Raw genomic sequence first — 144179 nt, 5'->3', positions numbered from 1 at the left:
CTCCCCCTTCATCGATGCTCTCGATGCCCATTTCGGAAGAGCTTGACTCACAGTCGTCGTCTTGATGACTTGCCATTAGTGCAAGTCCGGAGAAGGCCTCAACTTCCGATTCGGACGACGTATCGTCCCACGTCGCCTTTAAGACCTTGTGTTTTTGGACAGATTTCTTACCTTTGTCCTTGTCTTTATTCCTCAAGTTGGGGCAATTGTCCTTGACATGCCCTTCTTTGTTGTAGTGGTAACAGCGGATCGTCCTTTTCTTTCTACCCTGCAGATGGTTAGTATTTTTAGATTTACAAAATTTCTTGAAACGTCTTACCATCATAACCATTTCCTCGTCATCGAGAGAGGACTCTGACTCAGGTTTGTCTCTCGATGCTTTGAAGGCGACGTCGTGCTTGGGCTCCTTCGTACTTGCACATCTTGATTTCTTCTAAAGTATTTTTTTTAAATCTTTAGAAATGTAAAAAGCATCTACTAGTGATGCTCATTTCGTATTTCTTGGAAAAGAATTTAGTGCGTACCTTAGCGAATCTCGGTTACTTACTTTTTCTCTGAGATTCGAAAGTTCGGTGATAAGCTCTTTAACTCTCGAGTGCAGATGTGCAATTGTTTCGTCTTCTCCAAGTCGCAGGTTGGTGAGCTCGTTGTGAAGTAGATCCCATCTTGCGAGCTTGGCTTCAGACATCCCTTCGTGCAACTCAAGGAACTTCTCCCAAAGTTCCTTCGCGGAGTCGTAGTTGCCGATTCGGTTGACTTCTTGTGGCGGAAGAACGCTCAACAGATGGTACTCTGCTTTGCCGTTTGCCACGTAGTCGGCCTGCTCCTTTTTCATCCATTGATATTTTTCTTTGCCCTCCGGTGCTACAAAACCAAATTCCATTATAGGAAGTAATTCAAAGTCAGTTTTGAAAAATACCTGCATTCACTTTTCCAGGTAGCGAATTCTCCTTCGAAGTTCAGCGTGTATATGCTCAGTCTGGCCATCATCTTTGCTTCAATCGGCGGTTAGTCCTCCTGAAGCGTCCTTACTCTGATACCACTTGTTGGATCTGTTGGTTGCTACTCGGAAAGCCTAATGGTTCCACTGTACAAAAATTTTGTACAAAGGTCTGAACCTTTTCCTAGCTACCATGTGTTCTTTTAAATTAAACTTAGATCGCCTGCGGAACTTAACACGTTTGATCCAAAGTTTAATTTATTTGTTCTTTTAGATTTAGACTTGGATCTCCTGCGAAACTTAACACTTTCGATCCAAATCACCTAGGTTATTAATTCCATTAAATATTAATTTCCAAAATTGGCTTCCAGGACTGCATGGCGAGGCACATGGCCTTCTTGGATATGGGAACAACCACCACCGCCTAGACAAAGCCTTTTAAGGAAAGCTAATATTTAATTTCCTTAAATAACTTTAGGTCAACCGAAAAGAACAATCGAATCACAAGGAAAAGAAAAACAAAAGAACACAACATCGAAAATAAATTCAAAATACTAGAATCGCATGCCTCTTGTATTTGGTATTTTTACATGGAGATAAAACTAACATGATGCGGAAAACTATATTAGTTATACCTTCCTTTGTGAACTTTTAATGACCTCTTGATCTTCTACCGTATTCCTCTTCTAATCCCGGACGTTGTGTGGGCAACGATTTTCCGAGACGAGAACCACCAAGCACCTTCTTCTTCCTTGCAAGTTTCGGCCATCAAAACTTCTCCTAGGATGAAGAGGTTCGGCCACCACCACCATACTCCAAGGGATGCTAGAAACAAAGCTTTCTTTCTCTCCTTCTTCTTCTTCTTCTTTAAACTTGATCCGGCCACCATATGAATCTCCACAAGAAGGATGAGGTTCGGCCATCAAAGAGAAGAGAGGAGGAGAGGATGGCCGGCCACACCAAGGAAGAAAAAGAGGGAGAAAAATAGAATAGAGTTCTTATCATGAAGGCACCTCTACCCCTCTTTTATAATCCTTGGTCTTGGCAAATAAGGAAATTTTAATAAAAACTTCTTTAATTCCTTTGCCATGAAAAATAAATTTAATTGATATAAAATCAATTTCTCTTTTATTAATCAACATGGCCGGCCACAATAATCTAAGCAAAGGAAATTTAATTCAATCAAGAATTAAAACCTTCCTAATTTGTTTCCGGAAAAATAAAAATTTCTCCAATAATTTTTATCCCTTCATGATTGGTTTATAAAAAGGAAATTTAATAAATTAAAATCTTTCTTTTAAACATGTGGATAAAAAGAAAGTTATCTCTAAAAATTAAAATCTCTTTTAATCTACAAATAAGCAAAGATATCAAATCTTTTCTTAATCTTTTGTAGAAACTTATAAAAGAGAATATTTAATTTTTAAACTCTCTTTTAAATCATGAACATGGTTAAAAAGGAAAGTTTTCTTAAAATTTAAAATCCACCTTTTAATTAACAAATAAGGAAAGATTTCAAATTTTAAACTCTCTTTTAAACATGTAGATGATTTACAAATAAGGAAAGTTTTTACCAAAAAATTAAAACCATCCTTTTAATCTACAAATAAGGAAAGAGATTAATCTCTTCTCTTAATCTTTTGTAGAAAGCTATAAAAGGAAATTTTTAATTTTTTAAACTCTCTTTGAAAACCATGATATCCACATAAGAAATAATTTTAATAAAAATCCTTTTTAATATTCTAGTGGCCGACCACCTAAGCTTGGGACCCAAGCTTTGACCGGCCACCAACTTGGCTCATCCACTTGGTCTTGGCCGGCCCTAGCTTGGGTTCCAAGCTAGCTTGGCCGGCCCCATTGGATGGGTAAGAAGGTGGGTATGTGGTGGGTATAAATCTCTATATACAAGAGGCTACGATAGGGACCGAGAGGAGGAATTGGTTTTGGTCTCCCGATAAAATTAAGCATCCCGTGTTCGCCCCGAACACACAACTTAATTTTATCAATAATAATTCATTCCACTAGAGAACTATTATTGAACTACCGCACCAATCCCAAATTACATTTTTGGGCTCCTTATTATGAGTGTGTTAGTCTCCATGTGTTTAAGATGTCGAATGTCCACTAATTAAGTGAGTTACTGACAACTCATTTAATTAATATCTTAATCCAAGAATAGTACCACTCAACCTTATTATCATGTCGGACTGAGTCCAGCTGCAGGGTTTAACATAACAATCCTTATGAGCTCATCTTGGGGAGATTATCAACCTAGATTTCTAGGACACAGTTTCTTTCTATAATCAACAACACACACTATAAGTGATATAATTTCCCAACTTATCAGGCTTATTGATTTATCGAACTAAATCTCACCCATTGATAAATTAAAAAAATAAATATCAAATATATTATATTAGGATTAAGAGCACACACTTCCATAATAACTGAGGTCTTTGTTCCTACTTGTATGGAATGAGGCTTTGTTGAGCAAAATATTATGGAATATTCAGTCCAAAAAGGATTCTTTATGGATAAATTGGGTGCATCATCATTATGTGAAAGGTGCAGATTTTTGGGCATGGGAAAGCAAGGCTTCGGACTCCCCTTTGATCAAGAGGCTTATAGAAATTCGCAACAAGATTTTGAGAGCTTCTAGTGGCATTGGAAGTGCAAATATGAAAATGTTGGAATGGTTTGCCGGGGCACAAAATGGAGTTAAAAATGCATACACTTTCTTCATGCCAAGAGAGCCGGAAGTGCCATGGACATCTATGTTGTGGAAGCCGGAAATCATGCCAAAACACCGCTTCACGCTATGGATGCTAGCTCATGGGAGATTGAGAACCAAGGATAGAATGGAGTATGAGCCAAACAAGAGTTGTGTCATGTGCCAACAACAAGAGGAATCAAATCAGCATCTCTTCTTTGAATGCCCGGTGGCTTGTGGACTTTGGCGCAAGGTAAAGAGATGGTTGGAGATTAAGCACAACTTCAAGTCCTTTGAGGAGTTGCATCAACATTTTGGAAGGCATTACAAGGGCGGTGGTAGAAAGATGAAGGCCCGGCATCTAGGCATGTCTAGCTCGATCTATTACATATGGGAAGCTAGAAATAGGTGTCGGTACCAAGGCATTGCACCGGATGTGGATTGACTATTTCGGAAGGTCCAAATACATACCTATCGGTTTGTGGACTTAAAACCTCCATAAATCTCTTCATTTGCAGGTTGTTGGCTATTTGGTGGAGGGTGTTTGAACTTATGAAACTGGCTGTACTTGAAGGAATTGGAGGTGGTTAGCTGCTGTCCGAATTTTGGTGCTCAAAGCACTAGCTGTCCGAATTTTTGTGCCCACTGCATTGGATGTCCGAAGCTTGATAGTTTGGCTACTGCACTTGGAGTTTGCTTGCTGATGTGGGTGTCTATTCGAAGCTAGCTTTCTGAACTTGGCGTGATGGCTGGGAAGCTGGCCTCACTCTCATGCAAGGCTTGGAAAGCTTGGGAGGTCAACGTGTTTGGTTTGGGTGCCTTGTTTTTGATGCATGTTACCTTTGGTATAGTTTTGATTTAACTGCATGCAAAAGATAGTTTAAGTGTGTATGTGATGTGATAAGAACGTGTATTGTGATGTGGATTTTGAGTGATTGCATGTGTGAATGCTCCACATTGAGTGACATGTGCTCAAGTGGATGTGGTGTTGTGTTTGATTGCATGAAAGTGTGAATGCACCACATTGAGTGACATGTGCTCAAGGGTGCTGATCAGGAGACATGAGAGTGGGCTGATTGGTGAGTTTACCTCATTGTTTTTGAGGATTAAACTCATGATGGTTGTATGCTTGTTATGCGGTTTGAGAGTTTTACCTCTCAAATCAGTTTTTATACATATGTACCTATTTTCGTGAGGTCTTTGTTCCTTTATAAAGTCAGTATAAAAGAAACAACCTCTAATGGTCCTACTCAATACACTCTAAGTGTACTAGTGTAATTATATAGTTAAGATAAACTAATTCCTAATTACACTATGACCTTCCAATGGTTTGTTCCTTTCCATTTTGGTCGTGAGCTACTGTTTATAATTTATAAGGTACTGATAACATCATCTTCTGTATGTGGCACCACATACAATGTTATCTACAATATAAATTAATTGAACAACTACAACTAAATGTAGACAATTTGACCAAATGTGATTCTTTATTCAAAATAAATGTTTACAAAAGCTTAGGCTTTTAGTATACATCCTAACAGGATCGCGGTGGTCGGCTAGAAGGGGAGTTGAATAGCCTGCAAATACAAAAAGAGACTCTTCTCCAACTTTCAATAGAACACTTGCATAAAGAAACTAAATGTCACACCCCCAGAAGAGACCGTACCGAAAAATTTCGGCAGCATCTCCCCTGTACGGGTAACAATCTGAGGCATACATACATACAATATACATCAGCCACATACGGCTGGAATATATCAACACAACCACGCAGTTATATAAGCAGCACACTCGGCTGGAACAGAAATAAACACAACCACGCAGTTATATAGATATATAAATCAGCCCACACGGCTGTACTAAAAATCAACGCAGCGGAAATCACAACCAACAGTCCCAAAACATAAATCAACTAACTGCGAGCCGGCTCGGCTTGACACAATAATATTAAACTCAATACAAGACAATATAAATATATAAACAAGTATAAAATCCAAAATACAAATAACATAAGAAATACCAAAATCGTAAGGTCGTCCTCGAATGTGACGTGGAACTGGCGGACAGGATCTCCAGGCGACTCCATAAATCATTTACCTGCTACTGGTGAAATTACTAATATACGGGGTGGTGAGTATAAAGACTCAATAACAGATGGGTATTGTAGTAAAGAACTAAAAGTAAAGATTTAAGGTATACACAATGGTCTGCAGATAAATATAAATACACAGCCGACCATATTAATAAGAAAATCTAAACCATGTCCTTGGAAAAAACATGAGCTTTTGTTATTTCTCTGCTTCATTTTTTAGTACAACCTGTAACTGTCAACATCAATAACATGTTATTATTAATAGATAATAATTCTAAAAAAATCAAAAGGGACCTATAATAAGGGTAAAGATAAATAAACAACAACATTGGGGACTTTAGGGCATAAAGTCCAAAAAAAGAAGATCAAGAACCTACTTGTTTCTTCTATAATATGAAAGGTCATATGAAGAAGAATTGTTTCAAGTATGTCAACTAACTTATTAAAAAGGATATACGTCTCAATTTTATTACTTCAAAAGTCAATTTGGCTATTATGTTTGATCTTGTTTGGAAGCGGCGAAAGCAGACTGTCAATTATCTAGTTGGAATGCGAATCAAGTCACCAGGACCCAGAGGGAGAAGGGGGTGACCTATCTTCTAGGTTGATTGAATCGCTAGACCTCCAAGAAAAAGCCAAGAATAGGGGACTTAATGTGCCAGAAAGTCTATACGTGAATCCGCATGCTCAATACGAAGCATAGATAAACAGTAATCAAAGCAGGTAAACATGGTATCAGGTGTCCATATATCCAATACCTACTATCTAATGTCTGGTATCTGGTCTCCAATACCTAGTACTATAGTATCTGCTAAATATCATGGATAGCAACGAGAGACTGTATAGATACAGAAACGAGTAGCTCAAAGATCGAGTGGAAGTATCAAACGCAGGAAGAATAAGAGTGGAGTCAAGATAGATACAGCAACTATCTGAACATAAAGCTCATGCACTAGGATCAAAATACTAAAGAGATAAAGCAAGAAATACCCGCCTATATATGTCGATCGTGCCAAATGATCTCACATCGAGACGCTCATCTCGGATCAAAGTCCTGCAAATCACAATATACAATTTAGCTAACCACATATGCAATAACTAGCTAAACCCTAAACCCCAAACTCCATAGTCTAACCAATTTAAACAAACATAGATCAATGCTAACCAAATCACTACAAACCATGAAATCCGATCTCCATCTTCAACATTCCATCGAATCCCAAATCTGCTACATCACCAAATCAATCCCAACCAATTAAGTGTAAATTAACAACCTCAAACCACAATCAGATCCCAACAATCCACAATTTACCATACAAATCAATTTTATATTGATTAAGCCTCAACTATTACAATCATCCTTTAGATAACTAAATTCCAAACATAAATACTCATATCAACTAATCAAGTCCATAATCCAATAATTAAACTCAACTAAACAATGAATCCATAATTTCACTATTTTATCCCTTAACCAAATGGACCAATTATCATCAAATCCTAATTAACCAAAACAATACCAATAGAATGGCTTCAACTCAATAAACATCCAATTCTAACCACAACTTACCTAATCCAATGCGCTCTGTTGTAGATTTGCAGCTGGGATCATTGCTGCTGGAAACTTGTGGCTTGAGCTAAGGATCACCCACACACAGATACAATCAGAGCTGAGTAAAGATACTCCAAAATGACATCAAGATAACTGCTGGAAAGTTAGCCCAAATCGACACTTGTTATCCCAATTCCAGCGACCTCACAATCAGGGCAGAAGGCATTTGGGCGACGGTGAAGATAAATTTCACTCGGCACCACCAAAGGCAACAACACACAAGAGATCAGCACAGGGAAAAACGATGATACCTCTCACACGGCCATCGACAGCGCTGTCCTAACCTCCCTCAATCAAATAACGTCGGCTGGGGAAGGAAACTAGGGCTTGATGCTGTTCATAACGGCGAGGCCGAGCTCCACCCTAGCCTTGGCGATGAATGCCTCAAAGCAGTGGCCGACGGATGATCGGCTGAGAGGGCAGCAACGTCGGGTGAAGGCGGAATAAACAGAAAGCTGCGGCTAGCGACTTCGATTGAAGTGACTCCGGCGAAGAGCGGCAATGAATCTGTGCCAGCGACAAAGTGGAAATCGGGAAGAGGACAGTCGAGTGGCGGAGCTGAGGAACGGTGGAGGAGAAGACCTCCATCGGCAGTGAACTCGTAAGCAGCCGGCGATCGGGCAGGGAGAATCGCGAGAGGGAGAGGGGCGGTGATGATGTCGGCGATGGAGTGAATCGGGCTGGGGGTGGTCGTCGGCGATGAAGGGCAGCTGGGCGAGGGAGAGGCGGCGATGAGGTGGAGAGCGTGAGAGAGAGGGGCTCGGGATTAAGAATAAGGGAATTAGGTTTTTATATAAAACTAACTTAGGTTTAGTTAATTAAACCATAAGTAATTCCTCAATCAACTCCCACAAAAGGGATAGTCCAAATAGGCTTTCTCTAGACCCAATAATTGATCCCCTTAAAATAAGTCCAACGAGCTCCGAAAAATTCCCAGAAAATTCCTAAAAATTCTTGAAAAATCCAATAAGATTATTTGTCAAATAACCTTATCATTTAACTATTATTTGGGTACCGTATTTTACATTCTCCCCCACTAATAAAAATTTGGTCCCCAAATTTACCGCTCAACTCAGGGATCCACATCTAAGTGTAACAATCCAACAACATACTCATTTATCACTCCATCCGAGTATCAAGAATAAATCTCCATTCGTAAGAGATAACTCTGTGGGTTATGAGCTCACTCTGCTTCCGCTACGCCCACAATTCTATCTAGTCAACTGTGGGTAAATCAATCATCTCCAAAATCCACAACACCTAGTATTAGCAAATCCTCTACCGTCCATATAATGTGCTCCAACTGTCCATCTGTCAGAGGATGAAAACCTCCACTTCAACAAAGCTCCACACTCACAATGCCACAAACTCTACAAGATATGTGAGGTGAATCATGGATCTCAATCCAATAGAACACTCAGAGATATATCATGAGGTCCGATAATCTCTCTAAAATAAAACCCTGCTACTCGATCTAAAGAATTCATCCTACAAATCAACAACTAGAGGGCAAATTCATCAACCAATCAATGATTTCCCAACGCATCGTATCCTCTCCATGTCCTGTGTAATCTCACAACAAAATCCATCATAGCATGCTCCCAACTGTACTCTAGTATCTGAATGTACTTACCAATTCATACCCCCTATAACACTTGTATCTCGTAAGTGTTAAGCAACTAGCTCCACACTTTTCCACGTCAGTGGGGGTCATCTATCCAAATGTACCCTCAAGGTCATCCTATCAGGTACATACAGTTCATGGTCAAAGTCTCCATAAAATTGGGTACATCGATCCTCTACAGACTAGTCAAGCCAGCAATGGTATGTAGCTAACTCAGTCAATTTTCCGTCGGTACAAGTCATGAACTCAAATGTAACTTTTAGGTTATCTAACCAACACACATAATCCAAGAATCAGAATCTCTATAAAATAGAGTGAGTCGGTCTCCTACTGACTGAACTACTGCCCGAACTAAGAACATAAGAATGGGTCAGTCCGCTACTGACCAAGTCAACAACGGTAAATCGAACCTCTATAGGCTAAAGCCACTAGAATAAGTCGTTCCTCTACTAACCAAACCAACAAAGTAAATCAACCCTACTAAGCAAGTCAACAAGGGTACATCGGTCCTCTGCTAACCGAAACAACAAGAGTAAACTGGTCCTCTACAAACCGAACCAACTAGGATAAATCAATCCTCTACTACCCAAGTCAAATAAGAGTAAATCGGTGCTCTATGAACCAAAGCAATATAAGGAAATTGGTTCTCCACGAACCGAAACAATATGATATTTAGCATATACTAACTACTACTAAACTAGTGATAACAGAACTACTAATACTAGTGGTATGGTAAAAGAAGTCCTATGAGACTGTATTCCTTGATCTCTAGCAGGATCAACCGTGATCAGTGATTGACCCAACACATTTGATGTATGCTACAAACAACTGGACAGGTACTAACAAAAGCATACTAATACATAACATAACTGACATAACAACTATGCATGCACTAACAGAAATGTAAGCTAACAATATGCAAACATACCTCCTATAGCTTGGAGAATCCTGTCGCTGCCTGGTCCCAAATCCCGAAAAGTCACATCGAGAAACCCAAATCACGAAAAACCAAACAAAAATAAGCCTCGTAAACCTGTGGCTCTGATACCAATAAATTGTCACGCCCCCAGAAGAGACCGTACCGAAAAATTTCGGCAGCATCTCCCCTGTACGGGTAACAATCTGAGGCATACATACATACAATATACATCAGCCACATACGGCTGGAATATATCAACACAACCACGCAGTTATATAAGCACCACACTCGGCTGGAACAGAAATAAACACAACCACGCAGTTATATAGATATATAAATCAGCCCACACGGCTGTACTAAAAATCAACGCAGCGGAAATCACAACCAACAGTCCCAAAACATAAATCAACTAACTGCGAGCCGGCTCGGCTTGACACAATAATATTAAACTCAATACAAGACAATATAAATATATAAACAAGTATAAAATCCAAAATACAAATAACATAAGAAATACCAAAATCGTAAGGTCGTCCTCGAATGTGACGTGGAACTGGCGGACAGGATCTCCAGGCGACTCCATAAATCATTTACCTGCTACCTGGTGAAATTACCAATATACGGGGTGGTTATATTCAGTTAAAGACTAAATGTGATGTTATATTTGGTATCTCCTCTAATGGTCGCATATAATTATAAATACACATAAATGTATTTATATTATAAACTATCTATGTCCTAGGAAAAAACATGAGCTTTTGTTATTTCTCTGCTTCATTTTTTAGTACAACCTGTAACTGTCAACATCAATAACATGTTATTATTAATAGATAATAATTCTAAAAAAATCAAAAGGGACCTATAATAAGCATAAAGATAAATAAACAACAACATTGGGGACTTTAGGGCATAAAGTCCAAAAAAAGAAGATAAGAAACAACTGATATGACGGATGGTCACCCCGCCCACCTCTCCGCACCACGACCCTGTATGGGCGAGAGGCTTGATCTGTACCACCCAAAGGCCGCCACTACTCTCGGTGGCCGGATGGACAGTGCATAGTAGTGAATAGCTACGTGCTGACGGGGTCCTAACTGCCGACTCCGAATCACTACCCGTGGTGTGCGGTGGGGCAAGACAGACACGCGCACGCTCCAAGCTACCACTACCCATGAGCGCCCAGGCCAACGACCGTCTCAACCACAAGGGAGCCAAAGTCGTCATGCGATGACATGATCACGAATAATGCAACAAATATCATATATATATAACAGAAATCGGTATCTACGTGAATCGCGTGCTCGTCAATGAAGCATAGATAGAATCAAAGCGGTAAACATGGTATCGGTGTCCGTATATCCAATACCTACTATCTAATGTCCGGTATCCGGTCTCCAATACCTAGTACTATAGTATCTGCTAAATATCATGGATAAGAACGAGGTATAGATACTGAAACGAGTAGCTCAAAGATCGAGTGGAAGTATCAAACGCAGGAAGAATAAGAGTGGAGTCAAGATAGATACAGCAACTATCTGAACATAAAGCTCATGCACTAGGATCAAAATACTAAAGAGATAAAGCAAGAAATACCCGCCTATATATGTCGATCGTGCCAAATGATCTCACATCGAGACGCTCATCTCGGATCAAAGTCCTGCAAATCACAATATACAATTTAGCTAACCACATATGCAATAACTAGCTAAACCCTAAACCCCAAACTCCATAGTCTAACCAATTTAAACAAACATAGATCAATGCTAACCAAATCACTACAAACCATGAAATCCGATCTCCATCTTCAACATTCCATCGAATCCCAAATCTGCTACATCACCAAATCAATCCCAACCAATTAAGTGTAAATTAACAACCTCAAACCACAATCAGATCCCAACAATCCACAATTTACCATACAAATCAATTTTATATTGATTAAGCCTCAACTATTACAATCATCCTTTAGATAACTAAATTCCAAACATAAATACTCATATCAACTAATCAAGTCCATAATCCAATAATTAAACTCAACTAAACAATGAATCCATAATTTCACTATTTTATCCCTTAACCAAATGGACCAATTATCATCAAATCCTAATTAACCAAACAATACCAATAGAATGGCTTCAACTCAATAAACATCCAATTCTAACCACAACTTACCTAATCCAATGCGCTCTGTTGTAGATTTGCAGCTGGGATCATTGCTGCTGGAAACTTGTGGCTTGAGCTAAGGATCACCCACACACAGATACAATCAGAGCTGAGTAAAGATACTCCAAAATGACATCAAGATAACTGCTGGAAAGTTAGCCCAAATCGACACTTGTTATCCCAATTCCAGCGACCTCACAATCAGGGCAGAAGGCATTTGGGCGACGGTGAAGATAAATTTCACTCGGCACCACCAAAGGCAACAACACACAAGAGATCAGCACAGGGAAAAACGATGATACCTCTCACACGGCCATCGACAGCGCTGTCCTAACCTCCCTCAATCAAATAACATCGGCTGGGGAAGGAAACTAGGGCTTGATGCTGTTCATAACGGCGAGGCCGAGCTCCACCCTAGCCTTGGCGATGAATGCCTCAAAGCAGTGGCCGACGGATGATCGGCTGAGAGGGCAGCAACGTCGGGTGAAGGCGGAATAAACAGAAAGCTGCGGCTAGCGACTTCGATTGAAGTGACTCCGGCGAAGAGCGGCAATGAATCTGTGCCAGCGACAAAGTGGAAATCGGGAAGAGGACAGTCGAGTGGCGGAGCTGAGGAACGGTGGAGGAGAAGACCTCCATCGGCAGTGAACTCGTAAGCAGCCGGCGATCGGGCAGGGAGAATCGCGAGAGGGAGAGGGGCGGTGATGGTGTCGGCGATGGAGTGAATCGGGCTGGGGGTGGTCGTCGGCGATGAAGGGCAGCTGGGCGAGGGAGAGGCGGCGGTGAGGTGGAGAGCGTGAGAGAGAGGGGCTCGGGATTAAGAATAAGGGAATTAGGTTTTTATATAAAACTAACTTAGGTTTAGTTAATTAAACCATAAGTAATTCCTCAATCAACTCCCACAAAAGGGATAGTCCAAATAGGCTTTCTCTAGACCCAATAATTGATCCCCTTAAAATAAGTCCAACGAGCTCCGAAAAATTCCCAGAAAATTCCTAAAAATTCTTGAAAAATCCAATAAGATTATTTGTCAAATAACCTTATCATTTAACTATTATTTGGGTACCGTATTTTACACTAAATAAACAGAACTGAAAGAACAAGCACCGGATTTGACTTGGTTACAATCGGGGAGGTTGTTAATCCAAGGAAAGTGTAGCACTAGTGTCTCCTTCAGGCGGAGAAGCCTCTTACAGCAGTGAAGCGCAAAAAGAAAGAAGCTAAACTAATATGAAAGTACATAAGTGTTGGAATTACAATTTCTGAGTCGATTGAAAGCTTCTGGACCAAGGTTGTATTTATAGCCTTGGTTGGGGTGCCTGGAAGGGGTTCAGGCGCTTGGGAGGGGATAAACTTTTATCCCCTTCGCAACAGATCGCGTTTGACGTGATCCTGTTCAAAAGTCAATCCCGGGCGCTCGGAATGGTTCTGAGCGCCCGAACCAGTAAAGTCAACAAGGTTGACTTTTGGTCCGGGTCCTCTGCTCCAGTGGTGCTCGCCTCGGTCTGGGTCTTCTGCTCTGGCTCCGCTCCCTTGGGTGATTTTAGCCAACCGAAATAAGGCTCACCCGAACCCAATTTCGGCCTTCTCGAGCAACCTTCCGCTCCGACTTCTCGTCCCTCGGAAACGCCGCGTGCCTCCTTCTCGTCCGCAGTACCTCGTACCTCAAACACACCGAGCCCGTCGGCTCCCTCCCGTGTTGTCCTTCTTGCTAACTGCATCTTTTGCTCGACTCCCTGTGCTCCTAAGCTCCTGCACACTTAGACACAAGGTTAAAACACGATAGGACCTAACTTAACTTGTTGATCACATCAAAATAACCTTGGGGTTCCAATAGAATGTTGGTTAAATTCCTTATGCATTTGATCTTAGTAGTTTCTCTATTAGTTTTATAATTATTTCATGAATTGTGTTGTGATGTAGATTAGCGAGTTTTCGGTTTCTTTAGTTACATTACTTTATGTTTCCATTATTTCCTTCGTATTCATAGTTTAGTGAATTTGCATTCATGTCAGTTGCATTTAATTCCAATCTATATTCTTAGCTTTAGCATTTGAAAATCCAAACCCCAATTCTGAATAACTTGATCCTAAGACTAGAATTCACCAGCTACATTCCTTGTGAGAGACTATCCAGGTCATTCCCTATCCATATTACTGTAGTGGGGTTTCGAAGATTATTTGATATCCTTTCACAACAAAATTTAGTTTTATCGAATTGGCACCATTGCCGGGGACTTATAGAGGTGTTTGATAATTTTAGGATTATTTGTTTTTCTATTTTTACATATAAATATGAAGAAAAAAATTTGTTGGAAATTGCTTTAATGTTTAGATATCCATGTGTTTAATCTTCTATGTTCATGTAGCTTTTAATCTTGCTTGCTAGTGTTTCAATATAAGAACAAGAGTTTTCTTATGCATGCAACCATAGATTCATATTTTTAGCAATTTGGCGGTGTCAATGGGAGACTTATGGTTCTGGTTGGGAAGGATAGCCAAATTATAGATTCAAGGACACACAAAGAGCAACTTCAATATTATCAGCCTCAACCTTAATATACAACATAATAGGTACGAGTCATTTTCAAATACCTATAAGTCTACTAGGATGGATCATTTACATATTACGTAAAAGGATGCACAAAATCAGGTTATTGAACCATATCTAGCATATACAGTTCGTATGAGGATCAGGATGATTCGGTTCCCGCTTGGCCATAGCCATTTCAACATAGTGAGCCAACTCTGTGGGGGTATTTCAAGATTTTAGTAGAGAAGTTTCTGCCCCCCCAATCAACTAGACTTATTAGTATAGGATCTTAAGAGATTATCCAGCAAAAGACATTGCACACGCAGCAACAAGAGACCTATATGCTCCAGTCTCAGCAGCAAGCTACTGAATAAAGTCAAAAATTGCAGATGCAATTGGATCAACTCACAACATCTATCGCCCAGCGACAAGCACAATACTTTAGTGCAGAGATGGATAATAGAGTTTGTGACAGTCTTGATTTTGATGTTGTTTCTCTACCGGATTCCTCCAATTTTTTATATTGTGATGATGTTGTTGTATTTACTTCTAACTCTAATGATGCTTGTTACAGATTCTGGATGCAAAATTTTGGTTTACACTATTGATATTGTAGGATTTGTTTTTGTCGTTGATGTAAGTGTAGGGACTTGTGTAGAGGAGATAAAGCCCTAAGAATTACTTTTTTTATTACAGAACCACTTTAGCTAGAGCTAGAGTCAAAGCCCTTACCTGATCAGGAGGAGCTCACATTCACTTTTCCAGAACCTCCAAGTACGTTTCAACATGACAAGGTTAGTATCACTTGTGATCTTTCAGAAAATTTCATAGAAATACTTGTAATTGATTTTATTGGTTGTGATTTACTTCTTCATATAGGCTCTGAAAAGACTAATTTATTTCATTTCTTTCTTACCCCACATGCGTGCGGCAGATGTGTACTTTCATTCTTTGCAGTCTTCTAGAGTAGATACTCCAACTGAACCGCCTTCAACTTTCAGGAAGAACTTTCAAGGAGCAAATGGTGGTAGGAGAGGTGCTTACCTCAACCCATAGCTTTCCACTTTTATAGTGGATTTTGCAATTGAATCGTCTCCAACCACTTGGAAGTACCATCGAGGAGACGATGATGGATGGAGCAGTATATCACCTCACTGATCATACGAGGATAACTCTCTCGTCTACTAGGATCATGCCATTATCAATTTGGATTTTACTTCTTAATAGTTTGCAACCACAAAGAATAAAGGGGAATATGTTCTTTTCTTCTCTTTTCACTTCATACTTTTCTTTACCTTCATACTTTAGACTTTGTTTGGTTTATATTTCATTTGGTTTTGAATAAACACCTCCTTATGTGCTTTTCTAGTAATATTGTGAGAATCGTAAAAGTTTCTTAATTTTGATCGTCACATTTTAGATCACTTGATTTGATTGAATGCTTTAGTTGTATGCTATTGGTTAGTGTGGTGATGGAATCTATTTTGATTAATTGAGTTTATTGCCAAAAATTACCTAGAGAGGACTACCACGTGCCTATTGTTTATTCTCTTTTTTGTGTCCCCACGGGGTGCCCAGTGGCTAGAGGGTGGCAGATTTGCTATAATGGGGTATTGATCAAATCCCGACAGGCACATGTCTTCGGGAAAAAACTCTTCCCACCCCTTAACCACTTGCGGTCGGTTATAAGCTGACCACGTGATTTACCTCCCTTCGCATAACCTAGGGACGTGCTATGAAGGGCACTTGGGTGAGCATATTCACCTTTTGCTACAATTTATTTTCTTTTTTATGTGCTTTGCACTCATGACAATTGAATTATAAAACTTGCTTTGTTTCTTTTCAAAATTACAATGGAATATGTGTGCATGAACATGATGAAGGATATTTCTTTCGTATTCTTTGATTTATTTTCCTTTTAAATGCTAGTTGAAAAACTCACTCAACAATTTTATCTCCTACCAACTTTGCTTTGCTTGAATTCCATTGGGACTTCTGGATTGATATCTTGATGAGTTAGAATGGACAAAGTTTTAAGTGTGGGGAAATATGCGTGGAGCTTTGAGCTCAAATTGGGAAGTTGGTCTTAGATATGGGTTGCAGGAATTAATTTGTTGAATCACTTGGGATACACCTTAAGTTTAGGAGATTATGGAAGTATAAATGTTATCATTCAAGCCACTGGGAAATTTGAGTTTCATAAAGAAGTTGTGAACAGAAATTAACAGAATTTCAGAAACCCGAAACTGCATCCTGAATCTGGTTCTGGAATTCCTAAATTGCAGGAATTAACCCCTCTTATAGAGGCTTTCTAGCTGATGTTGATAGCCTTACTAAAAATCTGAAATGCTGGTGTTGTTGATGTAGAGGAGCATGCATGTCTAGTGAACTAATTACACAATGACCAGGAATCAGTGAGTGGAACTAATCTTACTGTCTCCCCACTTTTATACAAGAGCAAAACCAAACCTGCTGGAGGAAAAGAGAAGATTAATTGCTTAGTGTGTGCAGTTGATAAACTCTGTGAAGAATGATCGGAAATCGATGTATCAAATGTGTGCCAATATATTCTGAATTTTCCTAACCTGAAACATTCTCAATTGAACCTGCAACCATTATTTTGTCATATGATGTTCCTTCATTTCCAAGCTTATCATGGTCAAAGCATGTAACTCAAATGGATTAAAAATCTGAAACTGCCCAGTGTCACTACAAGAATAAGAAATCAGTAATTGGCAGGTTTAAGAAGCGGTTTTCATGGATTAAATTTCGAGGGAGTAAAGTTGCAAATAGGAATATATCAAAAGCATGCAAGAACTGAGATCTTGACTCAAATACAAACCTGATTGTGGGATTGAAATGTAAGAAATGTAAGAATTGAATTTAATCTCCCATCAGCAGCAGCAAACTGCTTTGAGCCAAAGTTAAAATGCACTTCTGCTTAGTGAAAAGCTCAAAAGAAGTTTCTATCCTTTATTTGCCATTTGATATTATAGTCTTCCCAAGTTCCTTGAGATGAAAAATCTGGAAATTACTAGAATCAGATTCTTGAAACTAACATCCAAAGGAACTGACTTTCTGAGTTTTAGAAATCTGGAGATACAACTGAATGCAGTACTGATGAATTCCTGAAATGTAAAAGCAGAAATGCAGTGCTAAATTCAGAGAGTGCAATGGATTAAAAGAATAGAGAAGAAAATAGATGAAAAAAAAGAGTGATGAGGAGGTTTGTGGAGCTGAAGCTGAAGTTACTGATTCCCAGGAGCTGCTGGACAGAGTAGATTAGTTGTTGGGTTTGTGCAATTGTGTGAATTCTGCAGAGAATAACCTGAATCTGATTTGAGCATGTTCAATTTCTGAATTTGATTCAGTTCAATTAAAGTGAGACTTCAGGTTAAGCAGGTTGCTGATTCTGTTATCTGTTTGGATAGCTGATGAACTGCTGCAATATCGGTTTAAGTCATCTAGGAAGGATTGTGACCAAAGGCTGCAGAAGTTGAAGGGTGCAGTATGATGGGAAGGGCACAGCAGAAGCTACAGCTGAATTCAGAATTTAGTCTTCCATTCTATTAGATTCTTGAAACTCCATTGATCTTGTATTCTAATTCTGATTTGCAGAATGGAACAACTGAAATTATAAAGTTGATTTCAGGAACTCTGAAGCTTTATCACCAGACGGAAAATAAAAATAAAAACCCTGTTCAGTGATCTGAAAATCCAGATGTGTTGTGATATCTACTCTTGCTGAACTTGGATTTTGTTGGAGTCTCTACTGCTAGCTTTGATTGCTGAAGGATGCTTGAAGATTTAACATGGAAACGATTCAACAGATGCACATCAGGGGCTACACCAGAAATCAAAATTCAGTCTTGCTAATTTGCAGTTCCTTGGAGATTTCTGAATTCCTGAACTTGATGCTTTGACTGTTGAGTTTTAATTCACATTATTCCCTTTGCTTTTGGTAATACATAAGTGTAAGCTTTTAGTCCCACATTGCTAAGAAAAGAAAGGTTGGAAGGCTTTATATATGTAGTCCTTCCATCCATGCTTAGCAAAATTAAGGGGACCTACACGCATGCGCGGGCCGAGCCCAGATCAGGGGAGTTTGAACCGGAAATCCATAAACCGGGTGCGACGCACGCGAACATCGCGCGCAGGGGGGGCGGCCCGGTTTGTTTTTGCCAATCTGATTTGAGTCCGGTTTGCACCTAATGGTATCTGCGTGAGAAAGCAGAAGCAACGCACTTCTTCGAACCGACATACACTTTGGTTCCTGTGCACTGTTTCAAGTGTATAAATACACTGCCTCACTTCCTTCTCAACTCATTCCAAAGCAAAGCATTCCTCTGCTTTCTCCTTTCTTCTTCCCGAGTTTGAGTTCTGAGGCTTGGTTTCTACGATCTGAGGTTGAGTCCGAGTGCGTCGTTCGTCTTGGAGTGCACCTACGGACGACACGAACGGTTGTCGGATCTTGGGAGGATTTTACTGGAGAGCCTCTGCACCGTGTGCGGCAATAAATTCTCTAAAGACAGTCGGCAAGCCCGACGCTTCAACCGGAGATACACAAATTCTTAACCTTACTCTTATTACCGTTTATTGCATGCTCGTCATTTATTGGTGCAATTATAGATTAGATTACTGTGTTAGCATAATCATATCACTACAATTTTAGAGAATTTATTGTAGCATCAATAGACATGATGAATGATAGGGTAACGGGGTCTGATGAGACTAGCGCCCGACCTGAAAGATTTTTCGGGCAAAACTTCAGACGTTGACAACAACGGATGAAATTTTGGCTTACTATGCTAGGGCTATTCTCCGTTATAGAAACAGATCCTCCTTTACCTGATGAAGAGGAGCCTGCCTATAGTGCTGCCTTATAGAGGTTTAAGCAAAGAGATTATCTCTGCCATGGGAGGATCCTGTCTGCCCTCTCAGACGCACTATTTGATGTGTACTGCTCAACCTCTTCAGCTAAAGAGCTGTGGAAATCTTTGGATAAAAAATACAACTCCGAAGATTCTGGTTTAGAAAAGTACACTGTGGCAAAATTCCTAAACTTCAAAATGGTTGAAGGCAAATATGTAATTGAGCAGACACATGAATTCCAAGTTCAAATTCATGGTCTTGCCGAAGGAGATATGCCATTACCCGAAAAATTTCAGGTCTTATCAATCATCGAAAAATTGCCTCCGAGTTGGGAAGATTTTAGCATGACTCTTAAACATCGGAGAGGTAAAATCTCTCTAGAAGATTTGATGATTGCCTTAAATATCGAAAAAGAACATCGGAAGCAACATAAAAATGATGATACAAGAATGCCTATGAATTTTATTCCAAAGGCAAATGTAGTAGTCTCATCTGACAAGAAGAAATTCAAAAATCAGAAAATGAAGAACAAAATGAAACCCAAACCAAAGGTTCAAAAGAAAAATGTAACTAAGCCGTGCTGGGCATGTGGACAAATTGGACATTATGTCAAATTCTGCCCTAAGCGAAAGGACAAGGAGAAAAACCAAAGCAATACGTCCAACATCAAGGCACAAGCAAATGTCGTGACTGCTAGTGACGACACCAGCAATAGATTTGTTACCTTCAAACCCGAACTAAACTTGATCTATCAACCTAATGAATGGTTAGTTGACATAGGTGCAAATGTGCACTGTTGTGTTGATCGCTCTGCCTTCCTTACTTATCAGGTAATTGAAGGCACTTCCGTAACCATGGGGAACCATTCTACAGCCAGGGTGTTTGGGATAGGACAAGTTGACCTGAGGTTCACCTCTGGAAAAGTCCTGTCACTGCATGAGGTGCATCATGTTCCAGCGGTCCGTCGGAATTTGATTAGCGGGTCAAAGTTAGTCCGTGCTGGTTATGAGTTGAACTTTAAATGTAATAAAGTTGTAATATTACATTTAGGAACCTTTATTGGAAAAGGTTACCTTAATGAAGGTTTATTTAAACTCAATGTAAAAAATGCTACCTTAAATAAATCTACTGATATTGGTTGTTCATATAACATTGAGTCTTATGATATATGGCATGACATATTAGGACATGTCAATTTTAATACTGTGAAAAGGATGATGAACCTAGACATGATTCCTAAGCATGCTATAAATGATAAGAAAAAATGTGAAGTTTGTGTGCAATATAAACAAACCCGAAAACCCTTCAAATCAGTTGAGAGAAATTCTGATATTTTAGAATTGATCCATACTGACTGTTGTGAGTTTAACGGTGTAATAACGAGAGATCATAAAAGGTATTTCATCACCTTTATTGATGATCACTCTCGTTATTGTTATGTTTATTTGCTGAAAACTAAGGATGAAGCTTTAGATAAATTTATGATTTTTAAATCTGAAGCTGAGAATCAAACAAATAAATCTGTTAAGAGATTAAGGTCTGATAGGGGTGGAGAGTTTACCTCGAACCTGTTTCAAAATTTTTGTCAAGATACAGGTATAATTCACGAGGTAACTGCTCCATATAGTCCTCAATCCAACGGTATAGCAGAACGAAAAAATCGAACCCTTGAAGATATGATTAATTCCATGTTAGGCAGTTCTGGGTTACCCAACTTCATGTGGGGGGAAGCTCTATACAATGCATGTCATGTGTTAAATAGAATCCCCATGAGGTCTAGGGATAAAAGCCCATATGAGCTTTGGAAAGTCTGGAGGACAAGTTTGAAATACCTTAAAGTGTGGGGGTGCCTTGCAAAGGTACTAGTACCTGAACATAGAAGGAAAAAACTTGGTCCAAAGACCGTAGATGGTATCTTCTTGGGTTATGCTCAAAATAGTATTGCATATAGATTTCTGATTATTAAATCAGAAATTTATGGAATATATGCTAATAGTATTGTCGAACTTCGCGATGCTACATTTTTTGAGGATATATTTCCTATGAAGACAAGAACACCTCAGTCTATATCTAGTATTCCTACTAGAAATAAACCTACTTCCGAAGAGGCCCCATTATCCGTAGATGGTATACCTTCCTCAAGTCACTCTAGACTAGATGAATCTAGTGAGTGTACAGAACTGAGGAGAAGCAAGAGGAAATGTGTGTATACGGATTTAGGCCAGGACTTTATCACCTATAATATAGAAGGTGACCCTGTGACATATAGAGATGCTATGGCTTCTCCTGAAGCTAAGCACTGGAAAGAGGCCATTAAAAATGAAATGGACTCTATTATCTCTAATGCCACTTGGGAGTTGGTAGATTTACCTCATGGGTGTAACACTATAGGATGTAAATGGGTGTTTAAGAGAAAACTAAAACCTGATGGGTCAGTAGATAAATTCAAAGCCTGCCTAGTTGCTAAGGGATTCAAACAGAAAGAAGGGATTGACTATTTTGACACTTATTCTCCTGTTACCAGAATTACTACAATCCGAGTGTTAATAGCATTGGCATCCATATATCATCTTGAGGTCCATCAAATGGATGTCAAAACGACATTCCTTAAATGGAGATCTTGAAGAAGAGATATATATGAATCAGCCTGAGGGACATGTAGTTTCTGGAAATGAGAATAAAGTCTGTAGGTTAGTTAAATCTCTTTATGGTTTGAAGCAAGCCCCAAAGCAGTGGCACGAAAAATTTGATAGTGCACGAAAAATTTGATAGTGTTATGCTATCGTTTGACTTTGAAATGAATGACTCTGATAAATGTGTGTATGCTAAAATGAAAGGTGATAGTTGTATTATCTTATGTTTATATGTAGATGATATTCTACTTTTTTGTTCTAACCTTTCTATTATTAATAAGACTAAGACCCTCTTAAGTGGTAAGTTTGATATGAAGGATATGGGTTGTGCTGACATGATTTTAGGGCTGAAGTTGACTCGATCAACTGATGGAATAGTAATTTCTCAGTCACTCTATATTGAGAGAGTATTAGAGAAATATGGCTATAACCAAGTTAAATCTGTAGTCACATCGTATGATCCTTCAAAAACTCTCCACAAGAATAAGAGTGGTGTGGCAGTGTCTCAATTAAGATACTCACAAATAATAGGTAGTCTAATGTATTTAGCAAATTGTTCTAGACCTGATATTTCTTTTGCTATATCGAAATTGAGTAGGTTTACCAGCTGTCTGGACAGAATGCATTAGGATGCATTAGACAGAGTACTCAGATACCTAAAAGGCACTATATCCTTGGGCTTGTGGTATGGGAGATTCCCTGTAGTCCTGGAGGGATATAGTGATGCTAGTTGGATAACGGACACTGCTGAGTGTAAAGGCGTTACTGGTTATGTCTTTACACTTGGAGGCAGTCCAGTTGCTTGGAGGTCTGTTAAACAGACGATTATAACCCGTTCTACATCTGAGGCAGAATTATGTGCTTTGGATACCACAGTAATTGAAGCTGATTGGTTGAAGGGTCTTCTTTCTGAAATTCCCTTGATGATGAAGCCAATACCTTCTATTTCAGTACACTGTGATAATCAAACAACAATAGCTCAGATTAGAAGCTCCAAGTATAACCAGAAACAGAAGAGACAATTATGAATACGATTAAAGTCTATTCGTGAGTTAGTGTCTCTTGGAGTGGTGTCATTGGACTTTGTAAGTTCAAAGGACAATATTGCTGATCCACTCACTAAAGGGCTTGATTATGAGAAAATCAAGAGATCCAGTAAGGGAATGGGACTGAGGTCTGTCCTGGATTCATCTATAGCAGAAACCCAACCTATCTGATTGGAGATCCCAAGAAGTAGGTTCAATGTGGTATAAACAAGCTATAAGGATGAATCGTAAGCATCAAATTGATTGAGATGTAATCTCATAGTCTCTTCCCTGGATAGATGCTTGACTGCTAGGAAGGATGAGCTTAGGAGCTCTTAATGAGTTCAAGGTCTTAATGACAGGATGCTTGCAGTACATCCTTGGAGAACTCACCTATGTAAGTGTAACTGTGGGGCCGTAGTGTGGGGGGTCTAGACAACTCTCCGTAGCACTTATGAAACAAGATTCGGTGGCATGGCCATAATGCACCAACCCAGAAGGATTCAACCATCGCCAGTGATGAGTTGTTACCAATTGATCTTCACATATAAAAGGTTTAAGATCAAGACTCAGTTCTCTTCAAACCTATGTGAATAAGATTGGTGTACTTAGGTGAAAATTCAAACCGGAAGGTATTTTCACTGAAGCTCATTGCAACCAAGCCTTAGAACATATCTTTGTTTTCGACTAAAATAATTTGAATTAGTGGGGGATTGTTGAGTTTTAATTCACATTATTCCCTTTGCTTTTGGTAATGCATAAGTGTAAGCTTTTAGTCCCACATTGCCAAGAAAAGAAAGGTTGGAAGGCTTTATATATGTAGTCCTTCCATCCATGCTTAGCAAAATTAAGGGAACCTACACGCATGCGCGGGCCGAGCCCAAATCAGGTGGTTTCAGGGGGGTTCGAACTGGAAATCCATAAACCGAGCGCGACGCGTGATTTGGTCCGCATATGAGAAAGCGAAGCGAAGAGACGCACCTGGCTGGTCTCCGCGTGAGAAAGCAGAAGCAACACACTTCTTCGAACCGACGTACACTTTGGTTCCTGTGCACTGCTTCAAGTGTATAAATACACTGCCTCACTTCCTTCTCAACTCACTCCAAAGCAAAGCATTTCTCTGCTTTCTCCTTTCTTCTTCCCGAGTTCGAGTTCTGAGGCTTGGTTTCTGCGATCTGAGGTTGAGTGCGGCGTTCGTCTTGGAGTGCACCTACGGACAGCGCGAGCGGTTGTCGGATCTTGGGAGGATTTTGCCGGAGAGCCTCTGCATCGTGGGCGGCAATAAATTCTCTAAAGACAGTCGGCAAGCCCGACGCTTCAACCGGAGATACACAAATTCTTAACCTTACTCTTATTACTGTTTATTGCATGCTCATCATTTATTGGTGCAATTATAGATTAGATTACTGTGTTAGCGTAATCATATCACTACATTGACTTCCTGAATTCCGGAAGAGAACAAGAGGATTGGCACATGGAATTTGAGATGAGAGAACTTTATGTTATTACTGTTAACCTGACTTGAAAGATCGAGAAAGGTATTTTAGTGTTTCAGGCAACTCAACCCTCTCCAGCCGACCGACCCAAACCAACAATAGAGTGGTAATATTCTAAACAAAGACGAATATCACTAAGTTTCTCATGAGGATATTCTTAAAATTCAGATACCTATAAGAATTTAATGAAAAAAACTAACATAACTATTAATTTATACTAAAATACTAACATAAACACAAATATCGTATACTCACTACTACTTGAAAATTATATGTTGGAGAGTTATAATGGTTAAAAGTCATTGTATTTGTGCTAATAGACAATAAGTGAAAGTGTATTTTATCATTGGTAATAGGTATAAAAATATACCTAACTCCTCCATCTTCCATATCCATTTTTATGAAGTGTTGTGGAAGTCTTCCACAAACATTTTGATGTTGACTGTAATTGTGCATAAATATATAATTAACCAACTAATATAACATATTCAATCATGATATATTACTAGATAATTTTAGTTCCTTACAGTAAACCTAGATGAAGACTATACAGACTTGTTATATGGCCTACTAGACGAGGCCCTCCAAAATAGAATTGAACAATAGATATCAATTAGCTCACCGATTGTAAAAATAGAACCATTTACACTATATAAGAAGGAAGTCATAGTTGAACAAAAAGGTGCATCATGCAAAACAAATTTGAAAGTAGGCCTCCAAGGAAAATCAATTGTAAATTATTAAACGTGTAACATAATTAAATAACTATGTAATGAGGGCTTGAAACTACCATACTTTATTTTTTTTCAATGTATAAAATAAGTAGACAACATCTTCATCTTATTTTTTTCTTCTTAGGAGTCTTAAATTATTTCTTGACATACTATCATTAAGAAAAAACACATATAATTAGTAATTAAAATCAAAATACTCAAAATACTTGATGTGAAAATACAATCTTACAACAATGACTCCCAATCTCATTTTTGTTAAGCTTAACGATCCTTGTTGCCTTCTTATTGACCTCTTCTTTAGAATTACCTTCAAAAATTGAGATACTAACTCTTTGTTATTGCAAATTATCCACATCAATTTTTTTTCTTTCCCCCTTCCCCTTCCAAAACAACTTTTACTTCTTTTATATTTTTTCAACATTACTTTTTGATACCTCAATCAATTGTACTCCTTTCCATGTCATGTTTATGGAAGGATCGAAGTTTTCTGTCTTACTCCTCTTCCTCTAAGGTACCATCTTGAGGCATATAGGACTATCAATAGTAGCATCTCTATAATTATAGTGACTTCGGTCACATCTTCTCCTAGTCCTGTTTTTAGAAACAACTAGTTCAAGATGAGGATCCACTACATGGTCACTTGGTGCAGACTGGATACCTTTATCTTCTATCATTTTAAGTAATTATTTCACCCTTTTATTTATTTGAATATTTTTTTATTATTAGCTCCATGATTTAGTTTTGATGAATAATGCAGTTACGACTATAGCAAGTAATGATGATGTCTCTAATGGATGCGAAAAATCATCGAAATAAGGAAGATTTTCAACCAATATATTTTCAAAAGGAATAGGGACTAGCTCAACAATAACTTATCAAAAAAAAATAAAATTATTTAGAAATTGACAATAACTTAGAAATAAAGAGGAGTCTTGGCGTAACGGTAAAGTTATTGCTATATGACCAAAAGGTCATGAGTTTGAATCCTGCAAATAGCCTCTTATTAAAAAAGTAGGATAAGGTTGCGTACAATGGATCCTTCTGTGGGACCCCGTATGGCAGGAGCTTCGTACACCGAGTTACCTTTTTTTTTATTTAGAAATTGACAATGAAAGAAAGTTAGGTGAAATTCTTGATATTTACCTCTCTAGATGAGATTTAGCTCAACAATGCCCTAACCTTACTAATATATATAGGAGTAGTCATCCACTTATTTATTCATGTCTATTCAATATTATAATATGATCTCTAATTGAGACATGCTCCAAAAATCAAACTTATTTCATAAACTAAGTATTACATACATACTAATGTCATCCATATAAAAAATCAAATTGACTAGCAAAAAATAATTTATAGCCAAAAGACCCGCAAATCCCTTTAGGTAAGGAAGTGAGATGGTTGTTTGATATATCTTAGAGAAATAAATTGATCAATAACATCAACTCAATTGAATCTACCTAGATTGTCAAAAACCCGTAAATCCCTTTAGGTAAGGAAGTGAGATGGCTGTTTGATATATCTTAGAGAAATAAATTGATCAATAACTTCAACTCAATTGAATCTACCTAGATTGTCAAAATCATCAATAATATCTAAAAGATTTATAGGAATCTTATATGTAATAGAAGAAAACAACACACAAATAAATATATATGCAAAATATACAATTTACAGAATACTAAAACATCATCATTTACTTCAATTCTATAGGACTATATTTAAAGCAATTCAATTTTTGATCTAGTAGGTTCTTTTTTTAAAAAAAAAATGAGCAAGAAAGAGGTCACCGTATGCATTAGTTGAATTCATAGGAACTTAAACATCTTTGTCTAGAATACCAAGCAATAGAGACACATCTCTTCTAGTGAAAGTAACTAGAACATTTGAAAATCTAAAATATTTGAGACGTTGAATTCCAACTATGAAATATATTCACTAATAGATCCACAATTTACTTAATATCTTATATATCTAAAAAAAATAGTAAAAGTGGGTTGTTTAATGATATCTTTGTGTCTATCATGCAAATGAACAGAATCATGTTGCTTTCCTTTACTTATTGTACAACCAAAAAAATATTAAAGTGACCTAAAACAATAGTCCATTGGAATTTTTGCCAACACCTACAATTTAAAAAATAAAAATTAATAAATGAAAAAACCAAATTCTCACATTCCTATCAATTTGATGATGCACAAAGTGTGGTTACTGTAAGTACCCTGGGTTGATTTTGATACGATCAGCCAAGTTAAGTTAGTTCTTGATTATTTTTTATGTCTTGTGTCTAAGTGTGCAAGAGCTTAGGAATACAAAAAGTCAAGCGAAAGACACAACGGATGAGAAGGATGACATGGGAAGTGAGTCGACGGGCTTGGTACATCCGAGTGACGATAAACTATGGAAGAGTATACTGGTGGAGCGAGGACACGCACAACAATCCGAGGGACGAGAAATCAGGGAGGAAACCTGCTTAAAGAGACGACTGGAGTTGAGTTCGGGTGAGCTCAATTCCGAACAGCCGGAGCATCACCCAAACGAGCATGGGGAAGAGATTTTTCAAATGAATAGTGCTCGAGACGCCTCCAATGGCTTTGGAGGCGACTTAAGCTTCGGTAGAGAATTGTCGCATTCGAGACCCAAGGCGCCTCAAATGTGCCTGAGACGCATAGGATAAAAAAGCGCGAAGGCGCCTTGAGCGAACTCGAATGTACCTTAAGTAGAGGTGTGAAGGCGCCGTCAATCCTCATGAAGGTGCCTTTCAACATGGCAGAGACATTGGTGACTATGCCACTAAGGATAAAACTTTAACCACACTAGAGGCGTCTTGGATCCTTTTGGAGGTGCCTCCGAGCCACATCAGCCAACGGTAACATCATCTCAGGAGACTATAAAAAACTCCATGGAGTTAGGAATTTAACAACAATCATTGTATTGATTTTACTAGCTTTTTTTGAGCATTCAAAGTTTGTAAGAGGCTACTCCGCCTGCACGAAGGAGATTTTTCTTAGTGAAGCTTATAATTGTCTTGGATTAACAATCACCTAGGTTGTAACCAAGTAAATCTTTTTATTCTCTTACTTTATTTTTGTTATTGATTTTAATGTTAATTATTTGTGCTTAATTAATTTGACTATCCTTGCTAAGTAAAAGTAAAAAATTTGATTAACTTATTTTCAGGACTATTCACCCCCTCTAACCAGTCTAATACAGTCTACCCGTTATAAGATTTTAAAATTGATAAAACTCTATGTCACGCCCACCAATGAATTTTGATAAAAAGTTATCGATGGATTTTCATATTTCAAGAAAATAGCGTGGTGGTTAAGGACAATGCAAACCAATACAAAATCAAATCAAAGGAATGCAAGTTAAAGTGTGACAAAGTCTAAACATGTGTAAGAGATGGGGACTACAATAGAAATGTGAAACATACCTGATCGAGAGGTTGAATTACAATACTAGGCCAGCGATCCAAGATAGGAGAGGAGAGAGATGACCAACGTCAGGATACAGAATGAGAAGGCAAACTAAACCCTAAACTTGAATGGGAGAGGGAAAGATTATTAGTAGATCCTCAGTCACTTTCGACGAGCTGATAGATCTACGTGGAGGGTTTCGACTTTTGAGGAAATCGTTTTCGACGAGGTAATAGAGAGAGAGGAGATTTAATTTCTATGAACTGGAAGAGCAAAGAGATGTCGAGATTGTATGCATCCAATTCAAATAATTTTTTTTATTATTTTGAATATGTTGCTCTGATGTTTGGGAATGGGATAAGCAGTTGGCGAGAGGCGTATTATCGGAAATAAATGCACTTTTTGAAAAATAACAACTTTAGTGTGTTCTTTAATTAGGAATTCTGAAATTTTATATGTGGGCTGTAGTCAATTACCGAATATCTTTTTGTACATCTACTTTCTTGATTTCTTTTATAATGTTGTTTTACTGTAAATCAACACAAAGACCATGATCAGCTGGGAAGCAACACGCGACTTCTGTGGATCTCATTTGCTGTTGTCTCCGCACCAAGCGCGAGGCCGCCACACGTCTCCCTTATTAGGCATCCATGCGGATCTTCTCCAATATACTCGGTGATTTCTATTTTTAAAAAATATTAAAAAAAAAAGACGGGCTTTGCATTGGGGGCACGTGGGTGACGTGTAGCAGGGGCCACCAAAAAAAAGTAGGCATTGATTACTTATTTAATTTTTTTATTATTTTTTTTTGAAATCTAATTTTTTAAGGAGAGAATTAAAGATATTTGATATTAATTTATCTATAAATATTAACTTAATAAAATATTTAATTATAAATTTTAAAATATTTGAAAAATGAAATATCTGAATGATAATATGAAAATCAGATAAAAATATCAAAAAAAGGAAATGGAATTATTAGTTCCGTTTGCACCGTGGATGGCATTAAAAGCTATGAGCTGCCTTTTGTTCTCAAAACTTTATTTTTTGTGGCTTAAAGATTCCTTTCACACGGTCTTCCTGCCGAGGAAGAGAGTCGTGTGGAGATCGTGAGTCGTCCACACGCGCATCCGACTGAAAATGATCTGACTGTCCACTTGTCGCCCATCCAGTCTCTCCCCTGCCCTTTTTATATCCCCGCGTCCTCACCCTTTCATTCCCCACCCATCATCCTTCGCATCCTTCGAGCGAGAAGACATGCCTCTCGAAGCTTCCGCGGCCGCTGCCTTGGACTTGGAGGAGATCGGGAAGGAGCTCGCTCTGATTCCGACGTCCCCAGATCTGTCTTTGGGCCGTCAGAAATACGCCGATGAGTGCGAATCTGCCATCAATCAACAGATCAAGTCGGTTCTATTTCTCTCTCTCATTCATTTAACCTTATGTTTATTGTAATATTTTTTCCCTGCGATCGTTGATTCATCTTTTCGATGAAATTTCTTTGTCATTTATCTTCTCGAGATAAATGACCTGGGATCTCCACAATGCGAGCGAGTTCTTAGCTGCCTTGTTAGTTAGTTGATAGTTCTGTTTGACTTACCTTTCGTTTGTTCTGTTCTTTAAATTCCTTCTATGAGAAATTTAATTAGATCAATCTCAGTGATCTCGTCAACATTGTTCCATTCGCAGTGTCGAATACAATAATTCCTACGTCTATCATGCCTTGTTCGCTTACTTCGACCGCGACAACGTTGCGCTGAAAGGCCTCGCAAAGTAAGTAGGCGTTTATTCTCTATTTTCATACATGTGTTGTGATTCTTGAGTATATTTGACTTGCTTTTGCTCATTACAGATTTTTCAAGGAGTCAAGTGAAGAGGAAAGGGAGCATGCCGAGAAACTGATGGAATACCAAGTAAGTTACAGATTCAAATTTCAAGGTGTTTGTTATTGTCTCTGAACTACGACAACTGATTCTAAATCTCTCCGTGATCAGAACAAGCGAGGAGGAAGAGTGAAACTCCAGTCTCTTGTTATGCCACCGTCTGAATTCGATCATCCCGAGAAGGGAGAAGCATTGCATGGTAAGTTCGAATCTGTGCATCAGCACAAATCTACTCTGTCGTTTTATGTAACTGTTGCATATAAATATTTGTTTCGTCCATTCTCCTCAATATCGATGAACTCTATCCTGTTATTACTTATTCATTGATGATGTTCCAGGAGAGAGACTTTTTTTTTTTTTTAAACAACGATGGCGACTATTCCTAAATTTTTACAATTTAATGTCGGCTCCAGGAATCCTAATATTTTCATTCGGAATCCTAAATATTTACATCGAGATTGAATTATTTGGTTTTGTACCATTCTATTTTTTTTTTTATTTTTTTTACTACTCTGCTAAGTTTGATCAAACCTTGGATTTTGTAGAGTCTTTGGTGACATTGTTTTGCTTTGTTTCAGCCATGGAATTGACTTTGGCTCTTGAGAAGTTGACGAACGAGAAGCTGATCCAGCTACACAATGTAAGTGATATTGAACCATAGTCCAACTAGTTAGCGTTATCTCATATTTTAACTTTTACATTGTCTTGAAATTTAATCCAGATTGCTGAAAATTGCAACGATGCTCAACTGGCTGACTTTATTGAGAGTGAATTTCTGGGAGAGCAGGTGATATAATTATGAGGATGGTTTAGTTGATTGTCAACTTTGACACAATTGTTAATTTGTTCAGAAAATTTCAACATAATTTCACTAAAATCAGCAAAATTATAGACAAAAACCTAGAATAAGATTGAAAGGTCAAGGTAAAAAAAGAAAGCAAAAGCTTTATTTCCAATTTCTACTCTTCAGTAACCAATCTTTGTACCGCTATTAGAATACTGTTGGAGCAAATAAGTAATAGCAAACTTATGAACCTGTCAAACAACAAGTTAGAAAAATCAAATTTGCTTGCTGCTGCAGAACTTTGTAATCTTCATCTCATTTTCAGGTGGAAGCCATAAAGAAGATATCTGAGTACGTTGCTCAGCTGAGAAGGTTAGGGAAAGGACATGGTAAGGATTCCATTATTAAGATAATCTCTAGATGTCTGTGTTTGAAATGTTGTAGATAACCTTCAGATGTCTTATTTGCGATTGGGTATTATATGCAGGGGTTTGGCATTTCGACCAGATGCTCCTCCATGAGTGAGATGCTGTGGCTATCTAAAGTGTTGAGGTCCTGATCAGTTACATCTGTCTCTAGCTGTAGGTTGTCATTTGCTTCTTTCTGTATGTGTAATCTTTGATGCTGTCAAAAATAGAGAGCAGAACCATACGGGGTTTCTAGAGGAAATAAAATTTGATGTATGACGTCGAGGTCTAGTCTCGATTGACTATGAAACTTGGTTCAAGCATTCGCAATCAACTGGTTTAACACGGCATGCTGGAATAAACATGTGCAATTGTGGGTGGTTGTCATCACTTGAAAGGGTTGACCTCATGCCATAGATTTGGGATCTTTCGTTCATAAAAAAAGTGGATCAAGGGATGGTTCACTTATAATTACGACTAGATTATGGTCGTGATCCGACCATAATTGATTATGATCCCTCCCTAGGTCCACTGTCCCTAGATTATAGTTTGGGTTGGGGCGAGTGGTTGGAGGCCACCTCCCGCTCGTCGCCCGGCAGCCTGGCCACTTGCCCACCGCTGGCGACCTCCGAGCGGCCTTTGGTTACCCGTAATGACCCATCATAAGAGAAAGCTTCGTCAGTAACTTCTAATAAAGCTGCTCTATTTTGCGATAGGATCATATATCAATATTAATATAAGCGGATGGTATGTCTTCAGTAGACCTAGGAGGAAAGCCGCTCAAAATAGGTGGCAATGTTGATGGTATTGTGTTGGAGTGTGGTCAGATGTGTTAGAAGCGTTGACATCACTAGAGAGAGGGTGAATAGTGATTCACTTTGTTGCAAAAGGTTAATATGCAGTGGAAAAATAAAAAGAAACAAATGAAACACAAACATAAACTTGAGTTTTTTATGTGATTCGGAACCACCCGATTCCTACTCTATGGCCTAACATCCTAACTTAAATACCACTATTCCTTCTCCTTGTCAAAGACCTTCCAAAAGCGGAGAAACCTTTTATAACAATATGTTCTTACAAGTAACATAAACTAAATACAAAGATAAAGTTGAAAATAAATACAATATAAATAAACTATTTTTACAAGAGATATTTTGCTTTGCTCGTTGTTTGTTTCTTTGAATTTGAAACCTAAAGTATGGAATGCAGAAATACGTTCCCTCAAAACCTCTAAGAACTATCCAAGAATAGATGCTTTGAAACCTCCACAAAATCCCCTTTTCTAGGGTTGTTATAGTGACTAAATCATCCTAACAATCTACTCTTTACTCTCGATAGTCAATCATGTGCTCAAATTTGAATATTGCTTTTGTTCTACCAGTAGAATTGTCAGTCAACTACATAAACCATAATAGTCGGCTAATGCGTCATTGATCAAGTTTTCAGATGAACTGTAAAATCTTTTGTTCAATCTACAACGACATCAGTCGAGTCCCTCACTCGACTTATGCAGAAGTCAATTACTAACACCCAACATTTGATTGCTCACACCATAAATCCCCTTAAATTCCAAACTAGTGATTTCAGACTCATTGGTCGATTGTCATTACCATAGCAGTTAACTGGTACTTTTTCATTCTTGTCAAGGCTAAACTCTCATCCTTTCCCAATATCTGATTGACTTCAACCTACTAAGACTTCATCTGTCCAAAATTCAATTAGCCTTGATCTTCTACGACTTCACTTACCTAGTATTCGGTCAACCTGAACCTGTCAAGTCTTCACCACTGTCAAACATTCAGTCCTCTTTGATATGTTTGGATTTTTCTGCTCATGTTTAACATCTGATCCTCCATGACATGTCAGGATTTCACTTCTTGTTTGGCTCATCATGACATATCAGAACTTACTTCCACATACCTAACATCCGGTCCTCCATAATTATTAGACTTTTATCCATATGCTTAGCATCTGATCCTCTATGTCATTTTAGAACTGTTGGATCGTAAGCGTTCGATAAGGGGGGTGAAAATCGATTAAAAAAAATTGAGAGCAAGTACGCAGCGGAATGATTAAACAAAAGGAAATGACACCAGTAAATTTACTTGGTTCGGAGTCTGTGTCGACTCCTACTCCAAGGCTCGCTCGCAAGGGTGCTTTCGATGGGCAATTCACTAGCAATTCAAAAATGTTTACAACTAAAAGTACACGAACATTAAAAAATATAAAACTGACAAGATAAAGAAGAATGAAAAAGCATAGCATTGTCAGCAGCGTCGCAGGAGCACCAGAGATCGAATCGTTCGTTGTTGTTTTTTTGACTCCAGCCTTTACCCTCCTTATATAGGAGGTTCGGAGCGCTTGGATCCTTTTGGGCATCCTGAATATGACGTAGCCGAGCCAACCAGGGTGCTCCACGTGGTGAAGCGACGTTTTAGATAAATATTGCATTTCGGGCCCCCGGGTCCCTCCCTGGCACTCGGACCTTTGGGCGCTTGGACCACTCTTCTCCAGCAAGTCCTTCTCCTGCACGAAAGAGTTAGTCCGAGGCAAAATGCAAATAATATTATCCTGCAATACAAAGTGTTAGCATAGTTTAAAATGAACAAGCAGAGTATTAGCTAGATTCCGTCTCCTCGAGACCGGAATCTAGTCACGATCTCAACTTAGATATCTGAAATGGGTCTAAGTCGGATCGACGCCTAATGTTCCCTTCCCGGGAACGCGTCCTCACAGTCACTCCCCTCCAGTGACTTACCTTCACTTACCTACCAGACGTTCGGTTAGCCCTTCGACCCGTCTGGGCTTCGTGCCAACTATCCGGTCAGCCCGTCGACCTACCTGGACTTCGTGCCAAACGTCCAGTCAGCCCGTCGACCCGTTTGGACTTCGTGCCAGCTATTCGATCGATCCGTTGACCTAGCTGGGTTTCGTGTCAGACATCAGGTCAACCATCGACCTGTCTGAGCTTCTCCTGCACACTCGATCAGAGTGTTAGATAATGACAAAACTAACTTAACTTATTTTGTCATTCATCAAAACTTGAGTTAGACCGTTAGTGCTAACCACACGAACAAGAACTTCCATTCACATGTCTATCATTCAATCCTTTATGACATGTTAGTGTTGGTATGGTTAGCACTAACTGTCTAACTCAAGTTTTGATGAATAATAAAATAGATTAAGTTAGTTTCGTTGTTATCTACACTCTAACCAAGTGTGCAGGAGAAGCCCGGACAGGTCGTTGTAAGGAACATGTGACATGTTTCAAGTGAAAGAAGACCAGACATTACAAGAACGAATGCCCATAGAGGAAATCCAAGAATCGAGAGGGGTGATTAAGGTTAGTGATTTTAAATTTTATGAAAAATCCTATTTTAGCTATGCATACTAGTAATAATTTAAATATTTTTTATTATGATAGCAATTTGGATATGCATTATAAATCTTCCATTGTTGGTTCTAACAATTCACTTAATTCAAATTTAATTATCAAAAATAAACTAATGAATAAAAAATCAATTAATTTGAAATTAATTAAAAATAAATTGATTAATTTAAATAATAATCTCAAACTTAATCAAGACCTTGATCAAGTCAATAAAGACTAAGATCAAGTTGACACAAACCTTGGTCGGATCGATGAAAATCTTAATCTGACTAATCAAAAAATTAATTTTAAAGATAAATAAATTAATTCAGGATTAATTAATAATTTGTTTAATGAAGATAACCATGAATTAATAAATCCAAATCTAATTAATAATCCAACTATAAATAATTCAATTATAAATAATTCAAATATAAATAATAAGAATTTAATCTATAATAATTTTTAAAAATAAAATAAACCATTTTCAAAATTCACAAAAATAGAAAAACAGTTTTTAAATCTAAAAATCAGAAATTGAATTTTAAAATTAAAGAAAACAAATATTTGAATTTTGAAAAACATAATGTTAATTTTAAAATTTAAAATTCGGATAAAAATTAATTTTCAAATCTAAATTCAAAGTTTAAAAATTCGAAAAATCAACTTTTAAATTAAAAACAATGATAAAGTTCAAACTTAAGAAATTTAAATAATAAAAATCAGCTTTCAACTTCAAAAATTCAAGTTTTGAAATGTAAAAATTCAAAAGAAAAGTTTTTAAAATTTAAAATTCAGAAAACAAAAGTTCTATAAAATCGGAAAACAAAATGTTGTTTTGAAACATAAAATTAGGAATCTCAAAAAGAATATTAATATGTTATCTAAATCTTAAAATATAGACTATTTACAAGTCTAAGTTAAATTCAAATCAACAACTTAAAACTCATAAACAAAGTTACAATCACTCACCATTTAATTATGCAACAATCAATAAAATTTCACTTGATAAAACTAGAAATCTTAATAATTAAAATGTGTCAAAGTGGGTTGACACATTTAATATTAACACAAAATGTATCAAATCGAGAATTTGATATATAATTAGAAACTAATATATTAAGTGTTTGATTGTTTTGACTTGATTGATGGCATGTTCAAATTGACATGCTCATGCATATCTTAATTAATTGCAATATGTCATGTCTCACATGCCATATTTTTTATCCATGATTTTAATTGCTTATCTTAGAATAGATAGATAGGGAAAATATAGGAAAAAAGATATAGGCTTGATTGATACTTGCACAACATAATACCAAGGTGTGGCGAAATGATAGTATGTTAAGAAAACTTAGTCCAGATAGTCAGGTGGAGTAAGGAGTGTCATACTTGATCTGCTTAACTATGTGGAACTAACTGAAGTTACCTACCACATCCTATACTAGTTAAACCATTAGTTAAGTGTTCAATTTCTTGAACCAGCTTTGTCTAAGGAAGTGGTCATTGCTTTGATACCCAAAAAGGTCAGTGTGTCTCGCCACGACTTGGAAGCCTAAATTGTGCACTTAATTGATCGACGATTAAACCTAAATCTAACATAAAGTCAAAGAATTCTTAGAACTTAAACTAAATCAATAAAAATAAAATTAGAATACTCATCTCACAAAACATATAAGGCTACTGTGTTTGTGTATCCTGAGACACATAGAATGGGTGAGATATTAAGACAACTTAAATTGAAAATATTTTTAAAAAGGTTTTCGAAAATTTATAGGAATATTTTATTAAAAATATTTTCAAAGTAGTGATTCATATAATGATGTTGAATGATATTTCCTGTTTGGTTGGATGTAAATATATATATATATATATATATATATATATATATATATATATATATATATATATATATATTTCAAAATTCTATACATCTTTGAAATGATTGTTGTTGATCGACACTTAACTTCTAGATCCTTAGGTCAACCATAACACACCCAAACCTACAAGATATATAGGATTCCTTGTTGCTAACAAGAATGTCCTAAGGGGTGTCAAGTTAAGGGGAGACTCTCTTGAAAGATCAATATTTAAAAAGAATCTTGTTTCTTAAAAAAAAAAAATATTGACACCATTTTTAACAAAAAAGGCTTATTTTCAAATTCTCTTCTTACAAAATTTTCAAAGATATTTATACTTCAAAATTATTTCTTCTTTGAAAATATGCTTCAAATTTTTTAAAGCATTTTTGAAAAGATGCTTTCAAATTATGTTCTCTCAATTTTTTTTCAAAATGTTTTTCAAATCACCCTTCTATTTCAAAATTTTCTAAGCATAATCATATTTTAAAATTCCTTTCTTGTTGGGAAATTTCTGATTTCAAGAAGGGTAAGGGTTAAGTTTTTTACTAAGGAAATATCCTATTGTTGATACAACACCAAAGGATATCCTTAGGAGTTTAACTATTTTTTATATGTGCCAAAGGGGGAGAAAAATAGTGTTAATCTATAATTCTTAATTTGGCATAAACCCTATATGTTAGGCTAACTAATTTAGCCTAGCTTAAATTTATTGTCAATCAAAAAAAGGAGAGATTGTTGGTGCAATCGACCTCTAGAGTTTTGAATGTTTATTTAAACAAAATGTTTAAGGGAATTTGGTCAAAGGTGACTAAATAATTTGACCATAGTTGATCAAGTTAAGTGAAGAGTCCAAGCAAAGTCAAGGTTGACTTAAAACTTGGAAATGAGTGAGAAGTCCAAGTAGGACTAGATACATGGCAAGTTGTTAAAAATACCTACTGGGACTAGGCAAAGGAAAGTCTTGGTTGGGAACCAGGCAGTAACTGTACTAGCGAGGCTAACTAGTGGAAATCCTAGTTGGGAACCAGATAATGGAAATCATGGCGAGTGTAGGTAGTGGAAGTCATTGTTGGGAACCAAGCAGTGAAAGTCCTAGTTGGGAACTAGATAAAACAAGTTCAAGTGGAGTTAGCTGGGAGATGATTGCTTGACAATGAAAGAAGTCCTGAAGGAATGAACTCCAAGCAATTAAACCTATTAGGTTTAGGTAAACTAAGTACTAGGTTTTGCTTGTTATTTACTTATTTGTTTTGCATGAAACAACAGTTGGATGAACTAGTCTGGGTCATTGGACTCAGGATCTGGTTGACCGGAAGGCAGTCTAATTGACTGAAAAGTCAGGTCTCAAACAAGTTTGGGCTGAGCTCGGGACAAGGTGTTCAATTGACTGAGAGGTCAAAAATTTATCTCAAAAAGGATTGAGTTTCCAGCCACGTTAGCAACGTCCAGGCGACCGGAGGGCCTCCAGTCGACCGGAGAAGTGTCGATCCAGTTGTATAAAAGGGGGGTCGAGGTAGCATCTTCTAGCAACTCTTGAAAACATCCATCTCCATGCTAGTGCTCAAAAAGTGCTCTAAAGTTATGCTCGTGTGTTTCGGGAAGCGCCAGGAGGAGTATCGCGACACTCAGGCTTTCCAGCCGGCTCACGATAAGTTTATTTTTCTTTTATGCTTGTTATTATATCATTTATCTGTTTTTCATATTTGTGATTGTCCTTACAACATGTAAGAGGTTTCTTTGCCTCCAGAAGAGTACTAAAAGGAGAAAGATACTAGTAGATGACCGCTTCGTGCATAGCCTTGGATATATTAACCCTGGGGGTTGGGAACCAAGTAACTTTGGTGTTCTTTGTATTTATTTCTTTTGTTCTTTAAGTTTCTTTATTTCGTTGTGCTACCAATGACTCTGATAGAAAAAGAACGGAGAAATTTCAATTGTGCTATTCACCCCCTCTAGTATCGAACAAGATCCTACGTTACTAGTGTAATATATCTAATCATTTGATATTGCAAGTGCAATAGAGCTGTTAATTTGAGTTGAGCCTAATGGATTGGCTCGACCCGCCAAACAATTTAAGCAGGTTAGGTCGAAATTTTATCTACTCATTTAAAAGCGGGCCTAAACGGGCTAATCCGCACAAGTTGCAAGTCCAAGAGGGTCGCGGCAGGCTCAGGTTGGCCCGCAAGTTGAGAAGGAAAAAAAATTGAAAAACTTGAAATAGAAATAAGCCTTCAAGTCAAAGTTTATTTATGAAATGATTAAATTCAATAAATTTTAGGGATTTTACTATAATTTTTTTTAATTTTTTGATGCGCTAGCCCGCCTAATCCGCAACTCGTCTTGGGTTGGGTTCGGGATTTCCCATCCCACCAGGATGGTGGGCCAGCCCCTGCCCTGCCAAATGACTGATTTTAGATGGGACGACGTATCTGACAGATCTAAGTGCAATTGTTAAAATCCAAAGTGGATCCAGTTCAAACATACGACAAAGGAAAAGTTTAGCAAGTGTTGGTAGATAAAAAAGTCCTAGGTCGAGGATGGCATACTTGGCAAATAAGAAAGTCCTAGTAAGTTAAGAATGACCAAATACCTAACATATAAGAAGGTTGTTGAGGACAGCTGAATACCTAATAGATGTGAAATCCCAGTAGATCAAGAACTACCGGAAACATGATAGATGAGAAGTCTTGGTAGGTCCAGACGACCGCATACACAGTAAATGAGAAGTCTTGGAGGTAAAATCTCTTAGCATATAAGTTGTGAGAGACTATAAGTGACCTATATTTTAGAGGTTGGTAGTGCTCTTAGTAGAGGCTCAGCCAAGAAATGGTTATTTTGGGGGTCAAAGTCAATGATTCAATCGATTAGTGATCATATATACTCAACCAATATGGTTACTCGAGATTGGTAGCAAATAGAAAGCTTTGTTCAAGTTGAGTTGACTTTCAGTCAATTGATGCCTAAGTAGTCGACTAGTCACTTTACCAAAAATGTATTTCTTATGAACAGAAAGGTTTTGTTCCAAGATGAGTCAACCAAACCTTAGATGAGTCGATTAAGAAATAGGTATTTTAAGGTCAAAGTCGATAATTCAATTGACTGATATGGTTAGTCAACCAAGAAGTCAGTTGATGACAGACTGCCCACAAATAGAAAGATTTTGTTTTGAGTTGAGTTGAGTAGAGTAGATGACAATTCAGTATTCGAATACTTGACTTATCAACTAGGCAGTCAAGATGTATTTCTTGAGAACAAAACAGTATTGTTTCGAGATGAGTAAATTGAAAGATATTTTATTCCAAGAAAACAAAAGAATGTTTTTGTTTGAAACAAAATCGACTCAACATTTGATAGAAACTAAATTAGTTGACTGAATTAATTTTTGAATTTGAAATATTATACAGCATTGATTAGGAACTTATAAAAAAAAAATCAATTCATCTTGTGTGGAGCCGATAGAGAATAAATTGAGTTGACTAATGAGTTTGAAAGAATTGACTACATTAAAATGGCTCGAGAGTCAAACCTATGAGCTGATCCAAAATAGTCGATTGATTGGTGTCAAAGTCAACTTGCATGGACAACAATCAACTGAAATGGTATTAAGCCAATTGAGAAGGTGTAAAGTCGACTGATGACAACAGCTAAAGCGACCATGCACAGATCTAGCTCCAATCAATTGATGGCTTAAAAGAGTCGACGAACATTAACGCAAACCGGAGTTTATCCACTAGGTTATATAGGAGAGACAAAGGGAACTCTATATAAAACCCTTTTGACAACAATTCTACTACGACAACTTTTTGTTATGTTATTTTTATTTACAAGCTCATGGTCTTTAACTCTGAGCTCCATAGTTTACAAATTCTTTTATTGCATATAATTTCCATATTTATTATAAAAGGTTTCTCTGTCTTTAGAAGTTTTCTAAGAGGGAGAAAGTTTCCATAGGTCGTGGAGTAAGAACCCGAAACCAGGGTCCCAAATCATATGATTTTTTAGTTCAGTTCTTTCTTAGTTATTGCATTACTTCCATCTCTAGAGCCATACTTTGTCATAGTAGGAACTATGCTTCATGATCCTCCCGCTGAAGGGAGAGATAAAAGAGTGAGACGAGACATAAGATTTCCAAAATTTTGAAATTGGACTCAATATGAGGATTTACATAATCAACAAGAGAAAAAAAATCTATACAAGTAATTATGCTTCCAAATCATAGATAAGCATCATGTCAATAAGAACCATCCAAGAGAGAATGTCTTTTTCTTTCTAAAATTTCCTTATCTGGAAGAGATTTTAGCGACCTATCTTTCCGAATGATTTAGACAACTAACTCTTATGAGCATTCGGTTAATGGTATGATAAGGTCCCAAGTATAGGATCGAGTCACAGGTCGAGATCTGGATCCGTACTTGGTCATGCAACACGTAAGGGGGGAAAGGACGAGGAAAAAGACTCATCCTAGACAGAGTCCAAATCACTCAAAGGGGAAGGCTCGTCCTAGACAGAGTCCCAATTACTCAATTTTTATTCCCCTTTATTAATAGTGATACTCCTTTTATAAGGAGTCAAACATGACAAGATTAGGAAAGACCAATCATAAAGGAAAATAAGGAATCAAAAATAGAAAAGTTAATTAGGTCATTATTTGTTTTCGTCTATAGCAGTAGTTAAATTAGCCCATTATTTATTTTCTGCTAATTAGGCTAATACGGTGCATAAAGGTACAACTTGGTCAAGGGGACATGATAGTCAGAAGTCAAGGGGATGTAGTAGTCAGAAGTCAAGGGGGCGTGATAGTCAGAAGTCAAGTGGATGTGGCAGGCAGAAATCAAGTGGATGTGGCAGGCAGAAATCAAGGGGATGTGGTAGTCAGAAGTCAAGGAGATGTGGTATTAAGTCATGGGGGTTGTGACCCATCTAGCAAGCGGTCTGAAGTTCCAAGTCGGGAGTAAAGGTAGGTTACACGGGTAAAAAGGCCCAGGTCAGAAGCTTACTCTGAATGCTCGGTCAGGAGGTCCAGGTCAGGGGCTCAAAATGGTTGTTCGAGTAAGAGATCCAGGTCTGGAGTACGAATGGACGCGCTGGTTGAGGTGCTCTAGTCGAAAGGCCGGGAGAATAACATCAAGAATAAGGAAGAAGGGGAAGGAACCATTCCGGTTGGGATTTACTGAGCGGACTTTCCGGGTCAAGCTTTACAGACAGAGACATACATATCAGGATTTGCAGACTGTGACTTACAGGTCAGGATATGTTGGTCGGGATAGATTGGTCAACCAGAGCTTCTCCCATCAAGTCGATAGGCCACTACACGACAATTAAGCAGGAGAATAACAACCACCTATCATAGAATAACCACTAGGTGTCAGGGTACATTCCAATGGTCTGTGACTCATTACCAGAAGTACTTTCCTGCATCTGATGATAGAATGTCACATGTCATTCACCGCCAGACAAAGCCGGACACCCAACACTTCAGGACGCTTGTCAGGTTCAATAACTACACCAAGTAATATAAAAAGGGAGGACCTCTCCCTTATGCGGGTACGCACACTGACCCATTTTCATACTCGTCTTCTACTTTTCCGGTTCCTTAATTGCTTTTATGGGGAAAAAGCACCTAACTTGAGCGTCGGAGGACCTGCTTCGAGGACTTTTTCCCTAGTTCTTGGTCTCTAATGACCTGGGTCCGTGTTGGAGTGTGCGCAGGAGACCCTCGCCTCGTCGTCCTAGTCATCATCTTCCGTCATCCTCCCGCGGTGGCCCTTGCAGGAAGTGCAGTGCCAGCAACACGTCTCAACGACCCCCGTCAACGCCGTCGACAGCACAATCGACCTCCATCTGACTCAACTTCTGGATGGGATCATAGGCAATAGCTAATTTATTTCTAATAGCTAATTAGGTAGTAATTAATTCTCTTCCAATTATAGTGATGTTCAACAAAGGCGTCCACCTCGGCATCCACATCATCACTCCCCTCCTTGATACTGACCTTGTCCTCAAGCTCGAAAGCGGGGTATACCGCCACTAATAGCATGAAGGGAAATTTCTGAATTCACTTCCCCCTCGTCCTCACCTTCCTTGTCATCATCAGACTCTTCAATCCAAAACAGTCATTTATACTTGTGACCCGTGGAATAGGATTCATCACAGTTAAAACAAAGACCATTGTCTCTCCGTTCTGCCATCTCGGCACGAGTCAGACGCTTGAAAAATGAAACAAGTGGAATCTCCTTGCTGATGTCCGGGGTCATGGTCTTCGCCAAAGGAGGGCCTCCACTGCTGGTGTTGAGATTGGTTGTGGTCCCGCCCCAATTCGTGTGCAGCAGCCCCCACCTTGATGGAAGCACTGCTTCCATTCTAGTGCCATGGCCATATTCATTTCAATGCCTAGGTTTTCAATACGGAGATCTTCGACTAGCCCTGCAATGAATAAGTCAACTTGTTGTTGTGGTCGGAGGTCCGAGGTCTGAGCGAGGTGAGATTGAAATTGGCGCTGGTAATCTTCTACAAAGCATGTCTACTTCAGATTTGCTAGCTCTCCCAAAGGGTTGTTGCTTAGGGACGGGCTAAAGCGGATATGATAGTGGTCTCTGAACTGCTTCCAAGTCATCTCTGACTATTCTTGCTCTATCTGATCAAACCAAAGTTGGGCTTCCCCTACCAAGTGGAAGGCAGCAAGGCCAACCTTGTCAGCCTCTGTGGTCCTTTGGTTGGTAAAAAAATTTTCACACCTTTTAACCCAGCTCAGCGGATCCCCTTCTCCAGAATAGGTGGGGAACTCAATCTTTGAGTATCGCGGAGTCATGATGCCAATGGTTAGTAATTCAGGTTTGACCTCTGAGCCTCTAGAAGGGTCATACTCTGCGCTGGTAGGCTGTCTGCAGTGTGCAAAGATCGTCGCCTAGCATCTTGAACAGTATGGGATATCTCGGCAATCTACTCCTCTAATCCTTGCTGGCAGGAAATGATCTGCTCCATGAAAACTTGTTGTTGTGACATCAATCTTTCCATGAAGGCCTCGAGTTTGGATGTGATAGGATCCATGTCACCCATGACCGGCTCTGATACCAAGTTGATATGGTCCCGAGTATAGGATCGAGTCACAAGATCCGGATCCGTACTTGGTCATGCAATACGTAAGGGGGGAAGGGAGGAGGAAAAAGACTCGTCCTAGACAGAGTCTAAATCACTCAAGGGGGAAGGCTCGTCCTAGACAGAGGCCCGATTACTCAATTTGTCTCTCCTCCTTTATTAATAATGACGCTCCTTATATAAGGAGTCAAACATGACAAGATTAGGAAAGACCAACCATAAAGGAAAACAAGGAATCAAAAATTAAAAAGCTAATTAGGCCATTATTTATTTTCTACTATAGCAGTAGTTAAATTAGGTCATTATTTATTTTTTACTAATTAGGCAATAGCTAATTTATTTCTAATAGCTAATTAGGTAGTAATTAATTTGCTTCCAACTATAGCAATGTTCAACAAAGGCATCCACCTTGGCGTCCACATCATGGTACCACAAGAAGATGAATTTCAATCAAAAGGCTAAGCTCAGGATTCAAGGCAAAAATATGTAGAATTGGATTGCTGTTGGGCAAACATTACTCGTTCATGTTCATCTCCTGTAAGTTTTAACCAACGAGATTGTATAAAAGGGACTTTATCACTCCCCTGACCATTTCAAGTTTCAACAATTCCAAATCACAAGAGACATTTGTACTGGTAGAGAAGCACTGAATAAAGAAATTCTTAAGATACATACCTTCATAATTTCCCTCTCAGTTTTGTACAGTGGATCTCTAGGAGCGTCTATGGGTGGCTCCGTGACATTGTAGCTTCCAAAGTTTGATTTTGCACACCGAATGTACTAACAAACCCAATAAATAAGTTATTAGTTGGGTAAGCAGTAAGCTCCAGTTTACACATGCTATCTGTACTGAATCATAGTTATGTTCCACACAGCGTTACAAAATTTGCAACTTTTTTATGCATACCTTTTGAGGCATGGTAGCGAAAACCTTCAGAATTGAGTAGACATCCGTGTCAGGAGGAGTAACATACATCTGCTTGTTGAAAAGCCACAAAGAAAATCGCATCATAAAGGGGAGGAACAGGGCATCATGACCTACCAGAGACATAAAGATAGAAGAGACGATGCCTCTCGGAAGTCGTAGACATTGTCATCGGGGTCGGGCGGGTTCCGAATAAAGAAGTCACAGTGAAAGAGGCGGATCTTGTGGAACTCCTCCTCGTTGATACGGTAGTCAACGACGGTCTCAGACTCCCACCCTTGCGTGGACACGAAGCTCTCGACGACGACTATCTCGATGTCGTCTGGCGAGTCGGCAGAGGAGGAAACGGGAGCGACGCCGAGTATCTTGTCGTACTCGATGTCATAGTCCTTCTTGTTATCTAGCTCCTCGACATCCTCCTGTTGACCTTCGCAATTGTACGGAAATGTCGCAAGTAATAATAAAAGATATCGAATCTACAGGGACTAGAATAAGCACTAAAGATGTCTCAAAGCGAGTTAGCTAAATAACCAATCAATTGATTTACAAAGTCTAAGTGTAACTATGAAATGTAAACAAAGAAATGAAAGAATAAGAAATAAGAATAAGGACAATAATAAAGGTATGTTCTAGGAGTTTTGGTTTCTTTGTAATGTTATTCAATGTAATGATCTACCAAATCTTATTTCTCAATTGTCCATCATTTGTAGAAGGTTGCCGGCTCCCTCTTGCAATAGACAACCGGCCTAGGACTGAAATATATCTAAATTCGATCAATTAGGATTAAACCCTATGTTGTCCTTACACGGGCTTGCCTGTCACGTGCGTCCCTCGGAAAATCAACATAGAAATCCACTATTTCTCAACCTCATTAAGATATAAAGATTCACTACTAGAAATATGGTCTATACTTTCTTTATGACATTTAATTTTTAATGTCATTATAAATAATATATAATGACATATATCAAAAGAGGTTATTTTAAGTATTAAAATATCATTTTAGGTTATGTATGGTGACAAATTTTAATAATGTCATCATATAACATATTTAATGTATAACGTGTATTTTTTCCCACAGCCGCGTTATAGATTTTGCCCAAGCGTACTGTTCCCTCAAGCGCCAATTCTTTCTTCTCGCGTACAATCCCTAACTTTCACCGTCGCCGCTCAGATCAACACGCTCAAGCGCCGCTACCTCCTCTCCCTTTTTCCTCTGTAACCTGCTCTTGCCGTCGCCACTCCTCTCCCCCACGCTCATCATTTCTGTCGCTGCTCCTCACCCTTTTTCCTCCCTAACCCATTCTCGCCATCACCGCTCCTCTCACCGATGTTCATGCATCCTTGTCGCCGCCGGCGCCGGCGCCGGCCTCCATCGCTTGTCTCCACCACAATTTCTCCACAACACTGCCTCCTCTGTGATTCCTTAGGTTTACGGAAGGAAGTAGTGAGTGGAGGTTTTGGCCTAAGAAATTTGAAGCTTTCAAGGTATTTCAATCTGAACCCTACCTCCATGAAAGTAACACTGATTGATTCCCCAACCAGACAAGAATCCCTTGAATCGTTATTCCCAGATGAAGTCCAGCCCATTGTTGCGGCTTGCCAAGCAAAGTTCGGTGATTATCAATGGTGAAATTCTTGTGAAATTCTTACTATATTCTTCTTCAGCAAAGCACTTCGGCCAAATTTCAGCAAAGCCTCTTTGTTTCTCTGTTGTGTGCTTGATAAACTGACTATGCAAGTCTATTGTATTTTGAGTTCTTATTAGTTAGAATGTATAATTGTTATTGCCACTGCAATTCTCCTCTAATTTAGATATTTATAAGATTAATTTCTCTATTGTTTCATAATTATAGTTATCATCAATACTATTTGCTCTTTGTTTTGTGAATGAAAATGACTAGAAAAACTTTGATGTAGCAACAATGCAATGGTAATTTGGTCACAATTGAAGGGGAAAACAACCCAGTTCAAGAATCCCAGTTCTATTGGCTAGGTACCTCATAATTCCCATTAGCATCAGTTCCTACATAATGTTTGCAAAGTCAAAAATTCACAGCCAATTAGGTGCCACCATATTACATTGTTATGATCCTCATGGTGGTCTGTATCATTTTTTTTCTCTAAAACGATATTGATATGACATTTTATACAGGCAATTGCCAAAAGTCTTCCTGAATCTGAGATGATTGAATCTACCTCTGTTGCTGGACCTGGATTTGTGAATATAAAATTTTCAAACAAGTGGATATCTAAGGTAAAGAAACATTGATCTGTTTCCTCAGTCATATCTTTCTTTCTTCTATCTGTTATGCAGAAATTTAAATATGACATAGCATATCCAAAACATGTTGGTAAATGGGATTGAGCAATGGGCACCAATACTTTCAGTTAGAAAGGCAGTGGTAGATTTCTCATCACCTAATATTGCAAAGGAAATGCATGTTGGTCACTTAAGATCCACCATTATTATGGGTGACACTTTAGCTCGCATGTTGGAGTTTTCAAACGTGGAAGTCCTTAGAAGGAATCATGTTGGTGATTGGGGTACACAGGTAACATTTGTGGTTCTTTTTGTCTTTTCTGTAAGGGTCTTCCTAAATTAAGTTACTGAAGAATCAATCTTGCTGTTATTTTATTTCGTGTTTCCTTTAAAAGTCAGATTTTTTTTTTGACTATTAGTCTAATGTACTGAGATTGGTTACTTCCCGCATAACATTTATACATTATCTGTCTTATGTTCTAAGTTTGATACCTAGTTCTCTATCTCCTGGCTTTGCCTTTGGTATCTCGTGATCAATTTATACACTGGTGCAGTTCTTGCAAGTATCTCATCATACAAAAAGGGGCCTGATCAACTATGTTTTGTAAAATAACTCGTGGTAAATTGCTTTTAAACTTTTAAGAGAAACAGTTCTTTTACAGACAAAATAAAGTAATGAATTACAATCACAGACATACATGTTGATATGGAATTTTTTAACATGTAAATCCGATATATTCCCCTGTTTGATATCCTAGTTTGGAATGTGATTATGCTTGATAAGTTAAAAAAGGTAATATAAATGGTAAACAATATTTATTTGTCCACTAATCCACCATATAAGCTCCTGTTCTCCTCCCCTCCCTTTGCTTGTAGTAGGGATTGCCACCCCTACTACCTCTTCTGCAACCTTTATACAAAGCATCCTTGTAAAATTTCCTTTGCATTTTGTTTTATTATGCTTTCCACCAAGTAACTAAATGCAATCAGTATATCACCTCTGAAGTGGCACACTTAGTATTACCTATGGATATCTACTATAGTATATTATATTAATATAGGATATATTCCATATTAAGTTGTATTATATTAGTATAATACAAAAAAGGGTGTAAGTTTAGTGTCATTATTTTAGTGAGAGCCATAGTTTCATGGCACTTGGGAACGTGATTCCCATTACAACAACTTAATCAGAACTGTTATGGTGGTACCTTGACTTAATGCATTGTATGTCTATATAAACTTTGAATAAGGTGGATTCTGTGTATGACACTACCTTTTAATTGTTGACTATTGTTGTTCTATCAGGGATGCCATGTCTGAGATCTTTATTTTATTTTTTTTAAAAAAAATTAATGCAAAAAATTTATCTACATGTAAGCATGTCTCATAATTTTAATGGATATTGTGAAGAATGTTGAGTTAGGTTTTAACTGTGCCCCAGGAGGTTGACTGGTTCACTTCCCTGGGTTTCATTTCAAAGTGTGATGCTATCCATTGATAAGTGCCTATGGAATGATATTTTATTTGTTTCTCACTTGGTATGATATTCCATCTTTTAAATTATGTTTATTATGTTTATATTTTCATTGTTTAATTTACTTATACAAATTTTTGGATTGTATTTGTAGGTGACAGGTACTTGGATTTTGCATATGATGGTTGAAGATAGTTGATAGTAAATTAGTAGAGTTTTTTATTTTACAAGACTTTGTTAGTTCTAAAACTCAATGTTTTGTTAGTATTTACTTAGTGTTGGATTTAATACTTTTACATTAGTATTGCATTTGTATTTTTGTGATGATGAGATAAATTGTGATGACGTGGTGAATGAATTGGATATTTTGGATGTAAAACTTTTCTATTTTATATAGTAGTGAATTGTGATGATGAGTAAATTATGATGATGTATATTTTTTTGTATTATGTGGTGAATGTTTTGTATTATGAATAAATATCAATAATAATATACAAAATTTTTAAAGCATTTATAATTGTTAATATAAATTAATTTAGGTGACATTTATATTTATCCTTATTAAGATAATAATAAGGCATACATAAATGTCTATGTAGTATACTTTTCGTGACATTTTCGATAGTCAGTATATTTCTATATTTAAGACACTTTTGTAGTTAGCATAGATATTTTATAATGACATTATACAAATGTCAGGAATATTAGAGGGTCTATGCTAACATCGCATTTCAATACATTTTTTAGTGATGTCACCATAGCTTTGATGTCACTAAAAGTATACTATAAGGACATTTCTGTGTGTCCCTATAGACCTTATTTCTAGTAGTGATTAATACATCCAATCTATCCTACCCTCTTGAAATACCTAATTTCTTTCTCAAAATTACCTCTCAAACGTCCTTACACGGGCATGTTCCTGTCACGAACGCCCCTCGGAAAATCGAATGAGAAGCAATCCATACAAGATCCACAAGATATTCAAACATTCAATCAAGCATGGTAATTAAGCCCTAATCACAACAATCCACACAAGAAAGAATAGATACAAAACAGGGCAAAATCATAGAAATATGAATCTTGGTAAATCCACAAGATTTTACATCAAATATTCATTACAAATACTCCCTCCATCCTAGAACAAGAGATCTAATCCATAGAACAAGGAAAGAAACCAAAAGAAGAAGAAAATATAAACATCTTGATCCCCAAATCCAAGAAAGAAAGGGAAGAAAAGTTTATCTACGATGAAGAACCATCTTTGGATCCAATCCTCGCTCCTCGGAGTCGAAATGTTGCAGATCCACCCTTAGAATCGCTGGAAGACCCTCACAAGAAGTCATGAGTTCGTGCTAATTGGCACAAAATCAGAACCTTTTTTGGTGTTGTTGCTCAAAGACTGGCACCATTGAGTTGGTGAAATCACAAAATGGTGGTGCTGGTTTAGAGAATTCATAAGCTATTTGGTGTTGTTGTTCAAACACCGATGCCACTGTGTTGCAAAGATCACAAATATGGCAACATCATTTTGGTGCTAGTTTTAGAGATCATCATTTTTTTTTGGATAAATAACAATATTGTGGTGTTAATTTTCAAAGATCAAAAGTTTGTAATGCTATTGTTCAATGATCAGAATAATAGTGGTGTTAATCGTCAAATAATAGTACCAAAGTGACAATTGATATGCTGTATTTTGTTCGACATGATAGTAAAAACATTGTAACAATTTACTATAAATAAATTCATACATAACACTGTTAAATAAACATTTAATAAAAGTAATAACAAACAACTCTAATATAATTAACAATGCATTTATTACGACAATTACCAATACATTATATGACAAGCACAGGACTGCTATAACCATAACTCTGCTGTATCATTTCAAATGTGTAGTAAATATCTATCCACTAAAAATATTTAAGTCACATACATACATAAATAAATTCACAGTTACAATCCCTACCAAACTCTTTTTGTTACAACAAGATGAATAATTAAACTAAAATTTTTGAAAAGATGTCCGTCAAAATTGATATTGATACACCCATTCTAATTTTTATTTTTTTTTTTATTTTTGCTTGTTTGAAATCTATATTCAGATCTTATATAAGATATCTAATGTATTACATTGTAAAAAAGTTACAATTATTGTTGTAAATAGCATAAGATATTTAGTATTCAATATTTGTCAAAATTGCACATTAATATTGTTTTTCTTTTATTTATATGTTGACTTCGTGTTAGGAACAATCAATTGTAACATGTAATAGAGACTTAGTTGTCAATAGGTGTTGGAATCTTAAGGTTATTTTTAGTGTGATCAACTAAGTTAGGTTAGGCTTTGTTATGTTTTGATCCTTGTGTCTAAGTGTGCAGGAGCTTAGGAGCACAGAAATTCGAGCGGAAGACGCGGCTAGCGAGAAGGACAGCACGGGAGAGAGTCGACGGGCTCGGAGCGTCCAAGGGTCGAGATGTTGCGGAAGAGTACACCGATAGACGAGAAGAATGTGTGTGACATTCGAGGGACAAGAAGCCGGAGCAAAAGCCTGCTCGAGGAGAAGGCCAAAATTGGGTTCAGGTGAGCCTTATTTCGGTTGGCCGAAATCACCCAGGCGAACAGAACAACGAAAGAACTAGAGTGGAGCTATGGAGCTGCTAGAGGCGCCTTCAACAAGAGTTGGAGGTGCTTTTGCAACCTTCAGGCAGAAGGCGCCTTCAATAACTGAAGGCGCCTTCAACCAGCCATAGAAGGCGCCTTCGACCAAGCAAACTGGCCGTTGGCGGAAAGGATAAAGTTTTAACTTTTGCCTCGTTGGAGGGGCCTTCCAGCCCTATGGAAGTCGCCTTCAGCTTGCGGATAAGGTTTTTCAGGAGCTATAAAAAGACCCCTGGACCTAGGAAAGAGACAACAACTTGTGTATTGATTTCTTAGCAATAGTTTGAGCTATTAATGAGTGTAAGAGGCTTCTCCGCCTTCAATGAAGGAGACTTTTTAAGAGCTTTCATTTGGCTTGGATTAACAACCACCGAAGTTGTAACCAAGTAAATTCTGGTGCCTCTTTTTTTAGTTTCTTATTATTTAATTTTATCGTTATGCTATTACTGCTAACCTGAGTTGAAAGATCCAGAAAAGTATTTTAGTATTTCAGGCAACTCAACCCTCTCCAGTCAGCCGACCCGAACCAACAATAGAGTGGTAATATTCTAAACAAAGATGAATATCACTAAGTTTCTCATGAGGATATTCTTAACAGTCAGATGCCTATAAGAATAAATGAAAAAAACTAACATAACTATTAATTTATACTAACATACTAACATAAACACAAATATCGTATACTCACTACTACTTCAAAATTATATGTTGGAGAGTTATAATGGTTAAAAGTCATTGTATTTGTGCTAGTAGACAATAAGTGAAAGTGTATTCTATCACTGGTAATAGGTATAAAAGTATACCTAACTCCTCCATCTTCCATATCCATTTTTAGAAGTGTTGTGGAAGTCTTCCACAAACATTTTGATGTTGACTGTAATTGTGCATAAATATATAATTAACCAACTAATATAACATATTCAATTATGATATATTACTAGATAATTTTAGTTCCTTACAGTGAACCTGGATGAAGAATATACAGACTTGTTATATGACCTACTAGACGAGGCCCTCCTAAATAGAATTGAACAATAGATATCAATTAGCTCACCAATTGTAAAAATAGAACCATTTACACTATATAAGAAGGAAGTCATAGTTGAACAAAAAGGTGCATCATGCAAAACAAATTTGAAAGTAGGCCTCGAAGGAAAAATCAATTGTAAATTATTAAACGTGTAACATTATTAAATAACTATGTAATGAGGGCTTGAAACTACCATACTTTTTTTTTTCAATGTATAAAATAAGTAGACAACATCTTCATCTTATTTTTTTTTCTTCTTAGGAGTCTTAAATTATTTCTTGACATACTATCATTAAGAAAAAACACATATAATTAGAAATTAAAATCAAAATACTCAAAATACTTGATGTGAAAATACAATCTTACAACAATGACTCCCAATCTCATTTTTGTTAAGCTTAACGATCCTTGTTGCCTTCTTATTGACCTCTTCTTTAGAATTACCTTCAAAAATTGAGATACTAACTCTTTGTTTTTGCAAATTATCCACATCAATTTTTTTTCTTTCCCCGATCCCCTTCCAAAACAACTTTTACTTCTTTTATATTTTTTCAACATTGCTTTTTGATACATCAATCAATTGTACTCCTTTCCATGTCCTGTTTATGGAAGGATCGAAGCTTTTTGTCTTACTCCACTTCCTCTAAGGTACCATCTTGAGGCATATAGGACTATCAATAGTAGCATCTCTATAATTATAGTGACTTCGGTCACATCTTCTCCTAGTCCTAGTTTTAGAAGCAACTAGTTCAAGATGAGGATCCACTACATGGTCACTTGGTTCAGACGGGATAACTTTATCTTCTATCATTTTAAGTAATTATTTCACCCTTTTATTTATTTGAATATTTTTTTATTATTAGCTCCTTGATTTAGTTTTGATGAATAATGCAGTTACGACATTCACTATTACTAGGGTATCTTGCTTCTATAGCAAGTAATGATAATGTCTCTGATGGATGCGAAAAATCATCGAGATAAGGAACATTTTCAACTAATATATTTTCAAAAGGAGTAGGGACTAGCTCAACAATAACTTATCAAAAAAGATAAAATTATTTAGAAATTGACAATAATTTAGAAAAGAAGAGGAGCCTTGGCGTAACAGTAAAGTTGTTGCTATATGACTAAAAGGTCACGAGTTTGAATCCTGTAAATAGCCTCTTATGAAAAAAGTAGGGTAAGGTTGCATATAATGGATCCTTCTGTGGGATCCCGTATGACAGGAGCTTCGTACACTGAGTTACCCTTTTTTTATTTATAAATTGACAATGAAATAAAGTTAGGTGAAATTCTTGATATTTACCTCTCTAGATGAGATTTAGCTCAACAATGCCCTAACCTTACTAATATATAGAGGAGTAGTCATCCACTTATTTATTCATGTCTATTCAATATTATAATATGATCTCAGATTGAGACATGCTCCAAAAATCAAACCTATTTCATAAACTAAGTACTACATACATACTAATGCCATCCATATAAAAAATCAAATTGACTAGAAAAAAATAATTTATAGCCAAAAGACCCACAAATCCCTTTAGGTAAGGAAGTGAGATGGTTGTTTGATATATCTTAGAGAAATAAATTGATCAATAACTTCAACTCAATTGAATCTACCTAGATTGTCAAAAACTCGTAAATCCCTTTAGGTAAGGAAGTGAGATGGTTGTTTGATATATCTTAGAGAAATAAATTGATCAATAACTTCCAACTCAATTGAAGCTACCTAGATTGTCAAAATCATCAATAATATCTAGAAGATTTATAGGAATCTTATATGTAATAGAATAAAACAACACACAAATAAATATATATACAAAATATACAATTTACAAAATACTAAAACATCATCATTTACTTCAATTCTATAGGACTATATTTAAAGCAACTCAATTTTTGATCTAGTAGGTTCTTTTTTTTAAAAAAAATGAGCAAGAAAGAGGTCACCGTATGCATTAGTTGAATTCATAGGAACTTAAACATCTTTGTCTAGAATACCAAGCAATAGAGACACATCTCTTCTGGTGAAAGTAACTAGAACACTTGAAAATCTAAAATATTTGAGACGTTGAATTCCAACTATGAAATATATTCACCAATAGACCCATAATTTACTTAATATCTTATATATCTAAAAAAAATAGTAAAAATGGACTGTTTAATGATATCTTTGTGTGTATCCTGTAAATGAACAGAATCATGTTGCTTTCCTTTACTTATTGTACAACCAAAAAAATATTAAAGTGACCTAAAACAATAGTCCATTGGAATTTTTGCCAACACCTACAATTTTAAAAAATAAAAATTAATAAATGAAAAAACCAAATTTTCACATTCCTATCAATTTGATGATTCACAAAGTGTGGTTACTGTAAGTACCCTGGGTTGATTTTGATACGATCAGCCAAGTTAAGTTAGTTCATGTTTATTTTTTATACCTTGTGTCTAAGTGTGCTAGAGCTTAGAAACACAAAAAGTCAAGCGAAAGACACAGCGGATGAGAAGGATGACATGGGAAGTGAGTTGACGAGCTCGGTACATCCGAGTGATGTTAAACTATATGGAAGAGTATACTGGTGGAGCGAGGACACACACAGCAATCCGAGGGACGAGAAGTCAGGGAGGAAACCAGCTTAAAGAGAAGACTGGAGTTAAGTTCGGGTGAGCTCAATTCCGAACAGCCGGAGCATCTCCCAAACGAGCATGGGGAAGAGATTTTTCAAATGAATAGTGCTGGAGACGCCTTCAATGGCTTTGGAGGCGTCTTAAGCTTCGGTAGAGAATTGTCGCATTCGAGACCCGAGGTGCCTCAAATGTGCCTTAGGCGCCTAGGATAAAAAAGCGTGAAGGCGCCTTGAGCTAACTCGAATGTACCTTCAGAAGAGGTGTGAAGGCGCCACCAATCCTCATGAAGGTGCCTTTCAACATGGCAGAGATGTTGGTGACTATGCCACTAAGGATAAAACTTTAACCACACTAGAGGCGTCTTGGATCCTTTTGGAGGTGCCTCCGAGCCACATCAACCAACGGTAACATCATCTCAGGAGACTATAAAAATCTCCATGGAGTTAGGAATTTAACAACAGCCATTGTATTGATTTTCCTAGCTTTTTTTTTTAGCATTCAAAGTTTGTAAGAGGCTACTCCGCCTGCATGAAGAAGATTTTTCTTAGTGAAGCATATAATTGTCTTGGATTAACAATCACCTAGATTGTAACCAAGTAAATCTTTTTATTCTCTTACTTTATTTTTGTTATTGATTTTAATGTTAATTATTTGTGCTTAATTAATTTGACTATCCTTGCTAAGTAAAAGTAAAAAAATTATATTAACTTATTTTCAGGACTATTCACCCCCTCTAACCAGTCTAATACAGTCTATCCGTTATAAGATTTTAAAATTGATAAAACTCTATGTCACGCCCATCAATGAATTTTGATAAAAAGTTATCGATGGATTTTCATATTTCAAGAAAATAGCGTGGTGGTTAAGGACAATGCAAACCAATACAAAATCAAATCAAAGGAATGCAAGTTAAAGTGTGACAAAGTCTAAACATGTGTAAGAGATGGGGACTACAATAGAAATGTGAAACATACCTGATCGAGAGATTGAATTACAATACTAGGTCAGCGATCCAAGAGATGGGGACTTTTGTGGGTCTCATTTGCTATTGTCTTCGCAACAACTGCGAGGCTGCCACACGTCTTCCTTATTAGGGCATCCATGCGGATCCTCTCCAATATATTTTTAAAAAATATATAAAAAACCATTAAAAAAAAAGGCGGGCTCTGCATTGGGGGCACGTGGGTGACGTGTAGCATGAGCCACCAAAAAAAGTCGGCATTGATTACTTATTTAATTTTATTATTATTATTATTTTTTTTGAAATCTAATTTTTTAAGGAGAGAATTAAAGATATTTGATATTCAACGAATTTATCTATAAATATTTACTTAATAAAATATTTAATTATAAATTTTAAAATATTTGAAAAATGAAATATCTGAATGATAATATGAAAATCAGATAAAAATATCAAAAAAAGGAAATGGAATTATTAGTTCCGTTTGCACCGTGGATGGCATTAAAAGCTATGAGCTGCCTTTTGTTCTCAAAACTTTATTTTTTGTGGCTTAAAGATTCCTTTCACACGGTCTTCCTGCCGAGGAAGAGAGTCGTGTGGAGATCGTGAGTCGTCCACACGCGCATCCGACTGAAAATGATCTGACTGTCCACTTGTCGCCCATCCAGTCTCTCCCCTGCCCTTTTTATATCCCCGCGTCCTCACCCTTTCATTCCCCACCCATCATCCTTCGCATCCTTCGAGCGAGAAGACATGCCTCTCGAAGCTTCCGCGGCCGCTGCCTTGGACTTGGAGGAGATCGGGAAGGAGCTCGCTCTGATTCCGACGTCCCCAGATCTGTCTTTGGGCCGTCAGAAATACGCCGATGAGTGCGAATCTGCCATCAATCAACAGATCAAGTCGGTTCTATTTCTCTCTCTCATTCATTTAACCTTATGTTTATTGTAATATTTTTTCCCTGCGATCGTTGATTCATCTTTTCGATGAAATTTCTTTGTCATTTATCTTCTCGAGATAAATGACCTGGGATCTCCACAATGCGAGCGAGTTCTTAGCTGCCTTGTTAGTTAGTTGATAGTTCTGTTTGACTTACCTTTCGTTTGTTCTGTTCTTTAAATTCCTTCTATGAGAAATTTAATTAGATCAATCTCAGTGATCTCGTCAACATTGTTCCATTCGCAGTGTCGAATACAATAATTCCTACGTCTATCATGCCTTGTTCGCTTACTTCGACCGCGACAACGTTGCGCTGAAAGGCCTCGCAAAGTAAGTAGGCGTTTATTCTCTATTTTCATACATGTGTTGTGATTCTTGAGTATATTTGACTTGCTTTTGCTCATTACAGATTTTTCAAGGAGTCAAGTGAAGAGGAAAGGGAGCATGCCGAGAAACTGATGGAATACCAAGTAAGTTACAGATTCAAATTTCAAGGTGTTTGTTATTGTCTCTGAACTACGACAACTGATTCTAAATCTCTCCGTGATCAGAACAAGCGAGGAGGAAGAGTGAAACTCCAGTCTCTTGTTATGCCACCGTCTGAATTCGATCATCCCGAGAAGGGAGAAGCATTGCATGGTAAGTTCGAATCTGTGCATCAGCACAAATCTACTCTGTCGTTTTATGTAACTGTTGCATATAAATATTTGTTTCGTCCATTCTCCTCAATATCGATGAACTCTATCCTGTTATTACTTATTCATTGATGATGTTCCAGGAGAGAGACTTTTTTTTTTTTTTAAACAACGATGGCGACTATTCCTAAATTTTTACAATTTAATGTCGGCTCCAGGAATCCTAATATTTTCATTCGGAATCCTAAATATTTACATCGAGATTGAATTATTTGGTTTTGTACCATTCTATTTTTTTTTTTATTTTTTTTACTACTCTGCTAAGTTTGATCAAACCTTGGATTTTGTAGAGTCTTTGGTGACATTGTTTTGCTTTGTTTCAGCCATGGAATTGACTTTGGCTCTTGAGAAGTTGACGAACGAGAAGCTGATCCAGCTACACAATGTAAGTGATATTGAACCATAGTCCAACTAGTTAGCGTTATCTCATATTTTAACTTTTACATTGTCTTGAAATTTAATCCAGATTGCTGAAAATTGCAACGATGCTCAACTGGCTGACTTTATTGAGAGTGAATTTCTGGGAGAGCAGGTGATATAATTATGAGGATGGTTTAGTTGATTGTCAACTTTGACACAATTGTTAATTTGTTCAGAAAATTTCAACATAATTTCACTAAAATCAGCAAAATTATAGACAAAAACCTAGAATAAGATTGAAAGGTCAAGGTAAAAAAAGAAAGCAGAAGCTTTATTTCCAATTTCTACTCTTCAGTAACCAATCTTTGTACCGCTATTAGAATATTGTTGGAGCAAATAAGTAATAGCAAACTTATGAACCTGTCAAACAACAAGTTAGAAAAATCAAATTTGCTTGCTGCTGCAGAACTTTGTAATCTTCATCTCATTTTCAGGTGGAAGCCATAAAGAAGATATCTGAGTACGTTGCTCAGCTGAGAAGGTTAGGGAAAGGACATGGTAAGGATTCCATTATTAAGATAATCTCTAGATGTCTGTGTTTGAAATGTTGTAGATAACCTTCAGATGTCTTATTTGCGATTGGGTATTATATGCAGGGGTTTGGCATTTCGACCAGATGCTCCTCCATGAGTGAGATGCTGTGGCTATCTAAAGTGTTGAGGTCCTGATCAGTTACATCTGTCTCTAGCTGTAGGTTGTCATTTGCTTCTTTCTGTATGTGTAATCTTTGATGCTGTCAAAAATAGAGAGCAGAACCATACGGGGTTTCTAGAGGAAATAAAATTTGATGTATGACGTCGAGGTCTAGTCTCGATTGACTATGAAACTTGGTTCAAGCATTCGCAATCAACTGGTTTAACACGGCATGCTGGAATAAACATGTGCAATTGTGGGTGGTTGTCATCACTTGAAAGGGTTGACCTCATGCCATAGATTTGGGATCTTTCGTTCATAAAAAAAGTGGATCAGGGGATGGATCACTTATAATTACGACTAGATTATGGTCGTGATCCGACCATAATTGATTATGATCTCTCCCTAGGTCCACTGTCCCTAGATTATAGTTTGGGTTGGGGCGAGTGGTTGGAGGCCACCTCCCGCTCGTCGCCCGGCAGCCTGGCCACTTGCCCACCGCTGGCGACCTCCGAGCGGCCTTTGGTTACCCGTAATGACCCATCATAAGAGAAAGCTTCGTCAGTAACTTCTAATAAAGCTGCTCTATTTTGCGATAGGATCATATATCAATATTAATATAAGCGGATGGTATGTCTTCAGTAGACCTAGGAGGAAAGCCGCTCAAAATAGGTGGCAATGTTGATGGTATTGTGTTGGAGTGTGGTCAGATGTGTTAGAAGCGTTGACATCACTAGAGAGAGGGTGAATAGTGATTCACTTTGTTGCAAAAGGTTAATATGCAGTGGAAAAATAAAAAGAAACAAATGAAACACAAACATAAACTTGAGTTTTTTATGTGATTCGGAACCACCCGATTCCTACTCTATGGCCTAACATCCTAACTTAAATACCACTATTCCTTCTCCTTGTCAAAGACCTTCCAAAAGCGGAGAAACCTTTTATAACAATATGTTCTTACAAGTAACATAAACTAAATACAAAGATAAAGTTGAAAATAAATACAATATAAATAAACTATTTTTACAAGAGATATTTTGCTTTGCTCGTTGTTTGTTTCTTTGAATTTGAAACCTAAAGTATGGAATGCAGAAATACGTTCCCTCAAAACCTCTAAGAACTATCCAAGAATAGATGCTTTGAGACCTTCACAAAATTCTTTTTTCTAGGGTTGTTATAGTGACTACATCATCCTAACAATCAACTCTTTACTCTCAATTGTCAATCATGTGCTCAAATTTGAATATTGCTTTTGTTCTACGAGTAGAATTGTCAGTCGACTACATAAACCATAATAGTTGGCTGATGCGTCATTGATCAAGTTTTCAGATGAACTGTAAAATCTTTTGTTCAATCTACAACATCATCAGTCGAGTCCCTCACTCGACTTATGCAGAAGTCAATTACTAACACCCAACATTTGATTGCTCACACCATAAATCCCCTTAAATTCTAAACTAGTGATTTCAGACTCATCGGTCGATTGTCATTACCATAGTAGTTAACTGATACTTTTTCATTCTTGTCAAGGCTAAACTCTCATCCTTGCCCAATATCTGATTGACTTCAACCTTCTAAGACTTCATCTGTCCAAAATCCAATTAGCCTTGATCTTATACGACTTCACTTGCCTAGTATTCGGTCAACCTGAACCTGTCAAGTCTTCACCACTGTCAAACATTCAGTCCTCTTTGATATGTTTGGATTTTTCTGCTCATGTTTAACATATGATCCTCCATGACATGTCAGGATTTCACTTCTTGTTTGGCTCATCATGACATATCAGAACTTACTTCCACATACCTAACATACGGTCCTCCATAATTATTAGGACTTTTATCCATATGCTTAGTATCTGATCCTCTATGTCTTGTTAGAACTGTTGGATCGTAAGCGTTCGATAGAGGGGGGTGAATATCGATTAAAAAAATTTTGAGAGCAAGTACGCAGCGGAATGATTAAACAAAAAGAAATGACACAAGTAAATTTACTTGGTTCGGAGTCTGTGTCGGCTCCTACTCCAAGGCTCACACGCAAGGGTGCTTTCGATAAGCAATTCACTAGCAATTCGAAAATGTTTACAACTAAAAGTACACGAACGCTAAAAAAAATAAAACTGACAAGATAAAGAAGAATGAAAAAGCAGAGCGTTGTCAGCAGCGTCGCAGGAGCACCATAGATCGAATCGTTCGTTGTTGTTTTTTAACTCCAGCCTTTACCTTCCTTATATAGGAGGTTTGGAGCGCCTGGATCCTTTCGAGCGTCCTGAATATGACGTAGCCGAGCCAACCAGGGTGCTCCATGTGGTGATGCGACGTTTTGGATAAATATTGCATTTCGGGCCCCCGGGTCCCTCCCGGGCACTTAGACCTTCAGGCGCTCGGACCACTCTTCTCCAGCAAGTCCTTCTCCTGCACGAAAGAGTTAGTCCGAGGCAAAATGCAAATAATATTATCCTGCAAAACAAAGTGTTAGCACAATTTAAAATGAACAAGCAGAGTACTAGCTAGATTCCGTCTCCTCGAGACCGGAATCTAGTCACGATCTCAACTTAAATATCTGAAATGGGTCTAAGTCATATCGACGCCTAATGTTCCCTTCCCGGGAACGCGTCCTCACAATCATTCACCTCCAATGACTTACCTTCACTTACCTACCAGACGTTCGATTAGCCCTTCGACCCGTCTGGGCTTCGTGCCAGCTATCCGGTCAACCCGTCGACCTAGCTGGACTTCGTGCCAAACGTCCGGTCAGCCCGTCGACCCGTTTAGACTTCGTGCCAACTATCCGGTCGGCCCGTTGGTCGACCTGTCTGAGCTTCTCCTGCACACTCGATCAGAGTGTTAGATAATGACAAAACTAACTTAACCTATTTTGTCATTCATCAAAACTTGAGTTAAACCGTTAGTGCTAATCACACCAACAAGAACTTCCATTCACATGTCTATCATTCAATCCTTTATGACATGTTAGTGTTGGTATGGTTAGCACTAATGCAATGGTCTAACTCAAGTTTTGATGAATAGCAAAATAGATTAAGTTAGTTTCGTTGTTATCTACACTCTGACCAAGTGTGCAGGAGAAGCCCAAACAGGTCGTTGTAAGGAACATGTGACATGTTTCAAGTGAAAGAAGACCAGACATTACAAGAACGAATGCCCATAAAGGAAATCCAAGAATCGAGAGGGGCGATTAAGGTTAGTGATTTTAAATTTTATGAAAAATCCTATTTTAGCTATGCATACTAGTAATAATTTAAATATTTTCAATTATGATAGCAATTTGGATATGCATTATAAATCTTCAATTGTTGGTTCTAACAATTCACCTAATTCAAATTTAATTATCAAAAATAAATTAATGAATAAAAAATCAATTAATTTGAAATTAATTAAAAATAAATTGATTAATTTAAATAATAATCTCAAACTTAATCAAGACCTTGATCAAGTCAATAAAGACTAAGATCAAGTTGACACAAACCTTGGTCGGATTGATGAAAATCTTAATCTGACTAATCAAAAAATTAATTTTAAAGATAAATCAATTAATTCAGGGTTAATTAATAATTTGTTTAATAAAGATAACCATGAATTAATAAATCCAAATCTAATTAACAATCCAACTATAAATAATTCAAATATAAATAATAAGAATTTAATCTATAAGAATTTTTTAAAATCAAATAAACCATTTTCAAAATTCGCAAAAATAGAATAACAGTTTTTAAATCTAAAAATCAGAAATTGAATTTTAAAATTAAAGAAAACAAATCTTTGAATTTAGAAAAACATAATGTTAATTTTAAAATTTAAAATTCGGATAAAAATTAATTTTCAAATCTAAATTCAAAGTTTAAAAATTCGAAAAATCAACTTTTAAATTAAAAAAAATGATAAAGTTCAAAGTTAAGAAATTTAAATAATAAAAATCAGCTTTCAACTTCAAATATTCAAGTTTTGAAATGTAAAAATTCAAAAGAAAAGTTTTTAAAATTTAAAATTCAGAAAACAAAAGTTCTATAAAATCGGAAAACAAAATGTTGTTTTGAAACATAAAGTTAGGAATCTCAAAAAGAATATTAATATATTATCTAAATCTTAAAATATAGACTATTTACAAGTCTAATTTAAATTCAAATCAACAACTTAAAACTCATAAACAAAGTTACAATCACGCACCATTTAATTATGCAACAATCAATAAAATTTCACTTGATAAAACTAGAAATCTTAATAATTAAAATGTGTCAAAGTGGGTTGACACATTTAATATTAACACAAAATCTATCAAATCGAGAATTTGATATATAATTAGAAACTAATATATTAAGTGTTTGATTGTTTTGACTTGATTGATTGCATGTTCAAATTGGCATGCTCATGCATATCTTAATTAATTGCAATATGTAATGTCTCACATGCCATATATTTTATCCATAATTTTAATTGCTTATCTTAGAATAGATAGATAGGGAAAATATAGGACAAAAGATATAGGCTTGATTGATACTTGCACAACATAATACCAAGGTGTGGAGAAATGATAGTATGTTAAGAAAACTTAGTCCAGATAGTCAGGTGGAGTAAGGAGTGTCATACCTGATCTGCTTAACTAAGTGGAACTAACTGAAGTTACCTACCATATCCTATACTAGTTAAACCATTAGTTAAGTGTTCAATTTCTTGAACCAGCTTTGTCTAAGGAAGTGGTCATTACTTTGATATCCAAAAAGGTCAGTGTGTCTCGCCACGACCTGGAAGCCTAAAATGTGCACTTAATTGATCGACGATTAAACATAAATCTAATACAAAGTCAAAGAATCCTTAGAACTCAAACTAAATCAATAAAATAAAATTAGAATATTCATCTCACAAAACATATAAGGCTACTGTGTTTGTGTATCCTGAGACACATAGAATGGGTGAGATATTAAGACAACTTAAATTGAAAATATTTTTAAAAAGGTTTTCGAAAATTTATAGGAATATTTTATTAAAAATATTTTCAAAATAGTGATTCATATAATGATGTTGAATGATATTTCATGTTTGATTGGATGTAAATATATATATTTTTTTCAAAATTCTATACATCTTTGAAATGATTGTTATTGATCGACACTTAATTTCTAGATCCTTAGGTCAACCATAACACACCCAAACCTACAAGATATATAGGATTCCTTGTTGCTAACAAGAATGTCCTAAGGGGTGTCAAGTTAAGGGGAGACTCTCTTGAAAGATCAATATTTAAAAAGAATCTTGTTTCTTAAAAAAAAAAAAAATATTTACAACTTTTTTAACAAAAAAGGCTTATTTTCAAATTCACTTCTTACAAAATTTTCAAAGATATTTATACTTCAAAATTATTTCTTATTTGAAAATATGCTTCAAATTTTTTAAAGCATTTTTGAAAAGATGCTTTCAAATTATGTTCTCTCAATTTTTTTTCAAAATGTTTTTCAAATCACCCTTCTATTTCAAAATTTTCTAAGCATAATCATATTTTAAAATTCCTTTCTTGTTGGGAAATTTCTGATTTCAAGAAGGGTAAGGGTTAAGTTTTTTACTAAGGAAATATCCTATTGTTGATACAACACCAAAGGATATCCTTAGGAGTATAACTATTTTTTATATGTGCCAAAGGGGGAGAAAAATAGTGTTAATCTATAATTCTTAATTTGGCATAAACCCTATATGTTAGGCTAACTAATTTAGCCTAGCTTAAATTTATTGTCAATCAAAAAAAAAGGAGAGATTGTTGGTGCAATCGACCTCTAGAGTTTTGAATGTTTATTTAAACAAAATGTTTAAGGGAATTTGGTCAAAGGTGACCAAATAATTTGACCATAGTTGATTAAGTTAAGTGAAGAGTCCAAGCAAAGTCAAGGTTGACTTAAAACTTGGAAATGAGTGAGAAGTCCAAGTAGGACTAGATACATGGCAAGTTGGTAAAAATACCAAGTGGGACTAGGCAAAGGAAAGTCTTGGTTGGGAACCAGGCAGTAACTGTATTAGCGAGGCCAACTAGTGGAAATCCTAGTTGGGAAGCAGATAATGGAAGTCATGGCGAGTGTAGGTAGTGGAAGTCATTGTTGGGAACCAAGCAGTGAAAGTCCTAGTTGGGAACTAGATAAAACAAGTTCAAGTGGAGTTAGCTGGGAGATGATTGCTTGACAAAGAAAGAAGTCTTGAAGGAATGAACTCCAAGCAATTAAACCTATTAGGTTTAGGTAAACTAAGTACTAGGTTTGCTTGTTATTTACTTATTTGTTTTGCATGAAAACAATAGTGGGATGAACTAGTCTAGGTCATTGGACTTAGGATCTGGTTGACCGGAAGGCAGTCCAATTGGTCGAAAAGTCAGGTCTCAAACAAGTTTAGGCTGAGCTCAGGGCAAGCTGTTCGATTGACTGAGAGGTCAAAAATTTATCTCAAAAAGGATTGAGTTTCCAGCCACGTTAGCAACGTCCAGGCGACCGGAGGGCCTCCAGTCGACCGGAGAAGTGTTGATCCAGTTGTATAAAAGGGGGGTCGAGGAAACATCTTCTAGCAACTCTTGAAAACATCCATCTCCATGCTAGTGCTCAAAAAGTGCTCTAAAGTTATGCTCGTGTGTTTCGGGAAGCGCCAGGAGGAGTATCGCGGCACTCAGGCTTTCCAGCCGGCTCACGATAAGTTTATTTTTCTTTTATGCTTGTTATTATATCATTTATCTGTTTTTCATATTTGTGATTGTCCTTACAACATGTAAGAGGTTTCTTTGCCTCCAGATGAGTACTAAAAGGAGAAAGATACTAGTAGATGACCGCTTCGTGCATAGACTTGGATATATTAACCCTGGGGGTTGGGAACCAAGTAACTTTGGTGTTCTTTGTATTTCTTTCTTTTGTTCTTTAAGTTTCTTTATTTCGTTGTGCTACCAATGACTCTGATAAAAAAAGAACGTAGAAATTTCAATTGTGTTATTCACCCCCTCTAGCATCGAACAAGATCCTACGTTACTTGTGTAATATATCTAATCATTTGATATTGCAAGTGCAATAGAGCTGTTAATTTGAGTTGAGCCAATTGGATTGGCTCGACTCGCTAAACAATTTAAGCAGGTTAGGTCAAAATTTTATCAACTCGTTTAAAAGCGGGCCTAAACGGGCTAATCCGCACAAGTTGCAAGTCCAAGAGGGTCGCGGTAGGCTCAGGTTGGCCCGCAAGTTGAGAAGGAAAAAAAATTGAAAAACTTGAAATAGAAATAAGCCTTCAAGTCAAAGTTTATTTATGAAATGATTAAATTCAATAAATTTTAGGGATTTTACTATAAAATTTTTTAATTTTTTGATGTGCTAGCCCACCTAATCCGCCACCCACCTTGGGTTGGGTTCGGGATTTCCCATCCCGCCAGGATGGTGGGCCAGCCCCTGCCCTACCAAATGACTGATATGATTTTAGATGGGGCGACTTATCTGACAGATCTAAGTGCAATTGTTAAAATCCAAAGTGGATCAAGTTCAAACATACGACAAAGGAAAAGTTTAATAAGTGTTGGTAGCTAAAAAAGTCCTAGGTCGAGGATGGCATACTTGGCAAATAAGAAAGTGCTAGTAAGTTAAGAATGACCAAATACCTAACATATAAGAAGGTTGTGGAGGACAGATGAATACCTAATAGATGAGAAATCCCAGTAGATCAAGAACTACCGAAAATATGATAGATGAGAAGTCTTGGTAGGTCAAGATGACCACATACACAGTAAACGAGAAGTCTTGGAGGTAAAATCTCTTAGCATATAAGTTGTGAGAGACTATAAGTGACCCATATTTTTGAGGTTGGTAGTGCTCTTAGTAGAGGCTCAACCAAGAAATGGTTATTTTGGGGGTCAAAGTCAATGATTCAGTCAATTAGTGATCATATATACTCAACCAATATGGTTACTCGAGATTGGTAGCAAATAGAAAGCTTTGTTCTAGTTGAGTTGACTTTCAGTCAATTGATGCATAAGTAGTCGACTAGGCACTTGACCAAAAATGTATTTCTTATGAACAGAAAGGTTTTGTTCCAAGATGAGTCAACCAAACCTTAGATGAGTTGATTAAGAAATAGGTGTTTTAAGGTCAAAGTCGATAATTCAATTGACTGATATGGTTAGTCAACCAAGAAGTCAGTTGATGACAGACTGCCCACAAATAGAAAGATTTTGTTTTGAGTTGAGTAGAGTAGATGACAATTCAGTATTCGAATACTTGACTTATCAACTAGGCAGTCGAGATGTATTTCTTGAGAACAAAAAAGTATTGTTTCGAGATAAGTAAATTGAAAGATATTTTATTCCAAGAAAACAAAAGAATGTTTTTGTTTGAGACAAAATCGACTCAACATTTGATAGAAACTAAATTAGTCGACTGAATTAATTTTTAAATTTGAAATATTATACAGAATTGATTAGGAACTTATAAAAAAAATCAACTCATCTTGTGTGGAGCCGATAGAGAATAAATTGAGTTGACTAATGAGTTTGAAAGAATTGACTACATTAAAATGGCTTGAGAGTCAAACCTATGAGCTGATCCAAAATAGTCGATTGATAGGTGTCAAAGTCAACTGGCATGGACAACAATCAACTGAAAAGGTATTAAGCCAATTGAGAAGGTGTAAAGTTGACTGATGACAATAGCTAAAGCGACCATGCACAGATCTAGCTCCAATCAATTGATGGCTTAAAAGAGTCGACGAACATTAACGCAAACCGGAGTTTATCCACTAGTTTATATAGGAGAGACAAAAGGGGACTCTATATAAAACCCTTTTGACAACAATTCTACTACGACAGCTTTTTATTATGTTATTTTTATTTAAAAGCTCAAGGTCTTTAACTCTGAGCTCCATAGTTTACAAATTCTTTTATTGCATATAATTTCCATATTTATTGTAAAAGGTTTCTCTGTCTTTAGAAGTTTTCTAAGAGGGAGAAAGTTTCCATAGGTCGTGGAGTAAGAACCCGAAACCAGGGTCCCAAATCATATGATTTTTTTGTTCATTTCTCTCTTAGTTATTGCATTACTTCCATCTCTAGAGCCATACTTTGTCACAGTAGGAACTATGCTTCATGATCTACCCGCTGAAGGGAAAGATAAAAGAGCGAGACGAGACATAAGATTTCCAAAATTTTGAAATTGGACTCAATATGAGGATTTACATAATCAACAAGAGAAAAGAAATATATACAAGTAATTATGCTTCCAAATCATAGATAAGCATCATGTCAATAAGAACCATCCAGGAGAGAATGTCTTTTTCTTTCTAAAATTTCCTTATCTGGAAGAGATTTTAATGACCTATCTTTCCAAATGATTTAGACAACTAACTCTTATGAGCATTCGGTTAATGGTATGATAAGGTCCCAAGTATAGGATCGAGTCACAGGTCGAGATCCGGATCCGTACTTGGTCATGCAACACGTAAGGGGGGAAGGGAGGAGGAAAAAGACTCATCCTAGACAAAGTCCAAATCACTCAAGGGGGAAGGCTCGTCCTAGACAGAGTTCCAATTACTCAATTTTTATTCCCCTTTATTAATAGTGATACTCCTTATATAGGGAGTGATACATGACAAGATTAAGAAAGACCAACCATAAAGGAAAACAAGAAATCAAAAATAGAAAAGCTAATTAGGCCATTATTTGTTTTCTTCTATAGCAATAGTTAAATTAGACCATTATTTATTTTCTACTAATTAGGCTGATAGGGTGCATAAAGGTACAACTTGGTCAAGGGGACATGACAGTCAGAAATCAAGGGGATGTGGTAGTCAGAAGTCAAGGGGGCGTGATAGTCAGAAGTCAAGGGGATGTGGCAGGTAGAAATCGAGGGGACGTGGCAGTCAGAAGTCAAGGAGACGTGGTATTAAGTCATGGGGGTTGTGACCCATCTAGCAAGCGGTCTGAAGTTCCAAGTCGGGAGTTAAGGTAGGTTACACGAGTGAAAAGGCCCAGGTCAGAAGCTTACTCTGAATGCTCGGTTAGGAGGTCCAGGTCAGGGGCTCAAAAAGGTTGTTCGAGTAAGAGATCCAGGTCTAGAGTACGAATGGGCACGCTGGTTGAGGTGATCTAGTCGAAAGGCCGGGAGAATAACATCAGGAATAAGGAAGAAGGGGAAGGAACCATTCCGGTTGGGATTTACAGAGCGGACTTTCCGGGTCCGGCTATGCAGGTCAAGATTTATAGACAGAGACATACATATCAGGATTTGCAGACTGAGACTTACAGGTCAGAATATGTTGGTCAAGATAGATTGGTCAACCAGAGCTTCTCCCATCAAGTCAGTAGGCCACTACACGACAATTAAGCAGGAGAATAACAACCACCTATCATAGAATAACCACTAGGTGTCAGGGTACATTCCAATGGTCTGTGATTCATTACCAGAAGAACTTTGTGAAGACCACCCTTCTCACTACCCTCTAAAGGTGCCCGTTACATAACTACTATAGAATCTTGCTTAACTAGTATGACAAACTGTACTTAAATTTTCCAGAAACTTAAAATTTCGACAGAATATATGCAGTTCAGCAAGACTAAAATACAATACAATACTCCAAATTCAAAACATGCACATATAACTCGTAATAGTAGAAACATATAAAACTATATCTCAATGCAAGCACAAAAGTATCTACTTACTAAACAAAACTCATCTTAGCATGCGATCTAAAACAAGAATAATCTCAAATAACATGGAATATAACATACAATCTCAAATGTTTCTTATCTACTAAAACACGGAAACTTAATAACGGCCCAAGTCTCTCCTATAGTCCTGGCATCACACACATCATCGAACACCTCCTTGTCGCCTTCCTTTGCTATAGCTTTTCCTTTCCTTTATCTGCAGTAAGAGGAAATGCAAACTATAAGCGAATGCTTAGTAAGCGCTGTCTAATTCACAAAAACTCGAATGTGCATATAAATACCAAAAAGAATCTAGCAACTGAATGCTTAAAAAAAAAGAAAGCTGCTTATGTTATTCCAATAGCAAATGGAAAACTAGAAAATCTACTCATGTAATTCTAATAGCAAGGAATCTAGAAAATCTACTCATGTAATTCTAATAGCAAAGAAATCTAGAAAATCTACTCATGTAATTCTAATAGCAAAGAAATCTAGAAATCTGCTCGTGCACATTTAATAGCAAGGAAACTAGAAATAAAGGCTGCACATACTCATTCTATGGCAAGGAAACTAGACATAAAGGAATCAATGCTACACATACTCATTCCATATCATGCTTACTAAATAACGAAGAGGCTGAATTTGCAATGCTATTAAACAGGGCTGATCATATTTATTAAATAGCAAAGAAAACTAACACTATGTACTTAGATTAAGGGTTGTTCGTGCCACTACATAGCACAAAAAGGTCTAAACAGAAATGCTAAATATAGGGCTGTTCTTGCCCAATGCAAAGCATAAAAAGACCTAACCAGCAAGCTTAAGGCAAGGTTGTTCTAACTAATTGAGAAAGCATAAGAAACTAAATCTGAAACTGAAGTCTTATACTTATACTTATACTTCAAAATATTAATCAACTTTTCTTTTTGGGCCCTAGGCGTAGTACCAAGCGCGCTCCCTAAATAGAGACTAAGGTAGCGAGCCACCAGTCCTACGAGGGTAAAGACCTTGGTCTTACCAGGGCCGAGACCTCGGAAATGGTCACCTGGATTTGTTTAACGACAACCTCGGAAGTCGGGTACTAGCCTCTCAAAAATAAAATACTTGTTATCTTTTATTACTTCTAATATATAATGCCTCGGCATTTCTTCAAGCACTAAGCGTGCCTTTGATCCTCAACTTCTGGAACTTGGGATCAAATCAAGACCTTGGTCTTTTCTTGCTTATAATTAATCATAAATGCATATGTACAAAAGTCCAAAAACATGGTAAGAAACTATTCATATGACCATTTATTCTAATCAACAAGAAATCTATCTATATACTCGGAATAAGAGGGCAGTTCAGGTTTTGCACAGCAGCAAAGAAAACAAAAGAAAACTCAAATATGATCTGCACTTGCTAAGGCACGAGTTACTTAAAGAAACTGCACTAAAATTCTGCACTACAAGGAGATCTATACTGCACTAAAATTCTGCACTACAAGAGATCTAAACTGCACTAAACTGCATGTTCCGAATTAAACCATTTCATGCTCCAAATTTAAACCAAAACTACAAGGACAATTACAGTAACAATAAGATGCTACAACTGAGATGCTACAACTGAGATGTTGCGGATCTAAAACTGAGAATTCGGAATGCTGATTACATATACATATCAGTAATAATGAGATGCTACAGCTGAGATGCTAAAATCGAAATCAGAAGAAAGAAATCAAAGCACGCATGCTACTCTTAACCTCTAACAAATCCTAATTCTGTACACAAACACCCTTCTTTATACCCACCGATCCTAGGGTTTTCATAGAGCATCAAAATCGTCAAACAAGCTACAATGGAAACAAAAGAAAGAAATCTAATCTCGGAACTACTCTTACTGCAGGTGAGTAAGAAGCTTACCTTTCGTGTTCTTGGACTTACAACCGAAGAAGAAAAGGGCTCCTAGGGTTTCGAAGATTGCAAGCTTCGACCTCCTCTTCGTGCTCACGGTTTCCCCTCGACGAGAGGATCACAAGGAGATGAAGAAACCTTCGGATGAGTCCTTGACCGACCACCGGAGAGAAGCCCTAACTCGGCTTCGTTTTCGCCCAAGCACAGAATGCCGCTCGAACTCGAGAGAAGGGGAGAGGGAGGTTTTTCGGTCACAGGAAAAAAAGAAAACCTAAGTTCTCTTTTTATAACCCGGTATTCTGTTAATAACTATCACTTAAATAAAATTCCGCTCTTTCCTTAATCAGCAAATCCCGCTTGGGCACTTGGTCAGCCGGATTCGCTTAAGGTTCGGGTCTGAGGTCGCGGGTTCGAACCTCGGCTGAACCTCTTTATTTTTTTTGAACTTCTTTCTTTTGGTAAAAATACCAAACGAACTCCAAAAATTACATAAAAATACTCTAAAAATTCCTAAAACCCTCTAGAATATTTCTAAAGCATTTCTAATTATTTTTAAGCACTATTAGGACTTGTAATGAGGAAATTTGGGTTGTTACAAACTTTCCTGCAACTGATGATAGAATGTCACATGTCATTCACCGCCAGACAAAGCCGGACACCCGACACTTCAGGACGCTTGTCAGGTTCCAGAACTACACCAAGTCATATAAAAAGGGAGGACCTCTCCCTTATGCGGGTACACACACTCACCCTTTTTCATACTCATCTTCTACTTTTCCGATTCGTTAATTGCTTTTATGGAGAAAAAGAACCTGACTTGAGCGTCGGAGGACATGCTCCGAGGACTTTTTCCCTAGTTCTTGGTCTCTAATGACCTAGGTGTGTGTCGGAGTGTGCGCAGGAGACCCTCGCCTCGTCGTCCTAGTCATCATCTTCCGTCATCCTCCCGCGGTGGCCCTTGCAGGAAGTGCAGTGCCAGCAACACGTCTCAACGACCCCCGTCAACGCCGTCGACAGCACAACTGACCTCCATCTGACTCAGCTTCTAGATGGGATCATAAGCAATAGCTAATTTATTTCTAATAGCTAATTAGGTAGTAATTAATTCTCTTCCAACTATAGTGATGTTCAACAAAGGTGTCCACCTCGGCGTCCACATCATCACTCCCCTCCTCGATACTGAGCTTGTCCTCAAGCTCGAAAGCGGGGTATAACGCCACTAATAGCATGAAGGGAAATTTCTGAATTCACTTCCCCCTCTTCCTCACCTTCCTTGTTATCATCAGACACTTTAATCCAAAACAGACATTTACACTTGTGACCCGTGGAATAGGATTCATCACAGTTAAAACAAAGACCATTGGCTCTCCGTTCTGCCATCTCGGCACGAGTCAGACGCTTGAAAAATGAAACAGGTGGAATCTCCTTGCTGATGTCCGGGGTCCTGGTCTTCGCCAAAGGAGGGCCTCCACTGCTGGTGTTGAGCTTGGTTGTGGTCCCGCCCCAATTCGTGTGCAGCATCCCCCCACCATGATGGAAGTACTGCTTCCGTTCTAGTGCCATGGCCATATTCATTTCAATGCCTAGGTTTTCAAGCTTCTGCAGTTCGATGTCGATACGGAGATCTTCGACTAGCCCTGCAATGAATAAGTCAACTTGTTGTTGTGGTCGGAGGTCCGAGGTTTGAGCGAGGTGAGATTGAAATTGGCGCTGGTAATCTTCTACAAAGCATGTCTATTTCAGATTTGCTAGCTCTCCTAAAGGGTTGTTGCTTAGGGGCGAGCCAAAGCGGATATGACAGTGGTCTCTGAACTGCTTCCAAGTCATCTCTGACTCTTCTTGCTCTACCTGATCAAACCAAAGTTGGGCTTTCCCTACCAAGTGGAAGGCAGCAAGGCCAACCTTGTCAGCCTCTGTGGTCCTTTGGTTGGTAAAAAAATTTTCACACCTTTTAACCCAGCTCAGCGGATCCCCTTCTCCAGAATAGGTGGGGAACTCAATCTTTGAGTATCGCGGAGTCATGATGCCGATGGTTAGCAGTTCAGGTCTGACCTCTGAGCCTTTAGAAGGGTCATACTCTGCGTTGGTAGGGCTGTCTGCAGTGTGCAAAGATCGTCGCCTAGCATCTTGAACAGTATGGGAAATCTCGGCAATCTGCTCCTCTAATCCTTGCTGGCAGGAAATGATCTGCTCCATGAAAACTTGCTGTTGTGACATCAATCTTTCCATGAAGGCCTCAAGTTTGGATGTGATAGGATCCGTGTCACCCATGACCGGTTCTGATACCAAGTTGATATGGTCCCGAGTATAGGATCGAGTCACAAGATCCGGATCCGTACTTGGTCATGCAATACGTAAGGGGGGAACGGAGGAGGAAAAAGACTCGTCCTAGGCAGAGTCCAAATCACTGAAGGGGGAAGGCTCATCCTAGACAGAGGCCCAATTACTTAATTTGTCTCTCCTCCTTTATTAATAATGACACTCATTATATAAGGAGTCAAACATGACAAGATTAGGAAAGACCAGCCATAAAGGAAAATAAGGAATCAAAAATTAAAAAGCTAATTAGGCCATTATTTATTTTCTACTATAGCAGTAGTTAAATTAGGTCATTATTTATTTTCTATTAATTAGGCAATAGTTAATTTATTTCTAAGAACTAATTATGTAGTAATTAATTTGCTTCCAACTATAGAAATGTTCAACAAAGGCATCCACCTTGGCATCCACATCATGGTACCACAAGAAGATGAATTTCAATCAAAAGGCTAAGCTCAGGATTCAAGGCAAAAATATGTAGAATTGGATTGCTGTTGGGCAAACATTACTCGTTCATGTTCATCTCCTGTAAGTTTTAACCAACGAGATTGTATAAAAGGGACTTTATCACTCCCCTGACCATTTCAAGTTTCAATAATTCCAAATCACAAGAGACATTTGTACTGGTAGAGAAGCACTGAATAAAGAAATTCATCAGATACATACCTTCATAATTTCCCTCTCAGTTTTGTACAGTGGATCTCTAGGAGCGTCTATGGGTGGCTCCGTGACATTGTAGCTTCCAAAGTTTGATTTTGCACACCGAATGTACTAACAAACCCAATAAATAAGTTATTAGTTGGGTAAGCAGTAAGCTCCAGTTTACACATGCTATCTGTACTGAATCATAGTTATGTTCCACACAGCGTTACAAAATTTGCAACTTTTTTATGCATACCTTTTGAGACATGGTAGCCAAAACCTTCAGAATTGAGTAGACAGCCGTGTCAAGAGGAGTAACATACATCTGCTTGTTGAAAAGCCACAAAGAAAATCACATCATAAAGGGGAGGAACAGGGCATCATGACCTACTAGAGACATAAAGATAGAAGAGACGATGCCTCTCGGAAGTCGTAGGCATTGTCATCGAGGTCGGGCGGGTTCCGAATAAAGAAGTCGCAGTGAAAGAGGCGGATCTTGTGGAACTCCTCCTCGTTGATACGGTAGTCAACGACGGTCTCAGACTCCCACCCTTGCGTGGACACGAAGCTCTCGATGTCGTCTGGCGAGTCGGCGGAGGAGGAAACGGGCACGACGCCGAGTATCTTGTCATACTCGATGTCATAGTCCCTCTTGTTATCCAGCTCCTCGACATCCTCCTATTGACCTTCGCAAGTGTACGGAAATGTCGCAAGTAATAATAAAAAATATCGAATCCACAGGGACTAGAATAAGCACTAAAGATGTCTCAAAACGAGTTAGCTAAACAACCAATCAATTGATTTACAAAGTCTAAGTGTAACTATGAAATGTAAACAAAGAAATGAAAGAATAAGAAACAAGAAGAAGGGCAATAATAAAGGTATGTTATAGGAGTTTTGGTTTCTTTGTAATGTTATTCAATGTAATGATTTACCAAATCTTATTTCTCAATTGTCCATCATTTGTAGAAGGTTACCGGTTCCCTCTTGCAATAGACAACCGGCCTAGGACTGAAATATATCTAAATTCGATCAATTAGGAATAAACCCTATGTTGTCCTTACACGGACTTGCCTGTCACGTGCGTCCCTCGGAAAATCAACATAGAAATCCACTACTTCTCAACCTCATTAAGATATAAAGATTAATACATCCAATCTATCCTACCCTCTTGAAATACCTAATTTCTCTCTCAAGATTACCTCTCAAACGTCCTTACACGGGCATGTTCCTGTCACGAACGCCCCTCGGAAAATCGAATGAGAAGCAATCCATACAAGATCCACAAGATATTCAAACATTCAATCAAGCATGGTAATTAAGCCCTAATCACAACAATCCACAGAAGAAAGAATAGATACAAAACAGCGCAAAATCATAAAAATAGGAATCTTGGCAAATCCACAAGAGTTTACATCAAATATTCATTACAAATACTCCCTCCATCCTAGAACAAGAGATCTAATCCATAGAACAAGGAAAGAATCCAAAAGAAGAAGAAAAGATAAACATCTTGATCCCCAAATCCAAGAAAGAAAGGGAACAAAAGATTATCTACGATGAAGAACCGTCTTCGGATCCAATCCTTGCTCCTCGGAGTCGAAATGTTGAAGATCCACCCTTAGAATCGTTGGAAGACCCTCACAAGAAGTCACGAGTTCATGCTAATTGGCACAAAATCAGAACCTTTTTTGGTGTTGTTGCTCAAAGACTGGCACCATTGAGTTGGTGAAATCACAAAATGGTGGTGCTGGTTTAGAGAATTCATAAGCTATTTGGTGTTGTTGTTCAAACACCGATGCCACTGTGTTGCAAAGATCACAATATGGCAACATCATTTTGGTGCAAGTTTTAGAGATCATCATTTTTTTTGGATAAATAACAATATTGTGGTGTTAATTTTCAAAGATCAAAAGTTTGTAATGCTATTGTTCAATGATCAGAATAATAGTGGTGTTAATTATCAAATAATAGTACCAAAGTGACAATTGATTTGCTGTATTTTGTTCGACATGATAGTAAAAACATTGTAACAATTTACTATAAATAAATTCATACATAACACTATTAAATAAACATTTAATAAAAGTAATAACAAACAACTCTAATATAATTAACAATACAGTTATTACGACAATTACCAATACATTATATGACAAGCACAGGACTGCTATAACCATAACTCTGCTGTATCATTTCAAACGTGCAGTAAATATCTATCCACTAAAAATATATAAGTCACATTCATACATAAATAAATTCACAGTTACAATCCCTACCAAACTCTTTTTGTTACAACAAGATGAATAATTAAACTAAAATTTTTGAAAAGATGTCCGTCAAAATTGATATTGATACACCCATTCTAATTTTTATTTTTTTTATTTTTGCTTATTTGAAATCTATATTCAGATCATATATAAGATATCTAATGTATTACATTGTAAAAAAGTTACAATTATTGTTGTAAATAGCATAAGATATTTAGTATTCAAAATTTGTCAAAATTGCACATTAATATTGTTTTCGTTTATTTATAAGTTGACTTCGTGTTAGGAACAATCAATTGTAACATGTAATAGAGACTTAGTTGTCAATAGGTGTTGGAATCTTAAGGTTATTTTTGGTGTGATCAACTAAGTTTGGTTAGGTTTTGTTATGTTTTGATCATTGTGTCTAAGTGTACAGGAGCTTAGGAGCACAGAAAGTCGAGCGGAAGACGCGGCTAGCGAGAAGGACAGCACGGAAGAGAGTCGACGGGCTCCACTACAAGAAAATCCCTCAGGGATATCGGTGGAACAACAACGGTTTTAAGCAAAAACCGATATCTTTGAGTATTTTACACTGATTTTTCCAAAAACCGGTGTCTATGAGCGCAAATTTTCACTCATAGACATCGGGTTTTTAGGCGATGTCTATGAGTGTCTTTTTTCGTTAATAGACATCAATTTTAACAGCGATTTTTAAAACCCGGTGTTTATGAATCAAAATTCTGGCGGACTTTCTTAGCACACTTTCTTTTAGCTTCTCCTCGCCCACCATAAATCGAACCCTAATCCTCAGGCGCCCATCCCGCTCCTCAGGCGCTTTCTTTTGCCTCCCGCTCCTCAGACGCCGATCCCAGCTCCCCCCGCCAACTGCACTCCTCCCCAGCCCCCGGTGCCGTCCCGCAAGTCGAGTCCCTCCCACTTACGCGATGTACCCGTACTCGAGCGCCAGGCGCTCTTTCTCCGCAAACTCCGGATCTGCTCTGTGCTCTTCGACTTCTCTGACACGCTCAAGTTGGCCCGCGAGAAGGAGGTGAAGCGGCAGACGCTGTCGGAGCACGTCGACTTCGTGCAATCCGGCTCCGGCCGGCTCAATGAGCAAGTACAGGAAGAGCTCGTCCGTACTTTAGACGTTAATAACTTCCGCAGTCTCCCTCCGGCTTCCCATGAAAACACCGGCGTCGAGCCCACCGACCCGGAGGAGGAGGACCCCTACCTCGACCCCGCCTGGCCTCATCTCCAGCTCGTCTATGAGCTCCTTCTCCGCTACGTTGTGTCGTCCGACACCGATACCAAGGTCGCCAAGCGCTACATCGACCACTCATTCGTGCTCCGCCTTCTCGACCTCTTAAACTCCAAAGACCTCTGAAGGAACGAAGATAACTCCTCCTCACCAGTCACCGGAGTTCCGTTGGAAAGACTATTGCTCTGCAAACATATCCTTTTTATTGTCTCTAGCTTGTTCGCATTTGTTTTGTACATCGATTTGTGTGTTTTGGCTCTTTTCCGGAGCGCTGGGTTAGGTTTGAGGCCGATATCGCAAGTGTAGGCTGGATTTGTCTTGGTGCATCGATTGGAAGAGATGGTCGGAGGCGGAAGCAGGAGGCACGATGGGTCGCTGAAGATCAATAGCACTAACGTCTTCGCGGTGCTTGAGACTCTCAAGAAGAAGAAGAAGTCGGACAAAGAGTCGAAGAGCAAGGGGGCGTCTAAGAGCCAAGGGAAGGAGCAGGAGAAGCATGTGTTTTGGGCCCTGGCGCCTCTACCGTGAGCTGCACGGAAGGACCAGCTGCTGAGGGAGCAGTGAAGATAAAACCCATTCGAGGTATGGCTTCTCAAATCTCATGCATCCGACTGTTTCATGTTGGTTAGCGGTTAAGGGACATAGACCTCTTAATCTGTAGTATCAGGTTCTCCAAAGCTTAGTTCTGCTGAAAATTGGAAGTTATTGCGATGCAATGTTTAGCTTCCTACTACAAGTTGCCAGTCTTACAACGTTCTGCTGTTGATCTTTCTTTGTAGTCTGCAAAATAAATTTTTCTTTAAAAAAAGAGAGGTTATTTGTAGTTTAGAAATAAGCCTCTTGTTTATTTAATTGCGCTTTTAGTTCTATGCAACATCTAAGATAATATGATTGAATGGAGATCTCTTCTCATAGAATGAGAATTATCAACTTCTGAAGATGTTTGTGTGTTTTAGTAAATATGTTAGCTGAAAATGTTCAAATTAAACAGATAGTCCTAATCATGTTTGTTGTACTTTGCAATGGCTGCTGTCTAGCATTAGCAGCCTACCTTGTAATAGATTATCACTGATGATAAACATAAAACAGCAGGTCAAAATAAATAGAGATAAGGAGAAATGTGGCTTCAAATGTTATATTTTAAGTAAGTAATGCCATGAGCTTATGTTTACCACAGTGCCTGCTCTTTGATGCAACTCTATAGACACTTTTCATTTTTCTGTTTGAACTTCAATGTATCATAAGTTCAACTTCAAAATTTAATTAAGTCCAACATGACTTATTAGTATCCAACATAGCGTTCAGACTTTTTCTATGCAGGTTATACTTGCTCACTTACGGATAGTGTCGTCTTTCAGATACAGCAATTGAATATGGTCAACCAAACATTGCAGCTTGATTTCATGCTAGATTGAAATTTTCTTTTATTCATTGTAACAATATACTCCAATGTTGTTTCCTATAACAATTATCTATCATGATCTTTGTAGGATTGTGAGCATCCTCTAGCCCCACGTCAAAAAATGTATGTACGAGTTCGTTTTTATAGATCGGGTTGGCGTATAAGACAAGGCAAGCAAGTTATATTGTTGAAATTTTTGTTACTACATTTTTTAGCATGTTTAGTACCCCTCTCGTACTAACTATTTTCTCGTCTTATTTAATGAAGGATTTTCTTTTTTGGCAAATTTGTTTAGCCGAAGACTTTGCTTGACTAGGTCTCGTCTTTAATGCACACTGTTAGAAGCCATCTCATTTACTCAATTAATGTCTCCAATTAAAAACTATCTTGGCAGGAATGATACTTTATTAAGTTTATACTGGACAACATTCGACACTCAGCAATCAGTTATTTCCAACTTCCGCTTGCGTTCTGATTCTCTGTATTCAGCTGATGGTTTATTTGTTCAAGACTTCTTTTCATTGCCGAGAAAGATTATCCATTCTGTATGATTAGAGTATAAATAAGCAAAGATTAACAGCTAATGTTACTTTCTACATCAAAGAGTAGAGCTCCTGACCAAACATGTTTTTTTTAAAAAAAAAATTATTTTATTTTTGGTGGCATCTTTGATCAAAGTCTTGATATGTGAAGCTTTCTATTGCAGTTCCTGGTAGGGACGCCTGTGAAATAACAGTGGTTCATCAAGAAGACGCTGGCCTCAACGTTGAGATGGCAAAACTGACATTCGCCAAAGGAATATGGAGCTTTGTGAGTAAGACAAACAGTGCTTTGCGTGGCTATTCCTCTCATCCTAGTCGCTCAGTATTAGTCCCTGCTCTTCTTAGACTTATTAAGAAGGTAAGCATTATTAGCTGGTTAAGGGACATAGACCTCTTAATCTGTAGTATCAGGTTCTCCAAAGCTTAGTTCTGCAGAAAATTGGAAGTTATTGTGATGCAATGTTTAGCTTCCTGCTACAAGTTGCCAGTCTTACAATGTTCTGCTGTTGATCTTTCTTTGTAGTTTGCAAAATAAATTTTTCTTTAAAAAAAGAGAGGTTATTTGTAGTTCAGAAATAAGGCTCTTGTTTATTTAATTGCGCTTTTAGTTCTGTGCAACATCTAAGATAATATGATTGAATGGAGATCTCTTCTCATAGAATGAGAATTATCAACTTCTGAAGATGTTTGTGTGTTTTAGTAAATATGTTAGCTGAAAATGTTCAAATTAAACAGATAGTCCTAATAAATTTGGGTTTAGTCAATCCACTCGATTATAATATAATAAATTTGTATTATATGTAGTACTGGAGAAACTTGATTATTCTATTGTAATGCAATATCTGATTCTGGACAGAATCATGAGGTGGATAGACGAGGAAGAAACACCGCAATATCTGATTTTGGACATGGACGGTAAGCCTTCTTTCTTGTTGAAAATAATTATTATCAGGTTCAGATGATATCAAATTAAGGAAAATAGTAAAATAAAAATAACCAGTTTTTGTACTTTTGAGCACAGGAGTGACTTCCATTGACAGTGATGGGATTCGCATGCTAGTAGAACTCCACAAACATGTAGAAAGAAGAGGCATCAAGGTATAAGTATGGAATCAAATTAAAGAATATAGAATCATGTTGTCTGATACCAAATATGACTAGAATGCATGCCCTTTACAATCTGTGAGAATAAGCCATTTCAGGACTAGCTTGATTTTCCATTTGGTGAAATGGGAGATTATGTATACCTGATTTCATTTACAGGGACTTGAGCAACAATTCATTTGATCCTTCAGAGTAGTAGATTCCTACTCTGTGTTGTTTGCTATGAAGAAGTGTGTACTGTAATCATGTGTGAACTGTGGATATTGTAGATTTCAGAGTCAAAGTCATCAGCCTGCATTAAATTTAGCGTCCAAATATTAGATGCTAAGTTGTTAAGATTAAACCTCAGGAGGCCCTCCTCACCTTTTCTTGCACATGACCTTTCATAAGACTTCAACTCCTAGTGTGTTTAGCATTTGCATTCCAGATTCATTACATTTCATGTGCAGTAAGCTTAGATTCTTTACCACAAATAAATTCTTAGATTTAGTGTTTTTAGAATGTTTAGGTTCTGTGAATTGTTAGAGCGTTATTTCCATTGTAAACTTGAATTTTTTTAGAATGTTTAAGAAAGTTATCTATGCTGTCAAACAAATTTTTAGAGCATGGTTTAAGAAATCACAAGGTTACTAAATTGATAATCAAATCTTTATTGAGTACAACTTGACAAACTAAGCACCATCAATGTCTATGCTCCATTATGTTCTAGCTTGATGGAGAGAAGTAGAATAAATAGTTATAGACTTCAATATTCATCCCAAATTGCCTATCTGTTATTTTATGTATGGGATTTGTATCTGATGTAATTTTACTCTTGGTATTAATAATATAATTCCTTATTCTTAGCTGAGTTTCAATTGTTAGAGATGAGTAGCTTTTGTTGTTTGGTGCAGATGTTCAATACAATTTATGTAAATACTAACTTGACGCGGTTGTTTCTTTCTTGTTGGTTAGCATACCAAGTTTGTTAGCACCTAGCCCATGCCTTGTGCTTTTACTAGTCTTGCTTTTGCTGATCAAATTACTGGGTCTCTTGGTACAGTCAACTCTTAATGGTTCAACATCTAATCTTGCGGACTCCTCAAGCCGACCCTATACCACATTGTTTTCTGGCCAGTCTGCGGCAGTGCCTTGGTTCCATCCTTCTGGTTAGACATTCCTACATAAACTTTATTAACATATTCATGTGAAATTTTGCTTGTATGTGGAATTTTGATTATGGTTTGTAAAAAAATAGGTGGTCTTCAAGGATTGCATAATATTCATGGAAGCTTCAACCTGCCAACTGTGCCTGGTTCGCTTGCATCCAGAGAGGTCGCAATGGGTGTTGTACCATTAGGTGGTGTTCAGCAACCAGGAGGAAGCATTCCTAGTGGATGGTTCTCATCAAACAATCTTTTGGTTGCATTATCTCAGGTCTGGCATGAGTTTATTTCCACATTACTTCACTGCATCATATGTTCCTTTGAATGTGTTTTATAGTATTGGTTCTGGATTTTTTTTCATGCAGATGCCTCATGGCTCTGCTGTCACAAATAGAGAGGGTATTAATGTTGTTGGAAATCATGCTTTTAGTAGTAGTAATATTAATGGAGTCACTGGGTCAATAACTGGTATTTCCTCAAGTTCAGCTTATGGGAATCGTAGTTCTGTTCCTGGTTTGGGAGTTTCTCCAGTATTGAGTAATGTAGGGCCAAGACTTACAAGCTCTGTAGGCAACATTGTTGGCAGTGGTAACATGGGAAGAAGCATCAGTTCTGGAGGATTATCTGAGCTCGGTTTAGCTTCACGGGTAAACTTAGATACTATGCACAGAGCAAGAAGGATAATGTTGGCACCAGTAAGAAACATATTTGTATATTATCTATTACCTTTTGATGTTGTAAGAAGAATAGTTATGTGTAATTTGTGGATACCGACTTGATGTGCACAATATCTATTATCTTTTTATGTTGCAAGAAGAATATTTATGTCTTGGTTATATGGATATTGACTTGGTGTGTTTAGATACATCGGTGCATTTTTATTTGTGATTTTGTTAGTGAATTAATAATATTAACTTAATTTTATGATTTGCTTGGTGATAATATTGGTTGTTCACTATTTTGGAAATCGAATTTGTGTCGTTAAACAATATTGATATTACATCGGTTTTCCACCGTTGCAAAACCGGTGTCATTAACTAATATTACATCGGTCGTATACCGCTGTCAAAACTAGTGTTATTAACATATAATATTACATCGGTTTTACACCTGATGTCGTTAAGTGATACTACACCGGTTTTAACCCGATGTCTAAAATGGCAGACCTTTTACATCGCCTTCATAGACATCGGTGGAAAACCGATGTCTATCAGGGTTTTTGTTGTAGTGCTCGGAGTGTCCAAGGGTCGAGATGTTGCGGAAGAGTACACCGATAGACGAGAAGGATGTGTGTGACATTCGAGGGACAAGAAGCCGGAGCAAAAGCCTGCTCGAGGAGAAGGCCGAAATTGGGTTCGGAAGAGCCTTATTTCGGTTGGCCGAAATCACCCAGGCGAACGGAACAACGAAAGAACTAGAGTGGAGCTAAGGAGCTGCTAGAGGCGCCTTCAACAGGAGTTGGAGGCGCCTTTGCAACCTTCAGGCAGAATGCGCCTTCAATAACTGAAGGCGCCTTCGACCAAGCAATCTGATCGTTGGCGGAAAGGATAAAGTTTTAACTTTTGCCTCGCTGGAGAGGCCTTCCAGCCCTATGGAAGGCGTCTTCAGCTTGCGGATAAGGTTTTTCAGGGGCTATAAAAAGACGCCTGGACCTAGGAAAGAAACAACAACTTGTGTATTGATTTCCTAGCAATAGTCTGAGCTGTTAACGAGTGTAAGAGGCTTCTCCGCCTTCAGTGAAGGAGACTTTTTAAGAGCTTTCATTTGGCTTGGATTAACAACCACCTAAGTTGTAACCAAGTAAATTCTGGTGCCTCTTTTTTTAGTTTCTTATTGTTTAATTTTATCTTTATGCTATTACTGCTAACCTGAGTTGAAAGATCGAGAAAGGTATTTTAGTGTTTCAGGCAACTCAACCCTCTCCAGTCGGCCGACCCGAACCAACAATAGAGTGGTAATATTCTAAAAAAAGACGAATATCACTAAGTTTCTCATGAGGATATTCTTAAAAGTCAGATGCCTATAAGAATAAATGAAAAAAAACTAACATAACTATTAATTTATACTAAAATACAAACATAAACACAAATATCGTATACTCACTACTACTTCAAAATTATAAGTTGGAGAGTTATAATGGTTAAAAGTCATTGTATTTGTGTTAATAGACAATAAGTGAAAGTGTATTCTATCACTGGTAATAGGTATAAAAGTATACCTAACTCCTCCATCTTCCATATCCATTTTTATGAAGTGTTGTGGAAGTCTTCCACAAACATTTTGATGTTGACTGTAATTGTGCATAAATATATAATTAACCAACTAATATAACATATTCAATTATGATATATTACTAGATAATTTTAGTTCCTTACAGTGAACCTAGATAAAGAATATACAGACTTGTTATATGGCCTACTAGACGAGACCCTCCTAAATAGAATTGAACAATAGATATCAATTAGCTCACCGATTGTAAAAATAGAACCATTTACACTATATAAGAAGGAAGTCATATAGTTGAAACAAAAAGGTGCATCATGCAAAACAAATTTGAAAGTAGGCCTCGAAGGAAAAAATCAATCGTAAATTATTAAACGTGTAACATAATTAAATAACTATGTAATGAGGGCTTGAAACTACCATACTTTTTTTTTTCAATGCATAAAATAAGTAGACAACATCTTCATCTTATTTTTTTTCTTCTTAGGAGTCTTAAATTATTTCTTGGCATACTATCATTAAGAAAAAACACATATAATTAGTAATTAAAATCAAAATACTTGATGTGAAAATACAATCTTACAACAATGACTCCCAATCTCATTTTTGTTAAGCTTAACGATCCTTGTTGCCTTCTTATTGACCTCTTCTTTAGAATTACCTTCAAAATTTGAGATACTAACTCTTTGTTATTGCAAATTATCCACATCAATTTTTTTTTTCTTTCCCCGATCCCCTTCCAAAACAACTTTTACTTCTTTTATAATTTTTCAACATTGCTTTTTGATACCTCAATCAATTGTACTCCTTTCCATGTCATGTTTATGGAAGGATCGAAGATTTCTGTCTTACTCCTCTTCCTCTAAGGTACCATCTTGAGGCATATAGGACTATCAATAGTAGCATCTCTATAATTATAGTGACTTCGGTCACATCTTCTCCTAGTCCTAGTTTTAGAAAGCAACTAGTTCAAGATGAGGATCCACTACATGGTCACTTGGTTCAGACTGGATAACTTTATCTTCTATCATTTTAAGTAATTATTTCACCCTTTTATTTATTTGAATATTTTTTTATTATCAGCTCCTTGATTTAGTTTTGATGAATAATGCAGTTACGACATTCACTATTACTAGGGTATCTTGCTTCTATATCAAGTAATAATAATGTCTCTGATGGATACGAAAAATCATCGAGATAAGGAAGATTTTCAACTAATGTATTTTCAAAAGGAGTAGGGACTAGCTCAATAATAACTTGTCAAAAAAATAAAATTATTTAGAAATTGACAATAATTTAGAAATGAAGAGGAGCCTTGGCGTAACGGTAAAGTTGTTACTATATGACCAAAAGGTCACGAGTTTGAATCCTGTAAATATCTTCTTATGAAAAAAATAAGGTAAGGTTGCATATAATGGATCCTTCTGTGGGACCCCAAATGACAGGAGCTTCGTACACCGAGTTACCCTTTTTTTATTTATAAATTGACAATGAAATAAAGTTATGTGAAATTCTTGATATTTACCTCTCTAGATGAGATTTAGCTCAACAATGCCCTAACCTTACTAATATATATAGGAGTAGTCATCCACTTATTTATTCATGTCTATTCAATATTATAATATGATCTCTGATTGAGACATGCTCCAAAAATCAAACTTATTTCATAAACTAAGTATTACATACATACTAATGCCATCCATATAAAAAATCAAATTGACTAGCAAAAAATAATTTATAGCCAAAAGACCCACAAATCCCTTTAGGTAAGGAAGTGAGATGGTTGTTTGATATATCTTAGAGAAATAAATTGATCAATAACTTCAACTCAATTGAATCTACCTAGATTGTCAAAAACCTGAAAATCCCTTTAGGTAAGGAAGTGAGATGGTTGTTTGATATATCTTAGAGAAATAAATTGATCAATAACTTCAACTCAATTGAAGCTACCTAGATTGTCAAAATCATCAATAATATCTAGAAGATTTATAGGAATCTTATATGTAATAGAAGAAAACAACACACAAATAAATATATATACAAAATATACAATTTACAAAATACTAAAACATCATCATTTACTTCAATTCTATAGGACTATATTTAAAGCAACTCAATTTTTGATCTAGTAGGTTCTTTTTTTTTAAAAAAAAAATGAGCAAGAAAGAGGTCACTGTATGCATTAGTTGAATTCATAGGAACTTAAACATCTTTGTCTAGAATACCAAGCAATAGAGACACATCTCTTCTGGTGAAAGTAACTAGAACACTTGAAAATCTAAAATATTTGAGACGTTGAATTCCAACTATGAAATATATTCACCAATAGATCCACAATTTACTTAATATCTTATATATCTAAAAAAAAATAGTAAAAGTGGACTGTTTAATGATATCTTTGTGTGTATCGTGTAAATGAACAGAATCATGTTGCTTTCATTTACTTATTGTACAACAAAAAAAAATATTAAAGTGACCTAAAACAATAGTCTATTGGAATTTTTGCCAACACCTACAATTTTAAAAAATAAAAATTAATAAATGAAAAACCAAATTCTCACATTCCTATCAATTTGATGATGCACAAAGTGTGGTTACTCTAAGTACCCTGGGTTGATTTTGATACGATCAACCAAGTTAAGTTAGTTCATGTTTATTTTTTATGCCTTATGTCTAAATGTGCAAGATCTTAGGAACACAAAAAGTCAAGCGAAAGACACAACGGATGAGAAGGATGACATGGGAAGTAAGTCGACAGGCTAAGTACATCCGAGTAACGATAAACTATGGAAGAGTATACTGGTGGAGCGAGGACATGCACAGCAATCCGAGGGACGAGAAGTCAGGGAGGAAACCTGCTTAAAGAGAAGACTGGAGTTGAGTTCGGGTGAGCTCAATTCCGAACAGCCAGAGCATCACCCAAACGAGCATGGGAAAGAGATTGTTCAAATGAATACTGCTCGAGACGCCTCCAATGGCTTTGGAGGCGTCTTAAGCTTCGGTAGAGAAGTTGTCACATTCGAGACCCGAGGTGCCTCAGATGTGCCTGAGGCGCCTAGGATAAAAAAAGCGCGAAGGCGCCTTGAGCGAACTCGAATGTACCTTAAGCAGAGGTGTGAAGGCACCGCCAATCATCATGAAGGTGCCTTTCAACGTGGCAGAGACGTTGGTAACTATGCCATTAAGGATAAAACTTTAACCACACTAGAGGCGTCTTGGATCCTTTTGGAGGTGCCTCCGAGCCACATCAGCCAACGGTAACATCATCTCAGGAGACTATAAAAAACTCCTTGGAGTTTGGAATTTAACAACAATCATTGTATTGATTTTCCTAGCGTGTTTTTTAGCATTCAAAGTTTGTAAGAGGCTACTCCGCCTGCATGAAGAAGATTTTTCTTAGTGAAGCATATAATTGTCTTGGATTAACAATCACCTAGGTTGTAACCAAGTAAATCTTTTTATTCTCTTACTTTATTTTTGTTATTGATTTTAATGTTAATTATTTGTGCTTAATTAATTTGACTATCCTTGCTAAGTAAAAGTAAAAAATTAGATTAACTTATTTTCAGGACTATTCACCCCCTCTAACCAATCTAATACAGTCTATCCGTTATAAGATTTTAAAATTGATAAAACTCTATGTCACGCCCATCAATGAATTTTGATAAAAAGTTATCGATGGATTTTCATATTTCAAGAAAATAGCGTGGTGGTTAAGGACAATGCAAACCAATACAAAATCAAATCAAAGGAATGCAAGTTAAAGTGTGACAAAGTCTAAACATGTGTAAGAGATGGGGACTACAATAGAAATGTGAAACATACCTGATCGAGAGGTTGAATTACAATACTAGGTCAGCGATCCAAGATAGGAGAGAACAGAGATGACCAACATCAGGATACAGAATGAGAAGTCAAACTAAACCCTAAACTTGAATGGGAGAGGGAAAGATTATCAGTAGATCCTAAGTCACTTTCGGCGAGCTGATAGATCTACGTGGAGGGTTTCGACTTTTGAGGAAATTGTTTTCGACGAGCTAATAGAGAGAGAGGAGATTTATTTTCTGTGAACTGGGAGAGCGAAGAGATGTCGAGATTGTATGCATCCGAATCAAATAATTTTTTTTTATTTTGAATATGTTGCTCTGATGTTTGGGAATGGGACAAGCAATTGGCGAGAGGTGTATTATCGGAAATAAATGCACTTTTTGAAAAATAACAACTTTAGTGTGTTCTTTAATTAGGAATTCTGAAATTTTATATATGGGCTTTAGTTAATTACCGAATATCTTTTTGTACATCTACTTTCTTGATTTCTTTTAGAATGTTGTTTCACAGTAAATCAACACAAAGACCATGATCAGCTGGGAAGCAACACGCGACTTCTATGGGTCTCATTTGTTGTTGTCTCCTCAACAAGCGCGAGGCCGCCACACGTCTTCCTTATTAGGCATCCATGCGAATCCTCTCCAATATACTCGGTGATTTCTATTTTTAAAAAATATATAAAAAAATGTTTAAAAAAAAGATGGGCTTTGCATTGGGGGCACGTGGGTGACGTGTAGCAGGGGCCACCAAAAAAAGTAGGCATTGATTACTTATTTAATTTTTTTTTTTGAAATCTAATTTTTTAAGGAGAGAATTAAAGATATTTGATATTCAACGAATTTATCTATAAATATTTACTTAATAAAATATTTAATTATAAATTTTAAAATATTTGAAAAATGAAATATCTGAATGATAATATGAAAATCAGATAAAAATATCAAAAAAAGGAAATGGAATTATTAGTTCCGTTTGCACCGTGGATGGCATTAAAAGCTATGAGCTGCCTTTTGTTCTCAAAACTTTATTTTTTGTGGCTTAAAGATTCCTTTCACACGGTCGCCGAGGAAGAGAGTCGTGTGGAGATCGTGAGTCGTCCACACGCGCATCCGACTGAAAATGATCTGACTGTCCACTTGTCGCCCATCCAGTCTCTCCCCTGCCCTTTTTATATCCCCGCGTCCTCACCCTTTCATTCCCCACCCATCATCCTTCGCATCCTTCGAGCGAGAAGACATGCCTCTCGAAGCTTCCGCGGCCGCTGCCTTGGACTTGGAGGAGATCGGGAAGGAGCTCGCTCTGATTCCGACGTCCCCAGATCTGTCTTTGGGCCGTCAGAAATACGCCGATGAGTGCGAATCTGCCATCAATCAACAGATCAAGTCGGTTCTATTTCTCTCTCTCATTCATTTAACCTTATGTTTATTGTAATATTTTTTCCCTGCGATCGTTGATTCATCTTTTCGATGAAATTTCTTTGTCATTTATCTTCTCGAGATAAATGACCTGGGATCTCCACAATGCGAGCGAGTTCTTAGCTGCCTTGTTAGTTAGTTGATAGTTCTGTTTGACTTACCTTTCGTTTGTTCTGTTCTTTAAATTCCTTCTATGAGAAATTTAATTAGATCAATCTCAGTGATCTCGTCAACATTGTTCCATTCGCAGTGTCGAATACAATAATTCCTACGTCTATCATGCCTTGTTCGCTTACTTCGACCGCGACAACGTTGCGCTGAAAGGCCTCGCAAAGTAAGTAGGCGTTTATTCTCTATTTTCATACATGTGTTGTGATTCTTGAGTATATTTGACTTGCTTTTGCTCATTACAGATTTTTCAAGGAGTCAAGTGAAGAGGAAAGGGAGCATGCCGAGAAACTGATGGAATACCAAGTAAGTTACAGATTCAAATTTCAAGGTGTTTGTTATTGTCTCTGAACTACGACAACTGATTCTAAATCTCTCCGTGATCAGAACAAGCGAGGAGGAAGAGTGAAACTCCAGTCTCTTGTTATGCCACCGTCTGAATTCGATCATCCCGAGAAGGGAGAAGCATTGCATGGTAAGTTCGAATCTGTGCATCAGCACAAATCTACTCTGTCGTTTTATGTAACTGTTGCATATAAATATTTGTTTCGTCCATTCTCCTCAATATCGATGAACTCTATCCTCTTATTACTTATTCATTGATGATGTTCCAGGAGAGAGACTTTTTTTTTTTTAAAACAACGATGGCGACTATTCCTAAATTTTTACAATTTAATGTCGGCTCCACGAATCCTAATATTTTCATTCGGAATCCTAAATTTTTACATCGAGATTGAATTATTTGATTTTGTGCCATTCCATTTTTTTTTTTATTTTTTTTACTACTCTGCTAAGTTTGATCAAACCTTGGATTTTGTAGTCTTTGGTGACATTGTTTTGCTTTGTTTCAGCCATGGAATTGACTTTGGCTCTTGAGAAGTTGACGAACGAGAAACTGATTCAGCTACACAATGTAAGTGATACTGAACCATGGTCCAACTAGTTAGCGTTATCTCATATTTTAACTTTTACATTGTCTTGAAATTTAATCCAGATTGCTGAAAATTGCAACGATGCTCAACTGGCTGACTTTATTGAGAGTGAATTTCTCGGAGAGCAGGTGACATAATTATGAGGATGGTTTAGCTGATTGTCAACTTTGACACAATTGTTAATTTGTTCAGAAAAATTCAACATAATTTCACCAAAATCAACAAAATTATAGACAAAAACCTAGAATAAGATTGAAAGGTCAAGATAAAAAAAGAAAGCAAAAGCTTTATTTCCAATTTCAAATCTCCAGTAACCAATCTCTATACCGCTATTAGAATACTATTGGAGCAAATAAGTAATAGCAAACTTATGAACCTGTCAAACAACAAGTTAGAAAAATCAAATTTGCTTGCTGCTGCTGAACTTTGTAATCTTCATCTCATTTTCAGGTGGAAGCCATAAAGAAGATATCTGAGTACGTTGCTCAGCTGAGAAGGTTAGGGAAAGGACATGGTAAGGATTCCATTATTAAGATAATCTCTAGATGTCTGTTTTGAATTGTTGTAGATAACTTTCAGATGTCTTATTTGCGATTGGGTATTATATGCAGGGGTTTGGCATTTCGACCAGATGCTCCTCCATGAGTGAGATGCTGTGGCTACCTAAAGTGTTGAGGTCCTGATCAGTTACATCTGTCTCTAGTTGTAGGTTGTCATTTGCTTCTTTCTGTATGTGTAATCTTTGATGCTGTCGAAAGTAGAGAGCAGAACCTGACGGGGTTTCTGGAGGAAATAAAATTTGATGTATGACGTCGAGGTCTAGTCTCGATTGACTATGAAACTTGGTTCAAGCATTCGCAATCAACTGGATTAACACGGCATGTTGGAATAAACATGTGCAATTGTGGGTTGTTGTCATCACTTGAAAGGGTTGACCTCATGCCATGGATTTGGGATCCTTCGTTCATAAAAAAAGTGGATCAGGGGATGGATCACTTATAATTACGACTAGATTATGGCTGTGATCCGACCATAATTGGTTATGATCTCTCCCTTGGTTCACTGTCCCTAGATTATAGTTTGGGTTGGGGCGAGTGGTCGGAGGCCACCTCCCGCTTGTCGCCCGACAGCTTGGCCACTTGCCCATCGCTAGCGACCTCCGAGCGGCCTTTGGTTACCCGTAATGACCCATCATAAGAGAAAGCTTCGTCAGTAACTTCCAATAAAGCTGGTCTATTTTGCGATAGGATCATATATCAATAATAATATAAGCGGATGGTATGTCTTCAGTAGACCTAGGAGGAAAGCCGCTCAAAATAGGTGGCAATGTTGATGGGTATTGTGTTGGAGTGTGGTCAGATGTGTTAGAATCGTTGACATCACTAGAGAGAGGGTGAATAGTGATTCACTTTGTTTCAATCAATCGACCGTGTGCTCATTTGCAAAAGTTCAATATGCAGTGGAAAAATAAAAAGAAATAAACGAAACACAAACATAAATTTGAGTTTTTTATGTGATTCGGAAACCCCCGATTCCTACTCTATGGCCTAACATCCTAACATAAATATCACTATTCTTTCTCCTTGTCCAGAAGCGGAGAAACCTTTTATAACAATATGTTCTTACAAGTAACATAAACTAAATACAAAGATAAAGTTGAAAATAAATACAATTTAAATAAACTATTTTTACAAGAGATATTTTGCTTTGCTCGTTGTTTGTTTCTTTGAATTTGCAACCTAAAGTATGGAATGCAGAAATACGTTCCCTCAAAACCTCTAAGAACTGTCCAAGAATAGATGCTTTGAAACCTCCACAAAATCCTCTTTTCTAGGGTTGTTATAGTGACTAAATCATCCTAACAATCAACTCTTTACTCTCAATAGTCAACCATGTGCTCAAATTTGAATATTGCTTTTGTTCTACCAGTAGAATTGTCAGTAGACTATATAAACCATAATAGTCGGCTGATGCGTCATTGATCAAGTTTTCAAATGAACTGTAAAATCTTTTATTCAATCTACAATGTCATCAGTCGAGTCCCTCACTCGACTTATGCAGAAGTCAATTACTAACACCCAACATTTGATTGCTCACACCATAAATCCCCTTAAATTCCAAACTAGTTATTTCAAACTCATCGGTCGATTGTCATTACCATAGCAGTTAATTGATACCTTTTCATTCTTGTCAAGGCTAAACTCTCATCCTTGCCCAATATCTGATTGACTTCAACCTATTAAGACTTCATCTGTCCAAAATCCAATTAGCCTTGATCTTCTACGACTTCACTTGCCTAGTATTCGGTCAACCTGAACCTGTCAAGACTTCATCACTGTCAAACATTCAGTCCTCTTTGATATGTTTGGATTTTTCTGCTCATGTTTAAAATCTGATCCTCCATGACATGTCAGCATTTCACTTCTTGTTTGGCTCATCATGACATATCAGAACTTACTTCCACATACCTAACATCCGGTCCTCCATAATTATTAGGACTTTTATCCATATGCTTAGCATCTGATCCTCTATGTCTTGTTAGAATTGTTGGATCGTAAGCGTTTGATAGAGGGGGTGAATATCGATTAAAAAAAATTTGAGAGCAAGTACGTAGCAGAATGATTAAACAAAAAGAAATGACACAAGTAAATTTACTTAGTTCGGAGTCTGTGTCGACTTCTACTCCAAGGCTCGCACGCAAGGGTGCTTTCGATGGGCAATTCACTAGCAATTCGAAAATGTTTACAACTAAAAGTACACGAACGCTAAAAAAAATAAAACTGACAAGATAAAGAAGAATGAAAAAGCAGAGTGTTGTCAGCAGCGTCACAGGAGCACCAGAGATCGAATCGTTCGTTGTTGTTTTTTTGACTCTAGCCTTTACCCTCCTTATATAGGAGGTTCGGAGCACCTGGATCCTTTCGGGCATCCTGAATATGACGTAGCCGAGCCAACCAGGGTGCTCCACGTGGTGAAGCGGCGACATTTTGGATAAATATTGCATTTCGGGCCCCCGGGTCCCTCCCGGGCACTCGGACCTTCGGGTGCTCGGACCACTCTTCTCCAGCAAGTCCTTCTCCTGCATGAAAAAGTTTGTCCGAGGCAAAATGCAAATAATATTATCCTGCAAAACAAAGTGTTAGCACAGTTTAAAATGAACAAGCAGAGTATTAACTAGATTCCGTCTCCTCGAGACCAGAATCTAGTCACGATCTCAACTTAGATATCTGAAATGGGTCTAAGTCGGATCGACGCCTAATGTTCCCTTCCCGGGAACGCGCCCTCACAGTCACTCCCCTCCAGTGACTTACCTTCACTTACCTACTAGACGTTTGGTTAGCCCTTCGACCCGTCTGGGCTTCGTGCCAGCTATCCGGTCAGCCCGTCGACCTAGCTGGACTTCGTGCCAAACGTCCAGTGAGCCCGTCGACCCATTTGGACTTCGTGTCAGCTATCCGGTCGACCCGTTGACCTAGTTGGGTTTCGTATTAGACATCAGGTCAGACGTCGACCTGTCTGAGCTTCTCCTGCACACTCGATCAGAGTGTTAGATAATGACAAAACTAACTTAACCTATTTTGTCATTCATCAAAACTTGAGTTAGACCGTTAGTGCTAACCACACCAACAAAAACTTCCATTCACATGTCTATCATTCAATCCTTTATGACATGTTAGTTTTGGTATGGTTAGCATTAACGGTCTAACTCAAGTTTTGATGAATAACAAAATAGATTAAGTTAGTTTCGTTGTTATCTACACTCTGACCAAGTGTACAGGAGAAGCCCAGACAGGTCATTGTAAGGAACATGTGACATGTTTCAAGTGAAAGAAGACCAGACGTTACAAGAATGAATGCCCATAGAGGAAATCCAAGAATCGAGAGGGGCGATTAAGGTTAGTGATTTTAAATTTTATGAAAAATCCTATTTTAGCTATGCATACTAGTAATAATTTAAATATTTTCGATTATGATAGCAATTTGGATATGCATTATAAATCTTCCATTGTTGATTCTAACAATTCACCTAATTCAAATTTAATTATCAAAAATCAATTAATGAATAAAAAATCAATTAATTTGAAATTAATTAAAAATAAATTGATTAATTTAAATAATAATCTCAAACTTAATCAAGACCTTGATCAAGTCAATAAAGACTAAGATCAAGTTGACACAAACCTTGGTGGGATCAATGAAAATCTTAATCTGACTAATCAAAAAATTAATTTTCAAGATAAATCAATTAATTCAGGATTAATTAATAATTTGTTTAATAAAGATAACCATGAATTAATCAATCCAAATCTAATTAATAATCCAACTATAAATAATTCAAATATAAATAATAAGAATTTAATCTATAAGAATTTTTAAAAATCAAATAAACCATTTTCAAAATTCACAAAAATAGAAAAACAGTTTTTAAATCTAAAAATCAGAAATTGAATTTTATAATTAAAGAAAACAAATCTTTGAATTTTGAAAAACATAATGTTAATTTTAAAATTTAAAATTCGGATAAAAATTAATTTTCAAATCTAAATTCAAAGTTTAAAAATTCGAAAAATCAACTTTTAAAATAAAAAAAAATGATAAAGTTCAAAGTTAAGAAATTTAAATAATAAAAATCAGCGTTCAACTTCAAAAATTCAAGTTTTGAAATGTAAAAATTCAAAAGAAAAGTTTTTAAAATTTAAAATTCTGAAAACAAAAGTTCTATAAAATCTGAAAACAAAATGTTGTTTTGAAACATAAAATTAGGAATCTCAAAAAGAATATTATTATATTATCTAAATCTTAAAATATAGACTATTTACAAGTCTAAGTTAAATTCAAATCAACAATTTAAAACTCATAAACAAAGTTACAATCACGCACCATTTAATTATGCAACAATCAATAAAATTTCACTTGATAAAACTAGAAATCTTAATAATTAAAATGTGTCAAAGTGGGTTGACACATTTAATATTAACACAAAATATATCAAATTGAGAATTTGATATATAATTAGAAACTAATATATTAAGTGTTTGATTGTTTTGACTTGAATGATGGCATGTTCAAATTGACATGCTCATGCATATCTTAATTAATTGCAATATGTCATGTCTCACATGCCATATATTTTATCCATGATTTTAATTGCTTATCTTAGAATAGATAGATAGGGAAAATATAGGACAAAAGATATAGGCTTGATTGATACTTGCATAACATAGTACCAAGGTGTGGCGAAATGATAGTATGTTAAGAAAACTTAGTCCAGATAGTCAGGTAGAGTAAGGAGTGTCATACTTGATCTGCTTAACTAAGTGAAACTAACTGAAGCTACCTACCACATCCTATAGTAGTTAAACCATTAGTTAAGTGTTCAATTTCTCGAACCAACTTTGTCTAAGGAATCAGTGAGTGGAACTAATCTTACTGTCTCCCCACTTTTATACAAGAGGAAAACCAAACCTGCTGGAGGAAAAGAGAAGATTAATTGCTTAGTGTGTGCAGTTGATAAACTATGTGGAGAATGATCGGAAATCGATGTATCAAATGTGTGCCAATATATTCTGAATTTTCCTAACCTGAAACATTCTCAATTGAACCTGCAACCATTATTTTGTCATATGATGTTCCTTCATTTCCAAGCTTATCATGGTCAAAGCATGTAACTCAAATGGATTAAAAATCTGAAACTGCCCAGTGTCACTACAAGAATAAGAAATCAGTAATTGGCAGGTTTAAGAAGCGGTTTTCATGGATTAAATTTCGAGGGAGTAAAGTTGCAAATAGGAATAGATCAAAAGCATGCAAGAACTGAGATCTTGACTCAAATACAAACCTGATTGTGGGATTGAAATGTAAGAAATGTAAGAATTGAATTTAATCTCCCATCAGCAGCAGCAAACTGCTTTGAGCCAAAGTTAAAATGCACTTCTGCTTAGTGAAAAGCTCAAAAGAAGTTTCTATCCTTTATTTGCCATTTGATATTATAGTCTTCCCAAGTTCCTTGAGATGAAAAATCTGGAAATTACTAGAATCAGATTCTTGAAACTAACATCCAAAGGAACTGACTTACTGAGTTTTAGAAATCTGGAGATACAACTGAATGCAGTACTGATGAATTCCTGAAATGTAAAAGCAGAAATGCAGTGCTAAATTCAGAGAGTGCAATGGATTAAAAGAATAGAGAAGAAAATAGATGAAAAAAAAGAGTGATGAGGAGGTTTGTGGAGCTGAAGCTGAAGTTACTGATTCCCAGGAGCTGCTGGACAGAGTAGATTAGTTGTTGGGTTTGTGCAATTGTGTGAATTCTGCAGAGAATAACCTGAATCTGATTTGAGCATGTTCAATTTCTGAATTTGATTCAGTTCAATTAAAGTGAGACTTCAGGTTAAGCAGGTTGCTGATTCTGTTATCTGTTTGGATAGCTGATGAACTGCTGCAATATCGGTTTAAGTCATCTAGGAAGGATTGTGACCAAAGGCTGCAGAAGTTGAAGGGTGCAGTATGATGGGAAGGGCACAGCAGAAGCTACAGCTGAATTCAGAATTTAGTCTTCCATTCTATTAGATTCTTGAAACTCCATTGATCTTGTATTCTAATTCTGATTTGCAGAATGGAACAACTGAAATTATAAAGTTGATTTCAGGAACTCTGAAGCTTTATCACCAGACGGAAAATAAAAATAAAAACCCTGTTCAGTGATCTGAAAATCCAGATGTGTTGTGATATCTACTCTTGCTGAACTTGGATTTTGTTGGAGTCTCTACTGCTAGCCAGGGGCGGAGCTAGGATATTGGTTGAGTGTAGGCAATAATAAAATATATTTAATAAAGTAAAACAAAATTCAATTTTGTAATTGTAATGGTATAAAATTAAAGATCAACAAAGACTAAGCAATATATAATAGAACAGAATATGATGCATAAAAGATTAAAAGTTGACATAATAATTAAACCGCAAATGACAAAATGAAAACTAACCCGTTGAGCTTGTCCAACCGGATTATCCTCCCTAATATCAAAAAAACTATCTATTCCACCATCTTCAAAAAGATTCTTGGTTATAAGATACACTCAAAAGTTGTTCATAATTTTCAAGCATCAAGCCAATACCATCCACATTGATGAAATCTGTATAGAAATATAGCTGCAAATGAATAAGACAAATTAGCACTTGCCATGAAAATTTAAAATGGAAAGCTAAAACTTATACTTATGAGTGATAACGTGACATATTCAGCAATTAGTAAAACTACATGATTTTTTAAAGAATAAATTCATTTCAAAGAAGAGTTGTAAAGAGTTTAAGTCAAGAAGCTAATTCTTTTATTAACAAAGCATACAATATGAAATCAAACATCACAACATAATTACCTTACAATTGTTCTTTTCGAGTCTTCATATTTTGAAACTTTTGTATAATAGCTTCATTATCAACCGTTAGAAATATATCTTTCTCTACATAGACAATAAGACTATCATTCATCCAATCGTCACTCATTCGATTGCGCAACCTGTCTTTCACAATTCTCATGGCAGAAAATACTCTCTCTACAGACGCAGTCGCAACTGGTAAAATTAATGCTAATGTCAAAAGTTTAAAAACCAATGGATACACCATATTTTTCTTTGACATAACTAACTTCTCTGAAAGATCACCGAGGTCTTTCAATCCTTGAAATGTTTTGTTAGAACGCATATCACATATATAAGTTTCAAGTTGATCATCAAGTACGAGAAGATCAAATCTTGAGAAATCTTGTGGATAAAACTCAGCCAGTTGCAACAATTTTTTCTTGTCAAAAGCTATAAAAGAGTTTTGTGGACACAAACAAGCTACACAAAGAAGTAACTCTGTACTTGCCTCTGAGAAACGATCATTTAATTCTTGAAGTTGCATATCAATAACACCATAAAATAAATCAACTCGATAGTGATGTAAATTTGTCACTTCTGGTGGATTACGATGGGGACGACCACGTGGTGCCCAACGTGTGAACATATCATCCATTTTGAGACAATCAATGTAATGTTGTTGACAAAAATAGTGAACCTTTTCTAAAAATGAATCCCAACCATCTTTTCTCATATTTTGGAGTCGGTGTTTGCATACTTATACCAAATCCATTGCATTTACAATATCCTGGTCTTTCTTTTGTAATGCCGTCGACAATTCACTCGAAATCCCTAAGACATGTTTCATCAAGTGTAGATTGAATGCAAAATCAAATGAAAGTATTGACTCCAATAAATTAAATGTCTCAGTTTTTTGATCAGGAGAACTGGAATCATCTTCTGAAATCATTTCAAGCACATCACTGACAGCAGAGAACATAGAAATCAAAGTGTTCAAAGAATTGTAATGTGACCCCCAACGTGTATCCCCAGTACGTTGAAGGGTAGTTTCTTGATTAAGCCCTCGACCACTTGAAATTTCACCCCTCTCTAGTTCCTCAACAATAAAATCTGAATGTTTCTCCTTAAGAAGATCAGAACGTTTGCAGGATGATCCAACAACATTTACCACATCACTAACAATACGAAAGAAATTAGAAATTGGAAGATTTTTCTTGGCCACGGCTATAAGAGCTAGTTGAAGCTGATGGGCAAAACAATGTATGTAAAATGCACATGGGTTCTCCTTTAAAATGAGTGCTTTTAGACCATTAAATTTACCTTGCATATTACTTGCTCCATCAAAACCTTGTCCTCTCACATTAGATATGCTCAAATTATATTTAGCGAACATCTTATCAATAGCATCTTTAAGTGAGAGTGCTGTAGTACTAGAAACATGTTCAATTCCAATAAAACGCTCATTTATATGCCCACTACTATCCACATAGCGCAAAACAACTGACATTTGCTCCTTCATTGACACATCACGAGATTCATCAACTAAAATAGAGAATAATGAATTACCAATATCTTTGATAATAATATTAATTGTTTCAATTGCACAAGCCCTTACTATATCCTTCTGAATATCCGGTGATGTTAACTTGCAATTTTTAGGAGCATTTTTCAATATCACGTCATTAATCTCTTTATTATGAGCACCTAAAAACTCCAGTTGAATAAGAAAGTTACCTGGATTAAGAGAACCTTCAGTCTCATCATGACCCCGAAATGAATTCCCTTGTCGTAACAGAACTCTAATACAATCAATCGAAGCAGTGAGACAGATACGATAATCACTTCGCATTTGCTTTGACTGTTTGTGCAAAATTGATTGGATGTGCTCATTTTGATTCATCAAAGCTTTACAATTCATTCGAGCTTTATGATGTTCACTATCATGTTGGCCAACATGAATATTTAATCTATCTTTACCCTTCCAATTTGTGAATCCTTCGCTAACAAAAGTCTCTCCTCCTGCTTGTTTTCCCTTAGTTGTCTTGAAAAGATAACAATACAAACAATACGCCACATCTTTTTCTATACTATACTCAAACCAATCGCCAAATTCCTTTAACCATGAAGGATTCAACCGTCTAAATTGGCTTCAAATTTTCGTTTTGGGAATTCGTAACCTGAAGGTTGACATGGGCCTTTTTGTAAATATATCCTTCGAACTTGATCTCTAATGTTAGCATTATAAGAACAAATGGGAATCCTTTGTCCAGGATCTGCTGGTAGTTGTGAAAAATCAAATTCTCCAACTGTAACATTTTCAGTATTTTGTTCTTCTGGTTCTGGAGCTTTTCTTTTAAAAAATCTATGCATTGTAGACATAGTGATTTCCTAATATAAATAAATAAAAAATACATTAACAATCCAAACTTAAACAAAATTATCAAATTATCAAATTATATATTTAATTAACATAGCATAGATTTAATATTTATCCATACTTTTTTACCCATGCTGCCGTGCACAGCCTTGTATATGAATAATTATTACAAAAGAAAAAAAAATTCTCATAGTTAACTATCACATTAGTGGGCAGTGGCCGTAGTTGTTAATTTTGTAAGCATTATTAGCATATAGTAGAAAACAAAAAAATATATAGATAGCTTTTTATTGAAAATTATTTAATAAAAATATATAGATAACTTTTTTACCCAAGCATAGTTCGCCGTTTTTTTTTCGGAACATGAAAAAAGCATTTAGGTTAAGGCCTTAAGGGTTACCTTGGGTCCTTGGGCTTCTTAGATTGCTATGGAGTGCGGCAGCAAAGGAGGAAGATGAAGTCGAAAAGGAGGCGGCGGCCGCCGGCCGGCGAGGAAAGACTGACTACTGAAGAATGAAGATGGGTATTTCGGGAGGCGTTTGTGAGGTTGCCGCAGCTTGCAGGAGTGTAGCCGACTGTGTCGTCGCACATGATACTTTTCTCCCAACCATTGGCGGAGCTTACACGGGCCCAGTGTGGGCAGTTGCCCACACTGGGCCCGGACAAAAAAAAAATATTATTAATCATATTTTGCCCTAAGTCAACCCCATTAAACTAATTGCTCTCTGCCTCTCTAATCTTGCGACGAACGAATTCTGCAGTCTCCACGCCGAACCTGCAGAGGGCCAGAGGCCCAGAGGAACACCGAACACGACTACACGAGTTGGGAGAAAAGTATCATGTGCGACCACACAGTCGGCTACACTCCTGCAAGCTGCGGCAACCTCACAAACGCCTCCCGAAATACCCATCTTCATTCTTCAGTAGTCAGTCTTTCCTCGCCGGCCGGCGGCCGCCGCCTCCTTTTCGACTTCATCTTCCTCCTTTGCTGCCGCACTCCATAGCAATCTAAGAAGCCCAAGGACCCAAGGTAACCCTTAAGGCCTTAACCTAAATGCTTTTTTCATGTTCCGAAAAAAAAACGGCGAACTATGCTTGGGTAAAAAAGTTATCTATATATTTTTATTAAATAATTTTCAATAAAAAGCTATCTATATATTTTTTTGTTTTCTACTATATGCTAATAATGCTTACAAAATTAACAACTACGGCCACTGCCCACTAATGTGATAGTTAACTATGAGAATTTTTTTTTCTTTTGTAATAATTATTCATATACAAGGCTGTGCACGGCAGCATGGGTAAAAAAGTATGGATAAATATTAAATCTATGCTATGTTAATTAAATATATAATTTGATAATTTGATAATTTTGTTTAAGTTTGGATTGTTAATGTATTTTTTATTTATTTATATTAGGAAATCACTATGTCTACAATGCATAGATTTTTTAAAAGAAAAGCTCCAGAACCAGAAGAACAAAATACTGAAAATGTTACAGTTGGAGAATTTGATTTTTCACAACTACCAGCAGATCCTGGACAAAGGATTCCCATTTGTTCTTATAATGCTAACATTAGAGATCAAGTTCGAAGGATATATTTACAAAAAGGCCCATGTCAACCTTCAGGTTATGAATTCCCAAAACGAAAATTTGGAGTAAGCCAATTTAGACGGTTCAATCCTTCATGGTTTAAAGAATTTGGCGATTGGTTGGAATATAGTATAGAAAAAGATGCAGCGTATTGTTTGTATTGTTATCTTTTCAAAACAACTAAGGGAAAACAAGCAAGAGAAGAGACTTTTGTTAGTGAAGGATTCACAAATTGGAAGAGTAAAGATAGATTAAATATTCATGTTGGCCAACATGATAGTGAACATCATAAAGCTCGAATGAATTGTGAAGCTTTGATGAATCAAGATGAGCACATCCAATCAATTTTGCACAAACAGTCAAAGCAAATGCGAAGTGATTATCGTATCCGTCTCACTGCTTCGATTGATTGTATTAGAGTTCTGTTGCGACAAGGGAATTCATTTCGGGGTCATGATGAGACTGAAGGTTCTCTTAATCCGGGTAACTTTCTTATTCAACTGGAGTTTTTAGGTGCTCATAATAAAGAGATTAATGATGTGATATTGAAAAATACTCCTAAAAATTGCAAGTTAACATCACCGGATATTCAGAAAGATATAGTAAGGGCTTGTGCAACTGAAACAATTAATGTTATTATCAAAGATATTGGTAATTCATTATTCTCTATTTTAGTTGATGGATCTCGTGATGTGTCAATGAAGGAGCAAATGTCAGTTGTTTTGCGCTATGTTGATAGTAGTGGGCATATAAATGAGCGTTTTATTGGAATTGAACATGTTACTAGTACTACAGCACTCTCACTTAAAGCTGCTATTGATAAGATGTTCGCTAAATATAATTTGAGCATATCTAATGTGAGAGGACAAGGTTTTGATGGAGCAAGTAATATGCAAGGTAAATTTAATGGTCTAAAAGCACTCATTTTAAAGGAGAACCCATGTGCATTTTACATACATTGTTTTGCCCATCAGCTTCAACTAGCTCTTATAGCTGTGGCCAAGAAAAATCTTCCAATTTCTAATTTCTTTCGTATTGTTGGTGATGTGGTAAATGTTGTTGGATCATCCTGCAAACGTTCTGATCTTCTTAAGGAGAAACATTCAGATTTTATTGTTGAGGCACTAGAGAGGGGTGAAATTTCAAGTGGTCGAGGGCTTAATCAAGAAACTACTCTTCAACGTGCTGGGGATACACGTTGGGGGTCACATTACAATTCTTTGAACAGTTTGATTTCTATGTTCTATGCTGTCAGTGATGTGCTTGAAATGATTTCAGAAGATGATTCCAGTTCTCCTGATCAAAAAACTGAGGCATTTAATTTATTGGAGTCAATACTTTCATTTGATTTTGCATTCAATCTACACTTGATGAAACATGTCTTAGGGATTTCGAGTGAATTGTCGACGGCATTACAAAAGAAAGATCAGGATATTGTAAATGCAATGGATTTGGTACAAGTATGCAAACACCGACTCCAAAATATGAGAGAAGATGGTTGGGATTCATTTTTAGAAAATGTTCAGTATTTTTGTCAACAACATTACATTGATTGTCTCAAAATGGATGATATGTTCACACGTTGGGCACCACGTGGTCGTCCCCATCGTAATCCACCAGAAGTGACAAATTTACATCACTATCGGGTTGATTTATTTTATGGTGTTATTGATATACAACTTCAAAAATTAAATGATCGTTTCTCATAGGCAAGTACAGAGTTACTTCTTTGTGTAGCTTGTTTGTTTCCATAAAACTCTTTTATAGCTTTTGACAAGAAAAAATTGTTGCAACTGGCCGAGTTTTATCCACAAGATTTCTCAAGATTTGATCTTCTCGTACTTGATGATCAACTTGAAACTTATATATGTGATATGCGTTCTAACAAAACATTTCAAGGATTGAAAGACCTCCGTGATCTTTCAGAGAAGTTAGTTATGTCAAAGAAAAGTATGGTGTATCCATTGGTTTTTAAGCTTTTGACATTAGCATTAATTTTGCCAGTTGTGACTGCGTCTGTAGAGAGAGTGTTTTCTGCCATAAGAATTGTGAAAGACAGGTTGCGCAATCGAATGAGTGACGATTGGATGAATGATAGTCTTATTGTCTATGTAGAGAAAGATATATTTCTAACGGTTGATAATGAAGCTATTATACAAAAGTTTCAAAATATGAAGACTCGAAAAAAACAATTGTAAGGTAATTATGTTGTGATGTTTGATTTCATATTTTATGCTTTGTTAACAAAAGAATTAGCTTCTTGACTTAAACTCTTTATAACTCTCCTTTGAAATGAATTTATTCTTTAAAAAATCATGTAGTTCTACTAATGCTGAATATGCCACGTTATCACTCATAAGTATTTTTTAGCTTTCCATTTTGAATTCTCATGGCAAGTGCTAATTTGTCTGATTCATTTGCAGCTATTTCTATACAGATTTCATCAATATGGATGATGTTGGCTTGATGTTTGAAAATTATGAACAACTTTTGAGTGCATCTTATAACTAAGAATCTTTTTGAAGATGGTGGAATAGATAGTTTTTTTTATATTAGGGAGGATAATCTGGTTGGACGAGCTCAACGGGTTAGTTTTCATTTTGTCATTTGCGGTTTAATTATTATGTCAACTTTTAATCTTTTATGCATCATATTCTGTTCTATTATATATTGCTTAGTCTTTGTTGATCTTTAATTTTATACCATTACAATTACAAAATTGAATTTTGTTTTACTTTATTAAATATATTTTATTATTGCCTACACTCAACCAATATCCTAGCTCCGCCCCTGCTCCCAACTCGTGTAGTCGTGTTCGGTGTTCCTCTGGGCCTCTGGCCCTCTGCAGGTTCGGCGTGGAGACTGCAGAATTCGTTCGTCGCAAGATTAGAGAGGCAGAGAGCAATTAGTTTAATGGGGTTGACTTAGGGCAAAATATGATTAATAATATTTTTTTTTTGTCCGGGCCCAGTGTGGGCAACTGCCCACACTGGGCCCGTGTAAGCTCCGCCAATGCTGCTAGCTTTGATTGCTGAAGAATGCTTGAAGATTTAACATGGAAACGATTCAACAGATGCACATCAGGGGCTACACCAAAAATCAAAATTCAGTCTTGCTAATTTGCAGTTCCTTGGAGATTTCTGAATTCCTGAACTTGACGCTTTGACTTCCTGAATTCCGGAAGAGAACAAGAGGATTGGCACATGGAATTTGAGATGAGAGAACTTTATGCTATTATTGCTAACCTGAGTTGAAAGATCGAGAAAGGTATTTTAGTGTTTCAGGCAACTCAACCCTCTCCAGCCGGCCGACCCGAACCAACAATAGAGTGGTAATATTCTAAACAAAGACGAATATCACTAAGTTTCTCATGAAGATATTCTTAAAATTCAGATACCTATAAGAATTAAATGAAAAAAACTAACATAACTATTAATTTATACTAAAATACTAACATAAACACAAATATCATATACTCACTACTACTTCAAAATTATATGTTGGAGAGTTATAATGGTTAAAAGTCATTGTATTTGTGCTAATAGACAATAAGTGAAAGTGTATTCTATCACTAGTAATAGGTATAAAAATATGCCTAACTCCTCCATCTTCCATATCCATTTTTATGAAGTGTTGTGGAAGTCTTCCACAAACATTATGATGTTGACTGTAATTGTGCATAAATATATAATTAACCAACTAATATAACATATTCAATCATGATATATTACTAGATAATTTTAGTTCCTTACAGTGAACCTAGATGAAGAATATACAGACTTGTTATATGACCTACTAGATGAGGCCCTCCTAAATAGAATTGAACAATAGATATCAATTAGCTCACCGATTGTAAAAATAGAACCATTTACACTATATAAGAAGGAAGTCATAGTTGAACAAAAAGGTGCATCATGCAAAACAAATTTGAAAGTAGGCCTCTAAGGAAAATCAATTGTAAATTATTAAACGTGTAACATAATTAAATAACTATATAATGAGGGCTTGAAACTACCATACTTTATTTTTTTTTCAATGTATAAAATAAATAGACAACATCTTCATCTTATTTTTTTCTTCTTAGGAGACTTAAATTATTTCTTGACATACTATCATTAAGAAAAAACACATATAATTAGTAATTAAAATCAAAATACTCAAAATACTTGATGTGAAAATACAATCTTACAACAATGACTCCCAATCTCATTTTTGTTAAGCTTAACTATCCTTGTTGCCTCTTCTTATTGACCTCTTCTTTAGAATTACCTTCAAAAATTGAGATACTAACTCTTTGTTATTGCAAATTATCCACATCAATTTTTTTTCTTTCCCCCTTCCCCATCCAAAACAACTTTTACTTCTTTTATATTTTTTCAACATTGCTTTTTGATACCTCAATCAATTGTACTCCTTTCCATGTCATGTTTATGGAAGGATCGAAGATTTCTGTCTTACTCCTCTTCCTCTAAGGTACCATCTTGAGGCATATAGGACTATCAATAGTAGCATCTCTATAATTATAGTGACTTCGGTCACATCTTCTCCTAGTCCTGGTTTTAGAAGCAACTAGTTCAAGATGAGGATCCACTACATGGTCACTTGGTTCAGACTGGATACCTTTATCTTCTATCATTTTAAGTAATTATTTCACCCTTTTATTTATTTGAATATTTTTTTATTATTAGCTCCTTGATTTAGTTTTGATGAATAATGCAGTTACGACATTCACTATTACTAGGGTATCTTGCTTCTATACCAAGTAATGATGATGTCTCTAATGGATGCGAAAAATCATCGAGATAAGGAAGATTTTCAACCAATATATTTTCAAAATGAGTAGGGACTAGCTCAACAATAACTTATCAAAAAAAATAAAATTATTTAGAAATTGACCATAACTTAGAAATGAAGAAGAGCTTTGGCATAACGGTAAAGTTGTTGCTATATGACCAAAATGTCACGAGTTTGAATCCTGTAAATAGCCTCTTATAAAAAAAGTAGGGTAAGGTTGCGTACAATGGATTCTTCTGTGGGACCCCGTATGTAGGAGCTTCGTACACCGAGTTACCCTTTTTTTTATTTAGGAATTTACAATGAAAGAAAGTTAGGTGAAATTCTTGATATTTACCTCTCTAGATGAGATTTAGCTCAACAATGCCCTAACCTTACTAATATATATAGGAGTAGTCATCCACTTATTTATCCATGTCTATTCAATATTATAATATGATCTCTGATTGAGACATGCTCCAAAAATCAAACTTATTTCATAAACTAAGTATTACATACATACTAATGTCATCCATATAAAAAATCAAATTGACTAGCAAAAAATAATTTATAGCCAAAAGACCCACAAATCCCTTTAGGTAAGGAAGTGAGATGGTTGTTTGATATATCTTAGAGAAATAAATTGATCAATAACTTCAACTCAATTGAATCTACCTAGATTGTCAAAAACATGTAAATCCCTTTAGGTAAGGAAGTGAGATGGTTGTTTGATATATCTTAGAGAAATAAATTGATCAATAACTTCAACTCAATTAAATCTACCTAGATTGTCAAAATCGTCAATAATATCTAGAAGATTTATAGGAATCTTATATGTAATAGAAGAAAACAACACACAAATAAATATATATACAAAATATACAATTTACAAAATACTAAAACATCATCATTTACTTCAATTCTATAGGACTATATTTAAAGCAACTCAATTTTTGATCTAGTAGGTTCTTTTTTTAAAAAAAATAATGAGCAAGAAAGAGATCACCGTATGCATTAGTTGAATTCATAGGAACTTAAACATCTTTGTCTAGAATACCAAGCAATAGAGACACATCTCTTCTGGTGAAAGTAACTAGAACACTTGAAAATCTAAAATATTTGAGATGTTGAATTCCAACTATGAAATATATTCACTAATAGATCCACAATTTACTTAATATCTTATATATCTAAAAAAAATAGTAAAGGTGGTCTGTTTAATGATATCTTTGTGTCTATCATGTAAATGAACAGAATCATGCTGCTTTCCTTTACTTATTGTACAACCAAAAAAAATATTAAAGTGACTTAAAACAATAGTCCATTGGAATTTTTGCCAACGCCTACAATTTTAAAAAATAAAAATTAATAAATGAAAAAAACCAAATTCTCACATTCCTATCAATTTGACGATGCACAAAGTGTGGTTACTGTAAGTATCCTGGGTTGATTTTGATACGATCAGCCAAGTTAATTTAGTTCATGATTATTTTTTATGCCTTGTGCCTAAGTGTGCAAGAGCTTAGGAACACAAAAAGTCAAGCGAAAGACACAACGGATGAGAAGGATGACATGGGAAGTGAGTCGACGGGCTTGGTACATCCGAGTGATGATAAACTATGGAAGAGTATACTGGTGGAGCGAGGACACGCACAACAATCCGAGGGACGAGAAGTCAGGGGGGAAACCTGCTTATAGAGAAGACTGGAGTTGAGTTCGGGTGAGCTTAATTCCAAACAGCCTAAGCATCACCCAAACAAGCATGGGAAAGAGATTGTTCAAATGAATAGTGCTCGGGATGCCTCCAATGGCTTTGGAGGCATCTTAAGCTTCGGTAGAGAAGTTGTTGCATTCGAGACCCGAGGTGCCTCAAATGTGCCTAAGGCGCCTAGGATAAAAAAGCGAGAAGGCACCTTGAGCGAACTCGAATGTACCTTAAGCAGAGGTGTGAAGGCACCGTCAATCCTCATGAAGGTGCCTTTTAACGTGGCAGAGACGTTGGTGACTATGCCACTAAGGATAAAACTTTAACCGCACTAGAGGCGTCTTGGATCCTTTTGGAGGTGCCTCCAAGCCCCATCAGCCAACGGTAACATCATCTCAGGAGACTATAAAAAACTCCATGGAGTTAGGAATTTAACAACAATCATTGTATTGATTTTCCAAGCTTTTTTTTGAGCATTCAAAGTTTGTAAAAGGCTACTTCGCCTGCACGAAGGAGATTTTTCTTAGTGAAGCTTATAATTGTCTTAGATTAACAATCACCTAGGTTGTAACCAAGTAAATCTTTTTATTCTCTTACTTTATTTTTGTTATTGATTTTAATGTTAATTATTTGTGCTTAATTAATTTGACTATCCTTGTTAAGTAAACGTAAAAATTTTGATTAACTTATTTTCAGGACTATTCACCCCCTCTAACTGGTCTAATACAGTCTACCCGTTATAAGATTTTAAAATTGATAAAACTCTATGTCATGCCCACCAATGAATTTTGATAAAAAGTTATCGATGGATTTCCATATTTCAAGAAAATAGCGTGGTGGTTACGGACAATGCAAACCAATACAAAATCAAATCAAAGGAACACAAATTAAAGTGTGACAAAGTCTAAACATGTGTAAGAGATTGGGACTACAATAGAAATCTGAAACATACCTGATCGAGAGGTTGAATTACAATACTAGGTCAGCGATCCAAGATAGGAGAGGAGAGAGATGACCAACGTCAGGATACAGAATGAGAAGTCAAACAAAACCCTAAACTTAAATGGGAGAGGGAAAGATTATCATGGTAGATCCTAAGTCACTTTCGGCGAGCTGATAGATCTACGTGGAGGGTTTCAACTTTTGAGGAAATTGTTTTCGGCGAGCTGATAGATCTACGTGGAGTGTTTCGACTTTTGGGGAAATTGTTTTCGACGAGCTAATAGAGAGAGAGGAGATTTAATTTCTGTGAACTGGGAGAGCGAAGAGATGTCGAGATTGTATGCATCCGAATCAAATATTTTTTTTATTTTGAATATGTTGCTCTGATGTTTCGGAATGGGATAAGCAGTTGGCGAGAGGTGTATTATCGGAAATAGATGCACTTTTTGAAAAATAACAACTTTAGTGTGTTCTTTAATTAGGAATTCTGAAATTTTATATGTGAACTTTAGTCAATTACCGAATATCTTTTTGTACATCTACTTTCTAGATTTCTTTTAGAACGTTGTTTCACTGTAAATCAACACAAAGACCATGATCAGCTGGGAAGCAACACGCGACTTCTGTGGGTCTCATTTGCTGTTGTCTCCGCACCAAGCGCGAGGCCGCCACACGTCTTCCTTACTAGGGCATCCATGCAGATCCTCTCCAATATACTGGGTGATTTCTATATTTAAAAAATATATAAAAAAAATATTTTAAAAAAAAGACGGCCTTTGCATTGGGGGCACGTGGGTGACGTGTAACAGGGGCCACCAAAAAAAGTGGGCATTGATTACTTATTTAATTTTTTTTTTTTTGAAATATAATTTTTTAAGGAGAGAATTAAAGATATTTGATATTTAACGAATTTATCTATAAATATTTACTTAATAAAATATTTAATTATAAATTTTAAAATATTTGAAAAATAAAATATCTGAATGATAATATGAAAATCAGATAAAAATATCAAAAAAAGGAAATGGAATTATTAGTTCCGTTTGCACCGTGGATGGCATTAAAAGCTATGAGCTGCCTTTTGTTTTCAAAACTTTATTTTTTGTGGCTTAAAGATTCCTTTCACACGGTCGCCGAGGAAGAGAGTCGTGTGGAGATCGTGAGTCGTCCACACGCGCATCCGACTGAAAATGATCTGACTGTCCACTTGTCGCCCATCCAGTCTCTCCCCTGCCCTTTTTATATCCCCGCGTCCTCACCCTTTCATTCCCCACCCATCATCCTTCGCATCCTTCGAGCGAGAAGACATGCCGAAGCTTCCGCGGCCGCTGCCTTGGACTTGGAGGAGATCGGGAAGGAGCTCGCTCTGATTCCGACGTCCCCAGATCTGTCTTTGGGCCGTCAGAAATACGCCGATGAGTGCGAATCTGCCATCAATCAACAGATCAAGTCGGTTCTATTTCTCTAGATCTCTCATTCATTTAACCTTATGTTTATTGTAATATTTTTTCCCTGCGATCGTTGATTCATCTTTTCGATGAAATTTCTTTGTCATTTATCTTCTCGAGATAAATGACCTGGGATCTCCACAATGCTAGCGAGTTCTTAGCTGCCTTGTTAGTTAGTTGATAGTTCTGTTTGACTTACCTTTCGTTTGTTCTGTTCTTTAAATTCCTTCTATGAGAAATTTAATTAGATCAATCTCAGTGATCTCGTCAACATTGTTCCATTCGCAGTGTCGAATACAATAATTCCTACGTCTATCATGCCTTGTTCGCTTACTTCGACCGCGACAACGTTGCGCTGAAAGGCCTCGCAAAGTAAGTAGGCGTTTATTCTCTATTTTCATACATGTGTTGTGATTCTTGAGTATATTTGACTTGCTTTTGCTCATTACAGATTTTTCAAGGAGTCAAGTGAAGAGGAAAGGGAGCATGCCGAGAAACTGATGGAATACCAAGTAAGTTACAGATTCAAATTAAATTTCAAGGTGTTTGTTATTGTCTCTGAACTACGACAACTGATTCTAAATCTCTCCGTGATCAGAACAAGCGAGGAGGAAGAGTGAAACTCCAGTCTCTTGTTATGCCACCGTCTGAATTCGATCATCCCGAGAAGGGAGAAGCATTGCATGGTAAGTTCGAATCTGTGCATCAGCACAAATCTACTCTATCGTTTTATGTAACTGTTGCATATAAATATTTGTTTCGTCCATTCTCCTCAATATCGATGAACTCTATCCTCTTATTACTTATTCATTGATGATGTTCCAGGAGAGAGACTTTTTTTTTTTTTTAAAACAACGATGACGACTATTCCTAAATTTTTACAATTTAATGTCGGCTCCAGGAATCCTAATATTTTCATTCGGAATCCTAAATATTTACATCGAGATTGAATTATTTGGTTTTGTACCATTCTATTTTTTTTTTTATTTTTTTTACTACTCTGCTAAGTTTGATCAAACCTTGGATTTTGTAGAGTCTTTGGTGACATTGTTTTGCTTTGTTTCAGCCATGGAATTGACTTTGGCTCTTGAGAAGTTGACGAACGAGAAGCTGATCCAGCTACACAATGTAAGTGATATTGAACCATGGTCCAACTAGTTAGCGTTATCTCATATTTTAACTTTTACATTGTCTTGAAATTTAATCCAGATTGCTGAAAATTACAATGATGCTCAACTGGCTGACTTTATTGAGAGTGAATTTCTGGGAGAGCAGGTGACATAATTATGAGGATGGTTTAGCTGATTGTCAATTTTGACATAATTGTTAATTTGTTCAAAAAAAAATTCAACATAATTACACTAAAATCAGCAAAATTATAGACAAAAACGTAGAATAAGATTGAAAGGTCAAGGTAAAAAAAGAAAGCAAAAGCTTTATTTTTCAATTTCTACTCTCCAGTAACCAATCTCTATATCGCTATTAGAATACTATTGGAGCAAATAAGTAATAGCAAACTTATGAACCTGTCAAACAACAAGTTAGAAAAATCAAATTTGCTTGCTGCTGCTGAACTTTGTAATCTTCATCTCATTTTCAGGTGGAAGCCATAAAGAAGATATCTGAGTACGTTGCTCAGCTGAGAAGGTTAGGGAAAGGACATGGTAAGGATTCCATTATTAAGATAATCTCTAGATGTCTATTTTGAAACGTTGTAGATAACCTTCAGATGTCTTATTTGCGATTGGGTATTATATGCAGGGGTTTGGCATTTCGACCAGATGCTCCTCCATTAGGGAGATGCTGTGGCTGCCTAAAGTGTTGAGGTCCTGATCAATTACATCTGTCTCTAGCTGTAGGTTGTCATTTGCTTCATTCTGTATGTGTAATCTTTGATGCTGTCGAAAGTAGAGAGCATAACCAGACGGGGTTTCTGGAGGAAATAAAATTTGATGTATGACGTCGAGGTCTAGTCTCGATTGACTATGAAACTTGGTTCAAGCTTTACCAATCAACTGGATTAACACTGCATGTTGGAATAAACACGTGCAATTGTGTGTGGTTGTCATAACTTGAAAGGGCTGACTTCATGCCATGGATTTGGGATCCTTCGTTCATAAAAAAAAGTGGATCAGGGGACGACTCACTTATAATTACGACTAGATTATGACCGTGATCCGACCATAATTGGTTATGATCCCTCCCTAGGTTTACTGTCCCTAGATTATAGTTTGGGTTGGGGCGAGTGGTCGGAGGCCACCTCCCGCTCGTCGCTCGACAGCTTGGCCACTTGCCCACCGCTGGCGACCTCCGAGCGGCCTTTGGTTACCCGTCATGACCCAAACTATAACAGGGGGTGGTGCGATCCGGCTGCAATTGCAAGTGGTCAATTCCCTAGTCCATTTTGTTTTTTGACCATGGGCTCTGGGCTCATTAAACCTAGAGTGATTGTTCTATTTGTTTAATATTTTACTTTCTTTAATTATTCGGAGGAGTGTATAACTACTATTTTAGAATCTCATTGAGTAAATCTACAAAGTCCCAATTTGAATATAGGAGTTTGTTCATTGTTCATTGTTATTTTACTATGGGAAGCCTCATGAAAATAGATCAAATTGTATTCTTGGATTCGAGAACTAAATTTTCTAGACCAATTGTGTTGATAAATTTGAATAAGCTTTCTCTACAAGGTTTATGAATTGGGATTAGAAGTGGAACATTTTTCAAATCATTAGTTTATGAAACTATTCACATCCATTTTCTCTCTCGCAGCGCATTGGGAATAAGACGGATGGGAGTATGAACACACGCCTAATAGATTAGGAGAGTAAGTCTTCAAAGGAGCGTGTAGATGAGTAATATGTGAGTGCATAGAATGTGCTAAGGTGCTAATGGAGTTCTAGGGGCCTTGATAGTTGATACAAGTACGAGAGAAGGGGGGAGGGGCAAATAATAAGTACTTGTGAAAGATAATCAGGATGACCCTTTTTTTTTGGGCTCTAGTAGACATGATGCTGCCGAAACCTGTGCGGCTTAAAATTCTCTCATGATGTGGTCGGACCTGTATGGATTGTAGAGAGTATCACAGAGTCATCTCGGTAAAGTTCCTATACTTAAATCATAGTGGGATCATGTAAGGAATAGAATATAGACAAAAAAATTATCATTAGACATTGTAGATTCCCTTTTATTCCACTTCGAATCATACTATGAAACTTTAATAGAAAATTTAGGGTCCCAATTTTAGGGTTGTGAATTTCGAGTCCAGTGTTAGAAGGACAATTTTACCTGGGGCATCACTGCGTGATGTCTTGAGTTGCTTTCGAATGTTCAATGTCTCAGTACCCCATTCCAACACCATGACCCAACTTCCTGACTTGGCCTCCTGAATCACTCTTATAGCTCAAGAGTCCTAGCACATCATGCTCCATACGCAAGATCACATCCCAAGCTCCTTTAATCATATTTCATTCAACTTCACTTCTTAGTTTGACATGAAGAGAGAACTAGTAGCCCCCAGGACGTAACACAGATGGTAGACTCATGGTATCTCTAACGTAATAATCAGGGATCGATTCTCAGGAACTGACGACCTATGGTTATCCTACCATGTGCCTAATACCTATGTACTTACATTTATCTCCCTCCATATCCGTGGATCAAATACTAGGACTCCTAAGATAGCGGATCTACCTTTTTGAAGAGAAAACTAGTGATAATACCCCTCCAACACATGACCAACAACCTACAACCCACAATCTCAATATCCAATAACCTAGATTTCATAGCAAGATTCTCCAAGTGGTATGGAAGGGAATATATGGTATGTTAGCTTTGCTTCTTCTATATTTTTATTATTCTATTCCTTCTATGATTCCATGATAATTTAAATAGAGATTGTTAGGTTATAATGGTTGCAAATAAAATTTCATATTAAAAATATATGAAAAAAATCATGGATTTATAAGAGAAAGATATCTCCATTAGTATGAGACCTTTTGTTGGATCCCGTGGTAGTTTTGATGTGATCAACCAAGTTGGTTAGGTCCTGCTGTGTTTGATCCCTGTGTCTGAGTGTAATGACCACCCTTCTTACTACTACTACTCTCTAAGGATGACCGTTACTTAACTACTAACTCTACTTAACTGGTATGATTAAAAATCACATGGAAACCCTACCGAAAAATTTCGGCAGAGCCTCCCCTGTTCCGGTGACCTTATTCAACAATACATGCAATATATACTCAGCCACAAGCGGCTGGAACACATATCAATCAACCACGCAGTATAATAAATCCAAAATAAAGAAAACAACACAAGAAATCATCACACAAGATTACAATTCTTCTACTACGTCTTAATCATAGCAAAATAACAAATACTATCTCAAATACTCCTAACATAGCAAAAGATAATAAAAACTAAACTAAAACTTCTTTCCTAGTCATAAGGCTTCAATAGTCCTGGCATCACACATCCTTCGAACACCTCCTTGTCGCCTTCCTTCTATATCTTTTCCTTTCCTGTATCTGCAGTAAGAGGAAGTGTAGTCTATAAGTAAAATTTGCTTAGTAAGCGCTATCTAACTCACAAAATCTCGATATGCATGTATATAAATAAAAACATGCTAAAACTGAATGCTAACATGTAAAGCTACTCATGCTCATAGATAGCAAAGGAATCATACTAACTGAAATACTAAACATGTATAGCTAATCATGCTCATAAATAGCAAAGAACAGTAAACTAACTCATGCTCTTCTATTAGTAAAGAAACATACGGAAAGGCTAAACATGTAAGGCAAGTCTATACTATCATGCTTGCATAAAGAACTAAGCTTACTGAATTCTAAACACCTTCTGAATCTTATTTCACTTGTTTAAAGACTTATTCTTTAAATACTTTATACTTATGTAAAACTTGCTTTACTTGTTCAAAACTTATACTTATAATACTTCAAAATAATAATCAACTTCTTCTTGGGCCGGCAACTGTGCTTTTTCTTTTGTAACGACCCGACCCATTCGGCGGCCCATTTGGCGACCCTATGGTCGTCGACCGTCGGTCGAGCCGTTACTACTAGGTTATCTAAACCTAGGGACGACTATGGGAGCCCAGCCCAAGGACAGAGAGTCCAACACAGTGCCACTGATAAAAGTAAAATACTTGTTATCTTTTAATACTTCTATGTAATGCCTCAGCATTTTCTTTAGCACCTTGTGTGCCAAAATCTCTAAAGTCTTAACTTTAGGATCTAATTAAGGCCTTGGCCTTTTTCTTTCTTTTTTTTTTATCTTTCTTATATTTTTCTTAAACTCTTAAAAGAATATAGGCATGCTACAACCGGATTAAATCAAAGGAAAGAAAATCTGACTTCTATAAGCATGCTATATCAAAAACAAATCAAAAGAAAGCAAATCTAACTTCTTCAAACATGCTACAACATATTTAAAACAAAGAAAAACAATTCTGAAATCTTTAAGCATGCTAGAACAAAAGCTATTCAGCCTGGTTAGAATGCAAAGGAAAATCGAAACTGCAATGTGGACTTATATAGTTGTTCCTACTCATCGAAGCTACATAAATTTGAAATTTGCCTTCGTTAAAAACTAATAAGGAAGGATCTATATCGAAAACTAAACAACTGAAATGCTAACATCATAAAACAACTCTACTACATGCTTATTTAGAAGCCTATTCCTACACATGGCAGCAAAGAAGAGAACAACCAAAACTGAGATACTACATGTATATAAGCATTTCTATTCATTGCAATGACCACAACATGAAACTACATGCTCAAAGAAAGATCTAAACCGTTCCATGTTCATTGCCATAAATTCTTCAACATAAACTAATAAAGCCAATACTGCATTCATCCTATAACCCTCTAAATCTATTTAGAGAATTAGCCATCATGAGGAAACCGATACAACATTGGAATCAAGTGAAAGCACACAAATCTGTCCAAAACCTAATTCATTAAACATGCTACTGCCGAATTAAAAAAGGAGAAAAGCAAATCTCTTAAACCTCTAGCAACATTTCTTTAAACATACTACTAGACAAATCTAATATACTGATCAGTATACAACCTCTACACTTTACCCCCCAAATCTTCACAGCATGCTTCAAAAATACAAGGAAGTACCAAATCAATCCGTGAATCAGAACCACACAGGAAAGCAAAACAATCACCAATTCTACACAACCTCTCTCGAATCTGAAACAAAGCAAAGAGAAAACTTGCAACATCCAAATTCTTATAGAAATCTATTAAGAATCCCCAACTGAATCAATAATATCGAGGAAGGCATAAATCAAAATGAGAACTTCACAGGAAAGAACTCAAATCATTTCTCGTTCCATCATTCGGCAATAACACAGCCCACACAGCCCTAGGTTTCATCCAAAGCTTCGGGAACAAGAAAAGGAACAAGAATTAAACTTCGAAGCTATCCTACCGCAGGTGAGTAAGCGACTTACCTCGGATTCTTGGTCCTACAGCCGAAAGAGAGCCTTCTAGGGTTCGGAGAGGTGAAGATCTCTGCCCTCCTTCTGTGCCCGTGTGTTCTCCTTGACGAGAGGTGTTCGGGTCCGTGAAGATCTCGCGGAAAGACCCCTTGGCCGGCGCCGGAGACGAAGCCTTCAACTCGTCGATGTTTTCAGCCCGAGAGGGGTCGCCGACGCCAGGGAAGAGGAGAAGAGAGAAAAGAAAATAGTTAACCCCTCTCTTTCTTATCCTTTTATAACCTACGGCTTAAGACCAATTCGCGATTGATTTGTTCACGAAATATCAGCGTGCACGCTTGGTCTGCTGGAAAAGAGGATTCCCGAAGGTCTCGGGTTCGAGCCGCCCTCGACTCTTTTTTTTTTTTTTTAAACGGAATTTTAATTTCATTTCTTACAACTACTTAACTACATTTAATTCCCCTATATTATAACAAAACTTGCTTAGCTCAGTTGGTTGGCTGACCTTGGTTAAGGTCTAGTTCGGTCCAAGATCTTGAGTTCAAAACCCAACCTTAACATTTTTTTTTTAAAACTTCTTTCGTTTGGTAAAAATACCAAACGAACTCCAAAAATTGCATAAAAATGCTCTATAAATTCCTAAAAATATCTAGAATTTTTCTAAAGTATTTCTAAATATTTTAAAGCACTTTTAGAACTCCTAATGAGGAAAATTGGGTCGTTACAATTCCCCATACCTTATAAAAAGTTCATCCTCGAACTTAGAATAATTCTACGACTATTGTGAGGCACCGGCAGCGTCTTCCTCAGTAAGAGAAAATACTCTGGCATTGGTTGGAACGGGCGGGGCTTCCAACTGTCCTTGACTGAGATAGGGTCCCTCTAATGACGTTGTCATGTGGTGTAACTGTGCAGGCTCGTCTCCATATTGCGCTGACAGTGGCTGAGGTGCCTTAAACTTGCTAGGACATGCCCTAGCTAGATGTCCTTCTTGGCCATAGGAATAACATCCGGTTGTACCCAAAAGACAGGCTCCTAGATGTATCTTCCCACATTTAGGGCAGGGAGGAAACTTGGTCTGCTTGTTTGTTGGACCTCCCCCTTGGCTATCCCCTGTATTCCATCGTTTCCTTTTATTATCTTTACCCTTCCCATCCTGCTCACTTGCCTGGGGCTTCTGACTCCCTGCTGTCTTGTCCTCCATCTTGACCGACTTGTGTTGCACTCGTTGTGCCTTGATGCTGTCTAGATAGTGCTCAGCGACTAATGCTCTGCTAACTAGCTCTTCGCCAGTTTGGGGCGGGTGAGTTCCACTACTCACATTAAGTGCTATTACTGGTCTCAGCATCCTGAGCATCATTCTGACTCGTTCCTTTTCCGTACTTACTAGCTCTGGACAGAGACGGGCTAGCCTATTAAATTTCTTCACTGCTTCTTCCACCGATAGGTCACCTTATCTGAATTCCATAAACTCCTCAAAATGCTTATTAGTGATCCGTTGGCGGAAGAATTCTTCGTAAAACTCTGTCTCGAAGTCAGCCCAGCTCATCTGATTGATCAACCTCTTGCTCTTAGCTCTCTCCCACCACATACGAGCATCACCTGATAGGCAGAAAGAGACACACTTGACTTTCTCGACTTCTGGCCAGTCAAGAAGCTCCATGGTGCTCTCCAGTGTCTTAAACCAAGCCTGAGCATCCCAGGGCTCAGTCATGCCGGAGAAACTTTCTGGCTTCAGCTTCAACCACTGTATCAGATAGGCTTCTTGTCTTCTAGGTACTGTGGGGACTTCCAGAGCGGCTGGTGGAACCTCCGTCACTACTGGAGTCTCCACATTATTAGTTGGAGGAGTGGGAGGGATTGGCTGCTGATTCGCCATCAGATTGACGATCACTCGTTGCTGCTCCGACACTTGTCTCTGGAGTTGAGCAACAACTTCAGAAAGATTTGGTTCAGCTATCCTGGGCTCTTCGTTCTCCTGTGCTCGGTCCTCAGTACGAACGGTACGGGGACATCCTCTTCTTGACATCTAGTTATGTAGAGAAACTTAAAATCGTCCCTACACTTTCTAAACATATATACATATGTAAACAAAAGAAATCAAGAACTTCTATCTTACTTAAACATTTCTAAGCAAATACTCTACACTGTAAGCAATAAGAAAGTATAAAAGAAAACTTAAGTACTTTCCTACTTGAAGACGGCAAGGAGGGTGCTGATGTGTGATGCTGGAGAATGGGAACTGCTCCGATACCAACTATAACGACCACCCTTCTAACTACTACTACTCTCTAAGGATGACCGTTACTTAACTACTAACTCTACTTAACCGGTATGATTAAAAATCACATGGAAACCCTACCGAAAAATTTCGGCAGAGCCTCCCCTGTTCCGGTGACCTTATTCAACAATACATGCAATATATACTCAGCCACAAGCGGCTGGAACACATATCAATCAACCACGCAGTATAATAAATCCAAAATAAAGAAAACAACACAAGAAATCATCACACAAGATTACAATTCTTCTACTACGTCCTAATCATAGCAAAATAACAAATACTATCTCAAATACTCCTAACATAGCAAAAGATAATAAAAACTAAACTAAAACTTCTTTCCTAGTCCCAAGGCTTCCATAGTCCTGGCATCACACAACCTTCGAATACCTCCTTGTCGCCTTCCTTCTATATCTTTTCCTTTCCTGTATCTGCAGTAAGAGTAAGTGTAGTCTATAAGCAAAATTTGTTTAGTAAGCGCTATCTAACTCACAAAATCTCGATATGCATATATATAAATAAAAACATGCTAAAACTGAATGCTAACATGTAAAGCTACTCATGCTCATACATAGCAAAGGAATCATACTAACTGAAATACTAAACATGTATAGCTAATCATGCTCATAAATAGCAAAGAACAGTAAACTAACTCATGCTCTTCTATTAGTAAAGAAACATACTGAAAGGCTAAACATGTAAGGCAAGTCTATACTATCATGCTTGCATAAAGAACTAAGCTTACTGAATTCTAAACACCTTCTGAATCTTATTTCACTTGTTTAAAGACTTATTCTTTAAATACTTTATACTTATGTAAAACTTGCTTTACTTGTTCAAAACTTATACTTATAATACTTCAAAATAATAATCAACTTCTTCTTGGGCCCGGCAACTGTGCTTTTTCTTTTGTAACGACCCGACCCATTCGGCGGCCCATTTGGCGACCCTATGGTCGTCGACCGTCGACCGCTGGCCGAGCCGTTACTACTAGGTTATCTAAACCTAGGGACGACTATCGGAGCCCAGCCCAAGGACAGAGAGTCCAACACAGTGCCACTGATAAAAGTAAAATACTTGTTATCTTTTAATACTTCTATGTAATGCCTCGGCATTTTCTTTAGCACCTTGTGTGCCAAAATCCCTAAAGTCTTGACTTTGGGATCTACTTAAGGCCTTGGCCTTTTTATTTCTTTTTTTTTTATCTTTCTTATATTTTTCTTAAACTCTTAAAAGAATATAGGCATGCTACAACAGGATTAAATCAAAGGAAAGAAAATCTGACTTCTATAAGCATGCTATATCAAAAACAAATCAAAAGAAAGCAAATCTAACTTCTTCAAACATGCTACAACATATTTAAAACAAAGAAAAACAATTCTGAAATCTTTAAGCATGCTAGAACAAAAGCTATTCAGCCTGGTTAGAATGCAAAGGAAAATCGAAACTGCAATGTGGACTTATATAGTTGTTCCTACTCATCGAAGCTACATAAATTTGAAATTTGCCTTCGTTAAAAACTAATAAGGAAGGATCTATATCGAAAACTAAACAACTAAAATGCTAACAGCATAAAACAACTCTACTACATGCTTATTTAGAAGCCTATTCCTACACATGGCAGCAAAGAAGAGAACAACCAAAATTGAGATACTACATGTATATAAGCATTTCTATTCATTGCAATGACCACAACATGAAACTACATGCTCAAAGAAAGATCTAAACCGTTCCATGTTCATTGCCATAAATTCTTCAACATAAACTAATAAAGCCAATACTGCATTCATCCTATAACCCTCTAAATCTATTTAGAGAATTAGCCATCATGAGGAAACCGATACAACATTGGAATCAAGTGAAAGCACACAAATCTGTCCAAAACCTAATTCATTAAACATGCTACTGCCGAATTAAAAAAGGAGAAAAGCAAATCTCTTAAACCTCTAGCAACATTTCTTTAAACATACTACTAGACAAATCTAATATACTGATCAGTATACAACCTCTACACTTTACCCCCCAAATCTTCACAGCATGCTTCAAAAATACAAGGAAGTACCAAATCAATCCGTGAATCAGAACCACACAGGAAAGCAAAACAATCACCAATTCTACACAACCTCTCTCGAATCTGAAACAAAGCAAAGAGAAAACTTGCAACATCCAAATTCTTATAGAAATCTATTAAGAATCCCCAACTGAATCAATAATATCAAGGAAGGCATAAATCAAAATGAGAACTTCACAGGAAAGAACTCAAATCATTTCTCGTTCCATCATTCGACAATAACACAGCCCACACAGCCCTAGGTTTCATCCAAAGCTTCGGGAACAAGAAAAGGAACAAGAATTAAACTTCGAAGCTATCCTACCGCAGGTGAGTAAGCGACTTACCTCGGATTCTTGGTCCTACAGCCGAAAGAGAGCCTTCTAGGGTTCGGAGAGGTGAAGATCTCTGCCCTCCTTCTGTGCCCGTGTGTTCTCCTTGACGAGAGGTGTTCGGGTCCGTGAAGATCTCGCGGAAAGACCCCTTGGCCGGCGCCGGAGACGAAGCCTTCAACTCGTCGATGTTTTCCGCCCGAGAGGGGTCGCCGACGCCAGGGAAGAGGAGAAGAGAGAAAAGAAAATAATTAACCCCTCTCTTTCTTATCCTTTTATAACCTACGGCTTAAGACCAATTCACGATTGATTTGTTCACGAAATATCAGCGTGCACGCTTGGTCTGTTGGAAAAGAGGATTCCCGAAGGTCTCGGGTTCGAGCCGCCCTCGACTCTTTTTTTTTTTTTTTAAACGGAATTTTAATTTCATTTCTTACAACTACTTAACTACATTTAATTCCCCTATATTATAACAAAACTTGCTTAGCTCAGTTGGTTGGCTGACCTTGGTTAAGGTCTAGTTCGGTCCAAGATCTTGAGTTCAAAACCCAACCTTAACACTTTTTTTTTTTAAAAACTTCTTTCGTTTGGTAAAAATACCAAACGAACTCCAAAAATTACATAAAAATACTCTATAAATTCCTAAAAATATCTAGAATTTTTCTAAAATATTTTTAAATATTTTAAAGCACTTTTAGGACTCCTAATGATGAAAATTGGGTCGTTAGACTGAGTGTGCAGGAGCTTAGGAGCACATGAAGTCGAGCGGAAGACGCAGCTAGCGATAAGGACGGCACGGGATGGGAGCCGATGGGCTCGGTGCGCCCGAAGGACGAGAGAGCTGCAGAAGAGTACTCCAGTGGGTGTGAAAAGCGTGCGCGACGTTCGAGGAACGTTAAGCCTGGACGGAATGCTGCTCTAGGATAAGGTCGGGAATTGGATTCGAGTGAGCCCTATTCTGGTTGGCCGCAATCACCCAAAAGAACGGAGCGTCGGAAGCTGAAGAAACCAAGCTGGAAATTGGAGCTACCAGCTTGGAGGCGTCTCCAGCTGGCTTGGAGGTGCCTTCAATAGGTTAGTTTTGACCGTTTGCATTGCGGATAAAGTTTTATCCGCTGACCGAGCTGGAGGCGCCTTGATCCTTGTTGGAGGCTCCTTGGACCCTCGAGATAGACTTTCCAGGAGCTATAAAAAGGCCTCTGGAGCTAGGAATTCAACAACAACTCAAGCAATCAATCTGTAAGCAATTCCTAGCAGTAGTTCTGAGCAATTAGAGTGTAAAAGGCTTCTCTGCCTTCAGCAAAGGAGAATTTTCTTAGTGTGCTTTTCACTGCCCTGGATTAACAACCCTCTTGGTTGTAACCAGGTTAAAAATTCTATTTTTGCTTGTACTTTCTGCTTTCATTATTTTACTACTGCATTTATTCTGAGTTGAAATCCGAGGAGGGTAGTTTTATTTTTGTTTACAACAATTCACCCCCCTCTTGTCGGCTTCCCCTGCACCTACAATTGGTATCAGAGCGAGACCGCCTCAGAAGGACTAACTGCCAACTGAAGCACTACGATCAAGACGATGGCCGGAGCGAACATCCATCCCCCGAAGTTCGACGGAGACTTCGCCACATGGAAGCGCAAAATGGAGGTATTTTTTAAAACTGAATTTGATATTCTTTTAATAATGAAATATGACTATAAAGTTCCAAAAAATAAGGAGGAAAATACTTGGATGAAAAAGGAGCAAGCAAATTTCGTCGCTAACGGAAAGGCTGAGTTCCACCTACTCAGCGTTCTACCGCCGCAGGAGGTAAATCGAATCGGAAGCTACGACTCCGCGAAAGATCTCTGGGAAAAATTCCTGGAGCTTCACGAAGGTACTTCCGAAGCGAAGCTAGCGAAGCACGATATTCTCCGAAACCAGTTAACGAACCTCCGGATGATCCAAGGCGAGAAGGTAGCGCATCTCCAAGCAAGAATCAAGGAGCTGATAACGCAACTAACGAACCTTGGAGAAGAGGTAACCAACCGCGATTCTATCCGATACGTGCTCAATGCCTTCCCGAGAACTCTAGAGTGAGCCTCCTTAGCAGATGCGTATTACATCTCTAAGGATCTCGAGGTAAGTTCCTTAGAATAATTGTTTTCGACTTTTGAACTTCACGAATCTCGAGTTTCAGAGCCCAATGGAGTAGAGAAGACCAGTCAGACCATAGCTCTAAAGGCAAAAGTAAACGGTTCTGACTCCGAAGCCTCAGTCGATGAATCCGAAGCGGCACTACAGGTAAGACGCTTCAATAAGTTTTTCAGTACTAATAAATTTAAATCACAGAGGCATCATCGAAAGAAGAGAACGGTTCGCTGCTACAACTGCAACGAAGAAGGACATATAAAAGATGACTGCCCAAAGCTGAAAAGCAAAAGTAAATAAAAAAGTAAGAAGCCAGCTCGACCCAAACACAACCTAAAGGCCACGTGGGATGACTCATCGTCCTCCGAATCCAAAGTCGAAGAATTTTCAGGACTAGCATTAATGGCCAACCATCAGCTAGAAGAAACATCTAACTTAGAAATGAGCATAGATGAAGGGGGAGCAACCTCAGAAGAAGAAAACACTAATGAAGGGGGAGCGTCACCAGATAAGGTAAGTAAGGTACTGCTGCAAGCTCAAGGTCATGAGTAGGGTAATTCTTCTCATAATCCTTGAGTTGTCTGAAGGCATAGGCGATCACCTTGCCGTTTTGCATCAGTACTGCTCCTAGTCCCAACTTAGAGGCATCACTATAGATGTCAAAGCTGCTGGTGTTGTCTGATAGTGCCAAAATGGGAGCACTGGTCAATCTCCTTTTTAGCTCGCTGAAGCTGTTCTCACAGTCCTCTGTCCACTGAAATTTCCTGTTCTTTCTGGTAAGAGCTGTCAGTGGGGAGGCTATCCTGGAGAAGTCCTCCACAAACTTTCTGTAATATCCTGCTAATCCCAGAAAGCTCCTGATTTCGCTGGCGTTCTTAGGTCTCTTCCAGTTACTTACTGCTTCTATCTTGCTGGGATCTACCATAATACCATCCTTTGAGATGATGTGACCCAGGAAGGACACCTGATCTAGCCAAAATTCACATTTCGTGAACTTGGCGTATAGCTGGTTCTGCTGAAGGGTCTGCAATACTAGTTTCAGGTGCTCTGAGTGTTCTTCCTGAGTTCCTGAGTAGATAAGGATGTCATCGATAAACACAATAACAAACTTATCTAAATACTCCCTGAATACTCTGTTCATGAGATCCATGAATGTAGCTGGAGCATTGGTCACACCAAAGGGCATGACTACGAACTCGTAGTGTCCGTATCTGGTTCTGAATGCTGTCTTGGGTATATCCCCTTCTTTAACCTTCACCTGATGATAACCTGATCTGAGATCTATCTTAGAGAACACTGCTGCTCCCTTCAGCTGGTCGAACAGGTCATCGATTCTGGGAAGGGGATACCTGTTCTTGATCGTAACTTGGTTCAGTGATCTGTAGTCTATGCACAGTCGCATGCTTCCATCCTTCTTCTTCACAAACAATACAGGCGCTCCCCATGGTGAGTGACTCGGGCGTATGAAAGCTCCTGTAGTTGCTCCTGAAGTTCCTTCAGTTCTGCTGGAGCCATGCGATAAGGCGCTTTGGAGATAGGATTTGTACCGGGAATGAGCTCTATCTCAAAGTCAATCTCCCTGTCTGGTGCTAAGCCTGGTAACTCTTCTAGGAAGACTGCTGGGTAGTCACATACGACTCGAACCTCTGCTAGCTGTTGGTTCTTGTCATGGCTGGCGTTGACTACGTGTGCTAGGAATCCTGTACATCCTAAATCCAGTAGCTTCTGTGCTTTCATCGCTGAGAGAAACTTCTTGGCCTTCCTCTTTGGTTCCCCGCTGTATTCAAATTGCACTGCCGCTTCAGGTTGGAAGATGACTTTCTGTTTACGGCACTCTATGGTAGCACCGTATCTGATCAGAAAGTCCATTCCAAAGATAACGTCATAGTCGGTCATCTCTAGCACTATCAGATCACAAAAGAGCTCTCTGTCTGCTATAATGACCGGCACTGCTCTGAGCCAGCGCGTGGATGCCATGATCTCTCCTGAAGGTAGTGCCGTCAAAAACTGACCACTGAGTACCTCTGAGGGTCTTTCTAATTTTTCGGAGAACATCCTGGCTATATATGAATGGGTTGTCCCAGTATCAAATAGAACAGTAGCACTATACTGTAAAATGCTAATCTGACCTGTGACAACTGTCGAGGCATTGGCTACGTTCTCTCTGGTGAGTGAGTAGATCCTCACATTCGCCATAGCTGGAGGGGCTTCTAATATGCCCTGGCTGATAAGTGGACCTTCTAGAGCGGCCTGCATTTGATATAACTGACATGCTGAATCTGCTGTGGCCGAGGAAGACCGGTCTTGTTCGGCCAGCTTGGCCATGTGCCCTTCTTGTCCACATTCAAACATCTCGTGTGCCCTTGCGACAAACCCCGGTGGAATTTCCCACAAGTAGCACACTTTGGATAACCGTGTCGCTTGCTAGATGGTCCTCCTTTTGGGTCACTCCACGATTTGCGCTTGCTGTTTCCAGTTAGAGCTGTGGCCTTGCTGTTTTTGAGTGTGAGAGTTTCCTTGACCCTTGGACTCTGAGGAGACTTGCTTCTGCTACTTTATGCTGTTCTGGTAATGCTCTGCGGTCAAGGTACTGCTCACTAACTCCTCTGTGGTTTGTGGCCTATGTATGCCACCAGCCACGTTCACTGCTATCTCTGGCCTCAGCATCTTGAGCATCAGCCGGATTCGTTCCTTCTCTGTGCTGACTAGCTCTGGGCATAGACGAGCCAACCTGTTGAATTTCTTCACGGCTTCCTCAACTGAAAGGTTGCCCTGACGAAACTCAGTGAACTCGTCGTAGTGGCGGTTTGTAACCCGTATGTGAAAGAACTCCTCGAAAAATTCTTTCTCGAAGTCAGCCCATGACATCTGGTTCACTGGGCGCTTCGTTCTGATTCTTTCCCACCACATGCGTGCGTCTCCTGTCAGGCAGAAGGAGGCACACTTCACCTTCTCGTGTTCTGGCCAGTCCAGAAGCTCCATCGTGCTCTCCAGTGTTTTGAACCAGGCTTGTGCATCCCATGGTTTACTAGTGCCTGAAAAGTTCTCTGTCTTGACTCGCTGCCACTGGATCAGATAGGCTTCCTTTCTTGGCTCGGTTGCTGGGGCTACTGGTACTGTAGGCTGGACTGGTGGAACTTCTAAGACAACTGGAGTCGTCAGGTTTGGTTCCGGGGTGACTGTGGGGGTATTCTGCTGATTAGCCCTGAGGGTGGCTATTTCCTGTCGTTGTTCAGCTAGCTGCTGCTGTAACTGAGCCACTAATGCTGTAAGATCTGGGGGAGACACTGAACTGCCTGCCTCATGCTGGGGCTCAGTAGCTGGTGTCCTTCTAGCTGGGCGTCCTTGTGCCATTTCTAAAGACATGGAGGACAGGACATGCATAACTAACACAATTGTAATTGTATAACTATTGCTATCATGTTATATACTATCACATACTAACATGCATCAATTATTTATAAACATGAGCTATAACAAGAAAGCAAGAAACATAAATAAGCAGAGGTATTCTTACTTGGAAGCTGTAGGTTCAATGCTGATGTGTGTGTAGGAAGTATGGAACCCTGCTCTGATACCACTCTGTAACAACCCGCCTTCTACTAACTAGGCTATAAGGCCGATCGTCACATTATGCTGTGCTAACTATTTCCTGACCATCACTAAGACTAGATGCGGAAGCTGTACTAATTAAAATTTTGCTAAGCTGTTAACATTTCTTGGTTCTACATGTACTAAGGAGTGTAATCTAAAGTATACCTAACATATACTACATCCCCTATGGTCAAGGAACTGAAATATATGTTTTCCAGCTGTTATCAGACCTCCCAATCGATCCACAGATCGATTGGAATAGTCGGATCGATCCAGTGATCGACTCAGCCGGCTACTGTATGCGGAACATAGGTTGGATCGATCCAGTGATCGATCCAGCATGCTATTGTGCCCGGGACGATAATTTGGATCGATCGGCTGATCGATCCAAACTGGTCAATCGATCCATTGATCGATCCCAGAGCTCTCTGTTCGCGACGGAATTGGCTGGATCGATCCAGACGCCTACTGTTCGCGAGCTGAATCGCCCAGTCGATCAGTTGATCGATTGAAGACCCTCGAATCGATCGGCTGATCGATCCGAGTTTCTGATTTCGACCCAAAGGTCTGATTTCAGCACTGATGCGTGCCAAAGTCATTATACAACACTATAAATGCTAAGAGAAACATTCTACTAAGTAATGGCTAACATACTAAACATGATTAAGGCATAGAATACTAATTCATGGCATGTAAACATATGGTAACCAAAACTAACAAGGCTTTAAACTGTTCTCTTGTTAACTAACAGAAACGTAAGATAACGCTTGCTATAAGTACTAATGCATACTGAACACGTTCTAATGCATAATAAAACAAAACTAGATCCCTAGGATCTTTATTCCAGTTCCTTCCACACACATCTTGATCTGCATTGACCTCCAGCCTCCACAGCTAGTCCATTTTCCTTTTACCTGTATCTGCAGTATAAGGAAAATAGTATCTGTAAGCTAAAAAGCTTAGTAAGAAACCATCTACCTCACTAAAACATGCATACGATGCAAATATGATTTTAAATCATGCTGTTTGAAAGGATATGCTAAGTATACTGGATAAACTAAACATGACATGACATATAAGCATACAATTATGGCATATCTAAAGCTGAACATGATATCAATCACATGGTATCAATGAAGAACTAAGCTGATACTAAAAACTAAGCTAAGCTAATACTGAACTACTGCTAGGACTGTACTGAATTCACGAACTAATTTGTGAGAGGTTGAAAACCATATACATATAGTAAGTAAAAATACTAAACATGCTGCTGATGGGCCCCGGCAACTGTACTTGCTGTGTGCGCATCCCTAACTAGACCCGGGATTGCAAGTTCCGAATCTAGTAGGGTTTACTAGGTTAGCTAAACCTAGGGTCGACTATGGGAGCCCAACCCAATGGATATCTAATCCAGTACAGTGCCACTGAAAGTAAAATACTGTAATAGCTAATATTATTTTGCTGAATCTAGGTTATCTGAACCTAGAACTAGGTTGTCTGAACCTAGAGGCGACTGTGGGAGCCCACCTATTCGGACATCTAGTCTCATAAGAGCTGAAATAAAACTGATCATGCTAACTAACATGTTCTATGGCATTTAACTAAATGCCCACTGTATCATAAGGCGGTGCTAGGCATTTTGTCGAGCATTTGGCGCTCTCTAACTCTCCTCTCGATCGGGGAGACCACCTCTAGGCACCCAGCAGCGTCTAAACCCCTATCTACAGAGGTTACACGTGCTCGGCCCATCTAGAGATGCTCACTAATCCCTAAATCTGTGAGAAGAGTTAAAATACACACCATATGCTGACAAAATTCCATAAAACTAATCTAATGCATAAAAGAAAACACGCGAGAGCTACTTATACTGCAGGTGAGGGGTTTCTTACCTTGTGTGCTAGATTTCTTACAAATCTAATCGCTAGAAATTCCGGTGGAGACGACTTCTCGACGGTTCGCTCGCGTCCACGTGCTCTACTCGCGGAGGGGAACGTCCTCGTGCTGAAATCGTCGCCGGAAAGTGTCCTTGGGGCCCTAGGGAGAGAACCCTAGGTCCTCTTGTGGCTGGTGCCGAGAGAAGGAGGAGGAGAAGGGATCGGCGAAATTAGGGTGAGGGAGGAGAAAAGTCACGTTAACCCAATAACTCTTCACCTATTAATTCCCTATTTATATTAAGGAGTTAATTCACCCAATATAAATTTTATTGGTTCCCTTTCCTTTCAGCACGGCCCTGCTGGGTTCAACTGGTTACTAGCATTATCCCTAAGCCATAGGTCTCGGGTTCAATCCCCGCTTAGGCCGTTTTCATTTTCTAATTATTTTTTGCTACTTCCGTTGCTCTAAAAATTCCGGAAAAATATCTAAAACTTCCAGAATAATTATAGAATATTGCTAATTTAGTTTTGAGAATTTTCGGGCGTTACACTTCCAATAAGGCTGCTCTATTTTGTGATAGGATCATATATCAATAGTAATATAAATGGATGGTATGTCTCCAGTAGACCTAGGAGGAAAGCCGCTCAAAATAGGTGGCAATGTTGATGGTATTGTGTTGGAGTGTGGTCGGATGTGTTAGAATCGTTGACATCACTAGAGAGAGGGTGAATAGTGATTCACTTTGTTTCAATCAATCGACCGTGTGCTCATTTGCAAAAGGTTAATATGCAATGGAAAAATAAAAAGAAACAAACGAAACACAAACATAAACTTGAGTTTTTTATGTGATTCGGAACCCCCCCCGATTCCTACTCTATGGCCTAACATCCTAACATAAATACCACTATTCTTACTCCTTGTCAAAGACCTTCCAGAAGCGGAGAAACCTTTTATAACAATCTGTTCTTACAAGTAACATAAACTAAATACAAAGATAAAGTTGAAAATAAATACAATATAAATAAACTATTTTTACAATAGATATTTTGCTTTGCTCATTGTTTGTTTCTTTGAATTTGCATCCTAAAGTATGGAATGCAGAAATACGTTCCCTCAAAACCTCTAAGAACTGTCCAAGAATAGATGCTTTGAAACCTTCACAAAATCCTCTTTTATAGGGTTGTTATACTGACTAAATCATCCTAACAATCAACTCTTTACTCTCAATAGTCAATCATGTGCTCAAATTTGAATATTCCTCATGTTCTACTACTAGAATTGTCAGTCAACTACATAAACCATAACAGTCGGCTGATGCGTCATTGATCAAGTTTTCAGATGAACTGTAAAATCTTTTGTTCAATCTACAACGTCATCAGTCGAGTCCCTCACTCGACTTATGCAGAAGTCAATTACTAACACCCAACATTTGATTGCTCACACCATAAATCCCCTTAAATTCTAAACTAGTGATTTCAGACTCATCGGTCGATTGTCATTACCATAGCAGTTAACTGATACTTTTTCATTTATGTCAAGGCTAAACTCTCATCCTTGCCCAATATCTGATTGACTTCAACCTACTAAGACTTCATCTGTCCAAAATCCAATTAGCCTTGACCTTCTACGACTTCACCTGCCTAGTATTCGGTCAACCTGAACCTGTCATGACTTCACCACTGTCAAACATTCAATCCTCTTAGATATGTTTGGATTTTTTTGCTCATGTTTAACATCTGATCCTCCATGACATGTCAGGATTTCACTTCTTGTTTGGCTCATCATGACATATCAGAACTTACTTCCACATACCTAACATCTGGTCCTCCATAATTTTTAGGACTTTTATCCACATGCTTAGCATCTGATCCTCCGTGTCTTGTTAGAATAGTTGGATCGTAAGCGTTCGATAGAGGTGGTGAATATCGATTAAAAAAAAAAATCCGAGAGTAAGTATGTAGTGGAAGAATAAACAAAAAGAAATGATACAAGTAAATTTACTTGGTTCGGAGTCTGTGTCGACTCCTACTCTAAGGCCCACACGCAAGGGTGCTTTCTGTTGGTGCGGGAAGCATCCGACGATCGAACATTAGTTTTGATAATGTCAAAGGATTCAAAGTTAAGTTGGTTTGTGATCTAACATGCCTGACTGAGTGTTTCAGGAAAGTCCTAACCGCGGTTAGGCAGGTGGAAATCCTAAGGGGTGGAAACCTTAGGTCCTAAGGGGCGATAACCTTAGGTGGAGGAAAACCCTAGGGGGTGGTAACCCTAGGTCATAGGGGGCGGTAACCCTATGCGGAAAGTCTTGGTGGGTTGAGTGCTTCAGGCAAAAGTCCTAGGGGGTGGTAACCCTATGTGGAAAGTCCTGGTGTCGCGAACCAGGTGAAAGACTGGACCAGCCTGGAAGCGGAAGTCCAGTAGAAAGTCCGGGAGCATCAAGCGCCGAGCAAAAGTCTAGTCGATCTGGAGGATCGCACTGGCATCAGGTAATCTCTCCTGAGAGGAGTAGGTGAGGACGCGTTCCCCGCTGAGGGAACAGTAGGCATCGGGTCAACCTAGGATTTCCGGTCGGAAATCTGAAGTCAGATCCAGATAGTCTAATGACTATCGATAATATTTTGTTACTTTATTTATTTGCTTTATGTGCTAACTTTGTGGTGCAGGATATTGTTTGGAACTAACATGTCTTGCAGGTACAAAATAATGAAGTCTTCCCTCGGATGAACAGTGTCCGATGCGCCTCCATGGAGCTTGGAGGTGCCTCGGGTGCAAAAGCTGAGCTGGCCGTAAAACAGGGCTGAAGATGCCTCGGAGGGTTATGGAGGCGCCTTGGAAGGCGCCTTGAAGACCCATGAAGGTGCCCTCTAGCAGATAGGTTTCGACAAGTTCGTCACTGATCCACACATGCGACTCGGGCGAACTGGAGGTTCCTCGGACGAGCTTGGAGGCGCCTCCAGCATGCTTTAAAAGTAGGTTTCGAGCAGCACCTCCAATCAACAATTCTAAGCCTTCTCTCATTCATGTACTGCTCCAAAAGACGCTTTTATAGTGCTGCTACTCGTGCCCGACGACCCAGAGCTCCGAGATTTCATTTTCCATCGTTGGTATAGATTTATTTATTGCACTTATTGTAGTACTTAGTTTGTAATAATCGTGCTTATAGTTGTTGCCCACCGAAAGTGATCAAGGATCACTGGCCTTCGAGTAGGAGTCGATCTAGGCTCCGAACGAAGTAAATCGTTGTGTTCCTTCTTTGCATTTATTTCATTTCCATTGTGTTTGCTCTTAATTTACGATTCCGATAATCGATAAAACGGAAATAGCCACGAGCGCTATTCACCCCGCCTCTAGCGCTTCTTGATCCAACAATTAGTATCAGAGCGGAGTCGTTTTGAATTGGTGCAACCACCATTAAAAACAATTTTTCGTGGTAGTTTCAGATTTTCGGAGGCAATTAGAATTTAGCTTTATAACTATATTCTAATTCTTTTCTCGAATCGGTTTTTGATCGAGGTTGGTGCAACACCACCCGAGTTCGTGTTCTATTTTTAAATACTTCCCGCACTACTAATCTAGGACCAAGTCCTGGAATTTTCTTGTCATTTATTTTCTTCGTAGTTAATCTAAAATGGCCCAACAAGAGGGTTATAGCACTGTCCGTCCCCCGCTCTTCACCGAAGAGGACTTTGGTTACTGGAAGGGCAGAATGGAGAACTTCCTGAAGATCCAGTTCAAAACCTGGATGATTGTCAAGACTGGTGTGGATCTGCCAACAGATAAAGACGGCAATCCTACACCCTGCGAAGATTGGGAACCTGCATTAATCAAGAAGGTGGAGGCAAACGCCAGAGCAACTTGTACCCTCCAGTGCGGACTAACGAAGGGGGAGCTAAACCGCGTCGGTCCATTCTCAAGCGCCAAGGAGCTATGGGAGAAGCTGATCGAGCTTCACGAAGGGACCTGTGATACCAAAGTAAGTAAGCGTGATTTAGTATTCAATAAATTGTATAACTTAAAAATACAGGAAAATGAGACGGCAAGCCAGCTACACACGCGAATTCAAGACATCCGTAACTCCCTTCACGGAATCTGGCAAAAGGTAGAAAATAGGGATATAATAAGGTACGCTCTTAACTCATTTCCAAGGAGTACATTATGGGTATCAATGGTAGATGCCTACAAAGTCTCCAAGGATTTGACCTCTTTAAAGTTAGATGAATTATTTAGAGAATTTAAACTTCATGAACAGACTAATGCACAGCCAACCGAGAAGGGTATTACTTTGGTTGCAGGTACCAGTCGAACCCGCGATCTGAGATCACGACGAAGAACTGAATCGGAGTCAGAAAACGAACCCGACTCAGAAGATGAAGAAGACGAACTGACAACCGAGCTCGTGAATCTCGTGAAGAAGCTCTACAAAAAGAAGAAAGACTTCAACAAGAAAGGCCTAAAGAAAGCAGTCCAATCCAAGGAGGCCCAACAAAGTTCTAAAGCAAAATTCGAGGTAATCTGCTACGGGTGCAACCAAAAGGGGCACATTAAGTCCAACTGTCCAAATCAGAAGGACGCAAAGAAGCAGAGGAAGAAGAAGGTGCTGAAAGCGACTTGGGACGAATCCTCAGAAGAGGACACCGACGACGAACTCCATCAAACAAGTTTACTTGCGTTGATGGCCCGGGACCAGATCAACCTGTCCGAGAGCGAGAGCAAGTCGGAAGCCGAGTCCGAGCGAAGCCATGGATCCGTATTCGTTTCCGAAGGGCCCGATCCCTCTGTAAGTATTCCTAGACTTAATAACTTAGTTAATTATTTACTTCGCAAATTAGCTAAATCAAACCTTAAACTAAAGTCACTTCTAAAGGAAATAGCAGTCCTTAAAGAAGTGACTTACTCCAAATCCTTGCCTGACCCAGTTCAGACTGGAGATTCAACTCAGGTCCAAAAACTTGAGGAAGAAAATTCCAGTCTGAAAAATCATATCAAGGATTTGAAGTTAACATTAGAATGATTTTCTTTAGGATCCAAGAATCTCGACCTAATTCTTGGGTCACAAAGAGCCGTCTACAATAAAACTGGGCTAGGATATAAAACCAAAAAGAAATATAAATCTTATTTATCTTTAATAAACAAAACAAATAGTAAATCAGTCCAAGCATGGGTCCCCAAATCTAAATTGGTCAATCAAGTTGGACTTGGTCAATACTGGATCCCGAAGGGTCAAATACACTACCTCGATAGACCATATCGAGGCTATGACCAGGGGGAACAAAAAGAAAAACGATCTTAATAAAACGAAATTAAAAAAAAATCAAAATCAAATTAAAAAATTTGAAATTAAATTATAAATTTAAAATTCAAAATCAAATTCAAAATTCAAAATTAAATTATAAATTCAAAATTCAAAATTCAAAATCAAATTAGAAATTCGAAATTAAATTAAAAACTCAATTAAAAATATGAAATTAAATTAAAAAATTCAATTAAAAATTCAAAATAATTCGAATTCAATAAAATATAGATGGAGGATCCAGAATAGCTGGCACCCCTAACTAAACTACCCGACTGGGTAACTGAACTTAATCTACCCGAAATGGGTACACAAGAGTAGACTACCCGGCAGGGTAATTAATATGGGCTAGGTTTAACTTGACCCACGGTACTGGTGAAGTTTTTGGATGATAGTACGTTAGGGAAGCTTGGGCATCACATGTCTAGGAAGATATGACTTCAACTTGGTGCATTTGGCCAAGTGGAACTGACCGAAGCTACCCTTAAATGAATCCTAACTAGTTAGACCAAGGTTTAGTATTAAGTTCAATGGGTAAGACTATTTGGTAAACTTCGAAGGCATGGTTACTTTAATGAGTTCCTTGTGATTCACCATAGCCCAGAAGTTTATCCAAAGAATGTTTACTTGTTGAACCCAAAGCTAAACCTGAATCTAACACAAAGTTAAACAAAACTCTTAAATTGAACCTAAATTCATCTCACGAAAATTATAGGATTCTCTGATTGAAAATTTAGATCGGGTGAGATGACCAAGCAATTTAAAATTCAAATTCAAAATTAAACTCTTAACTATAATTAATTCAAATTCTATAATCAATTAATCAATTTTAAAAAAAAAACTCTCTTAAATCTTTAAAACTTAATTTCAAAATTCTTTTAAAAATCTTTTCAAAATTCCTTTAAAAATCATTTAAAAACTTAATTTCAAAATTCCTTTAAAAATCTTTTCAAAATTCCTTTAAAAATCATTTAAAAACTTTATTTCAAAATTCCTTTAAAAATCTCATTAAAACTTAATTTCAAAATTCCTTTAAAAATCTTTTCAAAATTATTTTAAAAATCTTTTTAAAACTTAATTTCAAAATTATTTTCAAAATTAATTAACTTAAAATTATTTTCAAAATTAATTAACTTAAAATTATTTTCAAAATTAATTAACTTAAAATTATTTTCAAAATTAATTAACTTAAAATTATTTTCAAAATTAATTAACTCAAATTATTTTCAAAATTAATTAACTTAAAATTATTTTCAAAATTAATTAACTTCAAATTATTTTCAAATTTAATTAACTCAAAATTATCTTCAAAATTAATTAACTTAAAATTATTTTCAAAATTAATTAACTCAAATTATTTTCAAATTTAATTAACTCAAAATTATTTTCAAAATTAATTAACTTAAAATTGTTTTCAAAATTAATTAACTTAAAATTATTTTCTTAAAGTTATTTTCAAAACCTAATTAAATTAAAATTATTTGTTAGAAAACATTAACTTAAAACTTTTCAAAACGTTAATTTAATCAAACATTTCACAAATACCCATAGGATTAATTGATTGCTAACTTAGATTGTGTGAGATAGAACAACTAAGGAGTCTACTTCAATTAAGCTATCTTTGAATCCATTAAAAGAAACTAATTCAACCACTTCATGTGTAGGAATTGGATCATTGGATGTTGGATAGTGGATGCTCCAGACACATGACTGGAGATAAGTTGAAGTTTACTAAACTCAAATACAAGAATTTAGGATCGGTTGCATTCGGCAACAACGGTAAACTGAAAGTAATTGAAAAAGGTAATATTGAACTTAGTTCTGACTTCATTATTCGAAATGTTTTATTGGTTGAAAGTTTTAACTTTAATTTACTAAGTATAAGACAATTGTGTGATAGTGGAGACTTAGTCAATTTTGACAAATCTGGGTGTTTAATTAAAAACATCGAAAATCCTGAAATCAGATTTAAGGGACTTAGAAAAAATAACATCTACACAATTGACCTATCAATATCCTCAATAAAGTGTCTCATGACACAACAAGAGGAAACCCAACTGTGGCACAGAAGACTGGGTCACACTCACACTAGATTTATTTCTAAAATGAGTCAAAATGGTCTAGTTAGAGGTTTGCCAAAATTAAAATTCATTGAAAACTCAATCTGTAATGCTTGTTAGCAAAGAAAACAAACTAAATCAACACACAAATCAATGAATCTAGAAAGAACTAACTCTGTGCTTGAGCTCCTTCACCTTGACCTATTTGATTCACATGGAGCCAGGTCACTAAGCAAGAACCAGTATTGCTTAGTTATAATTGATGACTACTCTAGATTCACATAGGTAAAATTTCTAAAAACAAAAGATGAAACCTTTGAAATATTTAGTAATTCCTGCAAATTAGCAGAAAATGAAAAAGATACTAAAATTAAACATATCAGAAGTGATCACGAGGGGGGGGGGGGAATTTGAAAATCATAGGTTTACCCAATTTTGTGAAATAAATGGATATCAACATGAATTTTCATGTCCTAGAACCCCCCCAACAAAATGGTCTAGTGGAACGTAAAAATATAACCCTACAAGAAGCAGCTAGAACCATGCTAAATGAGTACAATTTAAGTCATCAATTTTGGGCCGAAGTCATAAATACAGCAAATTATATTCAAAACCGAATTCTAATTAACAAACCTCACAATAAAACACCTTATGAACTATATTACCATAAAATTCCCAACCTAAACTATTTAAAAGTATTTGGTTGTAAAGTTCACATTTTAAATACTAAAGATTACTTAGGAAAATTTACACCCAAATCTAACCAACGAATATTTTTAGGATACTCCTCAACTAGTAGGGCCTTTAGAGTATAAAATCAAAATACCTTAAAAATTGAAGAAACAACTAATGTAATCTTTGATGAAGAAAACAACCTACCTAACATAAATGAAAATATTGACATCAATCCAAGAACTATAGAAGATGATGAAATCCAACCTAACCTTAATAAACCAGAAGAACCAGTTTCTGACCCACACATAAGACCAACTAGAGTAAGTACCTCTCACTCACCTGACCAAATTTTGGGTGATCCAAACCTAGGAGTCAGAACTAGGTCCTCCTATAGAAACCTGAGTCAGATTGCCCTTATTTCAAAAATTAAACCTAAGACTATAGAAGAAGCCTTACCTGGTTATTGCTATGCAAGAAGAATTAGCCCAATTTGAAAGAAACCAAGTCTGGGAACTTGTACCTAAACCAGTAGATAAGTCTATAATTGACACCAAATGGGTATTTAGGAACAAATTGGATGATCAGGGTGATATAGTACGAAATAAGGCAAGACTAGTGGCCAAAGGGTTCAGTCAAGTTGAAGGTTTGGACTATGATGAAACCTATGCACCAGTAGCTAGACTTGAATCCATTAGGATGCTACTGGCTTATGCAGCACATAAAGGATTTAGATTATATCAAATGGTTGTCAAGTCAACCTTTTTAAATGAGTTTATTAAAGAAGAGGTCTATGTAAGCCACCCCCCAGGATTTGAGGAGTTAGACTATCCTAGTCATGCATTTAAATTGAAAAAGGCTTTATATGGACTTAAACAAGCCCCTAGAGCATGGTATGAACGGTTATCCAATTATTTAATATCCAAAGGCTTCAAACAAGGTAACATCGATCCGACCCTATTTGTAAAAACCATAGAAAAAGACATCTTCATAGCCCAAATCTATGTTGATGATATAATCTTTGGCTCAACTAACTCTAAATTTCTAAAAGAATTCGTTAAATTTGTTGGTGCAATATCCCTCAGGTCAAGGTTGACCTGGGTAACCAAGCTGTGTCTTGGTTTGGGTTTAGATGTTTGACAATAAGATATTGATTGAAGAAGAGTCAAGTAGGTCAAGGTTGACTGGATACTTGACTGGAAAGTCCTGGTGAGTGAAGCCAGGCAGAAGAAAAGTCCTGGTGAGTGAAGCCAGGTAGAAGGAAGTCCTAGTGAGTGAAGCTAGGCAGATGGAAGTCCTAGTGAGTGAAGCTAGGCAGATGGAAATCCTGGTGAGTGAAGCCAGGTGAAAATCCTAGTGAGTGAAGCTAGGCAGATGGAAAACCCTAGTGAGTGAAGCTAGGTGAAAGTCCTGGTGAGTGAAGCCAGGCAAGGGAAAATCCAGATGGATCAAGGATGATCGGACATCTGGTGCTGGGAAGTCCAAGTAGGTCAAAGGTTTGACTGGATACTTGGCATGAAAGAAAAGTCCAAGTAGGTCAAAGGGATTGACCGGATACTTGGCACAGAGAAAAGTCCAAGTGGGTCAAAGGGATTGACCGGACACTTGGTAAGGGAGTCTTAGCAGGTCAAGGGAGTGACTAGATGCTAGGCATGACATACCAACAGGTCAAGGGTGACCGGATGTTGGTTTGGGAGGTTTGGGACTTGGTTTTGGGCAAAAATCAAGTGCTGGATCGATCAGTGGATCGATCCAGGCTCTGGATCGATCAGTGGATCGATCCAGATCTGTCCCAGCGAACAGAGAGCCTCTGGATCGATCCGTAGATCGATCCAGATGTCCCAATCGATCAGTGGATCGATTGGGACGCGGCTGCTTCGCGCGATAAGCGCTGGATCGATCCGTGGATCGATCCAGGCGCGTTTCCAGAGCACAGAGGCACTCTGGATCGATCCGTGGATCGATCCAAAGCCTCCCCGATCGATTGGGAACATTCGAATCGATCGGGATCCGACCGTTGGCGTCATTTATAGCTGCAGGCGTGTGATGGCTGCGTAACTCTCTTCACCGTTTCATCTCAGATCTTCGCCAGCTCCTCCACAACACTCTCAAAGCTCGTGATCGCCAGTTCTTGAAGGTTCTTGGAAGCTCTCCGAGTCAAGAGGCGGATCAAAGGCAAGAAGAGAAGCTAGGGTTAGGGTTTTCTGCATTCATTGTAAGCTTTGTGCTTGTATTTTGTTTCCCTTTCCTTCTTCTTGTACCGAGAGTCTTGTAGGGATTCTCCGCCTCGGTAGTTACCGAAAAGGAGTGTTTCATAGTGGAGGGTGCGTGCGTGGTGTGGATCCTTGGATTAGTCACCTCCTTTGGAGGTGGATACCAAGTAAAATCCTAGTGTTAGCGTGGTTGTATTTGTTTCTGTATTTTCCGCTGCATATTCTTGAAGAAACAAGCAACGCCGAGCAACGCCAAGCACCGAGCGAACACGACGAGCTATTCACCCCCCCTCTAGCTACTTTTGGTCCTAACAAGTGGTATCAGAGCAAGGCCGCTCTTCACCGGAATCATCGCCGGAAGGGTCAAGCATAACAAGAAAAGCTAGAGGGTGAAGAAGTTGGAGCAAATTCTTCAAGTTCAAGATTTTATCAAGCTCAACTTCAAGATGCAATTCCAAGATGGACTTGGATTTGACACAAGGGTGGCTCCACCATATTCATCTACAAGCTTCGATTCTTGGAAATCAAGAATCGAAAATTTTCTTATGATGGAGATAGAGCAATGGTTTGCTCTCATGGAAGGTTTTGAGGCTCCCACAAATTCCAAGGGCAAAGTACTCAAAAGAAGCAAGTGGAGCAAAGACCAAATCCAAAGATGTGAGGCCAATGACAAAGTGACCAAGCTTTTGGTCAATTTATTGCCAAGCAACATCTTGGAACAAATTGGAGAGTTTGAAGATGCCAAGGAGCTTTGGAGCAAATTGGCAAGAATTCATGAGATCCCCTCCACTGTATCAAATCAAGGAGAATCCAAAGAGGGCGACTCATTGGATCAAGACCAAGAGGAGGACTCCGAGGTTGAGAGATGCTCAACCTCCGAAGAAGAGGAAATCCAAGAAGCTTCATCCTCAAGGGAATGCACCGAAGGGAACAAGGAGGGAGCATACTCCTTGTTTCATATTCAAGATGATGAAGCCTCCACCTCTAGGATTGAGGGGGAGCAATCCTTGGTGACGTCGGATCAAGAAGAAGGAGAAGCTTCTACATCCGGGTCAAGAGACGAAGAGGAGGAAGTAGATTCTACCTCCACAAGTCAAGAAAAATCAAATGGAGGAGAATCAAGGTCCAATCAAGAGGAAGCTTCTACCTCCGGATCCAAAGAAAAAGATGCCACCCCTACAAGCAAAGGTATAAATATTTCAATTAATAATAAAAATCATATTATATGCTTTGAATGTAGGGAACATGGGCACTACAAGAGCAAGTGCCCTAAATTAGCCAAGAAGAAGGGCCAAATGGCAAAAAGGGGCAAGGAGAAGCTCAAGGAGACCACCCCCGGGACAAAGAAGAGCAAGGAGCACATTGTGTGCTTCTTGTGTCAACAAAAAGGGCATTACCGAAGTCAATGCCCCAAGGGGAAGAAGATGGTCAAGGCTCAAGGAGGCACTAGTCAAGGGGGAGCCTCCAAGGTAAAAAGGAAGGTAACTTTCATTGAGCCTATTCCCTTGCAAAATGGTAAAAAGCATACTAGGTCAAATTTTTATCATTTTAATGCGATTTACCATAAGAATAGGAAGCATGAGGGCTTTAAGGAAAAGCATGTGGCCCTACATGCCAAAACTACTATCCCTAAGGCTAGGAATGTAGGTAAAAACCTAGGCGATAACTTTAAGGATTTAAGATAACTCTAAGGACTTAGTGAGAGAAAATCAAGTCTTGAGGTCAAGACTTGATAAAATGGAGAAGACCCTAAAAATGATGGAAAATATCCTATTAGGGCAAAGTGAGCATAACTTAGGTTTAGGAAAATCAAAGCCATCCAATGGCCATAAAGGTTTGGGATACAAACCAAAAGCTAAGAAGGATGTGCCTAGTTATCATAGGGTTCCATATAGTTATGGAACGAACCCTAAGTCTAGAGATCAAGTCAAGGATACAAGGGAAGATATCCCTAGAAGTATCTTTGCAACCAAAGTGACTAAGACTTCTAAGAAGTCTAAGAAAGTCACGAACAAGGTTACAAGGGAGGCTATCCCTAGAATTGACCTAGAAAATGTGACCAAGGCTTCTAAGAAGCCCAACAAGGTCACTAGGAAGGTATCTAGGGAAGTTATTCCTAGTGAGTACCTAGAGCATCCAAGGAGCACCAATAGGTGTTGGGTTCCTAGGAGCATCTTCTCTACCCCATAGATGGGTTAGAGAGTGTCAACTCCGATTAGAAGGGTAGTTAACTCAACTTTGAGGAAATTGACACTCAAGGAGCATTTTCAAGGTTTTAGTTAACCTTTGAAAATGAAATGGAATTATTATTTACTCCTTGAAAGAGTAAAATGTGCCAAATTGGAGAAGTATTGATTTTATTTTAAAGTGGCACAAATTTGAGAAAACATAAGAACTACCAAGTTGGGATTTTGGTATGTTCTTAGGAAATTAAAGGCAAACTAAGCCTTAATTTAAAAAGGGGTACTCTTGTGGAAAAATGAAATATGCCAACATTTGAGGACATATTTATTTTCAATTGGCATACATTAATCAAGGAAATTAGAAATGCCAATTTAGGTTTTGGCATTTTTTTTGAAGCACTTTAGGGCAATCTAGGTTTAAGTCGTAAGTTTAGCTAAGATTTTAAGGATACTTAGATACTTAATCTAGGTATATTTTATTTATGCTAAACCTTGCCATGATTGTTTGCCCATCATATGCCATGACATCATGTCTATTTTTGCATTCATGTTTTATTATGAAAAATCCAAAAATACCATGTCATGACATTCATACATCATGTAATTATAGGAATCTTTCTTTTGAAAGTTATTTTATTTTGATGTATGCCATAACATAATCATGCATTAAGTTTAATTCCTTGTAATTAAGGACGAATGGCATTTAACGACACTTATTGACAAGTGACATTCTAGGTGGATGTCTAATATTTCTAAAATGCCTAGATAGATATGCATGATCCCTAGATTAGGGCAAAAACCAAAATCTACATCTCACAAAGACTATAAGGTGACTTGTATGTGGTTTAGTGCACATTAGATACAAGTGAGATGTTAGGATGATGAACAAAACTCAAGATGTTGATTTAGTGCATTCTTTTGAGTTTTAGGTTCATCAAAACACATAGTTATGTGTTTTCCCATCATTGGGAAAGCTAATGTACAAGTCATGTGCATTAAGCCCAAGGAATGTGATGGGATATTGGTTTTGAAAATATTTTTAAAATGTTTTTGGAAAACCTTGGTGAAGGCTATCCTTTGATAGTAATTACCATTGAATAGTTAGACACAAACTTGAAGAAAACACTAAAGTTTTTGCAAGTTTTCAAGTTTGTGTCAATTTTTGAAACTATGAAGTATTTTCATAGAAAACTATTTTTCCGTGATAGTAAACGCCCTAAATAATGTCTACACGAAATTTCATAATTTTTGGATTTTTGTAGAATTTTCTAGGGGTTTCTGAAGTTGACTGAAATGGAATTTCAGCAACTATCAGAGCTCCGATCGATCCATGGATCGATTGGAGTTCCTGAATCGATCCGTGGATCGATTCAAACGGCAATTCCCGCGAGCAGAAGCTCGCTGGATCGATCAGCCGATCGATCCAGGGAGTCTGAATCGATCAGTGGATCGATTCAAACGGCAATTCCCGCGAGCAGAAGCTCGCTGGATCGATCAGCCGATCGATCCAGGGAGTCTGAATCGATCACTGAATCGATTCAGAAAGGTTCAATCGATTGGAACCCAACTCCAATCGATCCAAGTTGCTGATTTTGGCTGGGAAGGCTTGATTTCAGCATCTTTGAACCTCTTTGAGTCTAGGTAACCATTCCAAACCCCTTAAATACATTTGTATACATACAAAGGGTGCTTTCATGTTGAAAACAAGGATGGATTGGTTAACGAAGACTAAGTAGAAGTTTAGGTTGAGGTTGTTTCAAATTTTGAATATTTGAACCTCAAAACTTCTAAATTTGGGTTTCCTAATAGTTTAGGGATTCCAAGTCATTGTTGGTGCAATGACAGCAGTTACCACCATGTCTTTTGGGGGAGGGATTCTTTAAAGACATGAAAATTATTTTTCATGAACCTTGGAAGGTGGTTAACCTTCTGTTGTGAACTTGCTCAAGGTTGAGCATTTAAACTTGAAATGGGAAAAATGGGGAGTGGATATCCTCATTATTTCAAGTGGACACTCAAGTGGTAGATAATGCTCAAGGTTGGGTAGTTGTCTACATTGAGGGAGAAGTTAAGGATAAATGAAGGGTATGGGACCTTCATTATCGTGTTGATCACAACGAGTGATGTTGTGAACAACGATGAGCAACTCTTCAGGGGGAGAGTCTTCAACAAATGGATTTGTTGAAGTGTGCCCAGAATTGGAGCATAGGTTGATGTATGTCCAACGATGGGTTGATGTGTGCCAATAG

The 144179-nt window shown here is 37.6% G+C and overlaps 11 protein-coding genes and 1 long non-coding RNA gene across 12 annotated transcripts; 9 read left to right on the top strand and 3 right to left on the bottom strand.

Annotated features, from left to right (window-relative positions):
• Positions 1-29992: 29992 nt before the first annotated feature.
• Positions 29993-32188, top strand: LOC122002711 (ferritin-3, chloroplastic-like). Its single transcript, XM_042557987.1, has 8 exons — positions 29993-30174; positions 30458-30541; positions 30621-30681; positions 30763-30850; positions 31230-31291; positions 31373-31438; positions 31761-31824; positions 31923-32188. The coding sequence occupies exons 1-8, from the start codon at positions 30029-30031 to the stop codon at positions 31958-31960; spliced, it is 609 nt and encodes a 202-aa protein (XP_042413921.1). The 5' UTR covers positions 29993-30028; the 3' UTR covers positions 31961-32188.
• Positions 32189-43693: 11505 nt separating this feature from the next.
• On the bottom strand, positions 43694-46358 carry LOC121999749 (PLASTID TRANSCRIPTIONALLY ACTIVE protein 6, chloroplastic-like). Its single transcript, XM_042554389.1, has 6 exons — positions 46250-46358; positions 45241-45521; positions 45077-45145; positions 44845-44949; positions 44683-44753; positions 43694-43955 (listed from the first exon to the last, which is right to left on the bottom strand). The coding sequence occupies exons 1-6, from the start codon at positions 46356-46358 to the stop codon at positions 43694-43696; spliced, it is 897 nt and encodes a 298-aa protein (XP_042410323.1).
• Positions 46359-46646: 288 nt separating this feature from the next.
• On the top strand, positions 46647-47086 carry LOC122000523. Its single transcript, XR_006117161.1, has 2 exons — positions 46647-46723; positions 47015-47086. It is a non-coding gene; the product is annotated as an uncharacterized LOC122000523 (long non-coding RNA).
• A 9749-nt stretch (positions 47087-56835) lies between these two features.
• Positions 56836-59031, top strand: LOC122002710 (ferritin-3, chloroplastic-like). The gene is made up of 8 exons (XM_042557986.1): positions 56836-57017; positions 57301-57384; positions 57464-57524; positions 57606-57693; positions 58073-58134; positions 58216-58281; positions 58604-58667; positions 58766-59031. The coding sequence occupies exons 1-8, from the start codon at positions 56872-56874 to the stop codon at positions 58801-58803; spliced, it is 609 nt and encodes a 202-aa protein (XP_042413920.1). The 5' UTR covers positions 56836-56871; the 3' UTR covers positions 58804-59031.
• Positions 59032-74180: 15149 nt separating this feature from the next.
• LOC121999748 (PLASTID TRANSCRIPTIONALLY ACTIVE protein 6, chloroplastic-like) lies at positions 74181-76155 on the bottom strand. Its single transcript, XM_042554388.1, has 5 exons — positions 76036-76155; positions 74738-74995; positions 74574-74642; positions 74342-74446; positions 74181-74201 (listed from the first exon to the last, which is right to left on the bottom strand). The coding sequence occupies exons 1-5, from the start codon at positions 76153-76155 to the stop codon at positions 74181-74183; spliced, it is 573 nt and encodes a 190-aa protein (XP_042410322.1).
• A 174-nt stretch (positions 76156-76329) lies between these two features.
• Positions 76330-77953, top strand: LOC121999747 (serine/threonine protein phosphatase 2A 57 kDa regulatory subunit B' beta isoform-like). Its single transcript, XM_042554387.1, has 2 exons — positions 76330-76335; positions 77342-77953. The coding sequence occupies exons 1-2, from the start codon at positions 76330-76332 to the stop codon at positions 77951-77953; spliced, it is 618 nt and encodes a 205-aa protein (XP_042410321.1).
• Positions 77954-78166: 213 nt separating this feature from the next.
• On the top strand, positions 78167-82810 carry LOC121999746. Its single transcript, XM_042554386.1, has 9 exons — positions 78167-78351; positions 79624-79724; positions 79936-80129; positions 80177-80268; positions 80628-80686; positions 80793-80869; positions 81918-82023; positions 82113-82291; positions 82386-82810. Exons 1-9 carry the CDS (start codon positions 78167-78169, stop codon positions 82797-82799), a joined length of 1407 nt encoding a protein of 468 aa, XP_042410320.1. The 3' UTR covers positions 82800-82810.
• A 6461-nt stretch (positions 82811-89271) lies between these two features.
• LOC122002708 (ferritin-3, chloroplastic-like) lies at positions 89272-91451 on the top strand. Its single transcript, XM_042557984.1, has 8 exons — positions 89272-89453; positions 89737-89820; positions 89900-89960; positions 90042-90129; positions 90506-90567; positions 90649-90714; positions 91037-91100; positions 91198-91451. The coding sequence occupies exons 1-8, from the start codon at positions 89308-89310 to the stop codon at positions 91233-91235; spliced, it is 609 nt and encodes a 202-aa protein (XP_042413918.1). The 5' UTR covers positions 89272-89307; the 3' UTR covers positions 91236-91451.
• Positions 91452-97633: 6182 nt separating this feature from the next.
• Positions 97634-99862, bottom strand: LOC121999745 (zinc finger MYM-type protein 1-like). The gene is made up of 2 exons (XM_042554385.1): positions 98708-99862; positions 97634-97735 (listed from the first exon to the last, which is right to left on the bottom strand). The coding sequence occupies exons 1-2, from the start codon at positions 99860-99862 to the stop codon at positions 97634-97636; spliced, it is 1257 nt and encodes a 418-aa protein (XP_042410319.1).
• Positions 99863-101758: 1896 nt separating this feature from the next.
• On the top strand, positions 101759-103624 carry LOC121999744 (zinc finger MYM-type protein 1-like). Its single transcript, XM_042554383.1, has one exon. It carries the CDS (start codon positions 101759-101761, stop codon positions 103622-103624), a length of 1866 nt encoding a protein of 621 aa, XP_042410317.1.
• Positions 103625-110389: 6765 nt separating this feature from the next.
• On the top strand, positions 110390-111159 carry LOC121999743 (ferritin-1, chloroplastic-like). The gene is made up of 2 exons (XM_042554382.1): positions 110390-110784; positions 111072-111159. The coding sequence occupies exons 1-2, from the start codon at positions 110390-110392 to the stop codon at positions 111157-111159; spliced, it is 483 nt and encodes a 160-aa protein (XP_042410316.1).
• On the top strand, positions 111072-112807 carry LOC122002709 (ferritin-3, chloroplastic-like). Its single transcript, XM_042557985.1, has 7 exons — positions 111072-111155; positions 111235-111295; positions 111382-111469; positions 111850-111911; positions 111993-112058; positions 112384-112447; positions 112545-112807. Exons 2-7 carry the CDS (start codon positions 111284-111286, stop codon positions 112577-112579), a joined length of 327 nt encoding a protein of 108 aa, XP_042413919.1. The 5' UTR covers positions 111072-111155; positions 111235-111283; the 3' UTR covers positions 112580-112807.
• Positions 112808-144179: the final 31372 nt, after the last annotated feature.

The sequence above is a fragment of the Zingiber officinale genome, chromosome 7A (genome assembly GCF_018446385.1).
Source record: "Zingiber officinale cultivar Zhangliang chromosome 7A, Zo_v1.1, whole genome shotgun sequence".
NCBI lineage: Eukaryota > Viridiplantae > Streptophyta > Magnoliopsida > Zingiberales > Zingiberaceae > Zingiber > Zingiber officinale.
This window is presented reverse-complemented; position numbering and strand designations above follow the sequence as displayed.

Excerpts from the sequence above, each read along its gene's own strand:
- LOC122002709 (XM_042557985.1), top strand. Across the intron at positions 111,470-111,849 it reads GAAGGGAGAAGCATTGCATG|CCATGGAATTGACTTTGGCT; the intron begins GTAAGTTCGAAT and ends GCTTTGTTTCAG. Across the intron at positions 112,448-112,544 it reads AAGGTTAGGGAAAGGACATG|GGGTTTGGCATTTCGACCAG; the intron begins GTAAGGATTCCA and ends TATTATATGCAG.
- LOC121999749 (XM_042554389.1), bottom strand. The coding sequence starts at position 46,358 with ATGATGAGCGTGGGGGAGAGGAGTGGCGACGGCAAGAGCAGGTTACAG. Across the intron at positions 44,754-44,844 it reads CTGAGAGGGAAATTATGAAG|GGGAGTGATAAAGTCCCTTT; the intron begins GTATGTATCTTA and ends TGAAATGGTCAG. Across the intron at positions 43,956-44,682 it reads GATGAACATGAACGAGTAAT|ACAGCCTACCAGCGCAGAGT; the intron begins GTTTGCCCAACA and ends TGCACACTGCAG.
- LOC122002708 (XM_042557984.1), top strand. The coding sequence starts at position 89,308 with ATGCCTCTCGAAGCTTCCGCGGCCGCTGCCTTGGACTTGGAGGAGATC. Across the intron at positions 89,821-89,899 it reads GCGCTGAAAGGCCTCGCAAA|ATTTTTCAAGGAGTCAAGTG; the intron begins GTAAGTAGGCGT and ends TGCTCATTACAG. Across the intron at positions 89,961-90,041 it reads AGAAACTGATGGAATACCAA|AACAAGCGAGGAGGAAGAGT; the intron begins GTAAGTTACAGA and ends CTCCGTGATCAG.
- LOC121999743 (XM_042554382.1), top strand. The coding sequence starts at position 110,390 with ATGGCATTAAAAGCTATGAGCTGCCTTTTGTTTTCAAAACTTTATTTT. Across the intron at positions 110,785-111,071 it reads GCCATCAATCAACAGATCAA|TGTCGAATACAATAATTCCT; the intron begins GTCGGTTCTATT and ends TTCCATTCGCAG.
- LOC121999746 (XM_042554386.1), top strand. The coding sequence starts at position 78,167 with ATGGTCGGAGGCGGAAGCAGGAGGCACGATGGGTCGCTGAAGATCAAT. Across the intron at positions 78,352-79,623 it reads TGGGCCCTGGCGCCTCTACC|GAATGATACTTTATTAAGTT; the intron begins GTGAGCTGCACG and ends CTATCTTGGCAG. Across the intron at positions 82,024-82,112 it reads GCCTTGGTTCCATCCTTCTG|GTGGTCTTCAAGGATTGCAT; the intron begins GTTAGACATTCC and ends GTAAAAAAATAG.
- LOC121999745 (XM_042554385.1), bottom strand. The coding sequence starts at position 99,862 with ATGAATTGTAAAGCTTTGATGAATCAAAATGAGCACATCCAATCAATT. Across the intron at positions 97,736-98,707 it reads TTGTAAATGCAATGGATTTG|CTATATTTCTATACAGATTT; the intron begins GTATAAGTATGC and ends ATTCATTTGCAG.
- LOC121999744 (XM_042554383.1), top strand. The coding sequence starts at position 101,759 with ATGCATAGATTTTTTAAAAGAAAAGCTCCAGAACCAGAAGAACAAAAT.
- LOC121999748 (XM_042554388.1), bottom strand. The coding sequence starts at position 76,155 with ATGATGTTGCCATATTGTGATCTTTGCAACACAGTGGCATCGGTGTTT. Across the intron at positions 74,996-76,035 it reads GTGATTTCACCAACTCAATG|GAGGATGTCGAGGAGCTGGA; the intron begins GTGCCAGTCTTT and ends GAAGGTCAATAG. Across the intron at positions 74,643-74,737 it reads ATGCCTACGACTTCCGAGAG|ATGTATGTTACTCCTCTTGA; the intron begins GCATCGTCTCTT and ends TTCAACAAGCAG.
- LOC122002711 (XM_042557987.1), top strand. The coding sequence starts at position 30,029 with ATGCCTCTCGAAGCTTCCGCGGCCGCTGCCTTGGACTTGGAGGAGATC. Across the intron at positions 30,175-30,457 it reads GCCATCAATCAACAGATCAA|TGTCGAATACAATAATTCCT; the intron begins GTCGGTTCTATT and ends TTCCATTCGCAG. Across the intron at positions 31,292-31,372 it reads AGCTGATCCAGCTACACAAT|ATTGCTGAAAATTGCAACGA; the intron begins GTAAGTGATATT and ends AATTTAATCCAG.
- LOC122002710 (XM_042557986.1), top strand. The coding sequence starts at position 56,872 with ATGCCTCTCGAAGCTTCCGCGGCCGCTGCCTTGGACTTGGAGGAGATC. Across the intron at positions 57,525-57,605 it reads AGAAACTGATGGAATACCAA|AACAAGCGAGGAGGAAGAGT; the intron begins GTAAGTTACAGA and ends CTCCGTGATCAG. Across the intron at positions 58,668-58,765 it reads AAGGTTAGGGAAAGGACATG|GGGTTTGGCATTTCGACCAG; the intron begins GTAAGGATTCCA and ends TATTATATGCAG.